The sequence below is a fragment of the Phacochoerus africanus genome, chromosome 7 (assembly GCF_016906955.1).
Source record: "Phacochoerus africanus isolate WHEZ1 chromosome 7, ROS_Pafr_v1, whole genome shotgun sequence".
In the NCBI taxonomy this organism is placed as follows: domain Eukaryota; kingdom Metazoa; phylum Chordata; class Mammalia; order Artiodactyla; family Suidae; genus Phacochoerus; species Phacochoerus africanus.
The window spans coordinates 46,938,294-47,082,472 of record NC_062550.1 but is presented as its reverse complement, the minus strand read 5'-3'; the positions used below and the strand labels follow the sequence as shown (position 1 = coordinate 47,082,472).

General features: G+C 37.4%; 1 protein-coding gene across 2 annotated transcripts; it reads right to left on the bottom strand.

Moving 5' to 3' along the window:
• Window positions 1–49,768: 49,768 nt before the first annotated feature.
• Window positions 49,769–132,797, bottom strand: IPO8 (importin 8). 2 transcript variants are annotated; one of them, XM_047787298.1, is made up of 25 exons: window positions 132,489–132,797; window positions 126,322–126,403; window positions 120,375–120,531; window positions 117,417–117,575; window positions 116,295–116,451; window positions 108,997–109,086; window positions 107,289–107,383; window positions 106,739–106,823; window positions 104,062–104,196; window positions 102,352–102,451; window positions 97,862–97,938; window positions 97,466–97,582; window positions 96,959–97,048; window positions 95,383–95,548; window positions 93,931–94,091; window positions 92,994–93,119; window positions 89,207–89,273; window positions 85,509–85,634; window positions 84,780–84,877; window positions 80,991–81,086; window positions 64,552–64,772; window positions 61,653–61,858; window positions 55,819–56,022; window positions 53,082–53,198; window positions 49,769–51,779 (listed from the first exon to the last, which is right to left on the bottom strand). In XM_047787298.1, the coding sequence occupies exons 1-25, from the start codon at window positions 132,570–132,572 to the stop codon at window positions 51,682–51,684; spliced, it is 3,114 nt and encodes a 1,037-aa protein (XP_047643254.1). In that variant the 5' UTR covers window positions 132,573–132,797; the 3' UTR covers window positions 49,769–51,681. The 2 variants fall into 2 exon arrangements, with proteins under 2 accessions (XP_047643254.1, XP_047643255.1); XM_047787299.1 differs by having other exon boundaries at window positions 126,322–126,374.
• Window positions 132,798–144,179: the final 11,382 nt, after the last annotated feature.

The following is a 144,179-nucleotide window of genomic DNA, read 5'->3' as shown; positions in this document are numbered from 1 at the left end:
CCAGATCTTGTTTTCTTTCAACTGTATTGAATGACCTCCCTGTAAAGTGATTAAGGGACATTTTATAGTCACCAATCTGTAAATGGAAAACCTGGAGTACAAGGAAATTACTTTGTCAGAGCCACATTATTTCTCGATGAGAAAGTCATTGAGAATGGAAAATGAAAAATGTGAATGTTTTGATTTCACCCACAGTACTATTTGACATACATACCAGCTAATATATAAGTATTCATTTTATCACTTCAGCAGGTTTTACTTTAATCTGCTTTCATTCTCTCTTAATTTTCAACCTCTGCAGGCACTTAATGCTGTACATGAGGCTCTTTAGCTGAAATCAAAGGACCCTAAAGTCGTAGGGTCCACAAAAGAAACATTAAAAGAGCAAACATTTCTTGACAAAGCTCTCAAGGTAGAAACATTTGATCAAGTCAAGGCTTGTCAAGGCTTTTATGTTTATGAATTAATATTGAGACTCCGATCTTTAAGCCTAAACAGTGAAATTTATCATCATCGACATGTTTGTCTAATGAAACTTTTGGTTAATGGGCATAATGGCTTAAATTTATTTTCATAATTAGCCCTTTAAGGGAGTTCGTATTGTGGCTCAGCAGGTTATGATCCCAACTAGCATCCATGAGGATGCAGGTTTGATCCCTGGCCTCGCTCAGTGGGTTAAGGATCTGGCATTGCTGTGAGCTGTGGTGTAAGTCGGCAGCTGCAGCTCTGATTTGACCCCTGCCCCAGGAACTTCCTTATGTTGCAGGGGCTGCCCCCCCCCAAAAAAAAAAGAAAGAAAAGAAAAAGAAAATAATTAGCCTTTTTGTTTTTGATTATTCAGGCTCTCAAAATACCCCAGGGTTATCATTTTCAGTTTTCTCTTTCTGTTTGCCTACAAAAAGCCTCATTTCCAGTTGACTAGTGGCTAAATATGCTTTGGACATTTCTACCTTTCTGCTTGCATATGTCCTTAGAATAGCCCACCCCAAGAAGCCACTCATCCACAAAGAATTTTGCTCTCTGGCCAGTGCAGCCAGCCACTCTTACCCTGCTGCTTATGAACCTTTCAAATACTTACTATCTACACTGGTCATTTGAAAGTCACAATCTGTTAAATTGTGGTGTTAGGTGTCTATATTTTATGTCCCCATACAGGATTGGAAGTACTTGGAGGAGAAAGACTGCTTCTTTCTATGTTTAAAACACTGTCTTACATCCAGTAGGTGTTTAATATCTACAGCATTAAAATAAAAGTACTCCCAGGAGTTGCCCTTGTGGCTCAGCAGAAACAAACCTAACTAGTATCCATGAGAATGAGGGTTCGATCCCTGGCCTCCCTCAGTGGGATAAGGATCCAGCATTGCTTTGAACTGTGGTGTAGGTCACAGAGTGGCTCGGATCCCATGCTGTTGTGGCTTTGGTGTAGGCTGGCAGCTCTAGTTCCAATTCATCCCCTAGCCTGGGAACTTCCATATGCCACAGGTGCAGCCCTAAAGAGCAAAAAAAAAATTTTTAATTTTAAAAATTAAAAAATAGGGAGTTCCTGTCGTGGCACAGTGGTTAACGAATTCAACTAGGAACCATGAGGTTGTGGGTTCGATTCCTGACCTTGCTCAGTGGGTTGGTGATCCGGCATTGCCATGAGCTGTGGTGTAGGTCGCAGATGTGGCTCGGATCCCGGGTTGCTGTGGCTCAGGCGCAGGCCGGTGGCTATAGCGCCAATTAGAACCCTAGCCTGGGAACCTCCATATGCCGCAGGAGCGGCCCTAGAAAAAGGCAAAAAGATAAAAAATAAATAAATAAATAAATAAATATTAAAAAATAAAATATACCCAGTTTGTTCGTTGATAAACATTTACAAACAGAAACACCATGTTTTTCTTTTTTCTGATAAAGCCAGTGTTTGGAATCTGTGACATCTAAAGATTCCAAGCAACATAATTTTGTCCAAAAATAAGCAAGCAATTTTTTTTTGTCTTTTGTCTTTTTTGTTGTTGTTGTTGTTGTTGTTGCTATTTCTTGGGCCGCTCCCGCGGCATATGGAGATTCCCAGGCTAGGGGTTGAATCGGAGCTGTAGCCACCGGCCTACGCCAGAGCCACAGCAACGCAGGATCCGAGCCGCGTCTGCAACCTACACCACAGCTCACGGCAACGCCGGATCGTTAACCCACTAAGCAAGGGCAGGGACCGAACCCGCAACCTCATGGTTCCCAGTCGGATTCGTTAACCACTGCGCCACGACGGGAACTCCCCTATTTTTTTTTTTTTTTTTTTTTTTTAATGTTGAAAAGCAGAGCAAAGCCATTTGGAGACATTAATTTGATTTGGAACTCTCAACGGCAATAATAATGTCAAATTTGACATGAAAATTATCTGGACGTTCTCTCATCTGGTAAACATTTCAGGACCAGCCTTCTTTTCTGATATTTTAAAATATTTATTGGGTTTTTCTCCATAGATATTTCACAATCCTTCAATTTTCAATTTTTTTTTTTTACAAATCTCAACTATAATCAGCAACAGTGATTGCATAAAACCATCTGCACTTGTTTGATGACTTAGAACTATACATGTACTGTAAAACTGCTTTTGTGAGTTTGCTTAATATTTAAGTAAAATGTACATGTGACTGCTCTGTACTATCTTTGCAACTTCCTGCAACTCTGTAAATATTGTATATAACATTCTCAAAAGGATAAATTTTTTAGAAATAAAGAAACAGGGATTAGGAGGAAGAGAAGAGCTGAGCTAGAAGTAAGCATGTTTAGAAAAAGGTGAGAGTTTCTATTGTGGTTCGGTGCGTTATGAACCCAACCAACAAACTGGTCTAACTCAGAGGGTAAAGGATCAGAGGATTGCCATGATCTGTGGTGTAGATCACAGAGGTGGCTGGTGGCTGTGGCATAGGCTGGCAGCTGCAGCTCCAATTCGACTCCTAGCCTGGAAACTTCCATATGCTGCAGGTAGAGCCTGGGGGGGGGGGAAGAAACCAACATGAAGGATCCTTGTGGTGATCTGTTCATCTTCTTAAACAGTCATTACCAACATAATAATTTTCATTATAAATCTACACATTACTACTATAGACTTGTTACTAAACTTATAAAGACATTGTTCTGAACACAAAGTTTTTTCTGATTTACCAATAGATCAAATGATCGTTACATGGAGGAAAAACATATAGAGTAGAATATTGAGCTAATATAACAATGAAAATGTGTTGGATAGTCACTGTATGACATACACTATTCTAAAATTTTTATATGTATTAACAAATTTTTAAACCTTGGCAATAGCACTATAAGGTATGTAATATTATTATCCTTTCTTAGAAATAAATTATGACACAAAAAGATTAAGTAACTCATCCAAGGTAACACAGTTAACGAGTGACAGAAATAGGGCTTGAACACAGGAATGTAACTAGATTCTACACCATACTCCTTTTCTGGTTAAATGTTAATCAATCCCCAAATACATATTGTGCAAGTTCATTTTAAACATTTCTCTTAAAATCAATCATATTTCTTCATTATTTGCTTCTTTAATAAAAATAGCACGATGAGGGGTGGGCCAGATTTGGCATTTCTATGTTTCCTTGTTGTTTGTAAATGACTTAGCAGTGAGCAAACTGTATATAAGGTTTACTTCATGCCATAGATATTAAACTTCTACAAGATGTAAAACATCATGTTGTAAGTATTAAAATATATGTATCAGTTTTAATATGTACAAATAAGTATTCCTAACTAAGGGTCCCATTACTAACTTTGGCTTTATTATTTTGAATTAATATGTCTACAGCAATTGCTCTGCTGAAATTGAAAAAATCACAGTGACTATTCCTTTGCTGCAGAACAATTTTTTAAACTCTCAATATATATAATACTCAATGGGATACTTGTGTCTCCCACCAAAAAACAATCTTGGGAAGGGTGGAATGATGCTCCTCAAACACTTTAACACATTCTCTGTAGCAAGAGAAATTTATTTGTGTATCTCTAGATAGGCTGAGTACCAAATTAAAACTGAGTAGTAGATGCCAGAGGAGTACACCTTAAAATAAAGACTTTCTAGTCTTTCTAGTCCTTCTAGATTTTCTTTCATTCATGATCCTGGCTTCCTTAAAAAGTATTGAGTATATCATCATGGAGACATTTAAGCATTGGCTGGGTGATCAGATTAGTGATGTAAAAAGATATGTTACTGAACTGGGTCTTGAGCAGGTTAGGTGATTATTCTAAGATTCGATTGTAATAAAAATATTTTCTAGGGGAAAATCTTCATGACACTGGATTTGGCAGTGATTTCCAAAGGCACATGTAATAACAACAAAAAAAATAGACTTGTTGGATTGCATGAAAATTGAAAACTTTTGTGTATCAAAAGACGCTATCAACAGAGTAAAAAAGCACCCACAAATGAGAAAAATCACTTGCAAATCACGTATCTGGTAAGGGATTAATGTCTAGAATATATAGATAACTACTAAAACTCAACAAAAGAAACAAATCCAATCCAAAAATGCACAAGGACTTAGACATTTTTCCAAAGAAGAGATACAAATGGTCAATAAGCACATGAAAAAATACTCAGCATCACTGATCACTAGGAAAATGCAAATAAAAACTCCAAGGAGTTACCACCTCATCCATTAGGATGGCAGTACCAAAACAAACAAACAAACAAACCCAGAAAATAACAACCATTGGGGAGGATGTGGAGAAATTGGAACCCTTCATGGGAATGTAAAATGGTGGAGCTGCCATGGAAAACAGAATGGCAGTTCCTCAAAAAACTGAAAGAATTCGACTGCATTGGCTAGAGGTATGGTTTGGATTCCTGGCCTAGCACAGTGAGTTTAAGGATCCAACATTGCCACAGCTGCAGTGTAGGTGGCAGCTGTGACTTGAGTTCAATCCCTGGCTGGGGACTTCCATGTGCTGCAGGTGTGGCCATTAAAAAAAAAAAAAAAGACTGAAAATAGAGTTACCACTTGATCAAATAATACCACTCCTGGATATTTACCCCCAAAATTGAAATCGGGATCTCAAAGAGATATTTGTATAATCATTATACATTTGTATTTTTATTTGAATAACTGTTATAGTAGTAGTATTATGGAAGCTAAAATGTAGAAACAATCCAAGAATCCATCGATGGATGAATGGCTAAGAAAAAATGTGGTCCATACATACAATATAATATTAATGTCTTAAATGGGAAGGAAAATCTGACACATGGATGAAACTTGAGGACATTACACTAAGTGAAATAAGCTGGTCACAGAAAGATATATACTATATATAATTTCGCTCATATGAGGTGCCTAGAGTAGTCAAATGCATAGATACAGAAAGAAAAATGGTGGTTGTGAGAAGAGGGGGAAAGGTGGATCGGAAGTTGTTTCATGGGTACAGAGTTTCAGTTTTGCAAGATGAAAAGAATTCTATAGATGGTTTGAGATGATAGTTGCACAACAATGTACTTAAAACCACTGAACTATATACTTGAAAATGGTTAAGATGGTAAATTTTATGTTACATGTATTTACCACAATAAAAAAAAATGGGGAGAAAAAAATTTTCTTACCAACTCCATTTCAACAGTTTTTACAAGAGCTGAAAAGCACGGTTTTCTTACAAGTCAAGGCCATCAGGAAATGATACGCTAGAATAAAACTCACCTGGATTCCCTGCAGGCCTCTTCAACCTCTTCAAGTCCACAAGAGTCCCTCTGCTGGGAAATCATATATTTCAGTTTCCTTCACTTTAGAATCAACACCTTGTGCTTGTGTGTGGCATTTTGCAAAATAATAATGACTGGTTTTCTAGTATTTAAACAATAAAAAATAATAGTGGTAATTATTGTATTAATCATTGAAATTTTTGTATATGTAGAGAGTGGTTTCCACAACCCTAGTAGTGTTAACGATAGATTCTTATTTCCTACCCTGAAGATATTTCTTATTCAATTAGACCCATAAAGCAGCCGTGGAACTAAATCCAGTTTAAGCACAGGCCTGGATGAACATGGATAGAATCCAAAACATCAGGATAAAAGAAATAAACCACTTGCACGTGGACTGGAGTTTCCCTTTGCCTTTTTTCTATGTTTCTTCCCTCTTAAGTTATTAAGAAACCTATATCTTCACTGAATTCTTTGAATACTAAAAATATGGTTGTTAAAAGTGAAATAGCAGTTTGTGCTCTGCTTCATGTATCCGGATGTTGAATATCATGAATCCTTTGTGCTTTTAAAAAACAAATAAACAAAAAAGCGTATTAATGAGGCACCGTGACTTTACTGACCACAAATAGAATCACGAATGAGGAAGCAGTTACAGACTAATTCATGTGAACTATTGGAAGCCTATTGGCTTTTTTTAAATCATAGTTTGACTCAAATGGCAAGACTAAAGAGTTACTTTATTTTTTATCTATATGGTAGGGTTTTTAATTTATTTTATCAAAATATAGTTGATTTACCATGTGTTAATTTCTTCCATTTAGGAGAGTGATTCAGTCATACATGTATATACTATTTTTCATATTCTTTTTCATTATGGTTTATCACAAGATACTTAATATAGTTCCCTGTACTATACAGTAGGACCTTGTTGTATATATATATAATAGTGTGCATCTGCTAATCACAAACTCCCACTCCATCCCTTCCCTCTCCCACCCCCTTGGCAACCACAAGTTTGTTCCCTTATGTCTCTGAGTCTGTTTCTGTTTCATAGATAAGTTCATTTGTGTCATGTTAAACATAAAAGTGATATTTTTGGTATTTATTGGTGTTTATCTTTCTAAAGAGTTACTTTAAATACTACTCCTCTGTCTTTTTTGTTTGTTTGTTTCTTTGCCTTTTTAGGGCTATACCCCCTGCACATGGAGGTTCCAAGGCTAGGGGTCACAAATCGGAGCTGTAGCTGCTGACCTACACCATAGGTCACAGAAACGCTGGATCCTTAACCCACTGAGTGAGGCCAGGGATCGAGCCCACATCCACATAGCCACTATATCGGGTTCTTAATCTGCTGAGCCACAACAAGAATTCCTATTCTTATTCATTGTATCTTTTTTTCCTTCCTGATCTTTTACTGATAAATAGTCCTGCTTTTTCTCCTCCTTTTATTCAACACAAAACCTAGTTTTGATGAATCTTCCAGCCAAGAAGGGCTACGAATTATTTTTGGATCTATTAACAAGAGTAAAGGTTTACCGTCTTTTGTCCATTTTTCTCTACTCTGAGTCCACACTCAACACTTGTCCACTCCTAGCCCCTTCCCTTCTCCTCCTCCCCTCCCCCCCCGCAACCCCGTTAGAGGGCAGGAGGCTTTGTTCTGGACTTCCTCAGTAGGAAGATATGCACCCCCTGCCCCTCTACCAGCTTGCCTTTCCAGGGGAAAAATAAAGCAAAAGAGTCGGCACTTTCCCCAGTTTAGCTTCCTGCTTACACTACCACCACACATGTTCAAAGGCTTGATTGACAGTTTCTTTTGTTTGGGCTTGTCATCTTCAGCTACTCTAGCACCTGGAAGCTTAGCTCGCTCCAGCTCAGCTGAGTTCTTGAGAATCAAACAAAACAGAGGAGCCAGAGAATTCCGAGAAGATGGTGGAGGAGGAAGCACCAGGAATGAGCCTCTCCCCTACCAAGACAACAATTGCCCCAGCACAAGCTCTCTTGTGGGACAGTGCTAGTACCTCCGGAAGAGAAAAAAGTGATGGAGGACTTGCTTGCACACCAGCAAAGGAACGACCATTGGAACTTTCACTCCGAATTCACAGTGACACATTTGGAGACTTAAGCAGATCACTCTAACGCCAAGACCTGCATTTCTGGGGCAAAAGATATAAAGAGCAACTAGGGAGAGGGATGGGGAACAGCTAACGTCTTATCCATTTATGCTTCAATTCAAGCTTCCACTTATACCTTTTTCTAGGCTTGCAACCTGGGGACCTACTTCCATCTCTTAGCCCTTAATGTCCGAAAAGACAAAAGTGTGGATGCAGCAAAGACAGCGCAATTATTATTGAAGGAGAGAGATTTTTCTGTTTTTTTTTCTTATCTTTTTACGGCCACACTGCTGCATATGGAAGTTCCCAGCCTAGGGATCTAATCAGAGCTGTAGCTGCTGGCCAATGCCACAGCCACAGCAATGTGGGATCCAAGCCTTTTCTTCCACCTACACCACAGCCAGATCCTTAACCCACTGAGCGAGGCCAGGGATTGAACCTGTGTCCTTATTGATGCTAGTCGGACTCACTTCCGCTGAGCCATGACAGGAACTCTGAAGAGAGATATTTCAAAGTAGGCAAAGCCTCCAGGGGTAAGCCAGCTGGGGAATGCTACCCAGGGAAGGCTTATTTGATTCTCAAGAAACATGTAATGTTTAGGACATATATATCCTGAAAAATGATCATTCTTCACCTGAAATTCAAATGTAATTGCGAGGTCCTGCTTTTCATTTGTTTGTTGTAAATCTGGCAATCCTCCTTCAGCTGGGAACACTCACCCATATTTCTCATTTTTGTTCCATGCCATGGAATGGCTAGACGGAAAAGCGTCAAATCAGCAGGTGTTACACTCCTCCTGGGAATCTGTCTGGGAGAATGATATGAAAGAAAAAGTTACATCACCCCATCCTGGAGCACTTGGTATCCAGGGAACTTGCCCAGCGCCTTGTGGGCAAGTTCCCGAAATCCTTGTAGATGCTTGAGGGAGTGAATTATACTGTGGGGCTTTCATTAGATTGCTCTAGCAGGGTGCATAGGAAATAACAGCTACTTATCACAGTGATTCCCGATTGTCTTGAGGGAGCTGCATGATGCTAGTAATAAAATCATTTTCTTTTTATGGCTGCACCTGCAGCATATGAAAGTTCCCAGGCCAAGGACTAAATCTGAGCCACAGCTGCAACCTATACCAGATCCCTTCACCCACTGCGCCAGTCCAGGTATCCAACCTGCATTTCTGCAGTGACCCAAGATGCTGCAGTCGGATTCTTAACCCACTGCAGCACAGTGGGTTAAGGAACTCTGATGCTGGTAATAAAGTTTTTATTGGAAAAAAAGCATTCTGTAGAGAGATAAGAATTTCATTTTGAGGGAAATAAATCTGACTGAACAATAAGAAATACTAATTTAGGGTGTGTCACTGCAATTTAATGGATTAGAAGCTGAGGTTGCTGGCCTGTTGTTCTCTTTTTTCCCCATTTGGATGAAATTTGCCACTTCTTCATAGGTGGTATCCAAATGAAAGGACTGGGAATTAAGGAGAAAATTGCTGATCTGAGTATTTATCATGTGGAAGCACTATTGCATCAGATTTTGAGCTGAGACCATCAAATGAATTGGGTTTCAGGCCCAAAAAATGTTGGGAATATACTGCTCTTTTTTTTTCTTTTTTTTTCTTTTTTTTTTTTTTTAGGGCCACACCTGAGGCATGTGGAGGTTCCAAGGCTGGGGTCTAATCAGAGCTACAGCTGCTGGCCAATGCCACAGCCACACCAACATCAGATCCGAGCCACGTCTGCAACCTACACCATAGCTCACTGCAACACCAGATCCTTAACCCACTGAGTGAGACCAGGGATCAAACTGGCAACTTCATGGTTCCTAGTCAGATTCATTTCCTTTAGGCCATGATGGGAACCCTCCGGGAATATACTGCTCTTCACCAGCCTTTTTGAAAATATGTTCAAGTCCAGTAAATCCAGTTATAGTTTATGGAGAGCTGAGTGCTGTGGGTGATGCTGGATGGACACTCATTAGAGTCTTCCTGTGAGAAGTCTGTGCAGGAGACGCCACAAGGTGCTGCTACTCCAGGAGGTCACACCAGCAAACCCCTGAACTCCCGACCTCAGCTCCATCACCCCTCTTCCTGACTGCCCCATCATCATACAAACCTGCTGCTATTCTCCCATCCTAAATTGAAAACAAAACAAAACTTGATTCTTTTTTTTTTTTTCTCTGTCTTTTTGCCATTTCTTGGGCTACTCCCGCAGCATATGGAGGTTCCCAGGCTAGGGGTCCAATCGGAGCTGTAGCCACCAGCCTACTCCAGGGCCACAGCAACGCGGGATCCGAGCCACGTCTGCAACCTACACCACAGCTCACGGCAACGCCGGATCCTTAACCCACTGAGCAAGGCCAGGGATCGAACCCGCAACCTCGTGGTTCCTAGTGGGATTGGTTAACCACTGAGCCACAACGGGAACTCCCAAAACTTGATTCTTAATTCACTGTTTCCAATGCCTCATCTCCCCTTCTCTCTTAGGCCTGCTCTAATCAGACTTTCCAACCAGCCTTCTGACACTGATCTCGTTAAGTTCACCAATAACTCCCAGGTCACTGAACTCAGTATCCCCACCCTGTCTACAGTGTAACAGACTGAACAGCAGTATTGGGGTTTTTTAACAATCCTAATTTTTTTTATCATAGTTGACTTACAGTGTTGTGCTAATTTCTCTGTACAGCAAAGTGACATTCTTCTTTTCATATATACTTTTCCATTTTATATATATCTTTCATTATGGTTTATCCCAGAAAATTGGGTATAGTTCCCTGTGCTATACAGGAGGATCTCATTGTCTACCCATTCTAAATGAAATAATTTCTACCTACTATCTCAAAACTCCTAGTCCATCCTTCTCCCTCCCCTCTCCTTCTTGGCAACCACAAGTTTGTTCTCTTTTTATCTGTGAGTCTGAACAGCAGTATTTGAAACCATTTATTACTACCCATCCTTGAAGCACTTTCTTAACTTTCAAAACCGCATACTCTCTAGGCTTTCTTTCTCATTCCCCAGGTTTTGGGCTGCAATAATGCTGTACAAATCTCAGTGGCTTGAAAAACCACCAATTTATTTCTCACTTACATATCTGAAGCTGGGCTGTGGGCTTAGCTGATCTAGGTTGGGCTCAACTAAGCCAATCTGGACTCCAGGCTTCTGGTTCAGCTCTATAGGATTTTTCCAAGGCTTCTTTTACTCAGTGTAATATTTTTTGAAATGTATCCATGTTGTTGCATGTATGAATAATTCTGAATTTGCTATTTTTTAGCATATAGATATTTCAGTTCTCTCTACTGAATAGATATAAAAACAATGACACCCAAGCAATGAATAAAATTCTGCCCAGATCTTGATATCTAAATACCATTCCCACAAGAAGGAGCCAAATTCTTGGGACAGATGGCTGATTCTGAGATTTTCCAGAGAAAATAGAAAATGAATCTTGAATATTGTATACCAGAAAGCCAGAAAGTGCTGAAAGATTGATGGAAACATGTTTAAAGGACACGATAGCACTCTAAAGGGGTTCCCATTTGCCCAATTAATTTACTGAATTTTTTTAAAAGAATCCATGAGTCTATAAAAAGAATGGTGGGAATGAAGAGATAACAAATACTTCTATACATAATAACATTTGTTAATAACTGTAAAAGAAATGACAGAATTCAAAACTCACCATTTTTCAATTTCCAATGTAATAGCAATTTAGGCAAAGATTATCAGCAGATGCTAAAACCATTGTGCAGAACAAAATATCCACATGGTCTCCAAGTCTGATTTCAGAAGTGATTATGTGTCAATTTCTATACTACAGATTTAAAAGATGAAATATAACCTTTACAATGAAGAGATCTGTCAGGCACTCCCTTAATCAAGTAATATAGACCAATAATGGGCCAAACAGACAGTAAGTGTTTCTTGATGTAATAGCATAGGAAGCACACACATCATGTCTGTAGCATGCTTGCCAAAAATATTTAACCTGAATTCTAAACATGAGGAAAAAAACAGAAAATCCAAATTGTGGAACATTTTGTGAAAGAATTGACTCAAATTTTCCAAAATGTCAATCTCACAAAAGATTATTTTTAAAGTTTGAAAGAATGTTCTAGATCAGCAGTTCTCAAAGTCTGGCCTATAATTCCCTCTGAAGTTTTTCTTGTGAACTGGTGTTTCCTGGAGTGCTTGCATATGGCCTAATTTTGAGGGATGTTGCAATATCCACAGTCCTTTCTGTTGGGGTTTTATAAATATTTGGAGGTGGTTTTATCATGTGGCACTGATAATGTGACCATAACAAATTCTGGTAGGAAAGGCACTTTTGTAATATAACCAAAACTCATATTGCTGGGTGGACAACCCACAATCTGGAAAATAACTATATCACAGAGGCTCTCTAAAGGAGTGAGAGTTCCATACCCCGTGTCAGGTTCCCCAGGAATTCCATAGGACTGGGAGAAACAGAAACTCCACTCTTGGAAGGCACACACAAGGTTCACATGCACAGAATCCCAGGGCAAAGCAGGGACTCTGCAAGACTCTGGGCCAGACCTACCTGCAGGTCTAAGGGGGTCTCATGGGGAGCCAGGGGTTGGCTGCAACTCACTATGGGGACAGGACACTGGAGGTAGAAGTCCCAGTGAATAATCATCAGTGTGAGAAACCTCAGAGTCTATCATTTTGGAAAAACCTAGCCCCACCCAACACCCTGAGGGCATAAATGCTTAGAAGCCATAGGTTAAAAAAACCATAATGGTGGGAACACAAACCCACCCACCAGCAGACAAACTGCCTAAAGTCTTTCTAGGCACACAGCTGCCTCTAATCCCACCTCTTGCCACAGCCCTGCCAACCAAAGGGACAAGACCCAGCTCCAGCCACATGTGGACAGTGACCAATTCCTCCCATCAAAAAGCCGGCCAAAAGTCCCTGTATCAGGTTCACCCATCAGTGGGCAGACATCAGAAGCAAGAGAGGCTACAACCCTGCAGACTGCATAAAGGAGACCACAAACACAGAAAGCTAGACAAAATGAAACGGCAGATAAATAGACTCCAGATGAAGGAACAAGACAAAACTGCAGAAGAACAGCTAAGTCATGTAGAAATAAGCAACCTACATAAAAGACTTTAGAGTAATGGGAGTAAGGATAATTTAAGATCTTGGGAAAAAACTAGAGGCAAAAATCAAGAAATTAAAGAAATATAAGATTTAAAGAACAAACAGACAGAAACAAACAATAGAATAACTGAAGTGAAAAATGCACTAAAAGGAACCAATAGCAGAATCCATAAGGCAGAAGAATGAATAAGCAAGGTGGAAGACAAACTTGTAGAAATCACTGACACAGAACAGAATAAAGAAAAAAGAATGAAAAGAAATGAGAACTGTCTAAGAGAGCTCTGGAACAACATAATGTACACGGACATTTGCATTATAGGGGTACCAGAAGGAGAAGAGAGAGAGAAAGTGCTGGAGAAAATATTTGAAGGGATAATAGCCAAAAACTTCCCCAACATGGGAAAGGAATCACTCTTAAATATAGGAAGCACAACAAACAACATATAGAATAAATCCAAGAAGGAACACACAAAGATATATATTAATCAAACTGATCAAAATTAAAGATGGAGAGAAAATATTGAAAGCAACTAGGGAAAAGCACCAAATAACATACAAGAGAACCCCAACAAGGTTATCAGCTGATTTTTCAAGAGGGCCAGAAGGGAGTGGCATGATATACATAAAGTGATGACAAGGAAAACCCACAACCAAGAATACTCTACCCAGCAAGGCTCTCATTCAGACTCAATGGCAAAATCAAAAGCTTTTTTTTTTTTTTTTTTGGTCTTTTGTCTTTTTAAGGCTGCACTCACAGCATATGAAGATTCCCAGACTAGGGGTCTAATGGGCACTAGAGCTGCCAGCCTACACCACAGCCACACCAATGTGGAATCCGAGCTGCGTCTGCGACCTACACCACAGCTCATGACAATGCTGGAACCTTAACCCACTGAGCAAGGCCAGGGATCAATCATGCAATCTCATAGTTCCCAGTCAGATTCATTTCTGCTGTGCCATGATGGGAACTCCAAAATCAAGAGCTTTAAAGACAAGACAAAGCTAAAAGCATTCAGCACCAACAAGCCAGCATGACAGCAAATGGGGAAAAAAGGGGCACAGTGGGAAACAAGAAAATTAAAAATGAGAAGGCTCACCAGTAAAGACAAATGTACAGTAAAGGTAGGAAATCATTCACATACAAATATATCAAAACTAGCAATCATATGAAGGGGAGAGTATGATTGCAGGATATTTGAAATTAAGAGGCCAGCAACTTAAAACAATCATTTATATATGTATATATATATATATGGAGAGAGAGAGGCTCTATGGTAACTGCAAACCAAAAATATACAATAGATCACACACAATTAGAAAATGTAATCCAAACACAACACTAAATATAGTCATTAAATCACAAGAGAAAAGAGCAATAGAAGAAGGGAAGGGAAAAAAACAACAAAAGCAAATATAAAACAATCAACAAAATGCCAATAAAAACATACATATCAAATATTACTGTAAATTTACATAAATTAAATGCCCCAACCAAAAGACATAGACTGGCTGAATGTATACAAAAACAAGTCCTGTATATATGCTCTCTATAAGAGACGCAATTCAGATCTAAGGACACATACAAACTGAAAGTGAGAGGATGGAACAACATATTCCAGGCAAATGGAAATCAAAAGAAAGCTGGAGTAGCAGTACTCATATCAGACAAAAAGACTTTAAAATAAGGACAGTTACAAGAGGCAAAGAAGGATGTTACATAATGTTCAAAGAATCAATCCAGGAAGAAGATATAACACCTGTAAATATATATATGCATCCAGTATAGAAGCACTTCATTATATAAGGCAACTGCTAACAGTCATAAAAGGAGAAATTGGCTATAATACAATGATAGTGGGGGACCACCCCATTTTCAGCAATGGACAGATCATCCAGACAAAATCAATAAGGAAACATAGACCTTAAATGAAGCATTAGACCAGATGGACTTTATTGATATCTACAGAACATTCTATCCAAAAGCAGCAGAATACATGTTCTTCTCAAGTGCACGTGGAATATTCACCATGATAGATCCCATCTTGGGCCACAAATAAAGCCTCAGTAAATTTAAGAAAATTGGAATTATATCTAACATCTTTTCCCACCATAATGCTGTAAGACTATAAATCAATTACAAGAGAAAAATTGCAAAAAAAAAAAAAACACAAACACATGGAGCCTAAACAATATGCTACTAAAAAAATCAATGGATAACTGAAGAAATCAAAGAGGAAATTATAAAAATTCCTAGAGACAGTGAAAATGAAAACACAATGATCCAAAATCTATGTGACACAGCAAAAGCAGTTTTAAGAGGAAAGTTTATATCAATACAAGCTTACTCAGGAAACAAGAAAATTTTCAAATAAACAATCTAATCTGGGAGTTCACATTGTGGCACAATGGAAATGAATCTGACTAGCATCCATGAGGATGCAGGTTCAATCCCTGACCTCTTTTAGTGGGTAAGGGATCCAACATTGCTGTGAGGTACAGTGTAGTTCACAGATGCAGCTCAGATCCTGCATAGCTATGGCTGTGGTGTAGGCCAGCAGCTGTAGCTCCAATTCAATTCCTAGCCTGGGAACTTCCATATGTCACAGGTGTAGCCCTAAAAAAAGCAAAAACAAACAAACAAACAAAAACTAACCTTACATCTAAAGCAACAAGAGAAGGAAGAACAAACAAAACACAAAGTTAGAAGGAAAGAGATTATAAAGAGGAGGTCCCACTATGGCACAGCAGGTTAAGAATCGATAATGTCTCTGAGGTGGTATAGCTCAATCCCTGGCCTGATGCAGTGCGTTTAGGACCTAGTGTTGCCACAAATGTGGCATAGGTCACAGCTGTGGCTCAGGTTCAATCCCTAGCCTGGGAAATTTCGTATGCCATGGGGTGGCTTAAAGAGTAAAATAGATAGATAGATGATAGATGATAGATAGGTAGGTAGGTAGCTAGGTAGATAGATAGATCAACAGATTGATCGATCAATCAATCAGGGTAGAAATAAACAAAATAGGGACAAAGAAAACAATAGAAAAAATCAATGAAACTAAAAGCTCTTTTTTTAAAAGATCAACAAATTTGATAAGGCTTAAGCCAGACTTATCAAGAAAAAAAGGACAGGGCTCAAATCAATAAAATTAGAAATGTAAAAGGAGAAGTTACAACTGACACAGAAGTTACAACTGTCCATTTTATTAGCATGGACAACTTAGAAGAAATGGAAAAAATTCTTAGAAAAGTATAATCTTGCAAGACTGATCAAGGAAGAAATAGAAAATATGAACAGGACAATCACCAGTACTGAAATTGAAGCTGTGATTTTAAAACTTCCAAAAAAACAAAAGTCTAGGACCAGATGGCTTCACAGGTGAATTCTATCAAACTCTTCGAGAAGAGCTAACACCTATTCTTCTGAAATCATTCTAAAAAATGGTAGATGAAGGGACACTACCAAACTCATTCTACAAGGCCAACATCACTCTGATACCTAAACCAGACAAGGATACCATCAAAAAAAGAAAAAAGAACAAGAAAATAAAATTACAGGCCAATGTTACTGATGAAAACAGATGCAAAAATCCTCAACAAAATACTACAACTCAAATCCAACAATATATTAAAAATAATCATATACCATGATCAAGTGGGATTTATCCAAAGGATGCAAGATTCTTCAATATCTGCAAAACAATCAGTGTTATACACCACATTAAAAAACTGAAGAGTAAAAACCATATGATCATCCCAATAGATGCTGAAAAAGCTTTTGACAAAAATCCGACACCCATTTATGATTTAAAAAAACAATCCTCCAGAAAGTGGGCATAGAGGAAATTATAAAAATCAATATAATAAGGCCATATATGACAAATGCAGAGCTTATAATATCATTCTCAATTTTGAAAAGCTGCAAGAACTTCTGCCAAGATCAGGAACAAGACAAGGATGTCCATTCTCACCACTACTATTCAACATAGATTTGGAAGTCCTAGCAACAGCAAAGAAGAAAAAGAAAATAATCCAAATTTGAAACAAACAAGTAAAAGTGTCATTGTTTGCAGACAACATGATAATATACCTAGAAAATGCTAGAGATATTACCAGAAAGCTACTAGAGCTCATCAGTGAATTTGGTAAAGTTGCGGAATACAAAATTAATACATAGAAATCTATAGCATTTCTATATACTAACAACAAAAAATCAGAAAGAGAAATTAAGGAAGCAATCCCGTTTAAAATCACATCAAAAAGAATAAAATACCTAGGAATAAACCTGCCTAAGGAGGCAAAAAACCTGTACTCTGAAAACTATAAGACACTGTTGAAAAAAATCAAAGATGACAAAAACAGATGGAAAGATATACCATGCTCTTGGACTGGAAGAATCAACATTGTGAAAATGACTATACTACTCAAGGTATTCTGTAGATTCAATGAAATCTCTACCAAATTACCAATGACATTTTCACAGAACTAGAACAAAAAAAAATTTTTAATTTGTATGGAAACAGGAAAGACACTGAATAGCCAAATCAATTCTGAGAAAGAAAAATGGAACTGGAGGAATCAGATTTCCAGACTTCATTCTATACTATAAAACTACAGTCATCAAAAGAGTAAGGTACAGCACAAAAACAGAAATATAGATCAATGGAACAGAATAGAAAGCCCAGAAATAAATACACACACATCTATGGTCAACTAACCTATGACAAAGGCAAGAATATACAATGGAGAAAGGACAGTCTATTCAATAAACAGTGATGGGAAAACTGAACTGCTACATGTAAAAGAATGAAATCAGACCACTCTCCAACACCATATGCAAAAAATAAACTCAAAATGGATTAAAGACCCAAAGACAGAGCAGATACTGTAAAACTCAGAGGGAGTTCCCACTGTGCCTCACCAGAAACTAATCTGACTAGTTTTCATGAGGATGCAGGTTCAATTTCCAGCCTCTCTCAGTGGGTTAAGGATTTGGCATTGCCATGGGCTGTGGTGTAGGCTGCAGATCCGGCTCAGATCCTGCATTGCTGTGACTGTGGTATAGGTTGCAGTCTTGGCCCAAAACCCATGTTGCTGTTGCTGGGATGGCTCTGATTCGACCTCTTGGCTGGGGTCGGCCTATGCCACAGGTGCAGCCCTAAAAAGCAAAAATAAATTTAAAATATTTTAAAATATTAAAAAATAAAAAAGGATACTTGTTTACAAAACAGAAACAGACTCACAGACTTTTAAAACAAACTGTATGGTTACCAAGTTGGACGGGTTTATGGGGAGAGGAACAGACTGGGGGATTGGGATTGGCATACACACACTGAGGTATATGGAATGGATGGTCAACAGGTCCTGCTGTATAGCACAGGGATCTCCATCCAATGTTCTCTGATATATGGGTGAAGAATCTGAAAAAGAATGGATATCTGTATGTTTATAACTGAATCAATTTATTGTACCGCAGAAATTATCAGAACATTATAAATTAACTATACTTCAATAAAACTTTAAAAAAATGAAAGAAACAAAAAGGAAGAGGTGCAGCCTCCTTCCACTGATGTCTGCTCTGGATAAGGTTGGCACTTTTACCTCCACCCTCTGCCTTCCTTGGAATTTAGAGATAGAAGTCAATAAATGAACACCAAGGAGTTCCCATTGTGGCTCAGAGGTGAACTGGACTAGTATCCATGAGGATGTGTGTTCCATCCCTGGCCTTGCTCAGTGAGTTAAGGATTTGGCATTGCCCATGAGCTATGGTGTAGGATGCAGACACTGCTCAGATCTGGCATTGCTGTGGCTTCGGCATACGCCAGCAGCTACAGCTCCAATTTGACCCCTAGCCTGGAAATTTCCATATGCCAGGGTGTGGCTCTAAAAAGACAAAAAATAAAGAAAAGGAAAAGAAAGGAAAGGAAAAGAAAAGAAAAATTTTTAAATGAACACCAATAGCATCAAGGACTCTATAAAAAGGACCCAACTTGCAGATGAAACACCATGAGCTTCCAGAGTTAGAACACACTACTCCTGACAGGGAATCCCTTGCATCCTGGCAGATTGATGGAGACCCAGGAGCAGCAAAGTGGACCTCTGGGTACTAGCAAGAAGTAACAGGTGGTCAGGAACAGAGCAGATGCAAATGTGAGGAACTCAGAAGGAAGGGACAACAGATGGCCAGGGGAGTTGGCTGGACCCAAGATGGGGATCTCACAGCCACCAGGTGGGCACGAGGAGCCACTTAAGACTACAAGAGGGGAGAGCACAGCAAAGCCACGGATGTCTGCAGGTGGGGGAGGGGAGCGGGCAGTGGTCAGGGCTCCCAATTGCTCAAAAGCAGAAGGAAGGATGGAGATGCTGTCTATGGGGAACTCTAGCCTGAAATGAGCTTGTGTCAGGGGAAAGAATTTCAGGCCAACTTCTAAGCATAAGGAAAGTCTCATCTGTACACTCCAACTTCTGCCTGGAGAAGGATACCAAGTGGGAATTTTTATGTTGAGGCTGTGATTACAGAAAAATTCCTTAAGGCAGATAGTTATGTCAACATATTTTTCCAGTTTGTATTTTAAATTGTATAAATGTTCTCAGAGACCTTGTAACAGACACAACTTTTATAAATGTAAAAAAGTCAAACAATCTACACACAACTGCCAATCTGCTGAAAACTCCCCCTTCTAGATTTAACCAGATTTGTTAATGATGATTATGTTTTGAAATTTTAAACATGCAGTAATCAGTCTAAAGAAAATCAGAGTTTACCCCAATAATATTGCAAAGGAGGATTTCCCCCAACTCTTTTTTTCTTTTTAATGGCCACAGCCTCAGCATATGGAACTTCCCAGGCCAGGGATTGAATCCAAGCCACATCTGTGACTGCCAGATTCCTAACCTACTGTGCCACAGCGGGAACTCCTCCCACATCTCTTGTTTCTTCAAGACTTTTCCTTGAAATTGGAGTTGGCAGGTTATGGGGGAAGTAGGGCAACACCACGCACAGGCAGTCATGGTGGTGTGGAGTAAGGAAGGGGTGCCGGATGAGCAGAGAGGTCCAGGTTCAAGTCCAGTCTGGGCCCATCAAAGAGGCATGCCCTTGGCCAAGTTACTTAACCTGCCTCCCAAGAGGCAGCTTAGTGTGGCAGGCAGGTTTTCCTAGGCTCAAATCCTCCTGTGCCACCTCCTCGCTGGTGACTTCTGGCAGTGGAACATTGATAATACAGCACCTGCCTCATGGCATTATTATGAGGTTAAATGAGTTAGCTTAATGTGAAATACTTGAGAGCACATGTAATATATAGAGAGCAGTGTATAAATGCTTGTTGTTCTATTATCAGTTTTGTTTGTTTTTTTTTAAAGCACATACTCTCTCACAGGGCACAAGATTTTTTTTCTTCTAAGAAGAAACGATCGTCTGATCTGTGAGTGAACAGAGTAGTCTCCAGATGAGGGTTGTTATGGACTGAATTGTGCCTCTCAGATTTCATGTGTCGAAGTCTTAACACTGACTACCTCAGATTGTAACCATATTTGGAGATAAATCCTTTAAAGAGGTAATTCAGTTAAAATGAGGCCATTAGGATAGTTCTTAATCCAATACTACCGGTGTCCTTGTAAGAATAGATTTCAGGAGTTCCCGTCGTGGCACAGTGGTTAATGAATCCGACTAGGAACCATGAGGTTGCGGGTTCGGTCCCTGCCCTTGTTCAGTGGGTTAAGGATCTGGCGTTGCCGTGAGCTGTGGTAGAGGTTGCAGACGTGGCTCGGATCCTGCGTTGCTGTGGCTCTGGCGTAGGCCAGTGGCTACAGCTCAGATTCAACCCCTAGCCTGGGAACCTCCATATGCCATGGGTGTGGCCCTAAAAAGACAAAAGACAAAAAGAAGAAGAAGAAGAAGAAGGAGAAGAATAGATTTCAACACAGAAAGACCTCAGACACTTGTACATATGGTGGAAAGAGAATGCGGAGACAAAACAAGGAGGTGGCCATCCGAAAGCCAAGGAGAGCAGACCCAAAAGAAAACTGTTAACATCTTGATCTTGGACTTCTAGTCTTCAAAACTGTGAGAAAATTAATTTTTATTGTTTCAGCCACTCAGTCTGGGTTATTTTGTTATGGCCGCCCTAGCGGATTAATACAAATATTTAAATATATTCTGCATATCTTTAAGAAAAAGATACATTTCCCAAAGTTCAAAGTGGGTGTCAACTTAGAAAGCAAATATTTGTTGACCACCTGATGTGATGCCCTGGTGCAGGAGCTACCACACTCAAGCATTGTGTGTCCTCAGGGAGCTCACAAGTCCAGTCAGCAACCTTGATAGGTAGAGAAGGAATTGGTCGCATGCCTCTCTGAACATGTAGCCTCTAAGGTTGTTATGGCAGGAAAAGAGGGAAAAAAGAAGAAAGTCATGAACCTCACATCAATTCCACTCCCAGTTAATTGGTCCTAACCTAACTTCAAGAAAGGCTGAAAAACACAAAGAAGTGTGTGGAAAACTAGTGAGTAACTTCCTCGAGTAGATACATTTATTCTATCTCCATTCTGTTAGAGAGGCCAGATGTACTGCCCAAGTCTGCTAATAAGCAGATAAGCCAGGGATCTCACCCAACTACCTGATTCTAAAAGCTACATCTTAGCCACTGCACTGTCTTGTCAGATCCTGAAGAAGGCAGGCATCATCCTGTAGAAAATGGGGGCTGTTAAAGAGTTTTAAGCTGGAAAAAATGGTATGATGAGATTTTTCTTTTAGGTTGATCACATACACTATAGTTTGGATGATAAATTTGAGAAAGCAAGGCTGGACATAAGAAGACCACTTAGGAAGCATTGCAATGGCTCAGACAGCAGATGCTGAGGGCCTCAAATAGGACAATGACAGAAGGAATGGAGTGGAGGGACATAGTAGAGAAGATTAGCCAGACGTGTTATTTTAGGATGAGGGTGAAAAAGAGGAACTATTCAAGAAAAATACCTTCATATCTGAATGGTGGCTTGGCAGGATGATATTACCAATGAAAGCAGAATACAGAAGGAAGAGCAGGTTTACTGGGGAAAATGATTATTATTTTGGAAATACTGAATTTGAGGAACTTAGGAGACAGCAAGTAGCAATGCACGTTTAGTTGCTTATGGAACAATTATTCCAAAGCGTGGGGAAGGAGTTGGGGTACGAATATGCAGGCAGTAGTTAAATAAGAGAGAGATGTTTGGAATCCTGTGGAAAATACTCATCAAAAGGCCAAGTTCAGAAGTGATGATCAAATCAAATTCAGCAAAGTCCAGGATAAACAATATCAGTCGGATTTTGTCCCTAAAAGTCATGGAGGACCTTAGTAGTAAGAGCTTCCGTGGAGTGGGAAAGGGTGATGCAGAAGTCAGATAGCCACACTCCAGAGTGAAAATGAATGTAAAAATGCTACCACTTTTAACCCTTTCAGTAGAAGAGGTATTATCGCCCCACTTTGTAATGAAAGTGGTGACTTGCAATATGTGCAGGAATTCAGGCTCTGGGATGCAGCTGTCTCAGATTGGGTTCCTTGAATTAGATTCAAATGGATATTTCTATGCAGGCTTGTTAGGGAGCATTTTCGAAACCAACACCTACAAAGAAATGAAGGAAGCAGTTTTGGACAGTGATGACAAAGTAGCTTCAAAGGACTGGTCTAATCTTGCAGAGAAGAGCTCCTGAGTTGGAAGAGATGTCAGCTTGTCCCTAATGTGGGCAAAGAAGTTTTGACCAGGCTTTTGGCCACACGCTGACTAGACATTGGATGTACTCTCCCCAGGAAAGGATGCAATGGGTGAGGGAACTCCCTTTGGTCAAGGGCAACGCCCACTGAGGGACTCAGCTGAGAGCCATCAAGAGCCAACTCTCCCAGCAGCTAGAAAATGAGCACACCAGTTGTGACCAGGCCTCTGGGTACTGCACAAAAGCACCCACTGCACTGCCTGTCTAGGTCCCAATCTCAGCCCAGCTGCTTACTAGCTGTGGGATCTCAATTGGTTTCTCAATCTCTCTGTGCCTCCGTTTCCTCATCTCTAAGGTAGGAATAACAGTAAATTACCTGATGGGGTTGTTGTGAGGGTTAAATGAGTTAATAAAACTGATAGAAAAATGCCTGGCACATAGTCCATATTTCATAAGCTATTATCATTAAAGGTAGAAGAAACTTCTCTACCCAAGTCTTTGATTTCCAGTCATGTGCAGGTCTTCAGACCATTCAGCCTCAATTCTTTTTTTTTCTTTTCTTCTTTTTTATTTTTATTTTTCTTTTTAGGGCTGCCCCTACATCACATGCAAGTTCCCAGGCTAGGGGTAATATCAGAGCTGCAGCTGCCGGCCTGTGCCACAGCCACAGCAACACCAGATCTGAGCCACATCTGTGACCTACACTGCAGCTCGCAGCAACGCCGGATCCTTAACCCACTGAGTGAGGCCAGGTATCCAACCTGCATCCTCATGGATACTAGTTGGGTTCTTAACCCACAGGAACTCCTTTTGTAAAAAATAAGTATTGAGCTTATAATATGTGTTGAGTTTATTAATTACTAAGTCAATAATAATAATAAATACATTGTTCATAAAAATGTTTAAGAAAAATGAATGTATATGTGTGAACCACTTTATTGAGTTGTAACTGACATATAAAAAGCTGTACATATTTAATATATGTAACTTGATGAACTTATAGATATTATACATTTGTGACGCCATCATCACAATAAACATACACTTCATCTCCCCAAATTTTTCTCCTGTTCTCTTTGTTTACTATTATTTTTTATCCAATAAGAATTATTGGAGTTCCTGTCGTGGCACAGTGGTTAACGAATCCGACTAGGAACCATGAGGTTGCGGGTTCGGTCCCTGCCCTTGCTCAGTGGGTTAAGGATCTGGCGTTGCCGTGAGCTGTGGTAGAGGTTGCAGACGCGGCTCGGATCCTGCGTTGCTGTGGCTCTGGCGTAGGCCAGTGGCTACAGCTCCAATTCGACCCCTAGCCTGGGAACCTCCATATGCCGCGGGAGCGGCCCAAAGAAATAGCAAAAAGACCAAAAAAAAATTATTTAACAAAAAATTTGCCATCTTAGGAATTTTTAAAGTATACAATGCAATATCGTTAACTATAGGCACTGTGCTGTATAGTAGATTTCTAAGCTGCCCTGCCCTGTCCCAACCCCTAGCAACCAATGTTCTACCTTTTGCTTTCATGTGTTGGACTTTTTTAGATTCTTCACATATGTGGTATCAAGTAGTATTTGTCATTCTGTTCCTGGTTTGTTTCACTTAGTATAATGTTCTCCAGTTTCATCTACATTGTTGCAAATGGCAGGGTTCCTTTCTTTTTTAAGGCTGAATGCTATTCCATTATATATGCATATATATATATATATATATATATATATATATATATATATATGTACATTTTCTTTATCCATTCCTTCACCAATAGGCATTTAAGTTACTTCTGTGTCTTGACTATTGTCAATAATGCTGCAGTGAATATGAGCGTGGATAGATCTTTGAGATCCTGATTTCAATTTCTTGGGATATATAGCCAGAAGTGAGATTGCTGGATCATATGGTCGTTCTATTTTTAATGTTTGGAGGATCCACCAGACTGCTTTCCATAGTGACACCAATTAACATTCCCACCAGCTATGTACAGGGTGTCCTGTATCTCCACCTCCTTACCAACACTTATTATATTTCATTTTTTTATGCTAGCCATCCTAACTGGTGCTATTTCCAGTCTATGCAGTACATAAGCACAGGTATATTGTGCCTACCTATAACTGTTTTGCTCTTTACAAAAGTGCATATTAATATGGTATTACCCAGACAAAGATACGCAGCAGCTAACCTGGAAACTTCAGTGGCTTGCAGCAGTGTTGCTCTCTTACACAACCAACCATGGGCTCAGCTGCCCTGGGCTGGCTTAGCTGGGCCTGACTCCCAGCTGCAGACCCGGTCCAAGTCTGTTCCACGACTCTCATCCTTCTTAGATGAGCAGTGTCCATGACATGTTCTCAAGGGTAAAGGCAGGAGCTTGAGAGAGCAAACCCACACGTGCAAGTGCTTAAACCTTTGCTGACATCTGTTGACATCCCTAAAGCAATCCAGGTGGCTGAGTCCAAAGTCAAGCACAGCAGGGTGGGGAAGGTAGGCACAGCACTCATGGAGGCTGAGGAAAGAGGATTGGAAATTCACAGAACGAGTCTCCTTCCATACATCCTGATGAACAAAGATTCTTTGGCAGAAAAGAAGATACTTGTGACTAGAATAATCAGAGTAATACTCAAAAAAAAAAAACCCACTTTAATTGAAAGCCTTGGCTAAATATGGCCAGTATATCTGAGTATGCCCTTGTAGCCTCTAATTCAGTCTCCTCATTTGTAAAGCATAAGTATAATACCCTCTTCTATTTAACTCAGAAATGAGATGTCATTCTCCTCCATGGATCACGTGTCTTGTGGAATGCTGCACCACTTCTTTTTACGATAAATTGGCATCTTCTGCCATCTAACAGGTTTTTTTTTTTTTCTTTTTAACTGTGACATACAGAAGTTCCCAGGGCTAGAGATTGAACAGGAGCTGCAGCTACAGACCTACGCCACAGCCACATCAATGCGGGATCTGAGCCACATCTGCGACCTGTGCCACAGCTTGTGGCAACGCTGGATCCCTAACCTACTGAGCGAGGCCAGGGATCAAACCCACATCCTCACAGACACGATGTCGAGTTCTTAACCCACTGAGCCACAATGAGAACTCCTCTAATTTTTATTGAGAGTTCCCACATGGGCAATGATTCCCCAAGATTACCATAAAAAGCTGGGACAATGAAGGAGTGGTGTCCTTAATAAACAGTGGCTGGAATCCAGTGCACTGCATATTTCTGAAGCACTGCATCTTCGTCTTATAGGCTCTGACTTATCTTGACAATGCTGAGTATATTGTGAGCCCTCCAGAATTTCCAGTTGAATTTCCCTAAACGTCTATGTTTCAAGAAGATAGATTAAACGGGGGATGGTAAGCAAACACTGCTGAGACCTGAGGCAAAATTCAGCCAGTGGCATCTGTGAAAAAATCTAACACAAGTTCATTGCCTATCCTAGCTACTAAGTACACAGCTCAGCACATTGCTCCTTAACTCCTAAACTTTGTATTTGGACACTGCCTATGGAGAAGCAGCATGTTTCCTCTGAATGGAATAAAAGAAGGAGGGTTCAGCAAACAGCAGCTTCTGCTCAAAAAAACAAACAAATCAAAAAAAAAATTTCCTAACCCATTAAATTATGGGAAGACAGTGCCCAACTTTTATGACTTCTTTTATGACTTCTTAGTTCTATGAAATTAATTTACCCCAAAATGATATCCTCTTCTCTTTGCTTGCCTAAACCAAGGCAGAATTTCTTTATTCCAATAAAAAAACTTTATTGCTACAAACATCATCCAACTCCTTAAACTCATTCTGAAATCATTTTGAGCTCAGGAACTCTTTTTCATATCTCTGCCAGACTGATCTTACAAAAGTGCTACAGGACTTCTAGGAAAAAAAAGAGGAGAAAATCTTAGTGACTACATTAGTTGGCTAGAACTGCTGTAACAAAGTATCACAAGCTGAAGAACTTACACAACAGACCCGTATTATCACCGCTCTAGAGGCTAAAAGTCTGAGATCAGGGTGTCGGGGGTGTTTGTTCCTTCCAAGGGCTATAAGGAAGAATCCATTTAATGCCACCCCCCTCCTTTTTTTTGCCACAACCATGGCATATGGAAGTTCCCAGGCTGGGGTTCAAATTGGACCTGCGACCTACACCACAGCTCGTGTCAATGCAGGATCCTTAACCCACTGAGTGAGGCTGGGGATCGAACCTGCATCCCTATGGATACTAGTCAGATTCTTTTCCCCTACACCACAAGGGGAACTCCAATGCCTTCCTCTTACTCTTAAGGCTTTGCTAGCATTTTTGGCAATCTTTGATGTGTAGATGCATCATCCCAATCTCTGGCATATAGTCACAGGGCATTCTCCATGTGTGTGCACACACTCTTGCATTGTGTGTGTGTGTGTATGTGTGTATAAGTGTGCGGCTCCAAATTTCCTCTTTTCCTTAGGACACCAGTCATATTGAATTAGGACCTACCCTAATAACCTTATTTTAACCTGATTATCTCTATAAAGACCCCATCTCCATATAAGATTGCATTTTGGGGTAGTTGAGATTAAGGTTTCAACATATTAATCTGGGGCAGAGGGACACAATTCAACCAAAAAAGTGACATTATGTTAGGCAAAGATTTCTCACAAATAATAAAAGGAGAAAATTGGTAAGTTGGAGGTCATCAAAATTAAATACTCCTCTTTAGAAACACTATTGGAGTTCCCACCGTGACACAGCAGGTTAAGGATCTGGCATTATTTCTGAGATGAAACAGGTTTGATCCCAGCCCAGAAGAGTGCATTAAAGATCTGGCATTGCTGCAGCTGTGATGGATGTCATAGCTGCAGCTCGGATTCAGTCCCTGACTTGGGAAGATCCATATGCCATGGATGCAGCCAAAAAAGAAAATGAAAAAAGAAAAAAGACTATTAAGAAAATGAAAAGACAAATGAGCCATAGACTAGGTGAAAATATTTGCAGCATGTGCATTTGATAAAGTACTTGTGTCTAGAAAACATAAAGAAATTTTACTCAATAATAAGACTTAATAGGAAAAACAGAGCTCATATTAAGATAACCCAATTAATTAGAAATGAGTTAAAGAGTTGAACAAACACATCATAAAAGAAGATATGTGAATGGCCAATAAGCATGTGAAAAGATGCTCAAAGTCATTAATCATCAGGGATATGAAAATTAAATCCACAAAATACCTCTGCATACTGATACATTGACCACATCAAAAGGATTGACAATCCCAAGAGTCTGCAGAGATGTGGAACTGAAACCCACATACAGTCACTTTGGAAACCAGGAGGGTAGTTTCTTGTTAAAAACAAAAAAATCATACACCTGCCATATAACACATCAATCCAAATCCTAGGCATTTACACAAGAGAAAAAAAAAACCTGTGTTTACACAGAGGCCTCTATGTGACTGTTCATAACAGTTTTATTCATGGTAGCTAAAACCTAGAAACACTCCAAATGCCCACCAACTAGGGAAGGTAGGAACCAATTTTATATACACGTGCAATGGAATACTACTCGGCAATAAAAGGATGAATTATTAATACACATATGAAAAGACAACATATTCTATCTGTCCATTTATATAGCACTCTAGAAAAGGAAGTTCTGTAGGAAGAGAAAATCAACCAGTGTTTGACAGGAGCTGGGGGCTGCAAAAGAACACAGTGGAAATTTGGGGGGCAATGGGCATTTCGGTATCTTGATTGCGATGATGGTTAAATGACCACACATTTGCCAAAAACTCATTGAACCATACACTTAAGAAAGTGAATTTAGGAGTTTCTGCTGTGGCATAGTGTGTTAAGAATCTGACAGCGGTGGCTCGGGTTGCTGAGGAGGAGACGTGGGTTGAATCCCTGGCCTGGTGCAATGGATTAAAGGATCGAGCATTGCTCTAGCTGTGGCATAGGTCACAGCAGCTTAGATTCAGTCCCTGGACTGGGAACTTCCATAGGCCGTGGCTGCAGTCAAACAAAACAAAAAAACAAAAACAAAAAACAAAAAAAAAGGAAAAGAAAAGAGAAAGTGAACTTATTTTATGTGAATTATGCTTGAATTTTTTTTTTGTCTTTTGTCTTTTGTCTTTTTGGGGGCCGCACCTGCAGCATATGGAGGTTCCCAGGCTAGGGGTCTAATCAGAGCTGTTGCTGCCGGCCTACGCCAGAGCCACAGCAACACCAGATCCAAGCCGCATCTGCAACCCACACCACAGCTCATGGCAACACGGGATCTTTAACCCACTGAGCCAGGCCAGGTATTGAAACTGCAACCTCATGGTTCCTAGTCAGATTTGTTTCTGCTGTGCCACAACGGGAGCTCCCTGCTAGAATATTTTTAAGTGCTACAGTATTTTTTACTCTCTCAAGAATCCATAAAGATTTCTGGAGAGACACCTCTTCTATCCTTCTCATAAGTCTTCAACGACTAGATGGAGTCGCTTTTTCCTTTCAGCTCATCCCTGGAGCTAGCTTCCTGGCAGGAATGTAATAGATAACTTGCTCACTTTGTTATTCTCCATCTAATCATTCTATTGCATGGGATAAAAATGGTGGGTGTTTCTAACCTTCGCCCTGACAAGTAAATTAGGTCCTGATTCTGTCCACTGCTTAATTTCTTCCCCCCTCTTTCTCTAAGTAGGATTAAGCAAGATTTAGGTTCTTGGAGGCAGGACTAGGAAAAAGAGTTGAAGATGAAAGGTCTATTCCAGGGAAAATAGGAGCAAGAGTCAAAAGGAGCCTCATTTCCCAGGGGATCTCACATGTGAAGGTGTGAGGGCTCAGGGCAATGCTGTGAGTGGTGGGTTAGGAGTGAGTTAGAGAGAGTACTGGGCTGGGTCAGGGAGTGTGAGGGAGAGGGTCTTTCTGTGTGAGAACAGGTCCAGGAGTTGCAGGGTGCTAGAGAACAGGAGGGAGAGGGGATTTTAGTAAGAATTCCCTTAAAGCTCTACATTTGATTTGCTAGTGATTTGAATTCCTGTTTTTACTGTTCTTTGAACATGGCTCCAGTTCTGAATGAACCACAGGGTCGTGGTTGTAGGATGGTCATACAGGCAACAAGCATTTATTAAACACCTCCTGGGGATCCCACGTCTTACTGTGCAGCCCAGGGAAGGTAAAACATGTAAAAGACAATATTGAGGACATTTGATGAGCTAAGAAATGAAATACAATGAATAACATTTGTGTAACCATTTACAACTTTCGAAAATCTTAGTAGGTTTGATATGTTATGATTTGTTTGAATCCTTATAAAATTCTAGGGTACATAGGAGAAGCAGACAAGCCCCATTTGTATTATCTGAACTAAATGATCTGATATGCCTGATATTCAGCTCTGTGGCAAGAATCTTGAACACAGGGACTCCAAAGCATGTCCTCTTTATCCTTTTTTTTTTTTTTTTTTGTCTTTTTAGGGCCATATGAGCAGCATATGGAAGTTCCCAGGCTAGGGGTCAAATCAGAGCCGTACCTGCCAGCCTACACCACAGCCACAGCAATGGGGATTCAAGCCCTGCCTGCAACCTACACCGCAGCTCACGGCAATGCTGGATCCTTAACCCACTGAGCAAGGCCAGGGATCAAACCCGCATCCTCATGGATAGTAGTCAGGTTCGTTACCACTGAGACACAAGGGGAACTCCTTCCTCTTTATTCTCTAAGCAACATTTTACACTCTCTGGTCTGGGAAGAAACGCAGAACACACACAGAGACACTAAAGCAGAAACCTAGCTTCTGGGGTGTAAAGTGGCTTTTCTGGATTACAAGAGACATGCCTGGTCATCTGCAGTGACAAGGGTCTCTCGCAAGGATCGGGGAGCATGTTAGATCTCACAGGTCAACCCTGCCCTTGGCTGCTCTGTCACTCTTTGTCCCAAAGGCTTGGCTACACAGCAGGCCCCATGGAGCACCAGTGCATGTCTCAGCAAACACTGGGATCTAATTACCATTTCTATATGTCTCATGGAATCCATATTTATTATTTTAAAAAAGGATCCAATTTATCATTTTTGTCACCATCCCCTATCAAGTTCCTCTGTAGAATATGGTTTTGCCTAAAAGCCCACAAAGGCATCTGGCCTCTCTCGTTTTCGTCAGGAGAGGACTGTCCGTGGGAAACAGGGATGAGTGGGGGAGGCTGTGACTTCAAGGCAGATGTTACAAGTAAGCCTGCTATTGTGCTGTATTTCCTAGAGCAATAAGTACACAGGCTTGTGTTTGCGGGGAGGGTTTTGGCACAATGTAAACCTGTTACCTCATGTGCTCTTACAGTTGTTTTGAATCCTTTCAGAGCTTAGGACTCTGAAACAGGACTTATTTCCTTCTCCCCTCCCCCTCCCCACAATTTCTCCACTACATTCTCTCAGCTTTGCCACTCAGAAGGTGTCAATCCAGAATTTAGCCAATAAGGGAAGAGAAACATCCATGCTATTATTTTTTAAATGACTCTGAGCCCAGTTCAAATGCAGCACTCAAATGCAGCACTATAATTTAACACTAAGGGATTATAAATCCCTGGAATAATCACTTTTCAGCCTTGAAACAAATTATCAGTGCATTGTATCATTTACTATATATATTTGGGGCGGGGGGGATGGCGTACCTGAAGCATATGGAAGTTCCCCGGCTAGGGGTCAAATCAGAGCTACACCTGCCAGCCTACACCCCAGTCACAGCAATGCAGAATCCGAACCATGTCTGCAATCTACACCACAGCTCACAGCAATGCCGGATCTTTAACCCACTGAGCAAAGCCAGTGATCAAACCCTCATCCTCATGGATACCTGTCAGGTTCATTACCACTGGGCCACAGCGAGAACTCCCTATTTACTACATTTATAGTTTCATGAAAAATCATGAAGCAATCTGGTCTGTAACTCAAAGTTTCAGTATTATCAGGAAAAAAAAAATGCTTAATCTGCTGCACAACCAAGAAACTCCAAAAAGGTGCATTAGATTAAGGATCTGGCATTTTCATTGCTGTGGCTTCAGTCACAGTGGTGCATGTTCAATCCCTGGCCTAGAGAACTTCCACATGCTGAGGGTGCAGCCAAAGAAATAAAAATACATGACTTTTAAATATAAGCATAATTTAATATAGTATAGACAAATGATGAGTCACACTTGTTGTATTCTGTGTAACTAAATATCATTCAATTCTATGACACCGTCATAAAGAAGAATTATAAGCCCAACAGCTGCACTGTAAGTATATCAATTGTAATTGTTGGAATTCAGGGATCTAGAAAGTACTCCATCATATTTAACTAAACTGAAGCATATATAGTACAGTTGTTGACTCAGTGTAAGATTAAGAAAGAATTGTTGACATTACATCATTTAAATCATAGCTCTTAATCCCTATAATAAAGTTAATCATGGCAATGTTTGCAAAAAAAGAATGAGCTCATAGGACTGACCTTTTTACCTAAGGTGAAAGAATCCATCTGGAGAGATCACATTACAGCAGCAGCCCTTGCTGCCACTCTCCTGTATTCCTTCCCAGCAGTTTATTGTAGACTCTCCCATCTTGTCTGGTTGAGTTTATCAGGAGTTATTAAGACTATCCTCAGTGGCCAAGACTTAGTAAGCAGCCATGTATGCTCTGATTTGGAAGATTATGGAAAGAATCCCCTTCCATAAATAGATCTCCTCTCCTTCTCTGAGGATATCTGAATGCAAGCTCTTGAAGACTTCCTGACATTTTTGCTGCTAAAGAGGCTGGTTGGTTCTAAAGCACAAGATTTGTAGAGCTGCCCCTGTCATCTGGTAGATAGCGGTGCATAAAATATTAACAATGCAATGAGTTTGGAATGAATAACTGACACATGATGAGGCTTATATTCTAGTCATTTATGCTTTTTCTGTTAAAATGCGTGCTAGCTAAATATAGAGTCTAACATATATAGCAAGACTTAAAAGAATTACATGATACTGCTTTAACTTTTTATCAGTCGAAAGGTGACTTGTTCTGGGTTTACAAACTTAATATGAAATTTTTCTGAGAATATCACAAGGCTTTGAAACTGTGTTTTTTTGTTTTTTTTTTTGTTTTTTTGTTTTTTTGTCTTTATAGGGCTGCACCCATAGCATATGGAGGATCCCAGGCTAGGGGTCGAATTGGAGCTGTAGCCACTGGCCTACAGCACAGCCACAGCAACACCAGATCCAATCCACGTCTGTGATCCGCACCACAGCTCACAGCAATGCCAGATCCTTAACCCACTGAGCAAGGCCAGGGATCAAACCTGCTTCCTCATGGATACTATTCAGATTTGTTTTCTGCTGAACCATGATGCAAACTCCTGAAACTATATTTTAAATTAAAAACCCATCTGTCTACTTTTATATGATTACTTGTCCAATCAGAGAAAGAAATCACTTTTTTTCTGTCCACTCATTAGCCCAAAGTATCTCCATTTGCCTCTTCTATTCCTTTTGCAAAATTCCTTTGCCTTCCTCTCACTTCAAATTGATGTCTTCTTTCTCCATGATTAACTGAAGAAAATCACAAAGAAATTATAATACTTTCATATCTGATGTAGGCCCTGTTAAGGGGTTTTCCCAACTCTGTTCAAAATTCAGTTTAACCAACCAACCTTCTGTAACATCACTCTGCTCCCCAACTTCTTCACCCCCTGAATGTTGTGCATGGCAGTAAACAAAACAATAGACACAACATCTGACTGAAACTCTGGGCCAGTTTTGTTTTTCCTTGTCTTTCTTCCAAACACTGTAAATACATTTTGAAAATATGCTCAAAATTTTTTAACATACTTGTAGGATTTTGGTGTAAATATGATGGTCATTAAATTATGATTCTTCCTATGACACCTCTTGAAAAACCACAGGAAAAAAAAACACAGTGTTTTTTTTAAAGCCACAAACTCAGTTTTCATGAAACTAGGAAACATAGAAAATCTACTGAGTCTAAATCAAAATAGAAGAGTTTTAACTCAGTTGGGCTGAGTTCTGAGGAACTCTTTAGGAGTCTGGGTAGAAGGCAGAAACCTGCTGTTGACAGGGATGAGTTTGAATGGTTTTCAAGTGCTTGGGAAGAGAGAGTGAGAAAGATGAAAGGTGCCCAGGGGTATCTAGAGTAGCAAATATCAAAAGCAGCAGCCAAAGTGAGGGGAACACCTTCTCTGGTAGGTACAGCATTAGGTGAAGCAACAAGGGAAGTGCTGAAGACACCATACTGAACATGGTGAAATTCAGAGGGGCACACACCAAGGTGCCATATTTAAAGGGAAAAGGTGCAAGGAGTGAAGAATAAAAGATTTGAAATAATAATAACTGAAAACTTCCAACATTTGATGAAAACATTAATCTACACATCCAAGAAGCTCAACTAACCCTAAGTAGGATAAATTCAAACAGATCCATACCTAGACACATCATATTGAAACTGCTAAAGGACAAAAAAAAAATTTTTTTTACCATAAAGCAAGAGAAAAGCAATTCCCCACAAAGAATCCTCAGTACAAGTAACAGCTGACTTCATTAGAAACAATGGAGGCTGGAAGGGAGTGGGATAATATATTCAAGGTGATAAATGAAAAAAAGTCAATTAAAAGAGTTCCCATCATGGCTCAGCAGTAACAAACCCAATTAGCATTCATGAGAATGTGGGTTCAATCTCTGGCCTTGCTCAGTGGGTTAAGGATCCTGCTTTGCTGTGAGCTGTGGTGTAGGTTGACACAGCTTGAGTCCTGTGTTGCTGTGGCTGTGGCATAGGCCAGCAGCTGTAGCTCCTATTTGATCCCTACCCTGGGAACTTCCATGTCCTGCAGGTGCAGCCCTAAAAAGACAAAAGAAAAAGAAAAAAAAGCTTAAAAGTTTTATATCCAGCAAAACTGTCCAAAAATGAAAGTATAAATTGAAGTATAGTTAATTTACAATAGTTTAGTTTCAGGTGTATGGCAAAGTGATTCAGTTATGTAATATATATATAACATATATTCTTTTTCAGATTCTTTTCCATTATAGGTTATTATAAGATATTGAATATAGTTCCCTGTGCTGTACAGTAGGTCCTTGTTGTTTATCTATTTTATATGTAGTAGCATGTATCTGTTAATCCCAAACTCCTATCACTCCCCCCTATTTCCCCTATGGTAACAGTAAATTTGTTTTCAATATCTGTGGGTCTATTTCTGTTTTGTAAATAGGTTCATTTGCATCATTTTTTTTAGACTCCACATATAAGTGATATCATATTATATTGGTCTTTGTCTGACTTACTTCACTTAGTATGATAATCTCTAAATCTGTCCATGTTACTGCAAATGGAATTATTTCATTCTTTTTTATTACTGAGTAGTAGTATCACATCTTCTTTATCCATTCATCTGTTGATAGACACTAGGGTTGCTTCCAAGACATACGTGGATTTTTTGAAAATTGAGATAAATTGTTGCTAGCAGATCTTCCCCTCAATAAATTCTAAAAGAAGTCCCCCTGGCTGAAAAAAATGACACTAGACCTTGAATTCACATAAAGAAATAAATACTATGGTAAAGGTAATCACATAGAGGGTTAGTTTCCTGTGGTTACTGTACAAATTACCAAAAATTTAGTCATCTAAAACAATGCAAATATATACTATTTAGTGAAGTTTAGAAGTCCAAACAGATCTCACAGGGCTCAAATAAAGGTGCTGGCAGATCTGCATTCACTTCTGGTAGCTCTAAAGAAAAATCCACTGAATTCTCCCTCTCAACCTCTAGAATCTACCTGCATTCCTCTTTCCTACATCTTCAAAGTCAGAAATGGTGAGTTGAGTCTTTCTCATATCATATCACTCTGATCTCTTGTGCTTCCCTCTTCCACTATTTTTTTTTTCTCTTCTTACAGCTGTACATGCAGCCCATGGAAGTTCCTGGACTGGGGATCAAAATGGAGCTATAGCTGTAAGCCTATGCCACAGCTACAACAACACCAGATCTGAGCCACATCTGCAAACTACACCACAGCTGGCAACAATGCCAGATCCTTAATCCACTGAGTGAGGCCAGGGATCAAACCTACATCCTCAGGGACATTATGTCATGATCTTAATCTACTGAGCCTCAACAGGAACTCCCCCTCTTCCACTTGTAAAGACATTGTGATTACATTGTGTCCACCTGGCTAATCCAGGATAACCTCCCCTGATTTAAAGTCTTAAAGTAAGCAATCTTGATTCTGTCTGGAATCTTAATTCCACTTTTTCATGTAACCTAATATAATCACAAGTTTTGAAGATTAGGACATCCTTGGGGAGCCATTATTCTGTCTACCACATGTAGGTAAACATATAAGACAATATAAATATATTTTTGAAGTTTTATTGGAGTACAGTTGATTTACAATGTTGTGTTACTTTCAGGGGTACAGCAAATCAAATCAATGATACATATACATATACACATTTTTCAGATTCTTTTCCCATATGGGTTAGTACAGAATATTGAGTAGTTATACAGTAGGTCCTTCTTGGTTATCTGTGTTGTACATAGCAGTGTGTATATGTTAATCCCAAACTAATTTATCCTTCCCTTCTACATTTCCCCTTTGGTAACCATAAATTTGATTTAGAAATCTGTGAGTCTGTTTCTATCGTGTAAATAAGTTCGTTTATATCATTTTTGAGTTAGATTCTACATATAAGTGATATTACATCATGGTCAACTAATCTATGACAAAGGATACAAGAATATACAATGGAGAAAAGACAGTCTCTTCAATAAGTCGTGCTGGGAACAATGGACAGCTACATGTAAAAGAATGAAGTTAGGACACTCTCTAACATTGTACAAAAAAATAAACTAGGAGTTCCCATCGTGGCGAATCCGACTAAGAACCATGAGGTTGCAGGTTCGATCCCTGGCCTTGCTCAGTGGGTTAATGATCCGGCATTGCCGTGAGCTGTGGTGTAGGTTGCGGACGTGGCTCGAATCCCACGTTGCTGTGGCTCTGGTGTAGGCCGGTGGCTACAGCTCCGATTTGACCCCTAGCCTGGGAACCTCCATATGCCGTGGGAGTGGCCCAAGAAATGGCAAAAAGACAAAAATAAATAAATAAATAAACAAACTAAAAATGTATTAAAGACCTAGATGTAAGGCCAGATATTATAAAACTCTTAGAGGAAGACATAGGCATTTGACATAAATTGTAGAAATATCCTTTCAGATCTACCTCCTAGAGTAATGAAAATAAAAACAAATATAAACAAATGGGACCTAATTAAACTTAAAAGCTTTTGCACAGCAAAGGAAACCATAAACAAAATGAAAAGACAACCCATGGAATGGGAGTAAATGAGTTTTTTAATTTATTTCGTCTCTCAATGTATTTAAAAGATAAATAAATAATAATGCATAAAATAATAATGCTACAGTTATATTGACAACTTCTAACATATAAAGATGTAATCATTATGACAATAGTTAATTATATACAATTAATAACACAAGGGTAGAAGGAGAAAGGGGAGCTATGTTGAAGCAAAATGTATATATACTATTGGAATTAAGTGAAGATCATTCTAAATGAGTCACCAGAATATCTATTAAACACAAAATAAGGTGATGAAGGAGGATCAAAAAAAGGCATGAGATATCTGGAGAAAACAGTCTTCATTATACTAACAGAGGAGGTAACCCTTCCCACTACTTACCCACACTTCCCTAATCACCTGCCCATAGCTGGTTCAGGAAAATACAATGCATTCAAATATAAATACACAAATTATATAGTATCCATTTTTAAAAATTCTATATGGGAGTTCCCATGATGGTTCAGCAGAAAAAAATCTGACTAGTATCCATGAGGACACAGGTTTGATCTCTGACCTCACTCAGTGGGTTGGGAATCCGGCATTGCCATGAGCTGTACTATAGGTCACAGACGTGGCTCGGATCCTGCATTGCTGTGGCTGTGGTGTAGGATGGTGGCTACAGCTTCGACCCCTAGTCTGGGAACTTCTGTATGCCTCAGGTGAGACCCTAAAAAAATCCAAAAAAAAAAAAATTCTGTAGAGTAAAATGTGGAGTTCTCATTGTGCCTCAATGGGTTAAAAACCTTACATAGTGTCTATGAGGATGCAGGTTTGATCCCTGGCCTCACTCAGTAGGTTAAGGATCTGGTGTTGCTGCAAGCTGTGGCATAGGTAGCAGATACAGCTCAGAGCTGGCATTGCTCTGGCTATGGTGTAGGCCAGCATCTGCAGCTCTGATTGGACCCCTAGCCCAGAAACTTCTATATGCTGCAGATGTGGCCATAAAAGGTAAAAGAAAGAAAGAAATGAAGGAAGGCAGGAAGGAAGGGAGGAAGGAAGGAAGGAAAGAAAAGAAAGAAAATATGGGAAAAGCATAGAAAAACTTTCCTATAAAAAGAAAATCCACCAGAAAGAGTTGTCACAGATTAGATAAAAATTGTGTGCAAATCAAATCACAATTATGAAGGAAGAAGCAAAGCAGAAATAAAGCAGGAAGAAAGAGACAACAGATATTGTTTGCATGATAACAGAAAGAAGAGAAAGAGGAACTGGCAGGACTCAGGAAAGAAAACCAAAATCAGTATAAACCATACATTATTAAAAGCACAATAGAAGAGTTCCCACTATGGCACAGTGGGTTGAGGATCCAGTATTGCGGCAGCTGTGGCATAGGTGGCAGCTGAGGCTCAGATTCAGTCCCTGGCCCAGGAACTTCCACATGCTGTGAGTATAGCCTAAGTAACAAATAAATGATAAAAGCACAAGGGAAAATAGATATTATGGAAAGCATAGAGATAGGCAGGAAAGAAATGGGGAAAGCAAACAAAAATTAAACCAAAATAGAGAAAGAAATCAAAGTAATTAGAGAACATATTGATACAGAAGACAAGGAAAGAAGGAAAGCGTATCCTACATGTGCATGGAGTCCAAAAGAAGACAGTCAAAACAGTAGAACAGAACACATTTGAAAATATTGGGAGTTCCTTTAGTGGCTCCGCAGTAACACACCCAACTAGTATCCATGAGGACATCAGGTTTGACCCCTGGCCTCACTCAGTGGGTTAAGAATCCAGCATTGTCATGAACTCCCTTGTAGGTTGCAGACGCTGCTCAGATCCTGCATTGCTGTGACTGTGGTGTAGGCCAGCAGCTGCAGCTCTGATTTGACCCCTAGTCTGGGAACTTCCATATGCCTCAGGTGCAGGCCTAAAAAGACAGACAGACAGACAGAAAAAGGAATGAATGAAAGAAAGGAAAAGGAAGGAAGGAGGGAGGGAAGGAGGGAGGAATAAAGGAAGGAAGGAAGAAAAGGAAGGGAGGGAGAAATAAAGAGAGAAAAAAGAGAGAGAAAGAGAAAGAAAGAAAAGTCCATGACAGAAAAGAAAGGCAAGAAGAACGAAAGAAAGGAAAGAAAGAAATGAAAGAAAGCAAGAAAGAAAGAAAGAAAAAGAAAGAAGAAAGAAAGAAAGAAAGAAAAAGAAAGAAAGAAAAGAAAGAAAGAAAGAAAGAAAGAAAGAGAAAAGAAAATTCCACAGGTGCAGCCCTAAAAATTAAAAAAAAGAATGAACAAAAGAAAAGAAAATATAGAACATATTTCTCAAGTACATGATCTAAGCCTATCTATGGAAGTGACACATTATATATCAAGGAAATTTGATCTAGCTCCAACAAAACTTAAGCACATCTCAGTAAAGCCATTGTCTTTAAAGAAGCAGAAATCATTTGGAAATCCAAGCAAAAGATTACACCATTTATGAAAAAGAAAAAAGAAATCAGGATGATAGCAGATATCAGGTTACTCAAAAGCAGCATTCAATGCCAGAGATAGTTTTAACACTTATACTAATGACAGCATGAATAAACCAAGTTTTATTTTTAATATAAAGTTTCAACCACATGTGTATAAAATTAGTCAGAATTCTTGATTCATGACATATTTTCATTCTTAGTCCATGTATGTCCTCATTTATATATTATCTGTGTACTTTTGATCTATGATAATTTTATCATACATGATAATTATTATTAAAATACACCATTATGTTAAATAACATAAACACCCATGAAAGCAACATGAGAACTCAGAGTAATTTTCATCTACATTTCCTACCCAGCCATTTAACATCCCCCACCAGAAGGAATCACCACCCTGACATTTTATTATTATTCTCTTGAACACATAAAGTACTATCACATATATGTGTTCATAAATAAAAAATGCTTAGTTTTAGTTGTTTTAAATTTACACAAAGGATATAATATTATATGTAATCTTATGACACTTCATTTTTTTCACACATTAGCATATGTCATTAAATATAAGTCACCATAAAATGTAAGATACAAGATTATTTTATGCAATAAAATAAGAAAAAATAGTATCTTCTATTTAAACAATGACCTGCCATCAGTTGTAAGATATATCACAATTTTACAGGTGTTTAAATGACAAAGATGATAATCAATAAAATACAGCACATTGCTAAGAGTTATGTTTACTGTTAAGTGTGACAATAGATTATTAATTTTGACTGATGTATAAAACCTAATGTGAAGAATATACCTTGATTTACTTATCCCTTTCCTTTTTTGTGGTCATTCAATTTTTACTATTTTTTCTTTTTTTTAATTTAATTTTATTGGAGTAGAGTTGACTTACAATGTTTGTTTAATGTATCATTTAAGAGATTTTCATTTTTTACATTTTAGCCGTTTTACAGTGTTCTGTCAATCTTCTACTGTTCAGCAAGATAATCCAGTTGCACATACATATATACATTCTTTTTCTCACGTACATGCTCCATCACAAGTGACTAGATAGAGTTCCCAGTGCTATACAGCAGGATCTCATTGCTTATCCATTCCAAAGGTAATAGTTTGCATCTGTTTACCCCAAATTCCCTCCTCCTCCCCCTTGGCAACCAAAGACTGTTCTCCAACCCCATAAGTTTCTTTTCTGTGGAAAGGTTCATTTGTGCCATATATTAGATTCCAGATATAAGTGATATCTTATGGTACTTGTCTTTCTCTTTGTGATTTACTTCACTTAGTATGAGACTCTCTAGTTCCATCCATGTTGCTGCAGATGGCATTATTTTGTTCTTTTTTATGACTGAGTAGTATTATATTGTGTATATATACCACATCTTCTTAATCCATTCATAATCACTGCACATTTAGGTTGTTTCCATATCTTGGCTATTGTGAATAGAGCTGCAATGAACATATGGGTGCATGTGTCTTTTTCAAGGAAAGTTTTGTCTGGACATATGCCAAAGAGTGGGATTGCTGGGTCATGTGGTAGTTCTATATTTAATTTTCTAAGCTAACTCCATACTCTTTTCCCTAGTGGTTGCACCAATTTACATTCCCACCAACTGTGTAGGAGGGTTCCCTTTTCTCCACACCATCCCTAGCATTTGTTATTTGTGGACTTATTAATAATTTTCACTGTTATAAATAGTACTGTGGCAATTCCCACTGTGATGCAATGGGATCAATGGTGACTTTGTAGCACTAGGACTAAGGTTTTTTGTGTGTTTTTTATTTTTTGCTATTTTAGGGCCGCACCTGTGTCATATGGAAGTTCCCAGGTGAGGCTTGAATCGGAGCTACAGCTGCTGGCCTATGCCACAGCCACAGCAACTTGGGATCTGAGCTGAGACTGCAACCTACACCACAGCTCATGGCAATGCAGGATCCTTAACCTGCTGAGCGATGCCAGGGATCGAACCCACATCCTCATGGATCCTCGTCAGGTTTGTCAACTCCTGAGACACTAAGGGAATTCCCCATGACACAGGTTTGATTCCCAGCTCAGCACAGTGGTGTAAAGGAGCCAGTGTTGCCACAGCCACAGTGGTGGCATAGGTCATAACTACAGCTGTGATCTCAGCCTGGGAACTCCATATGCCATGGGGCAGCCAAAAAAAAAAGGAATAAAAGAAAAAATACAGTACTGTTATAGACAGTCATATTCATGACTCCTGGTATACCTATGCACAAGCTGCCCCTGAGTTGAAGTAAAATTTCTGGGTCATAGATTACTGAATGTTTACCTTTATGAGTTATTGCAAACTTGCTTGCCAGGGGTTGTACCAATTTATATTCTTGCCAGAAATAGAGCTTTTAGTCACATTTCTTCCAACTGTAAATACTATCAAATTGTTTTGAACCTTTTAAAATTCAGAGAATAATGTTCATGTGGATCTCTTTTCAAGGAAAATACTAAAAGAAAATCTGTAACCAGTCAAAGGATGGTTGAGGAAACAACAGTAAAAATACTTCTCATGGTCTACCTACTAGAGTAATGAAAACAAAAATAAAAATAAATAGGACCTAGTTAAATTTAAAAGCTTTTGTACAGCAAAGGAAATCATTAACAAAACAAAAATACAACCTACAGAATGAGAAAAAAAAACTTTGCAAATGAAGCAACTGACAAGGGATTAATCTCCAAAATATATAAACATCTCATACAGCTTTAAAATTTAAAAAAAGCAACGATTAAAAAATGGTCATAAGATCTAAACAGGTATTTCTCCAAATAAGACAGATGGCCAAAACACAAATGAAAATATGCTCAACATTACTAATTATTGGAGAAATGCAAATCAATATGGCATTCTGGTGTGTGCAACTCATACCAGTCAGAATGGCCATCATCAAAAAGTTTACGAACAATAAATGCTGTAGTGGGTGTGAGGAAAAGGAACCCTCCTACACTGTTGGTGGGAATGTAAGCTGGTGCTTCTGCAATGGAGAACAGTATGGAGGTTCCTTAAAAAAACTACATATAGAGCTACCATATGACCCAGCAATCTCACTCCTGGGCATATATCTGAAGAAAACTCTAATTTGTAAAGATATATACACCCTAACCTTCATTGCAGCATTATTTACAATAGCCACAACATTGAAACAACCAAAATATCCATCAACAGAAGACTGGATAAAGAAGATGTGGTACATATATACAATGGAACATTACTCAGCCATAAAAAAGCATGAAATAATGCTATTTGCAGCAGCATGGATGGGCATAGAAATTATCATATTAGGTGAAGTAAGTCAGAAAAAGGAAGATAAATATCATATGAGATCACTAAAGTGGAATCTAATAGAAATTATAAAATAGCACTTAGAAACAGACTGAAAGATTTTGAAAACAAACTTTTATTTAGCAAAGGGGAGATGTACGGGGGGAGGAATAAATGTGGTTGGGACCTCTATATACACACCACTATATATAGAATAAACAGGTAATGGGGACCTACTGTATAGCACAGGGAAATTTACTCAGTACTGTGTGGTAACATATATGGGGAAAGAATCCGAAAAAGAATGGATATGTGGAGTTCCCATTGTGGCTCACCAGTAAAAAACCCAAGTAGTATTCATGAGGATGTGTGTTTGATAAATCCCTGGCCTCACTCATTGGGTTAAGGATCCAGCAGCATTGCCATGAGCTGTAAGTCAAAGACCCAGCTCGGATCTGACTTTGCCATGGCTGTGGCATAGGCAGGCAGCTGTAGCTCCAATGTGAACCCTAGCCTGGGAACTTCCATATGTGACAGGTCCAGCCCTAAAAAGCAAAAAATAAAATAATAAAATAAAATAAAAAGGAGTGGATATATGTATAACTGATTTACTTTATGCCTGAAATTAATACAACATTGTAAGTCAACTATATTCCAATAAAATTTTTAAAAAATACTTCTTGTGGGCAGCAAATACAGCTACCCATAGATGGAGATCAGGAAAAGGGAAAAATAAGAGTGACAGATCAGAACATATATGGCATATGATCTGACTTAGAAAAGATAAAACTGAAAAAAAAAATGGAAAAGGAGTTCCCATTGTGGCTCAGAAGGTTAAGAACCCAACTACTATCCATGAGGATACAGATTCAATTCCTGGCCTTGCTCACTGGGTTAAAGATTTGGCATTGCCACAAGTTGGAGTAGGTCACAGATGCAGCTTTGTTCTGGTGTTACTGCAGCATAGGCCAGCAGCTGCAATTCTAATTCTACCCCTAGCCCAGGAACATCCATATGGCATGGGTGTGGCCCTTAAAAAAAAGAAAAAGTCACACCCACTGTGCACAAAGCAGGGCGTTGGGACAGGGATAGGGTGGAGAGAGGTACAAAGGAGAATGCACATGTCTTCAACATGCTTCACCACAGCATTTCCGAGATGAATTCCATCACCCTTCTGCCAACATCCTATTGACAAACACACAGCATATGGCATACCCTGAGTTCAGAGCATTAGGAACTGTGTATTTAGGTGAATTTTCTTTGGAAGGATTTGACTTTGTTCCTGGGTCTCTAAATGATTTATACCTTTATCCACTTTGTCCCCACATCTACTCTTCTCCCTCTATCTTTTCTTTCTTTTATACTTAATGGTCAAAATATTCAGAATGAACCAATCTAAGAATCACTCTATCTCTAAAACGTTAGTAGGTATTTAATGAGCGACCTAATACAAATGAAATCTTCAGTTAAGAATAGAATGAGGAGTTCCCGTTGTGGCGCAGTGGTTAACGAATCCAACTAGGAACCATGAGGTTGCGGGTTTGGTCCCTGCCCTTGCTCAGTGGGTTAACGATCCGGCATTGCTGTGAGCTGTGGTGTAGGTTGCAGACGCGTTGCTGTGGCTCTGGCGTAGGCCGGTGGCTACAGCTCCGATTCGACCCCTACCCTGGGAACCTCCATATGCCGCAGGAGCGGCCCTAGAAATGGCAAAAAAAAAAAAAAAAGACTTAATAAATAAATAAATAAATAAATAAGATACACTCACAATTAAAAAAAAATAGAATAGAATGATATGAAGAAGAATCTAAAGAAAAATTAGAAGTCAAGGGGTGGGGAAATAAGGATGATGAGGCATAAAACTTGCCAAAAATGGTATCAATGATCATTAAATGGTATGTTGGCCCATAAGTGTTCTCCTTGAAGACAAGAAAGTACATATCAAGCATCAAGAATTCTAGAATATTTTACAGAGTGTCATGAAATTTGTGTGGGCTAAAATAGTTTTTTAAATTCTGGGGTCAAGAAAAGTTACCCTTCCTCTGCCTGGCTTTGGTGTTAAGAGAATGAAGGTGGCCCCAGGATAAAGGTGGACAGCTCGATGGCCCCTCTCCTGTTTGTCTAGTGCAAGGGCAAAGGCAAAAGCTGTCCATGGTCCAGCTCACTCCCATATTCTTATTTGTTGACTTTTAGAAGTTAGTCTAAATTTCTAACCACTTCTTTTAGTTTCACTTCTGTGAACTCACATGCATGTGAATATTAATAAAAATACTGTGCATCTTTTCTCCTTTTAATTGTCTTTTCTTAGTTTAATTCTCAAAACTTCGGTTACTAAACCTAAGAGAGCAAAGGGAAAGTTTTTTCTCCTCAAAACACTCCATTACTCCATAAATGTCATTCCAATGACATTTATATACATAAACATATATGTAAGTAAAATCAAATGCTTTTAAATGCCACACTTTAGCTTGGCTTTGAAAATGTCCTAAGATTACCCTGAGGAGCACATTTATAACCTTATAGAAGCATGCAGTGGGAAATTAAATCCAGCATAAAGAAATGCACTTTACAGCATTTAAAAAATATAGCCCTTCAATGATTAAGGTATACTTCTAATCACAGTTCAGTTGGAGTGTGTTGATTTCATTCCATTACAAAATCTCAGAGAGGTTCTATCAAATTTGATTGACAACATAATCCATTGCCCTAATTTAGTGGTTCTCACCACTGCAGAATAAAATAACAGTGTCACCAAATAACCCTCGTCTAGTGACACCTCAACAAAAGACCTAGGGAGGTAAATGCCTGTGTTATTATATTAAAAGAGCAATTCTGTTCCTGTGTTTAAACCCCACAGTCAATCCTATACCAAGGCATCTCTAAAAATCAGATTTGCAAGTTGAATATAAACATGAAATGATAAAAATAGAGGCCAAGGGCAGAGATGCATGTCCAGGCTTGTGACTCTTTTTGAAAGAGACTGAGAAATAGCTTTACAGCAATGCAAGTTTGTCATGCACATTAAACTGATCTACTGAAGGACTGTCTTGATTGCATGAGTTAATGGAGCTGACACAGAGTCAATGTAACTCAGTGCCTGACTATGTCAAAAGTTAATTCAGCCATGGTTGCAAAAGGTGTCCTGCAATGGTGAGAACCACTAAATTAGGGCACTAAATATATCCAGAAAAAAACTTTCATTGAAAAAGATACATGCACCCCAATGTTCATAGCAGCACTATTCACAATAGACAAGACATGGACTCCCCATCCTCAGGATCAGGGAGACCCAACTGCACGTGCGCAGAGAGACCCTTCATGGTCAGAAGGGGAAGGGGTGCCAGGACATAATAAGTCTGGATAACCTTCCTGCCATATTCTGCTTTGGAACCATCTTGGCCAAAAGATACGAAGGCAGATCAGGGGAGGGCCCTAGATCTGGTCAGGTGTGAAAGATAAAACAAGTTAATTGGCCAAAGTGAGACAAAGACCTGGTTAAGTAATTTAAATCACCCCTCTGGTAGGCTTTTCATTCAGGGGAACGCCCACAACCTCAAGTCTCTCTTTTTTTTTTTTTTTTTGTCTTTTTGCCATTTCTTGGGCCACTCACGCAGCACATGGAGGTTCGAAGGCTAGGGGTCTAATCGGAGCTGTAGCCACCAGCCTATGCCAGAGCCACAGCAACATGGGATCCGAGCCATGTCTGTGACCTACACCACAGCTCACGGCAATGCTGGATCCTTAACCCAGTGAGCAAGGCCAGGGATCGAACCCTCAACCTCGTTAATTCCTAGTTGGATTCGCTAACCACTGAGCCACAACGGGAACTCCCCCTCAAGTCTCCTTTGGGTATGTATTACTGCTTTACTTCTGCCTTAGACTAATGCTCTGTATTTCTGTGCTCTTCCTCATGTTGTACTGTTTTTGCAACAATAAATGTTATACCTGTTTTTACAGTCTTTGCCTCCTCGAAACATTTGTGCTTTCAACAGGGGGCAAGAATCAGGGCAGTTCTGCTTTCAGCCTCTGGTTAGTCTTAGTGGCTAGGATTCCTGGTTTTCAACCAGGCTGTCCAGGTTCAATTCCTAGAGCAGAGAATTAAGATCTCACTTCAAGCCATCACTCACTACTGTCTCTCTGAAATCACTCTGGGAAAACTGGCAGAACAGGTCCTCAGATAGTTTGACATTTTTAGGAGATTTTATGAAACCAATTTTTGCATCTCCTTGTACCTAGAGTAACACTAAAATCCTTCATGGTGATGTCTATGCCTTGTGACTAGTAGTAACTTTCGCAGAACCAGCAGCAAACTTCTGTGAAATGTGTTCATGGCTGCATGCACCTCTCCCTTCACCTGTATCATATATACTGATGTTATTTCCCCCTGCCTATTTGGGGGCAGCACTTCAGAGATATCTGAAATACCCCCTGCCCAGGCTACTGTCACAGTCATCAGCGAGTGCAGCTACCTCCTACCTCCAAGCGTGAGCCAGTGAGCCCTGAGGGAACTCAGGAAGGAAGAAAAGAATACCTGCCATCTAGCAGCCATCAGACTGAAGCCAGTCAGGACATCGAGCCCTGGGGAAACTCAGGCTGTGAAATCACAAGATACTGGCCCCAGATAGCTGAGATGCACTACAAAGGAATGGTTTCAGTGAGCCCAGACCTTTACAAAAGAAGTAATCTTTTGTTCCTACAATCTGTCCTTTGTTGCAAAACTCCTATATATCCTAGCTCCCACCTCACCTCCTCAGAACAGTTTTCTCAGGGATACTTGAGATACTGCCTCCTGGGCTTAAGTCCTCATTTTGCCCCAAATAAAACTTAACTCTCAACTTTTACGTTGTGCATTTTTTTTTAGTTGGCAGTAGTAAGGACATAGATTTGGCTCAAGCAGCTTATATTGTACATTATTTGATTAATACATGGGATATATCAGGAGTTCCCATCGTGGCTCAGTGGTTTATGAATCCGACTAGGAACTATGATGTTGCGGGTTTGATCCCTGGCCTTGCTCAGTGGGTTAAGGATCTGGTGTTGCCATGAGCTGTGGTCGCAGATGCGGCTTGGATGCCGTGTTGCTGTGGCTCTGGTGTAGGTTGGCAGCTACAGCTCTGATTCGACCCCTACGCCTGGGAACCTCCATATGCCCAGGAAGCGGCCCTAGAAAAAGGCAAAAAGCCAAAAACAAAAAAATACATGGGATAGATATATGATTCAAAGTTGACCTAGGGGTTCTTAGAGAAGAAAGGCTTCTGTAAGGAAATAATATTTATGTACCCAAATGAAGAGGCAGAGGTATTTATCAAGTAAAGGACAGAGGAGAAAATAATATCTGTGAACCTGGAGGAGAAGAAACCAGTGAATTGGAGGCAGAAGGCAGTGAGAAAAGGACCAAATCACTCAGGAGATTTGCGGCCAACTTAATGATTTTATCTGGATCCTAAAAGCCACTGAGAGACCTTAATCGCTCAGGTTACTGATACAATCAAGATTTGCATTTTGAAAAGTCATCTATTGTGGCAGTGAGGTGGACAGAAGAGGGTCAAGCTGCAGAAGAATGACTGCAAAAGGAGAAAAGAGAGGGACTGTCCTACCTGCTGGGCAGTGGGAGTGGTGGGTCACTCTTAACTGAAACCTGTGTTGTAGGGGACACTGGCCCACAGCCGAAGGTGCCCGGGGTAATTCTCATCCTCCCCAGGTTTTTCCTTCATGGCCAGAGAGGCCCCTGGGGGAAAAAAAATCTCCATACCTCACTCCTGCCAGAGCTGCTCTTAGCTCCAGGCATTGTTCAAATCCTTTGGGAAGCCTCCAATTCCTAGCTCTTGAGAGGCACTTGTACTACTGAAGTCTCTTCCCAAGTTGGGTGATCTCTAAGGTGAACTTCTTCTCTCATGCCCTGCAGGGAGCATTTGCATTGACTCACCTCTCCGGTTGCTGGCAGAGCCTTTTCACACCTGGTCTCCGCAACACAGCCCCCTCCTCCCTCTGCCAGCACTGCTGCCTGCCCCGGCCTCCCCTGCAGCCCTGCCCTTCTATTCCATACACACCTCTCTCAGGATCAGACACTCAAGTGCCGGTGTTTGCACTTCCTCCTAAAAAAACAGAGCCCAACACTTTGCCGTCCAATTTTGTGGCGTGACTCGCCATGGACTGTCTGAGAAGTTTCCAACCCACCACAGTCAGCCCCTACACACTGATCTCAATGGAGAGAGGGAAATGGGACAGGAAGGATTACCAAGTAAAGCTTATCTGAAAAGTCTTTACTTTCCCAGATGAAACACATACATGCACACACATCCACACACTGGTGGTCTCTGATCACATGGCCAAGTTTCCCTTCATTCCCTCCATAAATTTATTACCGTTTTCAGTCTCCCATGCTGAATAGAAAACTGGACTTATTGACTATATTCACTATATTATTGAATATATTCACTATATTCAATAAATGACAATTTGTTTTCTTTGGTATTTTCACTGATTAACAATTTACTAGTTCAGTGTGGTCTTGTGGGCAGGAAGAGTTTACTGCCCTGCTAGGTAAATATTGGAGAATCAAAAGGCCAGCACTGACCATTCTACTCTGTTTTAACTGCTACTAAGTCAATGGCAGTGCATCAGAAAATGGCTCCAATTCAGGCATCTTTTCCTTTCCTTCAAGGTCCTGATGTGGTTGAATGACCTCTGCTTTTTCAGAACATCTGCAGTTCTCATTTGGACACCTTGGTTAATGAGATGGGCACCAAACACTCCCCACTCTTTCGCTGGTCCTGATGAAGCCATTACCCTCCCAGACCTACAGCCACCTTGCTCCACGTCCCCAGGAGGCAGGAAAACATACTGATGTTTTGTTTTAGTGGCCACACGCATGGCATATGGAAGTTCCTGGGCTAGGGACTGAATCCAAGCCATGGCTGCAACCTACGCCACAGGCTGTAGCAACACCGGAAACGCCCTAAACTTATTGCACCGGGCAGGGGATTGGACCCGCACCTCCATGCAACCCGAGCCACTGCAGTTGGATTCTTAACCCACTACACCACAGCAGGAACCCCTACTGATGGATTTTTGATCACCTGCCTAGGGCACGTCCACATTTCAGAAAACAGCTCACACGGAGGATTTCAGGATCCTGGGAATCAGTCCGCATTTTATTTTACAGTACATTCATATAAGTTCCTGCATTTCCAAGGTAATCAGATCACATTCAGGTTAGCACTGCTGGTAACAAAATTATACAACTACCCTGGCTTCAAAAACAAGATAGGATGATACACATTAACACTTCTTTCCCTTTAATACTGCAGAAGACAATACATCACAAAAATAAAATCACATGCCTCTTACAATCCAGTGTGAAGGCATATTACTTATGCTAAAATTAAACCATTTGGGACAAGAGGAGAATAAGAAGAGTTTCAAACCTTAAGATGTCTAAAATTTCCCCCAATGCCATCTTTCTTTTCTACACACCAATTGGCACAATCAGCATTAATGCCGCAGGAAGGGAGGAACAAAGGGAAGCAGGGGATCATTTAACTCTGAAACTCACGGCTTCTTGGGCTACTTCTGTAAAAACTACTTAAATAACCTAAAATTCTAAAAAGAGTTCATATTAACAAGGGATGGTAATATAGAAAGCACCTGGAGAAAACTCCTCCAGTGACTGATGTAAAATATTAAGCTGAAAACATTTCACAAAAGTGGACAACTGTATCATACCCAGAAATGAAAGTTCTGAAAATACACTTTCACTTTACTGAATGAAAGCACCATCACGCATGTTGCGGTGTTGGATCAGTTTAGAAAAAGCACGGCAACCTCCATCTCCAATAGTTATCACCAGCTATCTTGCATCATTACCATGTTTAAGAGTACAGCTGACCAATATTCCCAACCCTTGAAAAATAAAAGAAGCCAAATTGAGCTATAATAAAAACTAGAATGGATTAGATAGGAGAAAATTCAGAAGTGTGAGAAAGCAAGAAGTTAGATTTACTTGGGTCTTTTTCCTAGATAAAAAAAAAATATATATATATATATATATTGTTACAAAATGTTTTGGACCCAGGTCCAACACAGCTGGAATGATAAGTTATTGAAAATGCAAGCCCCCATCCAGAAAGACAGCGTGCTTATGTAGCACCTTTCTCTTAGAAGTTCAATGTGCTTTAGTATAATTATCAATCAACTGCATAATTAACTTACTGTTAATTCCAGTGACTAATGAGTCCCTGCCACTTGCTGCCGAGAAATTTTTGAGTCCTGAACTTATTAGGTTATGAATGAAATTGATACTCATATATGCTGACTCCAAAAGAAATACCACCCTTTGCAGGGCTGAAAAATATGATGGAAGAGAGAATAAGACACTTCTTAGGAAAACCACATCTTTAGGAAAAAACATGTTGTGAAAAACCAGAGCCAGTGCATATTGTACAACCCCTGAAGAAAGCCCCTAGCAGCAGGGGGAACAAGGGGAGCAGTGATGATTTTGAAACCAGAGTGACTTGCAGCTAACTGCCTAATGGTAAATTCACATAGTAAAATGCAGAATAAGTCAACATACAGCCAAGGTTTACATTATATCTAGAAATATGTTTTATGCTTTAAAAAAAAATTGCAATGCACTCCAAAAAAATGTTTTCAGATAATTCATGTACAACAGAAGGCACTGTTATTCGCATAAATCCACTGATTCTGCATGGCAAAACCTGAGACGTGCGATTCCATCCAATCCTCTTGAAACCACCTTGGTCATTCATCCTTTGGAACATGTGGTTTGTCCTTTTCAGTCCAATGATTCTGGTTTTCTTAAATTTCATACATTACAGTAGCTGCTTAAAATATATATTTCAGAGTGAGAAAGGTCAAAGGGGAAGGCAGGGTGGATAAAGGCGCTGCTGGATGCCAGGCAGTAGCTGGTACAGCAGGTGGCGCAAAAAGTAGCCCCTCCCTGGCTCCCCTTGACCCACTCCTGCCTGAAGTACAATGTGGTACAATGTGGTGATGTACCACATTTGGTCGGCTGATGTTCCTTCTTTCAGTTGTTGGTGGGCATAGTCCCAAAGTTAAATGCAGAGAGGACTCCTTTGTTTTCAAAGGTGAAGCCTCCCTGTTGTTCAATCTTCTTCTTTGCTTCTGGCATTTGCCAAGATAAAGAGGGGAAAAGAGAAGATTATTTAAGGTGACAAAGTTCTTTAACCTCAAAAGAGTTACATTCTTTAGAGTCAGCACTATGAAGGAATGGGAACTGTGGTTAATAATTATTCTGCCCAGTTGAACAGCCTTTAACAAACCCGTGTCTGTGGATGCGGAACCCATGGATACAGAGGGCCAACTGCACTCCACCATCTTACAAGGGACCTGAGCATCCACGGCTTCTGGTATCTGAGGGGAGCCTGGGAACCAAGTCCCCCCACACCACAGATACTGAGGGAAGACTGAAGTTATATTTTCTATCCTGGAAAAACTTTGCAAAAACTGAGCAAAATGAAAACAAGGCTTAAAGCTATAGTGTCTACTGCACACTGACTTCTCACATCAGAAGGTTCCATACAGAATCTGTGCACAACTGAAAGTCTAAGCCGATGCAGAAGGACTTGGGTTCTAGACTCTAGGTTCCCACTCCATGATATTTCCTACTAAAATACTTTTGTAACCCACCAAATCTTTTCCATTAATTTTCTAGGGGTTACCACAATAACATCTACATAAAATAATTTTTCCAGCTCAAAAGTGAAAATCAACAAGAATTACTGACACAGAAAGTCCAACAAATAGAAATGGAGAGTATTTCCTTTCCAGGAATACAAGCTCCTTGCAAGAACTCATAAAATACCTTTGATCGATACCTTTATTTAGATGTTTAGGTGGGTGACCCAGCTGATTAACTCCCTCTCAGGATTCATCCCAACTTTTAGTCTTATCTTTGGCCAAATTAGGATAAGGATGTAAACAAGAACACCACTAAAAGGCACTTATTAATGCACAGTATTTTACAGAGCTAAGATATTACAAGTGATTAAAGAGGTCATACAATAATGAAAATTCCTTATTATCTTGAAAAGTTGGTCCCTAACAATTTTTTTTTTGTCTTTTCTAGGGCTGCACCTGCGGCATGTGGAGGTTCCCAAGCTAGGGGTCTAATCGGAGCTGTAGCCGCCAGCCTATGCCAGAGCTACAGCAACTCAGGGTCCGAGCCACGTCTGTGAGCTACACCACAGTTCTCCAAAACGACAGATCCTTAACCCACTGAGCGAGGCTGGGGATCGAACCCGCCACCTCATGGTTCCTAGTTGGATTGGTTAACCATCAAGCCACAACAAGAACTCCCTTAACAATTTTTAGAACAGCATTTAGGTGCCATCTGACTCATAAATTAAAGGCTGACTACTGGTACTCTGACACATGCGCCCCAATCTGGAAGTCATGCTGGCTGACCTGCCACTGTCCTCCGATGCTCCGCCAGTGTGTACACCTCCTGCAGTGCCCTCCTCTGGTCCTCACTGAGCGGTGCCATCAGCAGTTGGTACCAGGCAGCATCCCGATTCTGTACAGCTGTTGTATTTTGGAGTGTGTAGGGGGAAGAGGAAGGACAGAGGAATCCAGTGACAATTACTAAAATAACTAGTGATGCAATCAAATTACAATGAAACAACCACAGACAATATGTGATAAAACTTATTCCAACAAAGGATTACTCCTGAGTACTCACTTTAGTATTCGCCCTGTGTGAGGCTATAAAGGAAGGTTGGAACATCACAAATCTCTGCTTTGCCTGGTTCTCTGTCTCCTCCACCATCTCCTCTTCTTCCTGGGATTTGACTGTCAATGCTCCCCAAAATCCAGATCTGGGGAAACGCCTTACTCATTTGTAACCATTTTCCTCGGGCATTCTCATGCTACCTGCACCTTCAGCATCACTTTGCATCAAAAACTCAGATTTGTACCTATAGGCAAAATCATTCCCTAAGCTACCTGGACTTTTCCATTGGATGGCTCACCTCAAACTCAGCACAACTATAACCAAATTTAACATTTTTACCTCCCAAGCCCCTCTTTATCTCCCCATTTCCATCACCAGCTCTGTCAGTCCCCTAGTCAACCACTGTAAATCCCTATCATCTTTAATCATGCCTGCTCCACATCCAATTCTGTGCTGCTCTCTTGAAGTCTTTTTACCTGTATGCTTCCTTCCATCAGATGCCATCCTCCCACTACAGGGCTGTATTACTCCCATATTAATAAGTAATTTCCTGATGCTTGGTTCCTGAGTCTAGCCCCCTTCAGTCATTCTGGACTCCATCACCTGATAACTCCCCTGAAGGAAACTGCCACACCCCCAAGGTCATCTCTTCATAGAAAAATATTCAAAAACACTCTAATGCACAATGGGATAAAGACGACCTCAGTCTGGAATTGAAGGCTGGTACAATTTGGTACAATTTTACTATTTCACAGAGACTTTAAGCAGTGGTCCCTGTATGCTGATTGATCCAAAGCTGGCTGCCTATCACTTGAGGAGCATTTTCAACACGCATATTCTGAGACCCACCCAAGGTTTAACAGCTTCCATGCTCTTTATGATACACACCCAGGTCTAGAAGCAACTCTCTTGGAGCATACCTTCCACATTCCAATCTCCACATTTATACTCCTATTTTCTCCATGCTTTTTTTTTTTTTTGTCTTTTTGCTATTTCTTGGGCCGCTCCCACGGCATATGGAGGTTCCCAGGCTAGGGGTCCAATTGGAGCTGTAGCCACCGGCCTACACCAGAGCCACAGCAATGCAGGATCCGAGCCGCGTCTGCAACCTACACCACAGCTCACGGCAACGCCGGATAGTTAACCCACTGAACAAGGGCAGGGACCGAACCCGCAACCTCATGGTTCCTAGTCGGATTCGTTAACCACTGCGCCACGACAGGAACTCCTATTTTCCCCATGCTTTAGAACATCAGTCCCTGTACTTCCTACTTCTTGTTCCTGCTAAATTTCAATAAAACATAAAGGTAGTTTTATCTTCATTAACCATATTTGTAACAACACTAAATAACGCCAATATATTACACTACCATTGCCCTGTTAGTGACAATACAGGAGGATGTTCACTTTAATACTGCTTGTAACAGCAAAAATCAAACAAAAAAAAAAAAACCTGGAAATACCATTGGAAATAAGCTAAATCATGGTACCATCATAATTATAAAAGTCTAAATAATGAGGTTAATGAGATTTTTTTCATTATGATTCTTTAGTAATTTTCTAAATATTTTCATTGGTTTATCATTTATTTTTAATTCAGTAAGTTTTCCATTTATATCTCTCATTCTTATCCTGTATTACTGGTCCTATTCATTTGTAGAGGGCCTTTGTAATCTCTGGCCCTTAAGCCTATGACATATGTAACAAATATTTTTTCTCAATCTTTTATGAGTACTTTAACTGTATCTATACTGTCTTTTGCTGCACAAAATTGGCAAGTTGCTTATGCAGTAAAAATTTACTCTTATAGACTCTGTTCCTTCACACTATGATTGTAAATTGCTAGTAAGTTTATGGCCATAATTTTTAAGCAACATACATGAGATTCTTCATTCTTTTCTGTAAAAATCATTGTTCATTTATACTAGAAGATAAAAAATACACACAGACCTTTTTGCCTGAAATAACTTTTGTGAGGATAATGTGCAGCCTCACCCTGCCACTCTATAATGATGAAGACTGCTAGGATTGGGTGATAAATGCTTCATTATGCTATTCTCTCATTTTGTGTATGTTTGAGGATTTCTATGATTAAAAATAAATGAAAATTAGGTGTTCCCGTCATGGCTCAGCAGAAACGAATTCTGCCTGGCATCCAGGAGGACACAGGTTTAATCCCTGGCCTCGCTCAGTGGGTTAAGGATCCGGTGTTGCTGTGAGCTGTGGTATAGGTTGCACACACGGCTCAGATCTGACGTTGCTGCAGCTATAGTGCAGGCCAGCGGCTACATGTATAATTCAACCCCTAATCTGGGACCCTCCATATGCCTCAGGTGCAGCCCTAGAAAGAAAAAAAAAAAAGAATCTAAACCAATTTGGGGCAGGTCCCAAAACAACATCTAATAGGAAGATTTAAAAAAAAAATAGCTTGGGGGAAAAAAAATCTGAAGATTCAGTAGAGTAACAACATACTTAGTAGAGCTTGTGTGAAAAATTGATATTCATCCACACTACTGTCGAGGTCCAGTGGAGTGCTGAATCCCTCAAGGGCAGTTTCTTCCAACACTTCTTCATCCCAGTCGTCATCATCTTCCTCCTCATCCTCACCTCTTCCATTGTTTGACTGCATTGCTTGAGCAGTTACATTTGTTTCCTCTTCATCACTTGAAATCTCCTCTGTGAATCCATTATTTATTTAAAAGGAATAAAACCACATAAGGACAAAATATAAATTCCATAAAGAAAACAAAAATTATAAAATGATATCTGGAAATGGGAAATCTACCAAACATTTTTCCATTAAATTATAAAAGTAAATTTTAACTTTACTATAGTTTGCTAAACTGAGATGACTTTCTCCTTACTGAAAGCAATTTCTAACCATCCCTAAATCTGTGGCCCAGATTTACTACTGTTTTACTATGGCTGCTTCATATCCATTAATATAAAAATACCATTTAGCCAGATTCTCAAAGTAACTTAAAAAAAAAAAAAGATAATAATTGTATAATCAATGGATGTGTATTCAATAACAATGACCCCCCATTGAGAATTTGGGTCTTTGTTGCTGTTCTTGTAGTTGTCTTTTTTTTAGGGCCACACCCACAGCATATGGAGGTTCCCTGGCTAGGGGTCTAATCGGAGCTGTAGCCACCAGCCTATGCCAGAGCCACAGCAACGCTGGTTCCTTAACCCACTGAGAAAGGCCAGGGATCAAACCCAAGTGCTCATGTATGCTAGTCAGGTTTGTTAACCACTGAGCCACGACAGGAACTCTGTGAGTCTCTTAACAATTAACCAAGTTGATTATAACTGCTCAGAAGTGCTCAAATGAGGTTATTTCTCATTTAATAATAATAGAAACAGAAAAATATAGAAATATCAAGGAAAAAATAACTATTGAACTACATGTGAGTTCAAAAGTTGAAAACTCTATTCGATATCACCATTGATTCTGATTCTATTTTCAGGGATGGTCTAATATGGTAAATACTGGAAGATGATAAATGCAGGACAAAATCAACCTAAGAATAAACACCTGGAGTAAACCCAAACCAGGCAATATTAATCTAAAACTAGTTCTATAAAACACACCATACTGGATTAAACTACCATTTGGATTAAACTGCAAGGTAGTTTTAGGGATTAGGCAAGAAACCATAGTTTTGACCACATACATGTAAAAAAAATACACACACACACACACATTAAGGTATAATTACAAAGTCAGCAAGAGATACCTTTGCTAATTAATCAGCCTATATTTCAGCAGGAAACTCAACAAGAGAGTATAGGATATTACTAGAAAAATTTCCCTTAAGTCATAATAGTTATAAGCCAAAAGAGAGCAAAGCAAGAAAATGAGAAATAGTACATTACAATGTACTGAAAAAAAAAAAAAAAAAGAATTCTGTGATTGTTGGCATATACTTAGCAAAACAAACAGATGTTAAGAGAGTCACTTCACAGCTAAAGACACACAGAGACTAAAGTGAGAGAATGGGAAAAGATATTTTTTACAATGCAAACAACAAGAAAGCAGGAGTAGCAATACTATTAACAGATAAAGGAGACTTTAAAACAAAGGCTAATGCTATAACAAAAAAAAAGAAGAGTATTATAAAATGATAAAGGGTTCAATACAAGAAGAGGATATAACATTTGTTAACATACATGCACCTAAACCTTTAAAGCAAATATTAACAGATATAAAGGGAGAGATCGACAATAATACAATAATAGTATAGGTCTTTGAAAATTCTCTTACATCAATGGACAGATGATCTAGATAGAAAATTAATAAGAGTAGTCTTAAGTGACACATTAGAACCAGTTGGAGTTAATATGTATCTACAACATTTTATCCAAAGAGGGCATAATACACATTCTTTTCAAGTGCACACGGTACATTCTCAAGGACAGAACACATGCTAGGCCACAAATCAAACCTCAACAAATTTGAGAGGATAGAAATTATATTAAGTATTTTTTCCAAACACAACAGTATGAAACTGGAAACCAATTACAGGTAGAAAAATAGAAAAACAAACACATGGAGACAAAACAACATGCCACTAAAACCAATGGGTCACTGAAGAAGTCAAAGAGGGAGTTCCTGCTGTGTGTGCAGTGGGTTAAGGATCCAGTGTTGTCTCTCGTCGATGTGGGTCTGATCCTCAGCCCAGTGCAGTAGGTAAAGGATCCAGCATTGCTGCAGCTGTGGCATAGGTCACAGCTGCAGCTCAAATTCAATCCCTGGCCTGGGAACTTCCATATTCCATGGGTGTGGCAAAAAAAGAAAAAGAAAGAAAAGAAAAAGAAATCAAAGAGAAAATCAGAAAATACCTCAAAACAAATGAACATAAAAACACAACTTTTCAAAATCTACGGGACATAGCAAAAGTAGTTCTAAGAGGAAAGTTTATGGTGACACACGCCTACGTCAAGAAATAAACATCTCAAACAACCTAACCTACAATTTAAAGGAATTAGAGAAGAAAAATAAACAAACCCCAAAGTCAGCAGAAGGAAGGAAATAATAAAGTTTATAGAAGAAACAAACAAAATAGAGACAAAAAAAAAACAATAGAAAAGATCAATGAAAACAAGAGCTGTTTTTTTGAGAAGATAAACAAATTTGATGACTCATTAAGAAAAAGAGAGAGGACCTAAACAAATAAAACAAGAAATTAAAGAGGATATATTACAAACGATATCATAGAGATACAAAAAAATCATATGTAAATACTACAAACAGTTACATGCCAACAAAGTGGACAGCACAGAAGGAATGTTAACATTTCTAGAAACATACAATCTTCCAAGACTGAATCAGGAAGAAACAGACAATCTGAACAGGGAGGTCATTAGTAATGAAATTGATTTCATATTTTAAAAAAATTCCAGCAGGAGTTCCCGTTGTGGCTCAGTGGGTTATGAACCCAACCAGTATCCATGAGGATGCAGGTTCGATCCCTGGCCTCACTTAGTGGGATAAGGATCTAGTGTTGCTGCAAGCTGCATCATAGGTCACAATGAGGCTCAGAGCTGGCGTTGCTGTGGCAGTGGAGCAGGCCTGTGGTTACAGCTCTGATTTGACCCCTAGCATGGGAACTTCCATATGTCGTGGGTATGGCCCTAGAAGGACAAAAAATATAAATAAATTAAAAACTCTGGGCAAACAAAATTCAGAATTGGATAGCATAACATGGGAACTCTCCCAAACCTACAAAGAAAAACTGATACCTATCCTTCTCACTGAAGAGGAGGGAACACTCTCAAATTCATTCTATGATGGCACCAAAAGCAGACAAAGACACTACAGAAAGAGAAAATTACAGGCAAATATATATGATGAATATAAATGCAAAAAATAGTAGCAAACCCAATTCAATAATATATTTAAAGGCTCATACATCATGATCCAGTGGGATTTATTCCAGGGATGCAAAAATGGTTCAATAGCCACAAATCAATGTGATACGTCACATTTTTCAAAAGGATAAAAATCACATGATCACCTCAATAGATAGAGAAAAAAGCATTTGACAAAACTCAACATCCATTTATGACAAAAACTCTCATCAAAGTGGGTATAGAGGAAACGTACCTCAACATAATAAAGTCCATTTATGACAAAACCACAGTTAACATCATACACAACAGTGAAAACTGAAAGCTTTTACTCTAAATTCAGAATAAGACAAAGATGCCTATTCTCACCACCTCTATTTAACATAATATTGGAAGTCCTAGCCAGAGCAGTCAGACAAGAAAAAGAAATAAAAGGCATCCAAATTGGAAGGGAAGTAAAACTGCCACTCTTTGCAGATGACATGTTACTATGTACTGAAAACCCTAAAGTGTCCACCAAAAAAAGCTATTAGAATAAATGAATTCAGTAACGTTGCAGAAAGAGAAAGCATGAAAACAATTCTGTTTAATATTGCATCAAAAAGAATAAAGTACCTAGGAATAAACTTAACCAAGGAGGTGAAAGACCTATACTCTGAAAACCATAAACACTGATGAAGGAAATCGAAGATGATACAAAGAAATGGAAAGATATCCCATATTCATGGATTGAAAGAATTTATAATATTAAAATACCCATACTACCCAAAGCAATCTACAGATTGAATACAATCTCTATCAAAACACCCATGACATTTTTCACAAAACTGGAACAAATCATCCTAAACTATATAAAAAAGATCCTAAATTGCCAAAGCAATCTTGAGAAAAAAAGAACAAAGCTAGAAGTATTACATTTCTTGGCCTCAGACTATACTACAAAGCTACAGTAATCTAAGTAGTATAGTACTGGCTCAAAAAAAGATACAGAGATCAAGGGAACTGAATGGAGAACTCAGAAATAAACCTATGCATTTATGATCAATTCATCTACAACAAGGAGGCAAGAATATACAATAGGGGAAAACTGGTCTCTCAATAAATGGTGCTAAAAAAACTAGACAGCTACATGTAAAAGAATAAGATTAGAATGTTCTCTCATACCATATATAAAAATAAACTCAAAATGGGATTAAAGACCTAGATGTAAGACCAGAAACCATAAAACGCCTAGAAGGAAATATAGGCAGAACACTCTTTGAGATAAATCACAACAATATTTTTTTAGGGATTGGCTCCTAAGGCAAAGGAAACAAAAGTAAAAGTAGACAAATGGGACCTAGTTAAACTTAAAAGCTTTTGTACTGCAAAGTAAACCAAAAAACAAAACAAAAAGACAATTTACTAAATGGGAGAAAATATAGGTTCATGAAAAAATGCTCAACATCACTAATCACTAGAGAAATGTGAATTAAAACCACAGCAAGATATCATCTCACTCCTCTAAGTATGAATGGCTAGCAACAAATAACAAATGCTGGCAAGGAGATGGAGAAAGGGGAACCCTGATGCACTGTTAGTGGGAATGTAAATTTGTTCAGTCACTATGGAAAATAGTATGGAATTCTTCAAAAAACTAAAAATATGATCCAGCAATTTCACTCCTGGGTATATATCCACACACACCCCAATTTCACAACAGCCAAACTATGAAAGCAATCAAAGTGCTCGTCAACAAATGAACAGATAAAGATATGGTAACAGATAAAATGGAATACTACTTAGCCATAAAAAGCATGAAATCTTGCCATTTGCAACAACATGGATAGACTTGGAAGTTATTATGCTTAATGAAATAAGTCAGAGAAAGACAAACACTGTATATTACACTTATATGTGAATTCTAAAAAATAAAAGACAAAACAGAAACAGAATCACAGATATAGGAGCAAACTAGTAGCTATCAGTGGGGTCAGGTAAGTGGGTAGGGGCAAGACAGGGTAGGAGATTAAGAAACTATTAAGTGTAAAATAAATAGGGTACAAGGACATATTTTACAGTGCAGGGAATATAGCCAATTTTTTTTATAACTTTAAACAGAGTATAATCCATAAAAAGTGAATTACTATGTATGTTGTACACTTGAAACTATTATAATATTATAAATCAACTATACTTCAATTAAAAATAAACCAAGTTATGAATTGTTTATTTCTGGAATTTTCCATTTAATATTTTCAGATCTTGATTGACTGCAGGTAACTCAAACCGTGAAAGCAAAACCACAGTAAGGAGGGACTATAATAAGTCAACCAAACCCAAAATATTTGTTCAATGTGTAACAGGCCAAGAATGTAAATCTGTTTAATGACTCCAAATAGACTAAAATTCAAAGAAAATGTATGCTCAAATCAAAATCAATTCTAGCATTCACTGCAATTAGAACACTTTACCATTTTCTTCCATATCGGTTTTCTCTACTTTTGAGCGATCTTCCCGGTTTACCAGTTGTCTGGTAGCACAGACCTGCTTCAGGCCAAGGAAAAGGAAAAGAATTGAAGGCACAATCTGTGCTACCACAGCATCTACTGCAGGAGGTCGATTTTGCAATTCCAAAAGGATACTCAGTCCTATTATACACATCTTTCGATCGTGATGCCTAAAAGTTAAAAGGGAAAAAATTGTGCACATGAGAAATGAGGACAATTCTGAAGAAATTTTAAAAAAGAATGTCTATAGTATACTCTAAGGTTCATTTAATGGAGTAATACAGAGGTATCCCCATTTTATACTATATGAAATCTTATGTAAATCAAATATTGCAACTCAATTATCACTATCAAAGACCTATGGGAAGTCTGCAATTAATATGGTGAATCTTCCAGCTGTATAGCACTGGGAACTATGTCTAGTCACTTATGATGGAGCATGATAATGTGAGAAAAAAGAATGTATGTATGTATGTGTGACTGGGTCACTCTGCTATACAGTAGAAAATTGACAGAACACTGTAAACCAGCTATAATGAAAAAAATAATTATTATAAATGAAAAAAAAAATATGGTGAATCTTGATGTAATTTTTTTTTTTCTTGGTCCTTTCAGGGCTGCACCCATAGCACATGGAGTTTCCCAGGCTAGGAGTCCAGTTGGAGCTGTAGCCACCGCCTACGCCACAGCCGGATCTGAGTCGCATCTGTGACCTACACCACAGCTCACAGCAACGCCAGATCCTTAGTGCACTAAGCGAGGCCAGGGATGGAATCCGCAACCTCATGGTTCCTAGTTGGATTCGGATTCGTTTCCGCTGCGCCACGACGGGAACTCCTTGATGTATTATTTATTTATGATAAATTATACTATGTCTGGGCCTTAGCATAATAAGTTTTATTAAAGCAGGAATATTTATATTTTAACAGCATAAAATTCCTATCCTATGGGGGGATAAAAGGAGTTTCTTAGACTGTCTTTATTGGATGGGTCTCCAAGGTTTCTTGGCACATAAACCATATACTAACCCCAGGTGCCAAAAGCTATTTCAAAAACTCTGCATCTAGGAGTTCCCGTCATGGCTCAGTGGAAACAAATCTGACTAGCATTCATGATGACGAAGGTTCGATCCCTGGCCTCGCTCAGTGGGTTAAGGATCTATTGTTGCCGTGAGCTGTGGTGTAGGTCACAGATGCAGCTCGGATCTGGCATTGCTGTGGCTGTGGTGTAGGCTGGCAGCTACAGCTCCAATTCAGCCCCTAACCTGGGAACCTCCATATGCCATGGGTGCAGCCCTAAATAGACCAAAAAAAACAAAAAACAAAAAACCTGCGTCTAATTAACTAAACTTAAGAGCATTCAATGTCCTTTGCTATAAAACAGGATAAGGAAAATTTAATTCTGAAGAAAAAAAGTTTGACTGATATGCATTACACACATTTTTGTATTGTTTCTTCTAAATTGTTTAAAGTTAAAAATATTGAGAATAAAAAACTACTATATTAGTACAACACTCCTAAAATTGCGAGCATGAACCAAAAAATTCATTGGCAGTGAATCAAAATGAGAGTAAAAGACAATAAACCCAACGATGAATATATTACTAGCTTCCGCTATTCTTCATTATTTTCACTGCTTGACTGACTCATGTCACTAATGCTAAAGCAGTGTACCATAACAGGAACTGTGTTTGGCCTGAGGACTTCCTCATCCGTGTAGCTTCTAACTAGTAGTGTCCACTACTAGTGTCAAGAAGATCACAGCAGGAAAGATGATTATCAAAGTGGGGCTCTAAAGGATCCAGAGGTGCACAATCTGAGCATGCCCAATCTATTCAGTAGTTGAGAAAGATTTTCTGCTTTTAGAAAGTTGCTTATAGATGCTCATAAAGAGATCCGCAGACCAACTGTGAATAACTAAATCTCCACTTCCTAAATCTTTGTCAGAGATAACTTTAAGCACAATCTCTTTTTAAAGTATATTCTTCCTTTCAAAGTTTTAATAAGAAATCTAATTCAGGGACAAATTCAGTCTCCTGCAGTAGAAAAATTAGAATGCACACAACAGCTCATAAATATATTCCCCCATTCCTCTTCTACCATCCTAATTCCAGCCTCCATCACCTCCCCACCACTTGGCAGTGTCCTAACTATTCCTGCTGGAAATCTTTTCCCCTCAGAAAATTTTTCTAAATGAAAGTTTACAAAACTTAAAAAGAACACAAATTATTTCTAATGTTTTAAACGAATTAATCAGCAGTCTAGCTCAAATTCCAGCACAAAAGTCATTTTCATGTGTTGGGTCACTTGAGGTGGGCATGTAACTACTACTTAGGATCTCACCTTTCCTTTGTTGAAAAGCTAGGAGAATGCTTCACATAAAGCCCAGGTCAGGACCGGGGCCTCAGCTAATAATTCTCTGATCTCACACTAAAAAATAGGCTCTCTTGAGATCTACAGAGTTCAATATCCTGAGACTGTACATTATATTTCTACCATACTGGTGCTTTTCTTAGAAACACAGCTCCATTTAGAATGCTATTTATATGTCTATGTTACCCACAGACACTTAACAGTCATGGAACCCAGATGGACACAATTCTTGTTGCCTAGAGGTATAACATGAAGTCAAAAACAAGCAGGGAAGGCCCATATCTAATTTTCAGAGCCTGCATTCTTTCCACTATATTATACTGCTAAAACACATTCTTAATTTTCTAAAAATTTAATATAGTTAACAGTACACTAAAAATAATTCTTAGGACATAAAAATTCTCTTTCCACATGCTATTATAGGTACATATCAAAAAATCAGCTTTCCAGAAACAGAAACACAGTGTAAATTCCAAAAGACAAGTACCTACCCCAGAAAACAATCTGTATCATTCATCCACTGATTTATAAACTGTACAGTTACAGGCCCAGGGTTGTGAGGCAACTGAATTCGTTCTAAAGTATGTAGCAGCAAATCAGGGTTGTAGTACAAGGCAGCGATAGCAACCTGAAGACACATAGTACGAAGCTCACTGGTTTTGACCCCTCGGGTTAATCTCTCCAAAACAAGTTGAACAAAGAGTGGAATGCACTAGAGCAAAAAAGAAAAAGAGAATCTCAGTAACTCCTACAGAAAGATGAATGTTGATTTAGTGTAATCAGTAAATAAGATACTCAATGACAATAAAGCTTTTGTGTTTCAATCATTTTTAGAATTATTAAACAAAATTTCTATTCTCCTAAAAACCCAGAGTTAGTAAATGGCCAAAAAGAGGTCCTGGAGTAATATCAATATGTCTCCTTCCCTTTGATACTGAAGATTACATTTAGCTGAAGATTGTCCGATAAGAGTCTACAATCAAATGATGGCAATAATCCAAATGTAGACTCAATCACTTCCATGTTTAAGTTAAAATGACTAAGGTGGAGTTTTTCTTTGATAAATCAATTTAGAAACACAGTTGACCCTTGGACAATGTGGGTTTGAACTAGATGAGTCCATTTACATGCAGATTTTTTTCAACAATAAATACTATAGAACTACACTAGCTGTGATTGGTTGAATCCGTGGATAGGGAGGAACCATGTATACAGAGGGCCAACTGCAAGTTATATACAGATTTTTGACTGCATAGAGGGTGAGTGCCTCTAACTCCTGCAGTGTTCAAGGGTCAATTGTTAATAAATTGGACTAAGAATAAGCATGATGTGATTAGGATTCCTTTTGAGAAAGAAAATTCCTAAAAAAAAATAAAGTCACAGGGATGTAATATACAACATGTACAATTAATAATAATGCATTGTATATTTGAAAGTTGCTAAGAGGAAGTAATTATTAAAAGTTTCTCATAAAGAAAAAAATTTCATAACTTTGTATGGTGAAGGATTTATCTAGACATTGCCATGAACATTTCACAGTATTTACAAACACAGAATCATTATGTTGTACATCTGAAATTAATATATGTCAAATATAACTCAAAATTTAAAAAAAAGAAAATTACTATTGGTATAAGTAAAAGATTGAAGAAAATGGTGGAATTCACATATTAAAATAAAATCACATGACTAATTCTAAAGTGCAATACTGATTAATTTTATTAGAAATATTTCCTAATAGCTTTTTTTCATTTTTACTTTTTTATTGAGGTACAGCTGATACCATGTTGTGCCAATTTATGCTGTACAGCAAAGTGACCCAGTCATACAAATATAAATACATTATATATCTTATATTATCTTCCATCATGGTCTATCCCAAGAGATTAGATATGGTTTCATGTTCTATACAGTAAGACCTCATTGCCTACCCATTCTAAATGGAACAGTTTGATTCTACGAACCCCAAACTCCCAGTCCATCTCACTCCTTCCCTCTCCCCCCTTGGCAACCCTAAGTCTGTTCTCTATGTCCGTGAGACTGTTTCTGTTTTGTATATAGGTTCATTTATACCATATTTTAGATCTCACATATAAGTGATATCTCATAGTATTTGTCTTTCTAACTTACTTCACTTAGTATGAGAATCTCTAGCTGTATCCATGCTACTGTAAAGGGCATTATTTTATTCTTTTTTAATGGCTGAGTAGAATTCCACCATACATATGTACATCTTCTTAATCCATTCAACTGTTGTTGGACATTTAGATTGTTTCCATGTATAGGCTATTGTGAATAGTGCTGCTGTCGACATGGGGGCATATGTATCTTTTTCAATTATACTTTTGTCCAGACATATGCCAAGGAGTAGGGTCATATGGTAGTGCTATATTTAGTTTTCTGAGGAACCTCCACACTGCTCACCTAGTTGTTTTTTATATTTTTTCTAATATTTCTAATATTTCATTGTTAATATACACAAATATATTATATTAACCTAACTTTACATCTAAAGCAGCTAGAGAGAGAAGAATAGACAAGACCTAAAGTTAGCAGAAGGAAAGAAATCAAAGATCAGAGCAGAAATCAATGAAATAGAAATGAAGAAAACCATGGAAAAGATCAATGAAATGAAAAGCTGGTTCTTTGAAAAGATCAACAAAATTGATAAACCCCTAGCCAGACTTATCAGGAAAAAAGAGAGAGGACTCAAATCAATAGAATTAGAAGTGAAAAAGGAGAAGTTACAACAGACATCACAGAAATACAAAGGATCATAAGAGACTGCTACATGCAACTACATGCCCATAAAACAGACAACCTAGAAGAAAGAGACAAATTCTTAGAAAAGGACAATTTTCCAAGACTAAACCAAGATGAAATAAAAAGGTGAATGGACCAATCACAAGTACTGAAATTGAAACTGTGATTAAAAAATTCCAACAAACCAAAGTCCAGGACAAGATGGTTTCACAGGTGAATTCTAGCAAACATTTAGAGAAGAGCTAACAGCTATCCTTCTGAAACTATTCCAAAAACTGGCAGAGGAAGGAACACTCCCAAACTCATTCTATGAGGCCACCATCACCCTGATACCAAAACCAGACAAAGATACCACAAAAAAAAAGAGAGAAAATTATAGGCCAATTACTCTGATGAACATAGATGCAAAAATCCTGAACAAAATAATAGCAAATCATATCCAATAACACATTAAAAGATTGTACATCATAATCAAGTGGGATTTATCCCAGGGATGCAAGGGTTCTTCAATATCCACAAATCAATCAGTGTGATAAACCACATTAACAAACTGAGGAATAAAAACTCTCAATAGACACGGAAAAAGGCTTTCACAAAATACAACACCCATTTCTGATAAAAACCCTTCAGAAAGTGGGCATAGCGGAAACCTACTTCAACATAATAAAGGCCATATATGACAAACCCAGAGCTAACATCATTCTCAATGGTGAAAAGCTGGAAGAATTCCCGCTGAGATCAGGAACAAGACAAGGGTGTCTACAATTCAACATAATTTTGCAAGTCCTAGCCATGGCAATCAGAGAAGAAAAAGAAATAAAAAGAATCCAAATTGGAAAGGAAGAAGTAAAACTATCACTATTTTCAGATGACATAATACTATACCTAAAGAATCCTAAAGACTCTACCAGAAAACTGTTAGAGCTCATCAATGAATTTGGCAGTCTCAGGATACAAAATTAACACACAGAAATCGGCTACATTTCTATATACTACAATTTAAGATCAGAAAGAGAAATTAAAGAAACAATCTGATTTATCACCACATTAAAAAGAATAAAGTATTTAGGAATAAACCTACCTAAAGAGACAAATGACCCATACTCTGAAAACTATAAGACACTGATGAAAGAAATCAAAGATGACACAGATGGAAAGACATAGCACACTCCTGGATTGGAAGAATCAATATTGTCAAAATGACTATGCTATCCCAGGCAATCTATAGATTCAATGCAATTCCTATCAAATTACCAAGGATATTTTTCACAGAACTTGAACAAAATATTTTAAAGTTTGTTTGGAAGCACAAAAGACCCAGCATAGCCAAAGTCATCTCGAGAAAGAAAAATGGAACTGGAGGAATCAGGCTCCCACTTCAGGCTATACTACACAGCTATAATCATCAAAATCATATGGTACTGGCACAAAGACAAAAATATAGATCAGTGGAACAGGACAGAAAGCCCAGAATTAAACCTACACACCTACAGTCAACTAATCTATGACAAAGGAGGTAAGAATATACAATGGAGTAAAGACAGTTCCTTCAGTAAGTGGTGCTGGCAAAACTGGACAGCTATATGTAAAAGAATGAAATTAGAACACTTCCTAACACCATACACAAAAATAAACTCAACATGGATTAAGACCTAAATATAAGACCAGATACTATAAAATTCTTAGAGGAAAACATAGGTCAAACATTCACTGACATAAATCATAGCAATATCTTCTCAGATCCACCTCCTAGAGTAATGACAATAAAAACAAAAATAAACATGGGACTTCATTAAACTTTCTTAATTAAAGTTTCTTCACAGCAAAGGAAACCCTAAACCAATGAAAAGGCAAGCTATAGAACAGGAGAAAATATTTGCAAATGAAGCAACTGACAAGGGATTAATCTCCAAAATTTATGAACACCTCCTGCAGCTCAACACCAAGAAAACAAACAACCCCCATCAAAAAATGGGCAGAAGATCTAAACAGACAATTCTCCAAAGAAGACATACAGATGGCCAAAAAACTCATGAAAAGATGTTCAACATCACTAATTATTAGAGAAATGCAAATCAAAACCACTATGAGGTACCACTTTACACCAGCCAGAATGGCTGTCATCAACAAGTCTACAAACAATAAATGCTGGAGAGGGTGTGGAGAAAAGAGAACCCTATCACATTGTTGGTGGGAATGTAAATTGGTGCAACCACTGTGGAAAACAGTATGCAGATTCCTCAGAAAATTAAAAATAGAATTACCATTTAATCCAGCAATCCCACACCTGGGCATCTATCCAGGGAAAACCATGATTCGAAAAAATACATGTACTCCAGCGTTCACTGCAGCACTATACACAATAGCGAAGACATGGAAACAACATAAATGTCCACTGACAGAGGAGTGGATAAAGAAGTTTTGGTAAACAAATGAACGTTTCCACAGAAAAGAAACTCATGGACTTGGAGAACAGACTTGTGGTTGCCAAGGGGAGAGGGATATATATATATATATATATATATATATATATATATCACCTTGCTGTACAGTAGAAAATTGATAGAATACTGTAAACCAGCTATAATGGAAAAAAAGAGATGTGGTACATATACACAATGGAATATTATTACTCAGCCATTAAAAGGAAAAAAATAATGGCATTTGTAGCAACATGGGTGAACCTAGAAATTATCATGCTAAGTGAAGTTAGTCAGACACTGAGACACCAACATTATATCCTATCACTTACATGTGGAATCTAAAAAAAAGGACACAATGAACTTCTTTGCAGAACAGATACCGACTCACAGACTTTGAAAAACTTACGGTTTCCAAAGGAGACAGGTTGGGGGTGGGGGGATGGGATGGGTGTTTGGGATGGAAACGCTATAAAATTGGGTCATGATGATCCTTGTACAACTATAAATGTAATAAAATTCATTGAGTTAAAAAAATTGAGATTTTTACAAAGATATGGCTAGTGTGATTAAAACTCTTCCTTTCTTCCTATATTCTGATATGGAGCATACATTGGATATAGGCTATCCTATTAAAAAATTATTACTATGGTCAAATAATTATTGTGATTCAATGAAGCCATAAGAAAATGTAAACTAAGTTTGAAAAGTTCTTTTTGACATGTTTTAATAATAAAGCTTCATTTTAACAAATACCTACTATTACATGCAAAGCCATTAAGAATGCAAAGTAACTTTGAGGCTTCAAAATTAGTGGAACTGAGATTATGCCTTTATATTATATTAAAACAAAATCAAATTTGGGGACTAATTATGCATAATATCTCCATATACTACAATGGAATCATCTGCAGTATATATTAAGTGATCGAAGGCAAGATGGAAAAATATGTTTACTATGCTATTGTTTAAGAAGGTAAGGAGAGAATGAATATAGCTATTTGCTTATTTTTTTTAATGAAAGGATGAAGTAAACACTGTGGGTGGGAGGGGCTGAAATGAGAAAGAGAGCAAGAGTGAAGGGGACAGGGATGGAAGGTAGATTTCCCTAAACATACTTTTTACTGTAAATCAGTCTCTGGAACTATGCATATGTTTTATTTATTCATAAAATAATTTAAGCAATCCCTAAAAGTTAAAGCAAAAGGAAATAAAAGTGATTATTTTAAATTATTTTAAAGTGTATACTTTACTACAGTTGGAGCTATAAATATCCCTAGCATATGAATATACCCAGGAGATAAAAAGATACTACTAAAAAAAAAAATCTTAACCATTAACAGAAATCATATGTTGTTGATAATGTTAGTATAATTACTCTGAGATCATATATACATGCTGTGGGATAAAGCAAGTGAGTAATTTTAATGAGGAATTTTGCTGTGAGAGATTTAATTAGGATCAATTAGGTTAAGTAAAATTAATGTGGTACTGAATTTGAATGGGAAATATCTGTGTCTACAATGATGCATTACTCTTAAAACCATATGTGTTTCCTGGTTATTTTTTGTTTTTGTGGAAACAATGATCAACTCAATAGCAATGAATACCCCTTGTACTTACTATAGTATTGGAATTTCCCAGGGTAGGGCAAAAAAATGTACACAGTGAACCTGGAACATCTAGTCATACCCAACAGCAAGTAAACTACCAAAACAAACACTACTGGAGTCCGGTCAATAGCACTCATGTGACAAATTCAAGAAGCTCCCACTGGCCCAAAACTGAAACCACTTTATATGCCTGAAATATACTCAAACACATGAAACAAATTTGAATCTATAAGTTAACAATACTAAAAAACCAAAATAAAAGATTTTACTTTTAAAGGATGCTAGGAAACTACTTTTAATCATTGAAAATAAAGGGAAATACTCAAACTGTTTCTCAGAGTGACCTAATATATGATAAGGAAAAAATTTCTCTTCATAGAACTATTTCCACAAATAAATGAAGTAATGGCAGAATCAAGGTATCATCACAAACAGCCCTAAGATCATAAGACAAGACAACTAGATATTCTATGCCTCCTGGAAGAAAAATATACTACCACCTATGAAGCATTCTAGCAAAAAAAAAAAAAAAAAAAAAAATCACAAATGAATCTGACCAAATCTCTGGCTCTAACTATCAATTAACAAGAAATACTGAGGAATTTCATTCCAAGGCATTACAATCTTTCAGCTCTACTTCAGTGTGCTGTAATGGTAACCTCACTAACATTCTTAACTTTGTGACATAAAAATGCTTGAATACCAAATTTCCAATCCCTCTGGCAACCCAGTTTTAGGAGTAGGAAAACACTGTATTACATAAGAAATTCCTATTTGCTAACTTCGAATGGGTCCACCCAGCAATTCTTTTATTCAACTCTTCTTTACTACTTACTAGACTCTTTCAAAGTGAAATTTCAGCTTTTTCACTTTCTACAACTCTTCCTATTTTACAGAGAAGAAATGATAAAGCCATTGGACTTAAGCTTCTACATCCATTATTTCTCTGTATCAGCATTATCTAAGAAGCACTTTCACAACAATTAATAGATGTTCCTTGGGTTTGGAAAACCAAAAGACTCCATACTTAATTTAGAAAACAGAAAATACTAACACTCCCTTAGACACACTTCCAAATAAAGCCACTAAGAAGTCAAACAGTAACAAAGTGAATTTTGTTTTATCCAGTTTTTCCTAGATTTACTGGACAACTGAATACTCTTTTTTATCAACACCTACTAACACCATTAGATGGTCACCATTTAAGTAATATCAGTCTATTCCTATCTCCTGGTATCCATACTTTCTGTACTGTGAAAAAGATCATCTTTCTATCACTCAAGATAAACTTGTGTTTGTGGGCTTTTCCCTGCCCTCATCATCTAACATCTTGTTTTTTTTCTGGTGTTTTCTATGCAATGCCTGCAATGACTCCCACTATGAATCTAGTTCCATTCTTCCACTCCCAATGCTACTATTCTAGAGCAGAACCAAATAGCTTCAAATCCTCTTGCTCATTTTCATACCCCTGGTATGCTGAAGACCTCTTTAGGTTAAAGACACCGCTAGCAGACTCATCACTCTATCTTTGATCATGCCATTTCTCTGCTGAACACATTCTCCATTCAACTGCTTAGAGCAAGGGCACGTCAACTTTCAGTAAATATGTAGTAAGTATTTTCAATTTTGCAGGCCACATAAAATCTCTGTTGCATATTCTTCTTTTAAAAAAAAAATTCCTTCAAAAATGTGAAAACCATTCTTAGTTCCCAGACCATATGAAAGCAGGTTTGAGGCTGGATTTGGCCCTCAGTCATAGAGCTTCCCTATTTCTAGCTTACAGAACAGATTCTAAACTCTGGAGCATGAATTTATTCTATACCCTTCTGAACCATTATTATATCCTACTACTCAGAAATCTCCAAAAGCCAAGACTAAAGCCTTCTCTTCTCCCCCTCAAGTCCTAGGCTATGCTACCTTCTCGTTTTGTTAACACCCCAATTTCTTTTTACCTCTACTATATCTCCTAAAATAGTACCCACTGGTGAAGAGGAAAAAGAGCCTTCAAAAATACCTGTAAAACTTTATCGATCAAAAAAGGGGGGGGGGGAGCGGGGGAGTTCCCATCGTGGCACAGTGGTTAACGAATCTGACTAGGAACCATAAGGTTGCAGGTTCGATCCCTGGCCTTGCTCAGTGGGTTAAGGATCTGGTGTTGCCGTGAGCTGGGGTATAGGTCGCAGAAACGGCTTGGATCCCGCATTGCTGTGGCTCTGGCATAGGCCGGTGGCTATAGCTCTGGTTAGACCCCTAGCCTGGGAGTCTCCATATGCCGTTGGAGTGGCCATAGAAAAGGCAAAAAGACAAAAAAAGGGGGGGGGGGGGTTTGCACTCAAAAAAATGGAGAACTTCACAGTAAGCAATTGAAAGGAGGCTGATAGTTCCTCCTAATTAAAACAATAAGATAAACCATAAGTCAGCAGTTTAAACAAAGAAAAAAACAAGAAAGGAGACATCCAAGAACTCTCCTGGCATCAAGACAAACCTCAAAACCAGACTTTGAAAATTTCAAAGCAGCCATTATAAATATTTAAAGAATAAAATAAACATGTTCAAAGTAAAGGACTCCATGATGACAATGTCTCATCAAATATAAAATATCTATAAAGACATACAAATGGAAATTCCAGAGTTGAAAAATATAAGCAAAATGAAAAATTCACTACAGGGGCTCAAGTAGGCTGAACTGGCAGAACAGACAATCATCAAACCTGAAGACAGCTCAAAAAAGATAATGCAATCCAAAGACCAAAGAGAAAAGAGGATGAACAAAAATAACCTGAGCCTCAACAAAATGCAAAATACCATTATGGGAAACCAAAACGAGAACAAAAAGACAACTTACTGAATGGGAGAAAATTGTTTCAAATGATGCAACTGACAAAGGCCTAATCTCTAAAATATACAAACAACTTATACAATTCAACAGCAAAAAAGCCAACAACTCAATTAAAAAATTGGCAAAGGATCTGAATAGACAGTTCTCCAAGGAAGATACACAGATGGCCAAAAAGCACTTGAAACGATGCTCAACCTCACTGATTATTAGAGAAATGCAAATCAAAACTACCATGAGATACCACCTCACACCAGTCACAATGGCCATCATTAATACGTCCACAAATAACAAATACTGGAGGGGCTATGGAGAAAAGGGAACCCTCCTGCACTGTTGGCGGGAATGTAACCTGGTATAAACACTATGGAGAACAGTATGGAGGTATCTTAGAAAACTAAATATAGAACTACCATGTGACCCAGCAATCCCACTATTGGGCAAACATCTGGACAGAACTCTACTTAAAAAAGACACATGCACCCACATGTTCATTGCAGCACTATTCAAAATAGCCAAGACACGGAATCAACCCAAATGTCCACTGATAGATGATTGGATCAGAAAGATGTGGTATATATACACAATGGAATACTACTCAGCCATAAAAAAGAATGAAATAATGCAATTTGTGGCAACATGGATGGAACTGGAGACTCTCATCTTGAGTGAAGTAAGTCAGAAAGAGAAAGACAAATACCATATAATATCACATATCTGGAATCTAATATATGGCACAAATGAACCTTTCCACAGAAAAGAAAATCATGGACTTGGAGAATGGACTTGTGGTTGCCAAGGGGGAAGAGGAGGGAGTGGGAGGAACTGGGAGCTTAGGGAAAAAGATGCAGAGTGTTGCCTTTGGGATGGATTAGCAATGGGATCCTGCTGTGTAGCACTGGGAACTCTGTCTAGTCAATTATGATGGAACACGTAATGTGAGAAAAAAGAATGTATACATGTATGTGTAACTGGGTCACCATGCTGTACAGTAGAAAAAATATATATATAAAGAAATTTTTAAAAAATTTTAAAAATACCATTATGCACACCAACATACATGTAATAGGAGCACTAGAAAGCAAGGAGAAAGGAGAAGAAAAATATTTGAAGACATAATGGCTAAAAATTTTCCATTTCTGACAAAAAACAATCTATACATCCAAGAAATTCAGCAAATTACAAGACAAACACATCACAGTAAAAATGCTGAGAGAAAATGTTGACAAGAGCAGCAAAAGATAAAACAAACATCATAAGTAAAAGGGAATGCTAATAAAATCAACAGTTGTTAAACATTATTTCTTTTTTTTTTTTTTTGCCATTTCTTGGGCCGCTCCTGCGGCATATGGAGGTTCCCGGGCTAGGGGTCTAATTGGAGCTGTAGTCACCGGCCTACACCAGAGCCACAGCAATGCAGGATCCGAGCCATGTCTGCGACCTACACCACAGCTCACAGCAATGCCAGATCCCCAAACCATTGAGCAAGATCAGGAATCGAACCTTCAACCTCATAGTTCCCAGTCAGATTCGTTAACCACTGTGCCACGACGGGAACTCCGTTAAACATTATTTCTTATCAGAAATAAGGATGCTAGAAGACAAGGTGTTGTATATTCAAATTGCTGAAAGAAAAAATTATCAGCCAATTCAACAAAACTGTCTTTCAAAAGTGAAAGTGAAATAAAAACATTCTCAGAAAACAAAAATAGAGAATCCATTGCTAGTAGGCCTCACAAGAAGTACTAAAGAAAGTTCTTTAGGCTTCTGAAAGTGAGTAGCCCAGAAAATAATTCAAAGAAAAACACACACACATACACTCACTCCAGTAAAAGTAATTATAAAATTAGTTAAAATGGTATTTCTTTGACTTTAACTGTTTTAAAAAGCAATCACATGAAATAATATGTTATAATTGTACTGTTGAGACCATAAAATATAGAAATATAATATATTCAACAATGCAAAGGAAGTAGAAGCAAGATCCTACCAGAATAAGGAAATGACCAGATTGTATTTCCAATCCACAGCAACAAATAAAGAGAACTGAGAAATGGTAAATAAGAAGGCTAATATAACAAACTCTATAAATATATGCAATTGGTTGCCTTTCCTGGCTTCTTTGAAATAAAGTTACAAATAATAATTATAAACAGTGTACTGCTAGGTTTATAACACATGTAGATGAATATACATAATAGTAGTATATATTAGTATATACATGCTATATAATATATATAGTATATATTATATATATTAGAATATATATAATAGTACAAAAAGGAGGAAGAGGGAATAGAGCTATATAGGAGTAATGTGGCTATATCTCACTAAAATTAACTTAAATTTGAAGTATATTCTGATAAGGAAAGATGTATATGGTAGGCCCTAGTGCAACCACTAAGAAAAATGTTTAAAATAGTGGGGAAAAAAAAGCATTAAAGGAGTTTAAATGTGACATTAGAAAATATTTACCTAATTTAAAAGAAAACAGTAGAGAAAGGATAGAAGAACAAAAAAATGAGACATATAAATAACAAATTAAATCTATGTGTAACAGTAATAACAGGAAACATGAACAGATCAATTCAAAGATACAAATAGGCTGAAAGTAAAAGGATGGAAAAAGATATACCATGCAAACGCAGCCAAAAGAAAGCTGAAATCTATATATGAATAATACACAAAAATATTAGAATAGACAAAAGAAAAAAATGTTACTTCCTTCCATCTCAGGACACTGGAAAAAAAAAAAAAGGGCAAGGTAAACTCAAAACAAGTGAAGGAGAATAAATTACAAAGGTTAGAGCAAGAACTAATGAAATAGCAATCAAAAAAAAGAGAGAACAAATTCATACATTAGTTCTTTGAAAAGATCAATAAAATTGACAAATCTTTACCTCAACTAACAAAAGGGGCAGAGGGAGAGGACACTAATTACTAAAATCAAGAATAAACCAAGGTCATTATTACCAATAAACAAAAACAAAAAGAGGAATTCCCATTGTGGCACAGTGGAAAGGAATCTGACTAGTATCCATGAGGATGGGAGTTCAATCACTGGCCTCATTCAATGGGCCAGGGATCTGGCTTTGCCATGAGCTGTGGTGTAGGTTGCAGACGTGGCTCAGATCCTGTGCTGCTGTGGCTATGGTTCAGGTCTGCAGCTGTAGCTCTGATTCAACCCCTAGCCTGGGAACCTCCACATGCCGCAGGTGCAGCCCTAAAAAGCAAAAACAAAAAGAAATGTAAGGAAATATTATTAACTGCACGCAACTAGTTAGTTAATTTAGATGAAATGGACAAATTCCTTGAAAGAGGCAAACTACTAAATTGACTCAAAAAGAAAAAGAAATACAAGTAGACCTACAAAGAGATCTAATTGGTAATTTTAAAAACTACCCACAAAGAAAAGGTCAGGCAAAGATGACTTCACTGCTAAATTCTAACATTTTAAAAATGCCAACCTTCACAAACACTTCCCCCCCCCCCAAAAAAAGTGAAGGAAGCACTTCTCAACGTATTCCACAAGGCCAGCAGAACTCTAATTCCAAAGCCAGCCAAAGATATCACAAGAAAAAAAATTACAGATTATCTCTTATAAATATAGACATAAAAATACTTAAAAAAATACCACCTAACTAAATCTGGAAATATATTAGAAGGATGATATTCCACAATCAACTAGAATTTATACCAGGGTTGCAAGGTTGATTTAACACTTAAAAATCAATTAATTCAATCCAGCACATCAATCAATAGACTATAAGACAAAAACCACATGATCATCTCAATAAACGAAGACAAAGCATTTGACAAAGTTCAGCACCCTTCATGATCAAAACACTCAAAAAGCCAAAAATGAACAGGAACACAATCAACCTGATAAAAGAAACCTATAAAAAAAATCCACAGCTAACAAATTTAATGATTAAAGAAATGCTTCTCTCCCCCCTCCCCCCGCCCCAAGAAGAGGAACAAAACAAGATGTCTCCACATCTATTCAACATTGCACAGAACGTTCTAGTCAATGCAATTAGGCAAGAAAAATAAAACTAAAAGTATCCAGACTGGAAAGGTAAAACTCTATTTGCAGATGAGATGACCTTGTATACAGAAAATCCTAAGAAATTCTCTGAAACTTACTGAAACTAATAAACAAGTTCTTCAAGGTCACAGAACATAAGATAAATATACCATAAAAAGTGCATTTTTGTGTGTGTCTTTAGGACCACATCCACAGCATAAGGAGGTTCCCAGGCTAGGGGGAGAATCGGAGCTATAGCTGCCAACCTATGCCACAACCACAGCAACAGAAGATCCGAGCCATGTCTGCAACCTGCACTGAAGGTCATGGCAATTCTGGATCCTTAACCCACTGAGCAACGCTAGGAATCAAACCTGCATTCTCATGGATGCTAGTCAGATTTGTTTCCACTGAGCCACGATGGGAACTCAAAAAAAAACTGCATTTCTAAACACAGGCAATAAAAAACTTGAAAGTAAAATCAAGAAAACAGCATGTACAACAGCATTTTTAAAGAATAAAATACTTAGGAAGATTTTAATAAAAGAACTGAAAGACAAACTCTGAAAACTGAAAAACATTTTTGAAAAAAGTTAAAGATGACCTAAATAAAAGGAAAGACATTCCACGTTCAGGGATTGAAAGACAAAATATTCTCAAAGTGACGATACTTGCTAAAGTGATCTACAGATTCAGTACAATGCTCCCAGTTGACTTCTTTGCTGAAACTAACAAGCTGATCCTAAAATTCATAAAGAAATTCAAAGGCCCCAAAATAGCCAAAACGATCTTGCATAAGAACAAAATTAGAGGGCTCAAACTTCTTAATTTCAAAACTTTCTACAATCCTAAAGTAAAAAAACTGTGTAGTTCTGGGTTAAGGACAAAAAAATGAATCAAATCTGAAAAAGAATCCACAAATAAACCCTTCCATTTATAGTCAATTGATTCAACAAGGGTACCAAGACAATTCAATGGGGAAAGAATAGTATTTCAACAGTTGGTGCTGAGACAACTTGATATCCACATGCAAAATAATTAATTTGTACCCCTTCCTTACATCACATAGAAAAATTAATGCAAAATGAGTTAAAGACATAAATGTTCAAGCTAAAACCATAAAACTCTTAGAAGAAAACAGGAAAATCTTTGTGAACTTTCTTAAATATGACACCAACCACAGTAACATAAGAAAAGTAAATAAATTGGACATCATCAAAATTAACAACTTTTGTGCTTTAAAGGACATCAATTAAGAAAGTAATAATACAAAAATTGATAGGAAATTTTTGAAAATTATATATCTGATAAAGGACTTGAATTTAGAATATATAAAGAGTCCCTACAGCTTAATAAGAATCTAATTAGGAGTTCCCGTAGTGGCGCAGTGGTTAACGAATCCGACTAGGAACCATGAGGTTGCGGGTTCGGTCCCTGCCCTTGCTCAGTGGGTTAACGATCTGGCGTTGCCGTGAGCTGTGGTGTAGGTTACAGACGCGGCTCGGATCCCACGTTGCTGTGGCTCTGGCGTAGGCCAGTGGCTACAGCTCCGATTCGACCCCTAGCCTGGGAACCTCCATATGCCGCGGGAGTGGCCCAAAGAAATAGCAAAAAAAAAAAAAGACAAAAAAATATAATTAAAAATAGGCAAAAAAGCCTGAATGAACATTTTTCAGAAAAAAAGTACAAATAGTCTCATGGGAGTTCCTGGCGCAGAGGAATTGAATCTAACTAGTAACCATGAGGCTGTGGGTTCAATCTCTGGCCTCAGTAGGTTAAGGATAAGGTGCTTCTGTGAGCTGTGGTGTAGGTCAAAGACTTGGCTCGGACCTGGAGCTGCCGTGGCTGTGACATAGGCCGGAAGCTGTAGCTCTGATTGTACCCCTAGCTTGGGAACCTCCACATGCCATGGGCACAGCCCTAAGTAAAAAAAAAAAAAAAAAAAAAAAAGCAAATAGTCTCATGAAAAGATGCTCAACATCACTAGCCATCAGGAAAATGCAAACCAAAAGCATTAGATACCACTTCAAACCTACTAGAATGGTTATAACAAAAAAATAGCAAAAAGACAAAGCAAGCGTAGAGGATACGGAAAAACTGGAACCCTCATTCACTGCTAGTAGGAATGGGAAATGGCACAGGTACTTTTGGAAAGCTGTGACAGTTCCTCAAATGGTTAAATACAGAATTACCTCTCCTAAATAAGTACCAAGAGAAATGAAAACATATCCACTAAATATTTGCGTAGAAATGTTCAGATCGACATTGTCTATACCAGCCAAAATGTGGTAATAATAAAAATATCATCAACTGAGGAATGACTAAAGTAAATGTGATATATCCAAATGATGAAATATTTACCAATAAAAAGAAATAAATTACTGATACATACAACATGGATGACCTTTAAAACATTATGCTAAGTAACAGAAGTCATTCACAAAGGACCACCTATGATTCCATTTATATGAAATGTCTAAAATAGGCAGATCTATAAAGAAAGATCTATAGAGAAAGAAAGTAGAATAATCGTTGCCTAGGGCTGGGGTATGTTAATGGGAAATAAGGAGTGAGTACTAACAGATACAGAGGTTTGCGGGGGCCGTGATGAAATGTTGTAAGACATTGTGGTAATAGTTGCACAATTCTGTGACTACATTAAAAACCATTGAAGTATACACTTTAAATGGGCGAACTGTATATAGTATGTGAATTATACCTCAATAAAGCTTAAAAAAAATACATAGAGCAAATATTACAAAACTGAAAAAAAGATACAACTCTATAGTTTTTCTTGAACACTTTAGCACTTTGTTTTCTCAGCAACTAAGTATCATACCACAACTGCATCAAAAGTTGAATTAACTTGGTTAAAAATATATAATAGAATTTTTCTATCAAAAGAGAAAAACCTTTTCCTTCTTTTTTACATAGTGCCTTTCTGGTTTTAAAGGATATCTGGGAATATTTCAATAACACACACAAAAAGAAAGGGAAAATGCAAATCTCTGGGAATCCAACTGAGTAGAATTTACAAATTTATCTCCTTCATGATTTGATTGATAGCCTCTTTAATTGTCACATATTTTTCTGTGTATCTAGAATGCAAAGTACAATTTCCAAATTGCATGAGTATTTTTGTCATAGGATTTGTACCAGTAAGCACAAACTATAGACTATAATTTTCCATCAGGATATAAACAAAATATCTACCAGGTATATAAATTTTAAATGTAAATATCAAGTGGGATGTTTTCTGTACAGATATTACCTGATCAATTCCTCTTCCTTTGCACTGAAGAATGATGACTTCAAGAAGTTTGGCTGCATGACATTCTGCATCTTCTCCTGCATCTCCGCATAGTACCTACAGTAATTACAATTTTGCTCAGCAGTGAATGACACTGCAAAGAATTTAATCAAGTCCACATGAAGCACATATCCCAGAAAAATTCAGCCATTAGAATCACTGCTTTGCTTGTATCTTAAGTTTACCTTGCCAACCCAAACAAGGAACTTCACAATGAAGTCCATCTATCTTCTTTATCTACTCTAATTCCTTATTATAATTCACTTTTTTAACTATGGATCAATAAAGTAAGCTATATGAGTTAACTGTCTAGATAAATGAAGCTTCCCTCTAAGGAAGGCATTAAAACAACAAAACAATAAAATGAAATCAAAAGAAAACAAAATAAGCTTCTTTTTTTGGCCACACCCACAGTATGCAGAAGTTCCCAGGCCAAGGATAGAACTCCTCCCACAGCAGTGACCAGAGCCACAGCAGTGACATCAGATCCTTAACCCACTGCACCACGAGAGAACTACTGAAATAACCTTATTTAACAAACAAACCCTGTATTTTTCTGTTCCCTCTAAATATATGCACACATATATTAATATGAAAACCATAAATTTAATATTACACAACTATTAACTCCCTCACATGGACTTTATAATAAGGTTCCCAGAAGAGAGATTCACAAAGTAGAAGGATTCTTATATTAGAAATTAAGAAATATGGGAGTTCCTATCATGGCACAGTGGAAACGGATCCGACTAGGAACCATGAGGTGCGGGTTCAATCCCTGGCCTCGTCAGTGGGTTAAGGATCCGGCATTGCTGTGAGCTGTGGTGTAGGTTGCAGAGGCAGCTTGGATGTGGCATTGCTGTGGCTGTGGCATAGGCCAGCAGCTGTAGCTCCCATTAGGCCCCTAGCCTGGGAAGATCCATATGCCGCAGGTGCAGCCCTCAAAAGACAAAAAGACAAAAATAAATAAAGAAATAAATAAATCTACTTCTTAAAAAAAAAGAAATTAAGAAATATGGAAAATTTAATAGGAGTTCAAACACAAGACATAAGAAAAAGAGATTTAACCCAAAGAATAAAGATAAGAGATAAATTAGGAATATGGACAAAAAGAGATAACAGGAGTTCCCATTATGGCTCAGTGAGTTAAAAACCCCACTGGTATCCATGAGGATACAGGTTCAATCCCTGGCCTCCCTCAGTGGGTTAAGGATCCAAGCTGTGGCATAGGTCACAGATAAGGCTTGAATCCAGTGTTGCTGTGGCTGTGATGTAGACCTGCAGCTCTGATGCCATCCCTAGCCAGGGTATATGCTGCAAGTAAGGCCCTAAAAAAAAAAAAAAAAAAAGGAAAAACAAACAAACAAAAAGATTTGGAGTACCCTGGTGGCTCAGAAGGTTAAGGATCCAGTCTTGTCACTGCTGTGGCTCAGGTTCGATCCCTGGCCAGGAAATTCTGCGTGTCACAAATAAGGCCCCCCAAAAAAGACTTAACAAGGTAGACGACTTTTGTCAAAAATTATTTTTACAAAGCAAAATTTCAAAATATTAAGAATGAAAGACATAACATAGATAAGGGAAAGATTAAAAATGAGAAGACTGAAGAATACTATATTCCTTCTATATTTGATAACTTAGATGAACTGGATAATTAAAAAAACTAAACTTTGTTTGAATATCATATTTTGGTCTTAGTTTGTAATTAGTCTTCTGTAATCACGTCTGTGATATCCGTTAGAGAGTACGTATGCATGCATATGTGGGTGCATATGCGTGTGTGCCTGTCTGTATTGTATTTAAGAGAATGAAAAAAAAAAAAAGAGAGAGACCATTTAAGAGTTAAAAAAAAAAGAAAACTAAACTTAAAAATATTCCAGATTAAGGTGACAGACTGAATATTCCCATTCAATTTTATTCTTCCCAAAGGCCATTAAAATGAAGGTAAAGATATTTTAGAGGCATATGTCCAAGTCAGAGAAAAGGAAAAAAAAAAGTTGTAAAATTATGGCACATGGAAAACAGATGGATCAATGAACTGAAACATAAGCAGGCAGCTAGCAAACCAACCAACTCTATTTACATAAACTTAAAATTCTACCTCTAGAGCAGTGTTTCTAGCTCAACTCTAAATGTGAACAGGCTCTGGAACTAGAATGCCTTGGTTTAAGTCCCAACTCTGCCACTTATGAGCTGTGTTTTTAGAAAAGCTATCTAACCTCTGTACCTTACTTTCCCCACATATAAAAGGAATATAATAATGTACTTATATCATGGGATTATGCAATACAGAAAGAAAAAAAATCAGCCCCCTTTCCCCAAATTACATTTACTTAGTTTCTTTATTTGCTGATTTTGTTGGTTTGAGGGTTTCCCCCCCCCCCACAAAAGGAGGAGAAACAAAATATATCACAGTAGTTTAAAAAAATGGGCTCTTGAACCAGACTACCTGGATTCAAATCTGGCTCCAACACATAATAGCCATGTGACTTAGATCAATTTCTTAAACCTCAGGCACAATGCAAAATGCCTCTCTCCTCTTTGACAAAAAGTATTGTAAAGATTAAATAAGTTTATGTGTATAAAATGCTTAGGAAATACCTGGTATACAGTAAGAGTTCAATAAGTATTAGCTGTTAATAAAACCAGGAATAAGAAATATATTTTAACTACTGGTAAGTATAAGGACATCACTGTGAAAACCACAATGATGAATATCTACCTCCTATAATACATAGCAGCTCTGAATTACTTAAGAACTATACAGGACTGTTATTTGTCCTACTGTTGCTTTCTCTTCCCCTTTCCCTCACTAGCAACTGTCTCTATAACTTAGAAGAAAAGTGAAAACAGCCAAATGATTATGACTTAACAAGCTGGGTTATTACAGAACTAAATGAGTCTTCAAAAATCATCACTCTACTCCTGCAGTTTATATGTGACGAAACTTAGTGACTTCCCCAAATCTCCCAGGCTTTTTATAACTGAACTGAGACCCAAATCAGATAAACTGGTTATGAGTCTAAAACTCTAAACAGAATCAGTGCACATCTCTTTTAGTGAGAAAAATAGGTTGGACACTAGCTATTGTACTCCCACCTCCAAGGCCAAGACAAACCTTAGGTTTCTGGCTACTTGAGCTTCCTAAAATCTGCCAGCTCTATGCAATACATTTATATTTATGTATACACATATATTCACCTAACAGAGGAGGAAAACATTAGTTATCAATGATTCCAAGATATAACTAAGAGGGTCAAATCTAACCTCTGACAAGGATAACATAGCAGACATAAACCAATAGTAGCCATTATGTGGCCTCAAATTATCCTGTACTGAACTAACAATGCTGTTTTTGCAACTATTCCAATTTTTGTCTTATGTTATTTATGTTCAAATTACCTATATCTACTGTCTTCCAAAATATACATTCAATTAAAAGAAAAATCAACCATTGTGCAGTACTTTCTTAGCACTTTTCTTTAATCTAGTAGCAAGTCTGCATTTTTGGAAGAAAATTATTTACCCTAAGCATTATAAAGTACACAACTATAAAAATGGCGAGCATTCTTAAATATAAATTCAATATGAAATTTTCAAATTATAATTCCAAACTCCATTTGAAAATAAAAAATGACAAGTATATGTTATGAGGGCAATACAGAACTAAATATAGAACTAAATGAAGGAAAATACATTTCTAAATAAACCATTAGTAAGAATCACTACAACAAATGATTAGGACATGCTTACCTTTCTACACATTGTAAAAAGTATTTCTAAATGCTTTGGATTTGATAGTAAAGTACTTGTATCTATTGTCACATAATTATGCAGAAGAGGCATCATGTCTGGAAAAAAATTCAAAATCCCAGTGAGTCTTGAGTAACAGAAGTAGAAATAAATTCCCACTGAAACTACTTCTGCTTGCAACCACAAAATGTTAGAAACAAAAGTGATAAATCTGTCCTATTTATGAAGAAAATGTGGATCAGAAAGCTCAAAATGCTCACCATTTATTGTAGCAACTGTTCTGAATTGTCTTCTTTTCTCCATATCACCATCTGACATACTGTATATTTGCTCACTTATCTGATTCCCACCCTTCCCTTCCCCACCACTGAAATGGAAGTGTCAAAAGGGCAAGGCCTGTCTATTTTGTTCAAGGCTGTATTGCTCAGCTTAGAATAGTACTGGAACATAGTCAGTATTCAGAAAATACTAATTGACTTAATATAGGGATATATGTTCTGACTGCAAAGTAATTTAAGATTCAGTAGGAAATATAGTCTTCCTCCGGCTACCTCTAATCCCTAGGCCTGAAATATATTGTGATAACACCACCCTTTACTTGACAGGGAAAGAAAAACAATTATTTTCTGATTAGTATTGGAATCATTTATGTCTTTATGTCAAGGGTCAAAGGAAAGAATATCTATCTAGACACAGAAATGGAAAAATGTTACATGGTCAAAGTCATACCTGTAAAGTACTCAAAACAATCCTGCTGAAAAACCTCATATAATATACCTAGAAGCTGCCACATTTGAGGAGAAATACCATGGCAGGTTAAACTATATGCCAGTGAAAGAATTTCTTCATAGAATTCTAGAAAGAAGAAAATCTCTAGTTAGAATGCTAGGAAACAGCAAAAATTAAACACAGGGACCACACAGGAGAGGATTTAGGCTACACACTCACAGGCACATTCTCCTTACATCTAATGTACTTTTGAGCATCTGTTTCTCAGCATTCACATCTTTAGCTACATCTATTTGCCACTTTCCATTCCTTACCAAGATCTGCCCTCTATTCAATTAAGACGAGGCAAAGATTTGTTTTTACTCAAATTACTTACAATACTGAAAAATTACACTTTTTATATTTTGTAATATAAAAAATACAGTTTATACTTATAAATCTATACTAGAAATGGATACAGGAACAAACATTAGCCTATGTCTCTCATGCACAGGACTTTAGATTTACAAATAATTAACATTCTTCAAAGTGCTTCATTAAGCTAATCAAAAATATCTGCCTGCCTCACGTATTTTTACGAAATATATACTGGATAGTATTTTGTCAATTTAAAAAGCTTGTTGGAGTTCCCGTCATGGCTCAATGGTTAACGAACCCAATTAGTATCCACGAAGACACAGGTTCGATCCCTGGCCTTGCCCAGTGGGTTAAGGATGCAGCACTGTTGTCGTGAGCTATGGTGTAGGTCACAGATGCGCAGCTTGGATCCCACATTGCTATGGCTGTGGCGTAGTCTGGCAGCTACAGCTCAGATTCGACCTCTGGCCTGGGAACCTCCATGTACTGTGGATGCAGTCCTAAAAAGACAAAAGGACCAAAAAAAAGTAAGTAAATAAAAAATAAATAAATAAAAAGCTTGTAAAATGTGTACAGTATTTTTTAAATTTACCTCAAGACAATTATACTGTTAAAGTAGAAGAGTCCAAAGGGAATGTTCTTGCATGTTTACATATATTTACTATTATTACCCTCACTCATAAGGAATTATATCTAAACATACAAACAGAAAACAAACCTCAATACAAAAATTTCAAAAATTCCTACCATGTCACTGAGCAAAAAAGTCTCACTTTAAAGTTTTTTCCCCCCTCTTATGAAAAAGAACTAATATTTACCCGGGAAACTTGAATAAAGTATTTTTCCGAAACATTAATACATTCAAAAGCTAGTAATACAGATATTTGCCTTACCAAAAGCAAAATAAGATGGAAATCAAAAATGGAAAACAATTTGTTATGTAGGATGATCACTTGAAAAACAACCAACTTTCTAAATACAAAATTTCAAGTTCTGTTCATTATTACCTCACCTTGGAAGATGAGGAAAGAAAAGCAAATGCCTCGTCCTAAAGTGAAGCCTAAAAGATAGAAATGAGGCCCAATAGGTCTTTTCACACTCTTGACAGCTACAGTATGATCTGGCCATTCAGATGCTCAAGACCAAGACATTCTCTTGAGGGAGAAACAAGAAGGCACAAAACTGTTCCGTGCTGGGGTTTTTGTTCGGGGGATTTTTTTGTGCTTGGGGGGGGGGGGGTCTGTGTTAGAGAATGTACCGTGGTGGGCAGCAGTCTAGAACCCAGTGCTGACAAAGGCAGTATTGGCCTTGTTAAACTGACCACTTTTATGGCAGAATCATGGCTGGCTCTGGCCAACTCCAGGCTTCCCACTGATTCGGTGAGTTACCAAATATCCTTCCATTAAATCTCATTTATGCTTAAACTGACCAGAAGTTATTTCATTTATTCTCAATCAAGAAGACTATCAGGGTAAGATGGTTTTATTAACTGTGACTTCCTCCAGAAGGTAGAGCAGTCAAATCAGTAATAGCTAAGCCTGGCTTCTCATAATAAATCGACTTCATGAGTAAAGTAGCAGTGAAAACAGGCAAATGGGACAAGGGAAAGAGACTGGACCATGCACATAAACATGGTCAGATTGTTGTGGTGAGGGTCCTAGGTTAACAGATTCACCCCATGACATCTTCCAGAATAAGTCTGTTTTTTTCCTTTATCTGAGATCTTGTATGATCAAATATTCAAAAAGGTTCAAAAAGGGCCATTAACATTACATGCATTACAGTTAAAAATATAAGAGAGATCATCCATCACCTTGGAACTAGGAATGGGAGATTAGAGGAAAGAGGCAATTGAAACCACAGCTTCCTCCTCTGCCCACTGCACCCAAGAAATAGGTCCCTTTCCTTTTCAATACATCCCTTTGCCTTTTTACAACACATCCTGATACTGTAATTGCTCAAATTAAATATCTAGTAGAGGCAGATTTCAGAAGGTTGATATAAGCTACTTCCCTTTGCTTTACTTCACAGCTTTCTCCTCAAGATTACTCTAAATTTAAATGGAGATTAATTCCTTTTAACTTCTTTTATACCTTGTAATTTATACCTCTTAATCCCCTTCAACTGAAATACAAGCATATAAGGAACAGTGCAGGGAATACAGTCAATATTTTATATTAACTTTGTATGAAATACATACTATAAAAATATCAAATTACTATGTTGTACAACTGGAACTAACTGTAAGTCAATTTTTAAATATTCATATGTTTGAAGTCCTCAAAAAAAAATTTAATGGAGAATTTCTAGTTACAATCTCTTCCAGGAATAAAGGACATGAGTGAACATATTCTTTATAACATATTATGTCCAGGAATCTTCTTTTTAACTAGATTAAAAAGACCCTCAGTGATTCTCATGCACATAAAAATCTGAGAATTACTGCTTTATAGCAACAATTTCAAAAGTAAGGAGTATGTGCCCTCAGCAGGGTGCAAGACAATCCACTGAGATGGAATAAGAATGTACTGAATATGATTTTTAGGGAATTCCTTGGCAGCTCAGAGGGTTAAGGATCTGGCATTGTCACTGCTGTGGCTCAGGTTGCAGCTGTGGCATAGGTTCAATTCTTGGCCGGGGAACTTCTGCATACAGCAGTCGCAGCCAAAAAACCCCCCACTATATTTATATATACACATATATTCAAATATTATTCACATATATTAGAAGGGTATGCTCAATTTTTACTAATAGTGTAAATGATAAAAAGTTTGGAGACAATGGCTCTTACACAGTAACATGCTTTTGTTCCAGCTCTCCACTTATACACTATACAGGCTGCATCTCCCTCATGCCAACATGACTTGTGGCTGGCATCTTCAAAATGCTTGGATACGCTGAAAATAAAATTGCCTCCTCTACAACTTCCAAACAGTTTATAACATCCAGCATCAGCCATTGACTGTACTTGCAATTCAAGCAGTATAACAGATAAAAGAACAATTCATATTTCCAAAAGGACATATGCCTATCATTTCACATTTTTCAATTTCAGAGTAACCTTACCTGAACCTCATCCCAGTTTTTTCTTTCTAAAAAGATTTAAATTCTCTATCCTATAAAAATTATAAGGACAAAAATTCTTAATTGGATATGTTAAGTTTACCTCTACATGAAAATAAAGATATCTAATATTAGAAAGTATATCTAAAAATTGAAGAGAGTGCAAGCTTCTCTTTCTCAAAATTGTCCATCTTGTTGTATTTGGAAAGCTAAAGTGCATTTTTCATCAAATTTTAAAATATTCTCAATTTACCTTTTTATTCTACTTTTGAACTTACCAATTACATGTTTCTGTAAAACAAGATCAATGATCCGTAGACAGATATTCTCTAACTGCTGAGTAACCTAAAGACAAATTTTAAACATTTAGTTTAAAATTCATCATGATTAAAATTCATCATGATAACCCTTAATTTAATCTATAAATTTAATATTATCCCAATAAAAATACCAACAGGACTTTTTTGAGAAGAGAAATTGAGAAGTTAATTCTAAACTTCATGTGAAAAATTAAGCATGCAAGAATAACCAGGGAATTCTGAAAAGTAGACTGATGATGGAAGTGGAAATTAAATCCATAATAAAATAACAAACTAATTCTTTATCTCATATTTTATACCAAAATAAATTCCTAATATATCAAATATTTCAGTGTGAACACTAAACCATAAAAACACTAGAAGAAATAAAAAGAATTTGTGTATAAGCCTGAAGAAGAAAAATAACTCAACCCTAGTAATCAGAAATAAATAATTAAGCTACTAGATTTCAAAAATTAAAAATTTCTACATAGGGCAGGGGAAAGTCAAAGATAAATGAAAAACTGAGTGAAATACTTTCAAACACAAAGTTCAAATTCCCCTCACATGAAATCAAAACAACAGGGGAAAATGGCAAAGGTTATGAAAAAGAAATACAAACAGATCTTAACCTTATAACAGGATGTTCATTCTAATAGATGATACGAGTACAAATTCTAAGCATAAGATTAACACCTCTCACCTATCAGACTGGCAATGATCAAAAAATATGGGGCTTGGAGTTCCCGTCGTGGTGCAGTGGTTAATGAATCTGACTAAGAACCATGAGTTTGCGGGTTCAATCCCTGGCCTTGCTCAGTGGGTTAAGGATCTGGCATAGCCATGAGCTGTGGTGTAGTTGCAGACGCGGCTCGGATCCCATGTTGCTGTGGCTCTGGCGTAGGCCGGTGGCTACAGCTCCGATTATACCCCTGGCCTGGGAACCTCCATATGCCGCGGGAGTGGCCCAAGAAATGGCAAAAAAAAAGACAAAAAAATATATATATATGGGGCTGGGAAGAGAGACACTGTTGAACACTGATTTGGAGAAGGTAAATTAGTATATACTATGAAAGACAAATTGGCAATATTCTTCAAATTTTACATAAATCCTTTGACCCAGCAAATTCTTCAAGGAATTTGCCCTCCAGGTATATTATCATATGTGCAAAATGGCATGCAAAAAGCTATTCATTGCAGCAATGTTTGTGATCAGTAACAACTAAATGTGCATCTAATTAGAGACAATTAAATTCTATCCATTAATGAGGGACTAGTTAAATAAATTTAAACATCATACAAAGGGATATTATACAACTATTAAAAATATGTCACTTTATTGACTAATATGGAAGGATCACCAAGATGCATTATGTGGAAAATGGCAAATGAAAACTGTATCTGTCACTTTCATAAAAGAAAAATATATTCATGTTTTGCTTGGTTATTATAACAGAAAAATCTATGGAAGGATGCAAAGAACTTGGTAGAGGTGCAATCTCCTAAAATGGAATGTAGATGACTGAGTTGCTGAGTAAGAAAGTAAAATTTCACTGAATGCTTTCTTACACCATTTGAATTTTTCAACATATATTTGTATGAAAAAATTTTGAAATAAGTAAAAATTAAAATCTATCATGGGTTACATTTTTTATCTAGGTATCCTATTTCAATTTTCAAGCATATTCTTTTAATATTTAGCAGCTTAAACTATTGCCTCCAAGTTCAAATGATCAAAAATTTCCCAGTTTAAAAATCTGTCAATATGTTTGAAAGCATTAAGCAAAACTAATAAGCTTAAGCATATGTTTTAGATTTCAAATTTTGCTCTTCATACATTAAGATTTATACATTATTCAAACATACATAATTTTTCCTTTTTTTAATTTTTTTTTGTTTTGCTTTGTTTTATTGCGGTTTGGTGTCTTTTTTTTTTTTTTTTGGTCTTTTTGCCATTTCTTGGGCCACTCTCGCAACATATGGAGGTTCCCAGACTAGAGGTGAATCGGAGCTGTAGCCGTCAGCCTATACCAGAGCTACAGCAACATGGGATCCTAGCCGTGTCTGCAACCTACACCACAGCTCACGGCAACACTGGATCCTTAACCCACTGAGCAAGGCCAGGGATCGAACCTCACAACGTCATGGTTCCTAGTCAGATTCGCTAACCACCGAGCCACAACAGGAACTCCTATAATTTTTCCTTTTAAGGAAATACTGTTTTCAAAGTTTGCTTTTAGTAAGTCAAAGTTCAAAATCATAAGGCTGGCAGTCAGAAGACCAAGGTTCCAGTCCTTGTTTTTCCCTTAGTTACCTATGACCTTGGGTACCCTATGACCATTTAGCTAAAGGCTTTAAGTTTTTTCATCTATAGGTAAGGATGCCGATTTTAGTGCATCTCAATTTTAATCCATTTAAATTATTTAATCCTTAATGACCTCAAGAAGTTTACATGCTCCTTTAACTGTACTTGAAATTCAAAATAAAATTAATATCGAGAGTAAAAAAAATTAAAACAAAAAGATAAAACAGTGTTTTGTTTTCAAACAAATCCTACTGCCCATTCTACTACTGCCCATCCTCCACACACACATATTTGGAAAAACTCGACTAGGTGATTTCTAAGGTCTCTTCAAATTTAAAACACAAGTTCAGAATATAAGGTAAAAAATAATCCTTAAGTATACTAGTAGTTAAACTTGGAAATCTCTCTGTTACTGAGAGGCCCGTACAGTTTAGAAAAGGACACACAACACAATAATGAATATGGAAATTAATATTCATATTAAGCCTTTTAGGTTAAGCAAGGCCTATCCAGGAGAAGAAAATCAAACCATTTTTAGGAATCTGTTAAGTATCCACTGCTATGCAATAAACACAGGATAAATCAATAGCCACAGAGTTTAATAATGCTATTTAAAGAACCTGCACCTGCTTCCTAAGTCCTACTGTACAAAACAAGAGCTGCCATCATTGCCAAATAAGTCAACTGTGCTTGTAGTAGCAATGAACACAAATCTAATTTAAGTAGAGGCTATATAATATATATTACTTGAGGAGGAAAAAAGCCCAGGTTTTAGGTAGAGATTGATATATTCAGAATAAATCAACTGACTGAACCCCAAATCTACAACTTACTAGCTCTGTGAACATAAGTCAGACTCTTGACACTACCTGAACCTTGCTTTTTATGTCCGCAAAAGAAAACTACCATTACTGTTCTATTGATCACATGGTGACATAGTAAATTTCTATCAGCTAATGGATATGAGAGCACTTGATAAATGTCTACATGAGTTCTCATCCCAATATTGTTCTGGGATTCAGTTTAGGAAAGATGATGTTTTAAGTCCTGCTTCCTTTCCATTCTCAGATATTAATTACATCACAACTTGTTCCATTATTTAAAATTTGCCACTATGATTGAAGGGAAGTCTCTCTCTACCAAGATAATCAGATTATGGATTCCAAAAAAGTAGGGCTCATATCTTATTCAATTTGGTATTCCCCCAAAACCCAACCTGGCACACAGCAGATGTGATGAACTAAACTCAGTTTAGTACAAAGAGATATATACTATATTCTTTACAACCACATGTAATATTTCCCCTTGATCATTTTAATATTTTAACTTGAGGATAATTTTTAAAATCTAGCAACATAAACAGCAACTTAAAGATCAAGACTTTATAATTCATGCCCAATGATCATACTGATTTCAGTTAATATTACTACAAGGACATAATAAAACACAAAGGAATCCTACCTCTTTATGATCTTCTACAACTGTCAAGATAGTATCAATGGTATGTAAAATTCCCATAGCCATTACTGTTTTGTCTTCGACTTCTTCATATTCATCACTTTGAAGAACTTTGCCAAATATCTCAGCCTATGAGAAGAGCCAATGTATTCAACAGTTAGTACTGCGATATTTGCCCTTCACACTACTGTAAGTTAGCAAAAGGGCAGTGTTGCACATCTAAATGTCAGCATTGCTCAAACTTTAAGATAATGCCCTTTGCCAAGTAAATCAATGATAGAACCTATCATGTTTTAAATATAGCCATTTTCCCCTTATCCAGTCACTAAAGTGGAATATATATTAGCTATTACAATCAGACAGTAAATAATTAACTTCTACAGTAAATAATTAACTTCTGGTTATCATTAAATAAGTAAATCCAAAATATAGGAAAACTGAAAAGTAATACTACAATGAAAAATTTGATAGAAGGTTTAGAAGACAACATTCAGGATCACCTAGAAAGTGAAACAAAAGAGCAGACATGGAAGACAGGAGAAAAGGTAAGGAAATGAGAGACTAAATCGTGGCCTAATATTTCACATCAGTACCATAGAACATAAAAAAACAGTAGGAGAAATTCACCAAAGAAGTAATATAAGGAACTGTCCAGAACTGAAGGAAGTGAGTTTCCAGATTCAAGGACTAAAATGTGAAAATTTAGAAGGCTCGCATCAAGGCACGTCATTATGAAATCTCAAAATATTACATATAAAAAGATGCTGTTAAATATTGTTAGATTCAAGTCTAACTACAGAAATCATTAACTCAGAATTATTAGAGCAAATGTTTTTATACTGGTATTTCTGTTACATATAAGCTGAACTCCAATTTTGGAGTTTATTTAGATTAATAAAGGCCTTTATGCCAAACTAACATAAATTTTGCCCAGTCTTACCAAGTGTTGAGTCATATCAACAGCAATTGAGGCTACCTCTTGACTGTATTCACATATCATCTTCTGGATAACATTCGTAACATCATCATTTTCTGTCTCTCTAACAATGTGCAACAGCTCCTGCATAATAGGCCTCACGTGTGGCTTCATATATTCCTTAGCTAATGCAATAAAAAACAAACTCAGTAAAAAATTAGCCATGCATAAGCAGTGAAGGAAAAGAACTTGGTCACAAGGTAACAGGTTCTAAATAAATATTTGGTCCATGGTGAGTCAGTTACAAAGCTGTACCAAAATGTTCACCTCTGTAGGAATTTTCCCATGAGTAATAAAGAAATAACCAGTCCTGCACAGCAAAGAACTGTCCTGCTCAAAATGCCTGCAGCCTCCACAGAGAAATTCTCTAATTATACATATGCTCTGTCATCGGCATGGCTTGTCAAACATGAATATGACATTACAATACAAGCACAAAAAAATCATGTTACACAAAGACTATGCTCAACATTAATGGTGCCCATTCCTTCCCCTACCCCATCTCTAATCATGATCATTATGTAATACTCAGTCCTTCTGTTGAAACGCTGCTGAAAAGAGGTAAAGGTCCATGTTCTTCATAAAGCTGAATTACTTTGAGAGATATATTTGAGCTTTGAACAGAAGACTCTTCTAAACAAATGAGATACCTATGTTATCACTCACTAGAAGTGCTACTTGCTACTTTCAATACTAGCAGAATCATAGAATCCTAAAGTGGAAAGCAATCTTAAAGCCATCTAGCCACCCACCCCCCAAAATTTAAATATTATGTCAATTTAAGCCTTGACAGATCATGTGCCTTGTCCAGGTATACATAGCAAGTTAACAGCACAATCAAAACTAGACCCCCAGGTCTCTTGATTCCCAGTCTACCTTAGTGACCAACAATTACCAACTTGTTTTCTAATCTAAAGTTTATCTGGAAACTACAGACAATAGACACTCTAAAATGGCAAAAATAAACTCATAACATTCTGAGAGGGTAGTTTCTGTTGTGACTCAGAGGTAAGGAACCCAACAAGTACCCATGAGGACACGGGTTCAATCCCTGGCCTCGCTCAGTAAGTTAAAGGATCCAGGTTGCCATGAACTGTGGTGTAGGTTGCAGACAGCTCGGATCCCATGTTGCTATGGCTGTGGTGTAGGCTGGCAGCTACAGCTCCAATTCTACCTCTAGCCTGGGAACTTCCATATGTTGTGGGTGCATCCTAAAAAGACAAAAAAAAAAAAAATTCTGTGGGGGCAAAACCTTAAACCTTAATGATTAGGATATCATCTTTGTTAGGCAAGGAAGTAAACAAAACAATTTGAGAAGACCATGTCAAAAAAAGGAAAAAAAGGAAATTAAATACACCTTCTAAAAGGTATATTTTTATTTTAAATTGTTTATAAACTTAAAAATTTTGGTTTTACCTTGTGTCTGGTTAGAAATTAATGACTGAAGAGCAAGGGCAGCTTCAACCTTGACAGGCATCTCCTTATCTTCAATCAGGCTCTTCTTTGCTAGATCAACTGCATTTCTTAGGTTGAGCTCATTATGAAACTTCAAAGAACTGAATGCATGAAGTACCCAACAGGACTATGTTATAAGAAAAAACTTAGTAAGCAACTATTAGGATTATGGCATTATAAATAATGTCACAGATGTAAGAACTTCTGACTAAAATATCATTAAGTCTACCAAGTACTATTTATTTGTTTTTGGAGAAAAGCATATTAGCCTTAGTTGCCAACATCTGGATTCCTCAGTCTTCTTATAAGAAAAGCAGTTTTATTACTCAGAAATAGCCTTTAAGCAATAACATTATTCATAGGAAAAAGAAAACAGAGCCAAATTTAAATATCTCTGAAAAAAAAAATCCTGTCAATGCTTTTAATAAGTATTATGATTCATAATTTATTACTTATATGCAAAAGCATTACAAACCAATGTTGATATTTGTTTACTGGTCTTCACAGCAAATGAGTGAAATATTATTTTCCCTTACACCAACTGGCTTAACAAACTTTATTCATTCACTTGAGACATAAAGAATTTTAAACCTTGCATATATTAGCAAATTTTAAACTATTATACAGAATTATAGTCTTATTATTTAAATTCTCCACGTGCATAAAACACAATCAAAAGTAATAAACTTGAATTACTAAAGACTTGCAAGAGAAATACAATCAGAGTCTGCCAAAGGTAGTAGCCACCCGCTAATAAAAATACTTGTGGGTCCGCCACATCCCTAATCTACATTTGCACAAATACTTCCTTAGTGACTATTATATTCCATTTATAAAATGCTTTAGAGTGTACAAGGCATAGTTAATATATATGGGTTTTTAGCAAGAAATTTTATTATGTTAACATACTTATAAAAATAAGTACTAGGTTCTAACGTTCTATCTTTATTTCTCCATAAAATACATTATTGCTAGAAATATACTTGGAAATATATACTTAGAACACAAATAAATGTAAATATGTAAATATACTTAAATATACTTAAATATACTTAATATACTTAAAATATATATATATACTTAAAATATATATATAAATAAATATACTTAAAACACAAATAAATGTACATGGATTATTATTTTCTCTAATTTTATTAAGGTATATCTAACCATTATACTAGAAGTTATAATCAAATTTTTAACCAAAATAGAATTTGCATGCCGTTTTGGACACTGAAAATTAATCAGCTTATAAATTCACATGTACCATTGCTGTAACATTATCCCTCTTACTGCATGTTGCATATGCAGCAAGTGAGGCTAGGGTGAGAAATGCCTGAAACTAAAATCAATAAATCCCTTTATTTACTACTGTGCTCTCTATTCAGCTTACATGACCATAAGAGATGTTCCAAAATAGACTTCATTTTACCACAATATGTGGTAAAGAGGTCAATTTATCCAGAAATGTTTAGTTCAAATATTAAGTTACAAATGAAGATCTTGAGATAATACAATGGAAATATGGAAAACTTACTCTGGCTCGAAGGTATCCCAGGTTAGACAATAATAATGGAAATACATGATTCTGCAACAACAATTCCATTTGGTCCTTGAATAAACTCTTCTGTTAGGAAACAGAAATTAAGTTTAACTTATCGATGTCTGTTTCATATGTAAAAATTACTTCTTAATACATTATATCTTACACTTAATATACTTCTATTTACAATTTTGTAAAATTATTTGACCTACAGTTAAAGTAAGACAGAAACAGCACCTTAGATATAATTTGATACTGATTGATCCTTCTAGAAACACATCACACTAAAGTCATTTTGCGTCATTTTTATAAGTTTCATACTGAAAAAGTGATGAATAAAAGTATTTTTAATTGAAGAAACAGATGAGAGAAAGAAAAATTTTTACAGCGAACTCAATCATGCAGAAAGTTACCAGTTTTAAAATAGCCATAACTTTCACACTCTCTCATTTGCCTTAACTTAAGCATATTATTAAATAAATTAAATTAGAGTAGCTTAACCTTCAATAAAATATCAGCTAGGGAACCAATCACATGCAGGGCTCCATCTTTCTTCCTAGGGTCAAAGTTCGGGTCTGTTAGGATTTGATAACAAAATGCCATCATTTTTGGCAACACCTAAAGAAACAGAAGAATCCATTTTAGTCTACATGAGCTTTCACTGCCTTATAGCATTAAATGTGATATATAAATTTTCAAAAATATAGCCATTTTATTGTATTCTATAAAGCAATAAAAGAAAACAAAATATTCCTTTTCCCTTAGGACAGAAAAATATTTTTAAAGTAACAGATTATAACTACTATCATAATTTTTCAAATATTACTGTCATTCATTAAAGTGTCAAATCAACACAGGTCCCCTTTCAGTTTCTGTACTTAAAAATTAACTATATACCTCTTTTCTTTTCTTTGCAGCAGTATATAACAGAGTCTGGGCTGCCGTGGTGGGAGAAGCATAATCTTCGAAAATATCTAAGATTTTAAAAGTTTAAACCATGTTAGCAAAAATACAAACAACAGTGGTTTACAGCATAAAAAAAGCTAATGATATATCATCAGCGCTCTCATACACAACAATATTTATCAAACTCTACAGGTTATCCTTTTAAATAATCTATAAAACAAACAATACATATAGGCAAATCTGTTTCACTGAGGATAGAAAAAGTGCTTTATCTCTATCAAAAAACAACAAAAATTTATTTAGTGCTTACTATGTTCTAGATTATGGGGATACAAATATCAAACAAAAAAGGTTCTCAGAGTTCCCGTCGTGGCGCAGTGGTTAACGAATCCGACTAGGAACCATGAGGTTGCGGGTTCGGTCCCTGCCCTTGCTCAGTGGGTTAACGATCCGGCGTTGCCGTGAGCTGTGGTGTAGGTTGCAAACGCGGCTCGGATCCCGCGTTGCTGTGGCTCTGGCGTAGGCCAGTGGCTACAGCTCCGATTCAACCCCTAGCCTGGGAACCTCCATATGCCCCGGGAGCGGCCCAAGAAACAGCAACAACAACAACAACAAAAAGACAAAAGACAAAAAAAAAGGTTCTCATGGAGCTTGTAGTAAGAGAAACAGATTACATACATACAGATACACATACACAATATTACAGTTGAGAATATCACCTCTCTAGAAAGGTTAGGTAATTTGCCCACAGTCACCACAGTAAGTGACCAAGTAGACATTCACAACCAAGCTGTCTTAACATCAAAACCTGAGCTTCTTCGGTTTTTACCAAATGTAAAAATATTATTAATACTAGTCCATAGACTTAGGAATATTTTGTTCATGTAAATAACTGTACACGACAAAAATATAACAAGAAAACTAATACCATAACTGTTCTCCCTGACAGTTATCTGAAAGTAAAGCACACATATCAAATAATAGTCACTGCATTCTAGTCTACAGAAGGAAATGACCAAGGAAAAAAGGCACTTCAGCTACTCCTGAGTTATCCATATTCTCTCTCTCTCTCTTTTTTTTTTAAACAACATACCTGTGGCATTTGGAAGTACCTGAGCTATGGGTCGAATCAGAGCTGCACCTGCAGGTCTACATCACAGCCACAGCAACAAGGGATCCAAGCCTCATCTGTAACCTATGCCACAGCTCAGAGCAACACAGGATCCTTAACCCCCTGAGTGAGGTTAGGAATCAAACCTGCATCTGCATGGACACTATGTCGGGTTCTTAACATGCTGAGCCACAAGAGGAACTCCCATATTCTCTTTTAATGCATAAAATGTAAATTCTATCAATTAACACACACACCTGCTAATTATTATATTTTCTAAAAACTGAGATACCTTATTTGATATGAAGAATAACTGAAATAATGGTAGCTTTCTAAAAGCTAAACAAATATGCAGCACATTATAAAAACTCAGGAGTATCATAAGAAAGCTAAATACTGAAAGAATGCTTTAAAGAAGATAGAAGAAAGATTGGCTAATCATTCTGCTCTCTCAAAGCAAACTAGGAAAACACAAGCATTAGAAAGTGGAATTAATAAATCATGCATATATACAATGATTTTCAAAAGGAAATGGTAGAATAGAGGGATAAAGCACTGGTAGATATTGTTTTCTCATTCACTTGTTTTTTGTTTTTTATTTTTCCTATTATAGTTGATTTACAATGTTCTGTCAATTTCTGCTGCATAGCAAAGTGACCCAGTCGCACATATATATACATTCTTTTTCTCACATTATCCTCCGTCATGTTCCATCACAAGTGACTAGATGTAGTTCCTTATGCTATACAGCAGGATCTCCTTGCTTATCCACTCCAAATGCAATAGTGTGCATCTATTAACCCCAAACTCCCAGTCCATCCCACTCCCTCCCCATTCCCTTGGCAACCACAAATTTGTCCTCCAAGTTCATGAGTTGTTTCTTTTCTGTAGATGGGCTCATTTGTGCTGTATATTACATATAAGTGATATCATATGGTATTCGTCTTTCTCTTTCTGACTTACTTCACTTAGTATGAGAGTCTCTAGTTCCATCCATGTTGCTACAAATGGCATTCTTGTTCTTTTTTATTGGCTGAGTGTATATATACCACATCTTCTTAATCCATTAGTCTGTCAATGGACATTTAGGTTGTTTCCATGTCTTGTCTATTGTGAATAGTACTCCAATGAACATAAAAGTAGGTGCATGTATCTTTTTCAATGAAAGTTTTGTCTGGATATATGCCAGGAGTGGGATTGCTGGGTCATATGGCAGTTCTATATTCAGTTTTCTGAGGTACCTCCATACTGTTTTCCATAGTGGTCATATCAATTTACATTTCCACCAACAATGAAGGAGGGTACTCTTTTTCTCCACATAGCACTTGTTATTTGTTGACTTGTTAATGATGTAAGGTGTGAGGTGGTACCTCATTGCAGTTGTGATTTGCATTTAACAATTAGTGATGTTGAGCATTTTTTTCATGTGCTTTTTGGCTATCTGCATGTCTTCGGAGAAATGTCTGTTCAGATCTTCTGCCCTTTTTTCAATTGGGTTGTTGGTTTTTTGCTGTTGGGTTGTATAAGTTGTTTGTATATTTTAGAAATTAAACCCTTGTCAGTTGCATTGTTTGAAACTATTTTCTCCCATTCTGTAGGTTGTCTTTTTTTTCTTTTTATGATTTCCTTTGCTGTGCAAAAGCTTGATTAGGTCCCATTGTTTTATTTTTGTTTTTATTTCAGTTACCTTGGGAAACTGATCTAAGAAAACATTTTTATGGTTGATGTCAGAGAATGTTTTGCCTCTGTTCTTTTCTAGGAGTTTGATGGTCATGTCTTACGTTTAAGTCTTTAAGCCATTTTGAGTTTATTTTTGTGCATGGTATGAGGGTGTGTTCTAGTTTCATTGATTTACATGCAGCTGTCCAGTTGTGCCAGCTGGACAGAGACTGAAAAGACTGACTTTTTCCCACTTTATGTTCTTGCCTCCTTCGTCGAAGATTAATTGACTGTAGGTGTCTGGGTTTATGTTCCATTGGTCTGTATATTTGTTTTTGTACCAATACCTCACTGTCTTAATTACTCTAACTTTGTAATATTGTCTGAAGTGTGGGAGAGTTATGCTTCCTACTTGGTTTTTTTCCCCCCTCAGGATAGCTTTGAAAATTCTGGGTCTTCTTTGGTTCCATGTAAATTTTTGGATTGTTTGTTCTAGGTCTGTGAAAAATGTCATGGGTAATTTAATAGGGATTGCACTGAATCTGTAAAATTGCTTTGGCCACTTTAACAATATTAATTCTTCCAATCCAGGAGCATGGAACATCTTTCCATTTCATTGAATCCTCTTTAACTTCCTTGATTAATGTTTTATAGTTCTCAGCATATAAGTCTTTCATGTCCTTAGGTTTATTCATAAGTATTTAATTTGGGGGGGTTATGATTTTAAAAGGTATTGTATTTTTATATTCCTGTTCTAATATTTCATTCACTTGTTCTTCCTGTACTTTGTCTTCAAGGGAAAGAGGCACTTCCTCACATTGTGAACTAAATAATACTAAATATAAAGCAATGAGAAAACAGCACAGCCCAATAATCTAGCATCTATACTGTAAGTTTAACTCAAGTAACAAGAGACGTGTAGCCCAACAAGGGGGAAAGCACTGTTGTCACAGCACCCTCAGCACGCCTTGAGTAATGCCAATCTTATCAATTATTTATTTCAACATTCACTGAAAACAGACTAGGACTGAGAACTTGCAGAGCAATGTAAGACTATAGATAGGATAGAGGACGCAAAATAAGCAAAAGACAAAGTCCCTGCCCTCAGATAGCTTCTTCACTATAGGAGAAACAGAGGAACATAAATAACATCTTGCTGAATTAAGAGCCTGAGTATTCCATGAAGTGATTAATTCAAACTGGTGATAAAAGGGAATGAACTTGGGCAACCTACGCAGTTCAACAGCTTCTATAGGAGAAGCCAAGGCTAAATGGACCCCCAGAGAACTAGGCCACACAGTGGGGTCACCATAGGAAATGTCATTCGCCTGTGGAATACTCAGTCACTAGGATAAGGAGGCAAACTAAGTAGGGGTGCTTCTAAAATATGCAGAAATGCAAAGGATCCCCCCAAAATGCCCATGAAAGCATGGTCCCTGCAGATGGGCATTGCAACAGAAAGAGTTACAGAGGGCTCCACAACTGCTTCAGTGCCCATGAAAGGAATGAATAAAGCAGTTTTTCATCCCCCACAACAAAGGCCTCAAGTCTACTGATTCAACACATCAAACTCTCATTAGTTTCAGAGTTTATCATGCAAAGTAGAACTTTCAGAATTTAACAAATTAATAAAATCCACTTAAAAGTATAAATTTAGTTATACTACTTCACATATCTAGGACCTGATGAGGAATAAAATCATCTCAATTACCAAATTTCATCCTTATATACTCATATGGATCTTCTTGCCACAGCTCTTCATCCTCATCTTTATAACACATCACAGAAAAAATCACATCTTCAGAGATATTCTAAGAAGAGAAAAAAAACAAAACAACAAATGGGTATAGACTATTTACATTTGTGGAATACCAATAATGAAAGCCTTTATGAAGTTAGTTTTCCAAACTGTTACATTAAGCATGTTGTTAAGCTTGCATATTAGAGTAAAGGCAGGAAAGTAAAAGCCCTGGGAGGAGGGGGTGGGGAGGCAATAGAGTTAAACACAAGATTGTTTTTAAACAACTGATTAAAGGTATGGAGAAAAAGATGAATGTAAATGCTATTCTTTGAAGCAAGAGCAGGGATAATAAAGTTTTACTATCAATATTAAACATACCTAAACATACCTTGATTCTTTAAGGAAGAGAAATAAATATCAAACCAGGGTTATATTTAATATTATATAACTCATTGTGAACATTTTTACATTTCCATTTGATCCTAAATATCAATGTCTGAGCAATATTATAATTTTCTTCTCTTTTTCCATTTCCAAAAACTTAATTTCCTACCCTACAAATGTAGGAAATCACATCTAACATCCTCTATGTATACTACTGCTAATGATCTATTAAGACCTTCTGTGCTCTAACATGTAAAAACAAAACTATCTCTTATCACTTCTTCCAAATTAAGTAATTCTAAGAGAAACAAAATCTCAGCCTAATAATCAGTTTACTTATTCTTACATTATAGCCATGTAATAATAATGTAATAAGGCCAAAGGCATCAAGTAGGAAAAAAAAAATGCTATCACAATTCATCCTTACTTTACAGAAATAAACAAAATCAAATCTATATCTTTATTAATTACAAAGGAACACTCACTATTTGATCAAAGGAATTGGGCAAATATCAAGATGTCCATAGAAAATACAAAAGACATAGTACCTTTAACATAATACTAAACATATTCTATCCTAGACACCAAAGACAAAATAAAAGAATTTGCTTTATTTTTTAGATACCATCTTAGAGATTACAGAATTTAAGAATTCATGGTTTGCGAGGAAAAAATTCAGTTACTAACAACTTTGAATTATCCAAAATTACCTGTGCACAAGTAAGATTTATTAATAGTCCATAATTTTTCATTCTGATTTGTTCTTTAATAACAATGCTGAATTCTACCTTTAATAAACAAGTGATATAAAAAAAGAGAAAGCTTTAACTTCTAATACAGAACCTAACAATCCAAAAAAGAAAAAGAAAAACTTTGGCCATACCTACAAAAGAAAATGGTCATGTTTGAGGCTGCATTTCCTGCAAAATAACACTACCTCAGTAGAGCTCCGGCAGCTGTTTTGAAAATGCTATCACATGAGATACCTCATTTGACCCTAGCAACCTTTATGCAAGAAGGGTAGAAAAATATTATCTGACTCAACAGAGGAGAAACAGAGGCAAAATGAGATTCCAAGCAAGATCAACTAAATCCAAGTCTTCCAACTTGAAGGCCTCACTCCTCAAATTCATAAATTTCCAAGCCCTTCATATCAGAAAGACTGCACTCGTTTGAAATTATTCACAGAAACAAAAACACATTAAATAGAAAACATGGGATTAGTCACACTTACTCAGTCTAGAAAACTTAATTTAACCAGAGAATAATTTCAGAGAGCTGCTCCCCAACACTAACCTGTATATGTGGCTTCATCTGCTTCCAGGTTACAGAATGAACGATCCCTTGGTTGAGATAGTTGAATGCCTGCTGAAGGACACGGGGTGCCACATACTCCTTCTGCCTATACTGGTCTAAAATTTTTAGGAGTACCTACAGGAAAATAGGAAGAAAACAGATAGGAAAATATAAATAATTTTAAGGTTAAGGGATTTTAGGTACCTGGCATTTTAGATATGACGTAAAACCCAAAATCCATAGTGATAAAAATTAACAGAGAAGAACTAATTTATTTTTAGGGAAATGCATCTTGTAAGAAAGTGCATGGGCTGCTTTCTTAAATGGGTCCTTGTTATACTGAACTGAAGTGTGTCTCACTGTGATTTCCGGCCATGTACCCGACATCTAACCTGTGGAAATACTCGAAATATGTCTACCCCCTATTCTACATATCACCTCTCAGAATAAATTAAGACTCTTGTCAAAAAATTAATACATAAATAAATAATAACAGACTTGACTAAATGAACACTGAAAATATCCATTTAGGAGTTCCCATTAGGGCTCAGTGGGTTAAGAACCCGACATACCGTCTGTGAGGATGCGGGTTCAATCCCTGGCCTCGCTCAGTGGGTTAAGGATCAGGCATCACTGCAAGCTGCAGCATAGGTCACAGATGTGGCTCGGATCTAGTGCTGCCATGGCTGTGGCGTAGTCTAGTAGCTGCAGCTACCATACCACCCTTAACCTGGGAACTTACACAAGGTGCAGGTGCAGCCATAAAAAGACCAAAAAAAAAGAAAACTCCATATGGCAAGAGATATAATAAATAGATTTTAGTATTTGATTACGGTGCACTTCACTTAAGAAAAATGATAAGTTACCCAAAAAAATTGTATTGGGACAACTGATTAGGCCTCTGAAAAAAAATTAAGTTGCCTCCCTAACTAAACTTCACACTGACATACATTCCAGATGGGGAAATAGCTCAACAACAACAAAAAACGAAACCATCGAGTAGCTTTTTAAGAAGGGTGAAATTTTTTTATTTTGGATCACAGAATTCCTTAGAGATATAACACAAAACTGAGGAGTTCTGGGGTCTTTTTTTTTTTTTAATACTGATTAAAGGAAAAAGATTGTTTATAAGGAAGGAACCATGCCCAAAGCAGCTATAACTGGCCCAAGCACCCTCCATCAGAGGCAGCACTACAAGAAATTCCTGGTCTCCAGAGCTCTTCACTAGAGTGTACAGTTAGAACTGAACTACTGAATAAATAAAAAGAGATCTTTCAAAAAATGTACAGAATTTACAAATTCAGTTCAAGTTGCATAAAACTTCTCAGAAGTCCTGTCATCTAGAAACTCCTTCTGCAATGCAGGCTAAAAACGAGTGCTACTGAACAGAGTTCTTCCTAATACAATTGTCATTCATATAAAGTGGAGGTGGTAGTAGATGAGACACAACAATAAAGAAGAGTACAGTCTTTGATCAAAAAAAAAAAAACTTTTTAAAATATCAGGAATATATACCTTAAATAATCAAGGTTTAAATAGTTTGACATGGATGCAATGGCATGAAATTTAAATGTGTGTGTGTATACAGACACATGTTTATGTGAACTGGAAAAAATCTACTAAATACATTACAAGAGGGCATCAACCTGAGGATGGTCACTGGAGTTTAACAGCAGTGGAAAGAGCAGGATACACAGCCAACCAGCTTCCTGATTATCCTAGTATCTAAAGTGAATAGCTGAATATGTGATTCATTCATCACTAATTTTCCCTACATACTATCTCATGGGCCAACAAAATAATTTGTAAGAAAACTATGGCCATAGCTTTCCTAAATTGCTGCAAGGTAATTTTCAGAAATGATAATCCATAAAAGTAAGTATGCCATAAAAGGAAGATGACAAGTTTGAAGTATTTAACCTTCTATCAACAATAAAGAAGACTAATATGCATAGATTTATAAAAATATAGAAACGCTCTCTATATCAGTAAAGGCTTTTACTATACTGATTAATCTCTGCTTCCTAAACATAGTCTGGACACAACCAGTGCTCAGTTATTAAATTTCATTTCTTGAAATAGAAACAAAAATTTTACAATTCAAATAGCAATACAGATAAACCAATCCTCATGCCCACCTTCCTTTATAGTTTATAAATATTAATATCAACTTGGATTATTTCTCGAGAACTCCTAATTTTCACTACATAGAATGGTTCCCAAACTTCCACAAAAATGTGTAAGTTCTCAGCTGAAAGTCTTAACTTCCGAGCTCAACTCCTTTTGAAATAGATCAATTCTTATTACCTAAATCTTCTGATATAAGGGCTCAGAACAAAAAGGTGAGACTCCAAGAAACAGCAGGTAAGAAAGGCATACAAGGTCAGAGAGTTAACTGAAGAACACAATCTCATACTGGTGACTGTGACACAAGTTTCAACAAACTTAAAAGGTTGAGTCCAGCATCTAGGAGTCTAGAAGGGCAATTCTTGCAGTAGCTACCTTAGAGCATCTGTGGTTCTAAAACTGTCTGCACTGTATCTGATTCCTACAGCTGCCATTTCATCCCCAATAAATATGTAATGTATAAATTAATATGTCTGTACCTAGTTATAAATGGATAGAAGTGACAACTACTTTCAGTAGTAACCACCCTTCTATTTAAAAAGTTTATTACCTGCTGAATTCCCACTGCATACGTTTTCAAAAAGAATTCAGAAAATTCAAAGTATTCTTTTGTGACATTTCCTGGGCTTCCATATCTTAAAATACAAAGAGAAAATGTTTAAATACTGTGAATTTTTAAAACGAAGCATTGTCACTTTTTTAAATACTTGTTGAAAGATGTATCCCATGGGGGCAGAAAACTAACACTTTTCCTTTTTTTCACAGGCCCCCAAATGAAATCATGATATGCAGTACTTAGACTCTGGGCCATACTTAAAATCTCAGGAAGAAAACAACAAAAAATGAAACTAATGTCATTTCTCCATGATTTTTATAGAAGAAGAGAAAGATCCAGAGAAGCCTGTCTACCTCATTCTGATCACAAGGCCCATGACCACAGTTAATCCTGCTTTAAAATAAGCAGGGGGTGACTTTTTGCCCTCTGTGGCTCTAAAGAAAAATAATCATATTACTGTAGAGTAACAAGAGACCTATTCAATTTTATTATATCCAATTCTGAAATACTAACCATGGGTTATAAACCTAATAACCAGAATTACCGTTCAAAGAGACGAGCTACAATGTGTAGTGCCCACTTCTTACACTTCCACCAGACTAGTTCTGGCCTGTCATCCTCATCAATCTGCAGAGTCTCCTAAGAAGACAAAAACACCCAGATAAAGTTCCTGCATAAAGAAAAGGGTTCCTGTAACTAACAAAGGCAAAATAAATGTCGATAAAGGTAAGTACCATTAAATGTGAATTCAAATTGCCGTACAAATGCAAATTTCTACTTTACAGATTGCAAGGTTAGAATTAAATAAGCAAAGCAAATTTCAACTAACCAGTGCTGTTGTTCACATTTATCTTTCTTCAAAAGGCCCAAATAAGTAGGAAACAAAATACAAAATACCGTATCCCTTGAGGAAACTCTCTGAGATGACAGAAAAGTTCTATATCTTGATGTACATGATGCTAACACAAGTGTTTGTCAAAATTCACCAAGCCATTCACTAAATTCTGTGCAATTATGTATATAAACTAAAAGTCAACGTAATTTGTGCCATGATGTGGACAAAGGAAAGAATACTGCATTTAGAGACAAGCTTAAATTTAATATTTGATACATTTTAGTTTAATTTGATTAAATTTGAGTTAATTTAATAGATGAAATTATACTATCACTGTTATTGTAAATAACACTGAGACACAACTTTCACCTATCAAATTGGCAAGTTTAGAATTTAACATAACAGATATTCATAGCCACTGCATTAAAGTCAGAAAAGTGTTTCTGGAGAAAAGTTTGCAAGATCTGTCAAAGCCTTGCACAGGGAAGTTATAGTCACTATTCTGTAATAACCTTTAATGGAATATATCTACAAAAATACTGAATCACTATGCTGTATGCCTGAAACTAATATAATACTATAAATCAACTATATTTCAATTAATTAATTAAAGGTCTGTCAAAGCCTTAAACACTGCTAGGAGCTTATCCAAAGAAGACAATCATATAGGTGCATAAAAATTTAGCTACATCCTTACAGGTAAAACACTAAAAAACTAAAACAACCTAAATATACAGCAAATGAAGCATTCGATAAAAATGGCACAATATAAAAAAGAAATTATTTTAAATTAAAAATAAAAAATATTCGTAATCATGAAAATATAAGTATAACAGATTTGAGAGAAAAGTGAATTTATAAATAGCACCTATCCATACCATTTTTACCAAAATAATATGGTTGTTCCTTCTGATAAATTTCATTAGTGCTCCTTTTTCTGCAAACCCTTTTTAATCACTTTTTAATAAGATTTTTCAGCATATCCTTTTAATCACTTCTTCCTATAAATAAAGATTTTGTAATATTTTTTGTAGAATGAAAAAATGATTGTATAGAAATGCAGAGGAAAAAAAGAGGAATAAATACCACACATTTTTAAAATGGTTATCACATTTAGTAGGATTAAATATATAGTTATTATTTCATTAATTTTGTTTATCTGGACTTTCTAAAAATGAGTACATATCATTAACTATTTTTATTACAGTAGTAATTTTTTTCCCAAATAGCAGGCTGGGATAATATATCAATCTACCATAAATATTTCAAACCCAGGTCACTATGCTGTATAGCAGAAACTGACACAACACTGTTAGTCAACTATATTCTAATAAAAAAAAAATTGTTTTAATCATTGAAAAAAAAATCCTAAATTCAAGTTTTCCCATTTCTCTTAGGAAAGGAAGCCTTTTCTTACAGGAGGAACAGTCCTGTCAATAATAGTCCGGAAGATCTCCATCCATGCTGTCATGGTTTGGTTATTCACCAGCTGAAGAGGCAATGCATACTGAAAACAAAAGGACAACAACATCAGACAATAATTCCTCCCCTCAAAAAAATCAGCAATTTTATCAGTATTAAAGATTGAAATATATGGAATGGCTAATATTTGACTATGAAAATAATAATTTCAGATGGTCCAACCTAAAATTCAGCTTAAAACAGCTCTATAAGCATATATATATGTAAATTACTTTTTTTAAATCTAGAAGTATACATGCCATGAATATTTCTCTAGGCTACTCTTTTTTGAATAAAATAATAATATAGTAAGGTATAATTTATTCAGCATGAAGTTCTAGATAAGTGATTTTTTTATCATTTACCCCTCTGTGTGTCGAACTTTTCATTTTTCCAGCTTTATTAAGATATAATTGATATATAACACTATGTAAGTTTAAGGTGTACAACATAATGATTTGATATTGATATCTGAATGATTACACATATATATTATGAAATTATTACTACAATAAGGTTAGTTAATATGTCTATTACCTCATATATTATCTTTTTACTTTTTCATTGTTTTGATGGGGGGGGGTGGTTGGCCCCACCTGCAGCCTGTGGAAGTTCCCCAGCCAGGGACTGAACCTGCACCACAGCGGTGACCTGAGCCACTGCAGTGACAACATCAGATCCTTAACCCACTGCACCACAAAGGAACTCCAATTTTTGAAGCATAGTTAATTTCCAATGTTACATTAGTTTCAGCTGTACAACATAGTGGTTCAGTATTTTTACAGGTTAAACTCTATTTAAAGTTATTACCGGAGTTCCCGTCATTGCTCAATGGTTAACGAATCCGACTAGGAACCATGAGGTTGTGGGTTCGATCTCTGGCCTTGTTCAGTGGGTTAAGGATCCAGCGTTGCCATGAGCTGTGGTGTAGGTTGCAGACACGGCTAGGATCCCGCGTTGCTGTGGCTCTGGCATAGGCTGGCTCCAATTTGACCCCTAGCCTGGGAACCTCCATATGCTGCAAGAGCGGTCCAAGAAATGGCAAAAAGACCAAACAAATTAATTAATTAATTTAATTGATTACCGACAGTTTCAAAAAAGAAAAAAAAATAAAGTTATTACAAAATGATGGCTTTATTTCCCCGTGCTATACAATTATCCTTCTTATTTATTTTATACACAGTATTTAGTGTCTCTTAATCCCATGCACCTGTCTCAACTCATCCCACTTCCTTCTCCCCACAGTTAACCACTAATTTTGTTCTCTCTATCTGTGAATCTATTTTTGTCTTGTTATATACATTCACTTATTTTTTAGACTCCACATACAAATGATAAAACATGGAGTATTTGTCTTCCTCTGACTTTTTTCACTAAGTGTAATACACTCTTAAATTTATCCACATTGCTGCAAATGGCAGAATTTCATTACTTTTATGGCTGAATAATGTTCCATCGTATAACTTACAACATCTTCTTCATCTACTGATGGGCACTTAGCTCACTTCCATATCTTGACTGTCATAAATAGTGTTGCTACAAACACTAAGGTGCACATATCTTTTCAAATTACTGTTTTCATTTTTTTCTAGATATATATACAGCAGTAGAATTGCTAGATCATATGGTAGTTCTATTTTTAGCTTTTTGGAAGCACCTCCGTACCATTTTCCATAGTAGCTGCACCAATTTACGTTCCCACTAAGTTGTTAGGGTTCCTTTTTCTCCATATCCTTGCCAACATTATATAGACTTTGTGATGACAGCCATTCTGATTGGTATGAGGTGATATCTCACTGTGGTTCTCATCTGCATTTCTCTGATGATTAGTGATGTCGAGCACTTTTTCACCTATTGGCCATCTGTATATCTTCCTTGGAAAAATATCTATTTAGGTCTTCTGTACATTTTTTTAATTGGGTTGTTTGGGTTTTGATATTGAGTTACATGAACTGTTTATATATTTTGAATATTAACCCCCTTATCAGTCATATCATTTGCAAATATTTTCTCCCGTTTAGCACGTAGTTTAATTAGGTACTATTTGTTTATTTTTGCTTTTATTTCCTTGCCTCTTAGGAGATAGATCAAAAAAAATATTGCTATAGTTTATATCAAAGAGTGTTCTACCTATATTCTCTCCTAAAAGTTTTATGGCTTCTGGTCTTACATTTAGGTCTTTAGTCCATACTGAGCTTATTTTTATGTCTGGTATAAGGAAATGTTCTAATCTCATTCATTTACATGTAGTTTCCAGTTTCTTAGCACCACTTATTGAAAAGACTGTCTTTTCTCCATTGCATATTCTTACTTCCTTTGTAGTAGACCAACTGAACATAAGTACATGGGTTTATTTCCGGTTTCTCTGTTCTGCTCCACTGATCAATATGCTTGTTTTTGTGCTGGTACCATACTATACTGTTCTGCTTACTGTAGCTATGTAGTATACTCTTAAGTCAAGGAGCATGATACCTCTAGCTTTGTTCTTTATTCTCAAGATTACTTTGGCAATTGAGGAGTTTTTGTGGTTCCATACAAATTTTAGCATTATTTTAGAATTTTAGAATTTATCTTTCCATTTTCTTTTTTTTTTCCAGCTACACCTGCAACATGTGGAAGTTCACAAGCCAAGACTGAACCCATGCCACAGTTGTGACCTGAGCCACAGCTGTAGCAATGCCAGATCCTTAACCCACTGTGCCACAAGGGAGCTTCCTCTTTCCATTTCTTCATATCATTTTCAAATTCCTTCATCAATGTTCTATAGTTTTTACTATATAGATCTTTTAATTTCTTAGTTAAGTTTATTCCTTTCTGATGCAACTGTAAATGTAATTGTTTCCTTAATTTCTCTTTCCATAATTACATTTTTATGGCAGAAACTCATTTTAATGACTTTAATGAAAGTCTTTACTTATGTAAAATTGTCACTATATGCAGGTAACATGATACTACATGCAGAAAACCCTAAGAACTCCACACAAAAACTATTCAATCTGATCAACAAATTAAGCAAAGTAGCAGAATATAAGATTAACATTCAGAAATCAGTTGCATTTCTGTATACTAACAATGAAATATTAGAAAAGGAATATTTTTTTAAAAAGCATCTTTTAAAATCACACCCCCCCCCACAATAAGATACCTAGGTATAAATCTGACCAAGGAGGTGAAAGGCTTATACCCTCAGAACTATAAAACATTAATCAAGGAGTTAAAGAGGATTCAAAGAAATGGAAAGATATCTCATGATCCCGGATTGGAAGAATTAATATTGTTAAAATGGCCATAATGCCCAAAGCAATCTACAGAGGTAATGTGATCACTATCAAATTACCCATGACATTTTTCACAGAACTAGAACAAACAATCCAAAAATTTATATGGAACCTCAGAAGACCGAGAATTTTCAAAGCTACCCTGAGGGGGGAGAAAAAAAAAAAAAACCAAGCAGGAGGCATAACTCTTCCAGACTTCAGACAATATTACAAAGCTAGAGTAATTAAGACAGTATGGTACTGGTAAAAAAACAGACATACAGACCAATGGAACATAAACCCAGACACCTACAGTCAATTAATCTTTGACAAAGGAGGCAAGAATATAAAATGGGGAAAACTTACAAGCTTTTGCACAGCAAAGGAAACCATAAAAAAAAAATAGCTTGACTGGGAGAAAAAATAGTTTCAAATGATGCAACCAACAAGGGCTTAATCTCCAAAATATACAAACAACTCCTACAGCTCAACAATGAAAAAAACAAACAACCCAATCTAAGAATGGAAGAAAATCTAAATACATTTCTCCAAAGAAGACATATAGATGGCCAACAAACACATGAAAAGATGTTCAACATCACTAATTATTCGAGAAGTGCAAATCAAAACTACAATGAGGTACCACATCACACCATTCAGAATGGCCATCATTAATAAGTCTACAAATAAAAAATGCTGGAGGGTGTGGAGAAAAGGGAACCCTCCTACATTGTTGGTGGGAATGTAAACTGGTACAACCACTATGGAAAATAGTATGGAGATACCTCAGAAAACTAAATATAGAATTACCATATGATCTAGCAATCTGATTTCTGGGTATACATCTGGACAAAACTTTCATTCAAAAAGATACATGCATCCCTATGTTCACTGCAACACTATTCACAATAGCCAAGACATGAAACCACCTAAATGTCCATCAATAGATGAATGGATTAAGGTGTGGCACACACACACACACACACGGTGGAATACTACTAAACCATAAAAAGAATGAAATAATACCATCTGCAGCAACATAGATGCAACTAGAAATTCTCGTACTAAATGAAGTCTGAATGAGAAAGACAATGTATCTCTTATATGTGGAATGCAAAATATGAACCTACCTGTGGGACACAAAGACTCACAAACATAGAGAACAGGCCTGTGGTTGCTAGGAGAGAGAAGGGTGGTGGGACAGGCAGGGAGTTTGGGGTTGGTAGATGCAAACTATTACATTTAGAATGGATAAGCAATGAAGTCCTCTTGTATAGCACAGGGAACTATATCTAATCTCTTGGGATAGGCCATGATAGAAGACAATATAAGAAAAAATAACATGTTTGTGTTCATATATATATATATATATATACACACATACACACACCTAGTCACTGGGTCACTTTGCTGTACACTGTAAATCCACTCTAATTTAAAAAAATACTTTACAAAAAAAATAAAGAAAATCTTTACCTCATGAAACATTTAAGAAATATTTTTTCAATTACTTTCCTCTACACTGAGACATGATATCACAGTCCACTGTATTACAGTGTGCAACCCCCACCCTTACTAAACGATGAGCTACAAGAGATGAGGCGTAGCATCTCTGCATGTATGCATTGCAAAACCTGCTACACACTAAGAACATAATCATAAGTAAGAAACACAGTTTTTGTCCTCACAAAGCTTACACTCTAGGTGAGGAAAAAAACACATTTAAATAAGGAATTACAATATGGTGTGACAAACAGCATGGATAAAAGCAGTATAATGTTGACAAGGGCACCCAGGAGGCCCACCTAATACAGCCTGGGAATACCAGAGACAAGTTCCTAGAAGAGATACACAGTACCTTAAAGAAGCAAGAAACTCTCAGAAGAGAGAAAGGACACAGCCACCTCATGAAGCTGAAAGAATTTCTACATGGCTGGAGCGTAAAGTACAAAAGCTAAAGCCAAGTATAACAAGAGATGAAGGGTTTTATAAGGCATGTGAAGTTCACACTTTGTTCTAAGTGCAGTGGGGAGTCAGTTGGCTTTAATGGGGAACAGAGGAGGATCAGGCTCAAAGCTGAGGGAAGTGACAATGAGTTCATTTTTGGACAGATGACTTCTGAAGTATGTATGGAACATTCAAGTGCCTTGCACACAATATTTAATAAATGCTTAGACGAAATCAATTAAATTGTATCATACTTTTTAAAACATAAATGTTTCTGGCTCTTCCCAAATTGTCAGACAATCACTTTTTACTAAATTATCACTGTAACTGTGGCTCTTACAGCTTTTAAATTTCCCCGTGAAGAATACTGCTACAGTAGCATATAGCATAATACCAAATGGTTTACAATAATGAATTTTTATTTTTTTTTTAGGTTTTTAGCACATACATGTTGAGAGAAAAAAAAATTTAGATCTTGTTCTCTTAGCAAACCAAATAGAGGTAGAGGCTTTAAGAAAATCATTTCATAAGCCTCTGTCTAACTTCCTCATCCTGGCTATGCTTATCCCAACAGGAAAGAGAACTCTGGCCTTTGAATAAATAGGGTATTACTATATCTAATGGCAAAAGATATCACTGAATAAAAAATGGTACAACCACTATGGAGATCAGTATGGAGATACCTTAGAAATCTATACACAGAACTACCATATGACACAGTAATCCCACTCTTGGGCATATATCCGGACAAAACTTTCCTTAAAAAAGACACATGGGAGTTCCCGTCGTGGCGCAGTGGTTAACGCATCCCACTAGGAACCATGAGGTTGCGGGTTCGGTCCCTGCCCTTGCTCGGTGGGTTAACGATCTGGCGTTGCCGTGAGCTGTGGTGTAGGTTGCAGACGCGGCTCAGATCCCGTGTTGCTGTGGCTCTGGCGTAGGCCGGTGGCTACAGCTCCGATTCGACCCCTAGCCTGGGAACCTCCATATGCCGAGGGAGCGGCCCAAGAAATAGCAACAACAACAACAACAACAACAATAACAACAACAAAAAAAAGACAAAAAAAAAGACACATGTACCCGTATGTTCATTGCAGCTCTATTCACAATAGCCAAGACATGGAATCAACCCAAATGTCCACTGATAGATGATTGGATCAGAAAGATGTGGTATATATACACAATGGAATACTACTCAGCCATAAAAAAGAATGAAATAATGCAATTTGCAGCAAAATGGATGGAGACTCTCATACTGAGTGAAGTAACTCAGAAAGAGAAAGACAAATACCATATGATATCACTTACATCTGGTATCTAATATAAGGCACAAATGACTCTTTCCACAGAAAAGAAAATCATGGACTTGCAGAATAGACTTGTGGTTGCCAAGGGGGAGGGAGTGGGGTGGTTGGGGAGATTGGGGTTAATAGATACAAACTATTGCCTTTGGAATGGATTAGCAATGAGATCCTGCTGTGTAGCACTGGGAACTATGTCTAGTCACTTATGATGGAGCATGATAATTGCGAAAATACAATGTGTACATGTATGTGTAACTGGGTCACCATGCTGTACAGTAGAAAAAAAAACTGTATTGAGGAAATAACCATTTAAAAAATAATAATAACAACAACAACAAAAATATTTGCCTCAAAGTGATTTCCCTAAGGAAGATTTTTTTAAAGGGGGCTCTCTTTTTTACTTTCCCATTTACCTATAATCATAACTAATCTATAGGCAGAATGCTATGGACAAATTAGTCAAATTACCAGTTTTTAGAGCAGCTGACTACATTGTTTCTTCCATACTCAGACTTCAGATACTGGAAAAAAAGGGAAATAAACACTGAATCTCAGCTCTGCCACTCAGTTAACTCAGACAATTAAGCTGACTTCTGCAAGCCTCTTCTCTCACAAGGATTTTTTTTTTTAATATAGTGAGAATATATAATGTGCAATTTTTAATAATAACAGACACTTACTGAGAACTTTCTATGTGTCAGGCAGAAATACAAGCACCATAATCATCTTCTGCTGTAGAAACTTACCTGAACAAGTGCATAAAAGATTTTCAGGATCTGCTTCTGTAGTAAAACAGAATAATGTGAGGAATCAGGAAGGAGCTGCATGATTTGTTGCTGAATACGAGGCAGAAATATTTGCATTGCTGCTATAAGAGGTTCTCTTTCCTCTGCTTTCTTATATCTACACAAGGAAAGACAAAAAGATAGAAAAATAATTTCTCCCCCACAAAAGAGCTATAAACAATGAATGAAAAACAATACTTTCTAAACTACATAAAGCTAATAAAACAATAACATACCAAACACAGACTTATATTTTCTACTTGGATTGTTAGAATAAACATGAAAAGAACTTTGAGAAAACACATCCCTATTTTAAGCAGAATACCTAAAATCCTTCTAGAAAGAAACTAGTTTAAAAAAAAAATCCAAGACAGTTTTGCAACTTTCCTATATGAATTTTTTAGTGCTGAAATTAGTTTTCATCATATCACAATCCTTCCTATACAAGTTGAATGTCAGTTTAAAAAGACATTCCTATTATATAACATATAATACGGGGGGAAACATTGATTCATCCACTCTCCTACATTGAGATGTTAAAACAGTATACAAATTTAGGTGCTCTTAGATCACTTTAATTAGGTATCAATCTAAAATAGTCTCTAAAAATTCTTTTAAAAGGAAGACTATAGACTGCAGGAAAACAATCCCCTTAGATACTAGAAAGCAATGCTATTAAATGCAACGCTAGTCCCACACCTCCCAAACAACTTTTACAGAAAAGAAAGTCACCAACAGAGAAACTTGAACATTGTTTACCTTGCATCCAAAAAAGTAAATGTTTGTTTTACTTAACAATATGCTCACTTAAAGACAAATGTTAAGGTACCTCTCCATCAAAGTTTCCAAGGAAAGCTGAGACTAACAAATAAATTTGAGAAGCACTACCTTAGAGATTAGTACATTAGCAGATTAAATATTCTTTGAAAGACTGTAGAAAATAAACATGTTTAACTGTATTTAATCTAATATTTACCAAACTAACATCATTCTGCAGAATAATCATAGCAGACCCCTTTATGCAATGTAATTCTTTCCAAGTAACACATGGCTGGTATCTTCAACCAACAGAAATCAACTTACTCATACGTCTTCACCAGTTGATATAGACATAATAAACTGCCAAGCCAGCTTCCACTGCTCTGTGATTGCAAGTAATAGTCTATCTTGTCGACTACCGCTGGCCAGTGACCAGGGAAATCGTACTTAATGATGGCACGGAGACACATTGTTAACTGGACTCTATAAGGTGGGGGGGAAAAAGTCCAAAATCTAAGTAGTTATAAATATCAGGCTTCAAAGACCTCTAATATTTTACATAAAAACACTCTGATTCCCATTTACCTACATTATATAGTTATCTATCTAGGGTTGGAAGGAAAAGAGTAATCCTATCAAGAAAACCTCCTCAGGAATTCCCGTCATGGCTCAGCAGTAACAAACCCGACTAATATCCATGAGGACATGGGTTCTATCCCTGGCCTTGCTCAGTGGGTTAGGGGATCCAGCATTGTCATGAGCTATGGTGTAGGTTGCAGACACAGCTTGGATCTGGTGTTGCTGTGGCTGTGATGTACGCTGGCAGCTGCAGCTCTGATTGGACCCAAGCTAGAAACTTCCATATGCCACAGGTGTGCCCCTCCCCCCTAAAAAAAGAAAGAAAAACTGCCCCAGTAGCTCAAACTCACTGAAAGAAAACAAACAAGGTTGACTGCCTAAAATGAATGACATCTTTCAAATGGTAATATCCTAAATACAACTTTGCTTTAAAAAAAGAGAATTTAAAAGTAAATTCATAAAACTTTTTCAAAAAAACAGTGGATCCACCCCAGCTCTATAAAATTTCCCAGCTTATTATATTTTGTATTTTGGTTATCATAGCCTAAGAAGAAAACAAAACTAAAAACGTTTTATCACTTCAACTAAAAACGGTCAAAGAAAGTAAAATGGAGGCCCACGTCACAGCAAGAAGCACCTCTGTGAGGCCAAGGCTTGAACCATTCATTGTCAGTTCCCAGCCATACAGGATCCTACACCTACCAGAGATTCCTCAGATACTAATTTCTATAAGTTGGGTATAAATAATAAGCATTAGCTGGCAATTATTGAAGAGGAAAGCTAAGAGTTTCTCCCCAAGAATTAAAGAAAAAAGCAAGAGGGCAGACATAAAACAGAAAAAAAAAAAAAAGGCATCTCTTTAATAAAATTACAAAGTTAAGTGATAAAAAAAGATGTGATCACATAATGCATCAGGTCAGGCATCATTCCTCAACTGGATCCCAATTTTAACTGGGATTGAAAAGAAAGTGAAGGCAAAAAAATTCTCTTCTACAAATTATCAGTATATCCTTACATGGTCACTTGCAAATGGTAAGAAAGTAAATCCACAGTGAGAAGAAAAAGGTATGTGTTCAGTTGAATAACTTGAATTCACTGAAATGAAACAAATAATCCTTTTTCCTTATGTTATAAATCAATTTGCAAAAGATCCTTTGTAATACTCTTCTATAAACTTTCAGAATATTTCTTCCAGAGTGGTTAGAGTTAGCCTTCAAGACGTAAGAAAGGCAAAGCTACAAAGAATATCACAATAAAGATATCTTCTTGTGCCACCAGCAACTGGTCCTAAACAACCAGTAGATCATATCTGTATTCAATAAAACTGAAACTTTTCATTCATTTAATCTCATCTTCAGATTAACCCTCTTAATCCTTTCTCATTCCAAGACAAGCAAAGGACATCTGTGAACGGCCATCCTTTCATGTATTACTGTGTAGAAGCATTGCCTACAAGATTCAGAGAGATCTGAAATGCAAAGACTTTGACAAGAAATGGATATCTGGTGGTACCATAGGGAAGCCAGTGCCAGAATGGATGTGGGCAACCAGTGAGAATAAGGATGCTTTTCTTTCATCAGGACATCAATTTTTTCCTCTTAACAAAACAACTGCACAAAGAGGAGTTCCATATTTGTCCTCTTTCCTCACTGTCCCTCTCATACTTCCTTTCCTTTCCTCTGCTTAGGGCGTATGTGTATTACACACTCACAGACAAAGATACATCTAAGTTCTTGAAACTAAATAATTTTATTTCCATACCTCGGTTTCTATTATCTCCCTCCTCCATTTTCAAAAGAAACCTAATCACTTGCTCATGTTGAAAAGAATTTGTTTCTCCTATTTTAAAATTGCATTATTCTTCTGACTTCACAGCTTTGCTGTCCAATAGGAGAGCCACTAGTTATGTGCGCACACTGTCACTTAGTCAAAATTAAATTAAAAGTGTAGTCCCTCAGGAGTTTCCTCGTGGCTTAGTAGATTAAGGATCCGGCATTGTCACTGCTGTGGCTCAGGTTTGATCCCTGGCCCAGGAACTTCAGCATGCCAAGAGTGCAGCCAAAAAAAAAAAAAAAAATTAGTTCCTCAGTGACACTAGACACATTTCAGGTACTCAGTTGGCTTCTAGGCCACGTGGCTAAGTATCAGGAGGTGCGGACAGAGATTTCCACCACTACAAAAAGCTCTAATGGACAGTACTGTGCTACAGCTGCTAATCTAAATTTGGAAAACAAGAGATAATTTTTCTAATTTATACTTTCTCCTCAAAGAAAAAGATACTCAGTTCATAAAAATGAATTAAAAAATAGGTAAAGTGTTACAAAAAGTGGTAGGTTAAAATTCCCAGAAGTCATTTTCCCTGTATCTGGGGAAAGAGAAGCAAATGGTAAAAATCTAAAGGTCATAACTAAGTACATTAGTTATCAATGTAGCAGGGATCTATACAACGATTTTCGTTCCATTTGATTTTTGCCGTAACACTTTTTGTGGCAACTTACAGCAAGTACATCTTTTCTAAACTATTTTAAGACAAAGAATTATAAATGCAAAAAAAAACAATTAACTAAAACTGTATTATCTGAGTGCCCATCTTCATGACTTTGTATCTTTAACAAAACAAACTTGAGGCCTATGATTAAATCCAACCTCCCTCATCGATATATTTTGTGGCCCTACTAATCAGATAAATATAGTATAATGTACCTCACTAAATCTGGAGAACGAATTATTCCTTCTACAATATTATCACGTATTTGCTGGCGATCATTTTCATGAATGTTGAATGGAAATATTGCTTCTCCTGGTGGAGGTTCTCGGTCCGGCCAGTATTGTGTCACCATGTTCTTCAAGTAAATGGCAGCTAAATGAGAGAAAAAAAAATGCTAATGTAGCAGTATTGAAAAAGTGGCTTTCATTCAGATTTACAGAGCATGAAAGGCTAAACCCTTCAATGCTAAACATGATACCTAGCAAAAATGGAAAATCTTCCAGTTATAAATAGCCAAGTGGGGAAAGAAATATAGATATAAATTTGAAGTTTCTCTTTCGCTAGTAAAGTAAGTCTAAGCAGAAAACATCGTATTAAATCAAGAGTTTATATACAGAAAAATGATCTAGAACTCAAGTATGTATCTTTAGACTAAAAACATGATGATCTAAACGAAACTCTACTAACTGCAAACTGCACTTTGAGATCATGAGTCATACTATTTATAAGGCCTAATACTGAAAAACAAAAATTATTTGAGAGAGAGAGAATTAGTTAGTTTGGGGTTTTGTCTTTTTTTATATCAGATCAAACAGGTTCTAGACTAAGTATCATCTTTTACTCCAGTATTTTTATTATATACTAGTCACTGGTAATAAAAACACATAAACTGTTGAAAAAATGAATAAATGATCTAAGAATATGGTCCAACCTGTCAGCACTTCTGACTAATTTCATGAAATTAATCTTTGCAAAAAGAAAAATCATATTATACACCAAACCATTTTAATCCCTACAGAACTAGTCTTATAAATAAAAAATAAGTGTGAAAAATAGTGTGATTTCTGTTTTTGGTTAGTTGTCTTCTTTTTGCTCTGTCTGTTTTGTTTTTTCAGGCAGCAAAGATACAGACAAGATAAAAATCATGGACTTAACTCATAATTCAGTCATCAAATGCTGTTAATTTTATAACTAAAAAAATATTTTTATTATGGGACACCATATCAGATGGCCTATATAAAAGGCACACTACAAATTTGTATGTGTTGAAATAAACCGCTGATTAGTTAAAGCTGAAATGAATAACTTGAAAAGAAAATATTAATTACTCTTATGGATAACCATAGATTACCAAGAATAAAGGAAAAATACCAAAAATAATTTAAACTCTACCAATAATCTAAAATCTTCCTTCAATCATTTAACTCAAGTATCTAACCATTTGCCAGAGCTAAGAAAGAAAACAGAAATTTTTGTCTCCATTCATAAAGAAATTAAGTATTCAAATTTGCTTTTCTGCAAAATTCACTTACAATTTCAAACATCTTAGTTTGAAACTGACTTTAAAACACACACACACTTCTCTCCTCTCAAACTCACCTAAGCTCTATCCTCTGGACCCAGAGCCACCCTACACAGGGCAGCTGGGTTCCATAACCTCACAGCGGAAGGATGCCAATAAACTCAGTGAAGAAGAATGCTGTGTTTTCTGAGTTGATGCTTCTAAGCTTCACCATTTTTCATAGGAATTTAGTAGCCCCTATCTCCCTTGTTATTACTTTAATCTGTCAAAGGTTAGGAAATAAAGTAACAGAATGTCTATACTATATCTAAAACAAGATTGATTCTGAGTAAGAGCCAAGGAATTTCCTACAAATAGGACACATGAGTTCTAACAAAACAGTTACTTGAAGTCATTCTAGACTAATGAGGCATCGTTCTGTTTATTTCCAGGTTCTGTATTTTCGACAACTGAAATTAACAAATAACCTGTGAATAACTTAACTATAAACTTAATCTTTAAAGCCTCTCCCTATCCATCTTTTGGAAATACATATTCCAAAAGTCAGAACAAAAAGAAGACAACTAATGAAAACCAGAAATCACCCTATTTTTCAAATGTTGGTCCCACATCAGTCATCAACAATGACTTTTTCAGGTCTCATGTAATACATCTCAACTACAACTTTTCTTTTTTTGGCTTTTATAGGGCCGCATATGGAAGTTCCCAGGCTAGGGGTCGAATCAGAGCTGTAGCTGCCGGCCTAAATCACAGCTACAGCAATGCCAGATCCAAGCCACATCTACAACCTACACCACAGCTCATGACAACGCAAAATCCTTAGTCCACTGAGCAAGGCCAGGGATTGAACCCACATTCTCATGGTTACTAGTCAGGTTCGTTACTGCTGAGCCACAGCAGGAACTCAACTACCGCTTTTAAATCCAAATTATTTCTGCTCATAGCAACTCCAAAACGTACTAATGGAAGTACATTTCAGAACCTAAGTTTACATATATTAAAGAGTCTCTTCTCTTTATAGGTAAGGAGTGAAAAACTGGAAGTCATTTGAGAGATTTCTGACAACTATCCTAAATTTAAGATTGGCTCCCTTCTCTGAACATTACATGGTAATATTAATAATGTTAATAAGCTTGTCAATACCTCAAAAGGAAAACATGGAGCAAACATCCAAATTTATTTTGTTTTGTTTGCCCATATCAAAATATTACCTTTTTTCCCGATTTCCCGATTTCCCGTAAGGTAATATAGGACATTGACTAATAAGCTTGCTTGATAATAGCAAGAATATTTCAGAATTGCCCACAAGCTGCATATCTGGACAAAACTATAAGGCATAAAGATACATGCGCCTCTATGTTCATTGTAACACTATTCACAGTAGCCAAGACATGGAAACAACCTAAATGTCCATCGACAGATGAATGGATAAAGATGATATACGTATATACAGTGGAATACCACTCAGCCATAAAAATGAATGAAATAGTGTCATTTACAGCAACATGGATGGACCTAGAGAATATCAAACTCAGTGAAGTCAGGAAGAGACAAAAACCATATAGTATCATTTACATGTAGAATATAAAATACAATCAAAATAACTTATCTATGAAATATAAACAGACTCACAGACAGAGAATAAACTTGTGGTTGCTGGGGGGGGGGGGACAGACTGAGAGTTTGAGATTAGCAAATGCAAACTCTTTTTAATATATATATATATATATATATATATATATATATATATATAAATATCCAAAAACTAACATAACATTGTAAATCAACCATATTTCAATAAAAATAAATTTAGAAAAAGGGAAAAAACTGCCCAGAAAAAAAAAATCAAGAACTGAAAATTGTAGAGAACTATAATCTTTCACTTAATATTAGCATAATTTTTTACAGCTTTATACAGGCTTACATTTTTTTAATCAAAGCCACATCATTCTTTTTCAAATATCATGCTAAAATGATGCATTATCTCTCTGGGTGTTACTATCATATTCTTGGGACCTCTGTTTTTTTTGTTGTTGTTGGTTTTTTTGTCTTTTTGCCGTTTTCTAAGGCCACTCCCGCGGCATATGGAGGTTTTCCAGACTAGGGATCTAACCGGAGCCGTAGCCACCGACCTACGCCAGAGCCACAGTAACGCGGGATCTGAGCCGCGTCTGCGACCCACACCACAACTCACGGCAGTGCCAGATCCTTAACCCACTGAGCAAGGCCAGGGATCGAACCCGCAACCTCATGGTTCCTAGTCGGATTCGTTAACCACTGAGCCACGACGGGAACTCCAGGACCTCTGTATTTTAATAATAGACTAAACAGAACAGAAAACTTATAAATGGCACTTAAATTTATGATAGTTACAGTAGAATTCTACATAGTATATTTCATACTGTTGATAAAAGAGATGTTCTAAACCAGAAAGTTGTCCTAATATATTAGGAAATGGTCAACCACCAAGACAAACTCTGTCCTGTGGCTAACAAATTTGAAGTCTACATAAATTATGAAGAAAAAAGTATCCTTTAAATGCCATTAACATTTTATATCAAAATACACCCAAGTTTTGGTTACCTAAGTTATTAAGACTCAAAGTTGTATAGAGTTGGTGAGGACATGGAGAACCCAGCATTCTAATGCATTATTGATAGAAAGAGCAAACAAATGCAACTTGGGGATAAGATTCAAAATTCTAAATGTTAATACTTCTAATATCCTTCACCTACTAATATCCTTCACCTTTCCATGTTACAATTTATTCTATGAAAATATCCCCATGGATATACAGAGATATGTGTCCAAGGATGCTCATTTTAGAATTGTCTCTATTAACAACAACAAAAAGGGACAATAAAGGAAATGTCCATTAATATCAGATAATTATAAATAAACCACCATAATTCTAATACAAACAAATACTTGAATAATTGTTATAAAGAATAAAGCACATGTATGTGCACTGACATGGAATGATTCCCCAAGGGTATATGGCTAAATTTTAAAAAGGAAATTATAAAATCACATGTGTAATACAAACAGATTTTTGTTACTTTTTAAAACCAGCTTATCTACAGCATATCTGGTTTTTGTAATGTTTATATGTCATATAAAGAAGACATTAAATTAATTAGTACATTGCTTTAAGATCTTTAAAAATTCTATTTCTACAAAGCTTCATAATAGGAACTTCACAATGGACCTATAAACACATAGGTTATTAAAATAAGTTCCACTGGAGTTCCCATTGTGGCTCAGAGGTAACAAGCCTGACAAGTATCCATGAGGATGCAGGTTCAATCCCTGGCCTCGCTCAGTGAATTAAGGATCCGGCACTGCCATGAGCTGCATTGTAGGCATACATGGCTCAGATCCCCTGTGGCATAGGCCAGCAGCTGCAGCCCAGCTTCAACTCCTGGCCTGGGAACTTCCATATGCCGCAGGTGTGGCCCTAAAAAGCAATAAATAAATAAATACATAAATAGGTTTGATTTAGCAAAATGTGGTTTCAAAACAGTCCTATTTTATAAAACAAAGATTAAACAGAGTCAAAGATCAAACTGTTTCAAAACACGTCTTATAAACTTCATTAAAGTAAAAAATAATTCCAACGTGAATGTTTTTCCAAAGGTTTTTCTAATCTTAACCACAAAGGGATTGTTTAGGAAAGCAAACACATTGCTATAAATATTTTTCCTAAGCTTAATGATTTCTTTTTCATTCTGTTATGTTCAAGTAAAATAAATATGTTTATCCGCATGCAGAGTATAACCCCTTTTCTATAAAATCGTTCCTCTATCTAGAAAGTTATCTAGATATCTGAACACATGCAAAGACTAATAATGTTCACTTTTTCTGAGTGATGAATGTCAGGTAATTTTTTTTTTTACTTTTTTCTTTGTATTTTTCTCTTTTGCCCAAATTATCTATGAGTATGTGTCACATAATTTTTAAAGGTCTCTTTAATTATATATATTTTAATAGTTGTCATTTTACCCCCTTTATGTTGACATTATTCTCTTTTCAGGACTCATGACACTCCAAGGCTTTCTTCATTTTTTTACCTTCTGGGTTCTAATGACCAGCTCACAAAAAAAGCAAAAAGAAGAACAATACACAACATTAAGGAACTATCCCTAAAGTCCCACAGACTCAAAAGTAAGTGCCATGTTTCTAACAAAAGTCCTGCTTGCTGCCCAACCACGTGGTTAGGAGCACCTATGTGATACACTGCTTCCTGATCTGATGCACGAATGGGGCTGAATTCACATATATAAAACACGGTCTTAACCTATGGGCCCAAAGGCAAGGCCACGGGGAATCATAAAATATTAGGGACAGAAAGCTACTAAAACTGGGAAAGCTAAGAGGGGAAAATAGCAAAGTTACAAGGAAGAGGCAGAGAGAAGCTGGAAGGGAGAAGAGCAAAGAAAAAACTAGGGCATATTTAAGAGCTCAGTATGGACCTCTAAATTTCCAGGCAAAAAGAGAGTGAGTTTTTAAGGCATTAGAAATACTTCATGTGTGTTTCCTATGTTTTCAAAGAAAGCAGATACTTGGAATTGAAATAAAAACTCTAGTTCTACTTTTCCCCACAAATAAATTTATAAAGGATTAAAAAAGAACCAACTCACCTGCCTGTCGTACTGGGAATTCCACATGGTCAGAGACTATAATCCGAAGTAAACTGGGGGCAAAATTGATAATCTTGTAAGACTGAAATTACAAAGAAATATTTCATAAAAAAATAGGGCAATATAAATGAATACCTATTAGCACCTGTTACTGAATATATCACTATAATAAAATAATATTAAAAATAATATAAAATAAATGAAAAACTTAAGTGAGAAAAACTCTTCAAAGCAAAATGATTACTAAAAAACTTCAAATCAAAAAATTTACTCAGAAAAAATTGATGAATAAAAGATAACATTTTTATGTTTCTTGGACTTACACTGTCAAAATGCTCTCCAGAAAGGGTGTAGCATTAACACTCCCAAGAGTAATATATTTCGTGTCCATCTATCTTATCATTCCTTTGAAAATTTTATACCTTATTCGTATTTTAAAAAGACATTTCTTTTACTTTGAACTTTTTTTCCTGTTTGTTGGCTATTTGTTCTCTTCTTTTTGGCTATTTGTTTTCTTTCTTCTGTTCCACTTACCCTTTGGTCAATAGGGTATTTGTTTTATTCTAAAATTCTAGGAACAGAGTTCCCGTCATGGCTCAGTGTTCACGAAATCCGACTAGGAACCATGAGGTTGAGGGTTCAATCCATGGCCTTGCTCAGTGGGTTAAGGATCTGGTGTTGCCGTGAACTGTGGTGTAGGTTGCAGACGCGGCTCGGATCCAGTGTTGCTGTGGCTCTGGCACAGGCCAGCGGCTACAGCTCTGATTAGACCCCTAGCCTGGGAACCTCCATATGCCACCGGAGCAGCCCTAGAAATAGCAAAAAGACCAAAAATAATAATAATAATAATAATAATAAAATAAAATTCTAGGAACTATTTATAAATTTAAGATCTTAACTTTTATGACTTAACCATTGCAAGTGTTTATATGCTATTTGTGCTTCAATTTTGTTTATGGTATTTCTGACAAACAAAAAAACAGGGAGGGAGTTCCCACCATGGCACAACAGGATCCACAGCATCTCTGTAGCACCATGACACAGGTTCAATTCCGTGGGCCTTTAACCCAGCACAGTGGGTTAAAGGATCCGGCACTGCCACTAGCTGCAGCATAGGTCACAATGTGGCTTGGATCTGATCCCTGGCCCAGGAACTTCCATATGCCTTAGGGCAGCCAAAAAAAAAAGGAAAATAGGGACACATGGGCTACAGAAAATAGGAGATCCAACATAAGAAAATGGACAATAGCAGTGCATGAACTATAAAGAGGAATCAGTGCAGACTGGAACAGGGTGCCTCACAGGACAGTGTTGAAAACTATTGTCGCCAGCTGCCCTCTGCTGCTAGGGCATCTTTTAAATTTAACAATGCAGAAATGAGCCCATGCTGATGAAGTGCCTGCTGCCTGGGCCATTTCTCCCCAAAGACATATCCAGCTTTGACCTACTCCTTAGTCTGGCCATGGTTGACTTTGGAAGCAAAAAAAAGAGAGAAAGAGAGAGAATGCAGTCCATTCCTTCTGACCACAATCCCTCCAGATGCCAGTACCTGGAGCATATTACAGGCCTGCATTATTCCCAGAGCTTCCACTCAGCCCTGCCTGCTGACATTCCCAGAAAAGACTCATAAATTCTCAGTGAGGCTAAAGCCAGACAATGACTTACCTCCTCCCTGCTTACCTCCTCCCAGGAGCTTGGACCTAGGGAGGGATCCCTTTCAGTACCTAACTAGGTGGGTGTAGGCATACCACTCCATTTGTTAATTTACCACCTTTCCTATTCATTTATTTTTAACAGTATGTATGTATGTATTTATTTATCTATTTACTTATGTCTTTTGAGGACTGCACCCACAGCATATGGAGGTTCCCAGGCTAGGGGTCGAGAATCGGAGCTGTAGCTGCTGGCCTATGCCACAGCCATGGCAACATCAGATCTGAGGCCGCATCTACGACCTACACCACAGCTCAAGGCAATGCCGAATCCTTAACCCACCAAGCAAGGCCAGGGATCAAACCTGTGTCCTCATGGATACTAGTCAGATTTGTTTTCACTAAGCCACGATGAGAACTCCAACAGCATTTTTTTCTTTTTTCTTTTTAGGGCCGCACCCGCAGCATATGGAGATTCCCAGGCCAGGGGTCAAATCGGAGCTACAGCTGCCAGCCTACACCACAACAACAGCAACATCAGATCCGAGCCACATCTGTGACCTATACCACAGCTCAGGGCAATGCCAGATCCTTAACCCACTGAGCGGGGCCAGGGATCAAACCCCGCATCCTCATGGATACTAATGGGGTTCGTAACCCACTGAGCCATAATGGGAACTCCTTAAAGTAGTTTTTTATGATAACAGATTTCTTTTAATAGCAATTTACAGGACTCAAAATTAACACAGATTTAGCTCAATCTCACCCTCCACACCTACATTCTTATAAAATAACTCATGTTTATAACCTTTGAGACACTGGAGGATCCTGCAGTGAATCAATGAGTAAAACATCTCTGTAGTTTAGTTCTAATCTACATAGTTTACTTATTATACACAAGTACAAAATAACCTTTAGACTTAGAGTAAAACTACTTTTAAAAAGTGGATGCTACTTTATTTCAACACTGTTGCCACTGTACACATTTTGGAACTCCTCTTTTCACAACTGCCATTTCAAAGAACTTTCTGCAACTTTTTGTCTTCTCCTTTCAGCCTTGATTCAATCTATGTGAATTTGGCCAGCTAAAACATTCAGTGGTAAATTCAGATAGTCTCATACTACTTTCCTTGCAAATATTTATCCAGTTTCCTTTTCCACCGTGGCCTTCAAGTTTCGAAGAAGAAGAATACACCTTTCAATGATTTCTTGAAAGGACTTATATCAGTGAAGTTTTCTGAAAATAAAGTTTCCTTGCTTAGCTAAATTCTGCATTTTTTGAGACCTCGTTTAAAGCAAAGAACTGATATTCTCCCACTCTGTTTCACTGCCACCTTTACATTAACTTTTTCAGCCCTCCAACACACCAAGTTGAGGGCCTTTACTGAACTTGCTCTTCCTTCTCTTCTTCTCCCAGTTCTTCACCTCTTCACAACATCTAGGTCTCTGCTTGATGTCATTCTTTAGAGACTGACCACCCTACTTAAACATTCCAACACTCTCTCCAGGGCTTTATTCTCTATAGCACTTATTACCTGAAATTGTATTATTTTTCTCCACTAGAATGCAAGCTCTATGACAAATATGTTATTTATTAATGATAAATATTTTATTCATAAAGCAAACTCTCTTAAAGGTCAATAAAAACGATACATACAGATACATGGAAAAGAAGAGATTCCAAAGCTTGGCAATGAAAGTAATATCTTGGAGTTCCCATCGTGGCACAGTGGTTAACGAATCCGACTAGGAACCATGAGGTTGCAGGTTCGATCCCTGCCCTTGCTCAGTGGGTTAACGATCAGGTGTTGCCGTGAGCTGTGGGGTAGGTTGCAGATGTGGCTCGGATCCCGCGTTGCTGTGGCTCTGGCGTAGGCTGGTGGCTACAGCTCCGATTCAACCCCTAGCCTGGGAACCTCCGTATGCCATGGGAGCGACCCAAATAAATAGCGGAAAAAAAAGAAAAAAAAGAAAAAAAAAAGAAAGTAATATCTTGATTTCCCTATAGAGCCTATATAGATGGAGAATGATTTATGAAGAAACCTTTCCAGATGTCCTTGTTGGCACAGTGGCTTAAGGATCCTGTGTGGTCAGTGCATTGACTGAGATTGCTGCCATAGCACCAGTTTGATCCTTGGCCCAGGAATTTCTACATGCTGCAGGGCACAGCCAAAAAAAGAAAAAAAGAAAAAACAAAAACAAAAACACCTTTGAAAGAGGTATCTATCCATCCCTACTTTCCTATGCTGTTGCCAAAGGGACTTCTGGCTTTAAAGACAATGACAAGTGTGTACAGGATACATTCTTAATACCCTCCAATAAAACTACACACTTCCCCAGAGAAACAATATCTGATATAACAGTCAAGGAACCACTCACTGGTAACAAAACAATGTCAGCTACAGAAAAAATATAGTTCTAAATAAGAATTTATCTTTTGGAACACAGGCTGTTATATTTTGAAACTGCCTATTCTTCTAAATGGCAACTGACAAATCAATCAGGACACTGTAGAAACTGCCCCCATTTCCTACACAGAGCATATTTGCTGATGAGGGGCCTAGACTAAAATAAATGAGCTGAACTCAAATCTTTTATGGTAGACTACCCACCTGTTTATCCCACAAAGAAGGATGCTACAGTTGTGGTAAAGTATAAGCATACAAAGCCCGACCTTAAAATCATATTTTATTAAAAGATTATGTGACATTATACTTTGGTCATCTATTTAACAGAGAATTCAAAAAAAACTTAAAAGCATGTTAATCCAAAGCATTATACAAAATATAATGCTAAATGAGTGACATAGCAATAAGCTACTTTTAGAAGCTGCAGAGGAAACTGCAGTCTGTGATGACTTGAGAGGATATTGTGCAGGGCAGGGCAGAGTAAGGTTGGAATGGATTTGCTATGAAAGAAAGGGTCCTAAATGTCTTTGCAGTTCTGAAGCTTTTCTCACCTACGTTTTCCCCATCTGTAAAGTCAACTGCACTTATACACTGATGACTAAGAAACAAAGCAACAGTAGGCTAACAGAGGCAGGGAAATACAACATGATATCGAAGATATGATCCCCTATAGACACTGTAAAAATAACATCTGGCCTCACCGTGAAGAGAAGAGGGTCACAAACAGGCCAACTGCCCTGTTCATACTAGCAGACTGCAAATTCAGCTCTTGCTTTGTCCCTCCTAACCAAAGCCTGGATTACTACTCTTCCAGCCAAGCAGTATATAGTACTTTTTCTCTGCAAAGCCTGGGACAGGTACTGTCTTTTAACTTTCCCCTATTTTAAGTGAGAGCCCTTTTCTTTTTGAAGTACCAAAACATTCCCTTTGGGGCTTCAGTTCAACTCAACCTTCTCTCCAGAGTCAGTGTTGTCACTCACTCTTTTAACACATGGAAATCCTAGATTCACACTTATTCCACTGGATTTCCCATTAAAATAACCCCTTTCAAAGGTTCACAGTTTAACCAGGGAAAACTTAACTCCCACAGAACATTTACTTGGGAAAGTCGTTGTTACACTTTAGGAAACACAGAATCACCTAGTTAGCTAATTAAAACACCAATCATTGGACCCCACTCCCAGAGTTTCTTTAAAGTCTAGAGTGAAGCCCCATAATTTGCACTTCCAACAAGTTCCCAAACGATACTGATGCTACTTATCCCGGACAACACTTTGAGAACCACTAATTTAGGTATATTTCTTTACATTTTAAGGATTACTGCAACCTCAAACAGCTGTCACTCTATCCATTAACAGACCTTAATTCGTACTTTTTAGTGAGAAGGCTGTGATTTATTCCTACAGGTGAGGAGGAAAATATAAGCTAGTATGGAAATGTCGGTGCTATCACTCGAACTAAGGCTAGTTCATAAAGATAGAGGATGGAAGATAAAAGAAAGTCTTACACATTTTACCATTTATAAAAAAATTCCTACAAATATTACTCGGCGTATCTTTTGCAAAGCAGTACCACCATGAAAACTCTTCCGGCAGCATTTCCCAGCGCTCCAACAAAACTGCCAATCAGTGTCTACACGGTCCTGCCAACCCCGCAGAAGCAGGCAATGGGCAGGGTTTGCCAGAGCAACACCTAAAAAGGGCTGGATCTGCAGAAAAACTGAACTCAGATTTGAATTTTAGGTGTATTTTCCCACCAAGTCAGCGAACTTAAGGAAAAGAAATCACACCCTGAAAACACTAGCAAAGCTTGCTAAAGCTTCTTTTTGCGAACCAAACGGGCTCAACAAACTGCACTGGGGAAGGAAAACGACAGGAAAGATGCAAAGGTGGCCAACAGGTGCGTGAGCCGCTGAGAAAAGATCCAGGAGAACGGCGCCACCGGACCCCGGGGCGGGGGCTGGGGCGGGGGCTGGGGCGGGGGTGGGACAGGCCGAGAGACGCGTCGGGGTAGGGGCCCGAGTGCTGGTGGAGATCCGGGGTGCGGAGAAGAGAGAGCCCCGAGAGCCAGCTCGGCGGCAGGGGGGCGCCGCAGGCCCGCTCCTCACCTGGTTGAGTTCATTCTCAGCTGCAATCCGCAGCTTCGGGTCGATGGTGCCCTTCAGCGCCTGGATGATCCGGTTGAGGTCCATCTCCCGGGCGGGGGCTCCGCGGCCCCCGGACCAGTAGGCCAGACAGCAGCTTTAGTTTTTCTTTTGACCCTCTCAGCCTCGTCCTCCGCGACCCCTGCACTACCTCACTCCCCAACCTCCGCCACCGTCGCCACCTGCAGCCACTTGCTGCGCCACTCTGACTCCGCGCCCCCTGTCCTCCCTTTCTACCCCCCACAACTCGCTCTCCATTCACCCTTTTACGACAGCCGGTGGGAGGCGGGAGAAGTAAGAAGAGGAAGCGGCGCCTCTTTTACGGCGGCCTCTTCCCCCGGGCGTGATGCTATGGCTGCTCCCACTGGCGGCCACCATGCTCCTGTACGGAAAGTGGTCTCGGCTTCTTCCCCAGAGGAAAACTTCTCACCAGCTCCGGCAGGAGGCCGCCTTGCTGCCATACGGAAAACAGCCTCCCGCCTCTTCCCAGAGAGGGAAACGAGCTGGCTAGGTGTCTCTTACAGCTGCTTCCAAATTAAGCATGTATGGATGGAGCGGCACTTTTTGTTAGTCCGAGAACCGTTTGGGCATCATTACAACGGAGCCTCTTCCAGAGCAGACTTTTGGGGACCTTGAGATCATCTAGCCCACAGGAGGACGGACTTCCCCTCGGTCTGTGGGAGCCATCATTAGTTCTTTCATTCACACACTCATTCACTGAACATTTTTAAACATGTATTTTTGAGCCCGCGTACTGAGATATTTAGGTACCACATTATAACAAAATGAATTCAATGCAGGTTACTATGAAGGAACTTAGGATGTGATAGAAGACACAAAGGTAAACAAAAAATATACTTAAACAAAGTAACTGTGGAAATACACAGAGATCAGAGGAACTGATATGCCTGAGAGTTTCCGAAATTTTTTCAAATCTTTTCAGAAAAACAGTTAAAGGCAAGAAAGGTTATACTGTTTCCACTGTGGACATATCTGGCCCCACAATTTCAATAGGATAAAAATATGAAAGAGCTAGTTGTTCCTGAGGTTAACCCAGAAAAAGAGAGTTCAGATTACATTTGTAAAGAAGATGACTGTGGGCAAAATGCAATTAAAAGGGGTGTGATCGTTCCAGGAGCAGATAATCGGGAAGGACTGGTTCAGTTAACTGGGTTCAATGTAGAGCAGAAAACATGTGGCGGAAAACTTAGATGCCTGAAATCTCTCCTCTCTGCAGAAGCTGTAAATGGGACCACACCCTTCAGCTGGGTGCAAAAGTGCCTAGCAATAATAGTTCTCTGGCTTCTCCAGTTTTGCCTGTCTCTACATTTCCATCAGAGTAATGTTTCTTAACAGTCAATATTGTCATGTTCCTTACTTGATGATGTCCTATCGATTTCCAGATAAAATACAAACTCCTTAGCACTTCAAGTTATTATGAAACATAGTGCCTTTCATCCTCACACTATTTCCTTATCCCACTCTCTTGGACCTCAGGGATCTAAAACTCCTTGACCTCTGAAACCTTAACTCCAGTATCCTCTTTTCAATTTAGGACCCTTTTCTTCCATTTTTCTCTCCCTCAATAATTCTATACTTGTTTTCCAACCCAGTCACTTTTCAGTCCTCCTAGCTTATCCAGTCCTGACTACATACACATCCTTCTCTGCTATTCAACTCCCAATTTAACTTTTCATATCTACCCTTGACCCACTGTGCAAATTGACACTGTTACAAATGTGTGTTCTTTTATCCGGCTCAACAATCCTATTTGTTTCCTTTGTTCAGCACAATCTTCAGCACCTCAGCAACTGTCCCAACCCTTGAGACCCTTCTCAAACTCCCTACCTCTTTCCGCAGAGCCCTGCAAAGATGAAAAAAAAAAAAAAACATTTGGTTTTGTAATGGTTTGTAAAAGTTACAATTTGTAAAAGTTTTTCCTATATTTTCAACCTCTTTCTCTCCACTGATTGAACCTCAGCCTAAAAACATTTCCCCCCAGTTTAAAAAAAAAAAAAATTCTTCAGTAATGCTATTGGGGTTTTGTTGTTGTTGTTGTTGTTTGTTTTTTTGTTTTGTTTTTGTTTTTGTTTGACAATGCCCATAGTATGTGGAAGTTCCCAGGCCAGGGATTGAAACCAAGCCATAGCAGTGACCCAAGCCACTACAATGACAACACCAGATTCTTAACCAACTGCAGCGAAAGAGGACTCCCTATTGTTCATTCTTTTTCACTTTCATGCCAAAGAATGGTGGTGTTCGTTTCTTCTCTACTTCCTTGCTTCCTCTTCATGCTTCCATTGCTATTCCCAGACTTCTGCCCTCATTTCCCATACTGAAACTGCCAACAAAAATCAACACAGATCATTTAGTTGGTATCTAAAGATACATGCATTTGGTATATGCAAGAGACAGTTTTAGTTCTTAAAATATCTCTCTCTCTCTAGTATCTGGCACTGTACATTTTACATACAGATATAGATAGATAGGTAGATGATGATAGATGATAGATAGATAGATAGATAGATAGATAGATAGATAGATAGGTAGATAGATAGATAGATTAGATAGATTAGATAGATAAACAATATCTTTATATTCCACAACCAAATGCTGGTAAGGATGCATAGAAACTGGAACACTCTTATATTGTTGGCAGTTTAAAATGGTGTAGCCTTCCTGGAAAGCACTGGCTAAAAAAAACCCAGCTATGCCATGGAATACTACTGAGCAGTGGAAAGGAATGATACATGCAACAACCTGGATGAATCCTGGATAAGAATCATGCCAAGTGAGGGGGAAAAAAATGCCAATCCCAAAGGTCACATACTATCTGATACCGTTTATATAACTTTTTAAATGTAACATTCTTACAATAACAGGTCACAATAATAGCAGATCAGTGATGGTGAGGATTAAAGTGGGAATGAGGACAAGAGGGAAGTGGGTATTACTATAAAAGGGCAACATAAAGGATTCTTGTGGGGATGGACATAACCTGTATCTTGACTGCATCAATCTCAATATCTTGGCTGTATTACTGCACCAGAATTTTGCAAGATGTTACCATTGAAAGAAACTGGATAAAAGGTTCGGGGGGCTCATCTGTATTGTTTCTTACAACTACATAAGAATCTACATGGAGTTCCCGTCTTGGCACAGTGGCTAACGAATCAGACTAGGAACCATGAGGTTGCGGGTTCGATCCCTGCCCTTGCTCAGTGGGTTAACAATCCAGCGTTGCTGTGACCTGTGGTGTAGGTCACAGATGCGGCTCGGATCCTGCGTTGCTGTGGCTCTGGCGTAGGCCAGTGGCTACAGCTCCGATTCGACCCCTAGCCTGGGAACCTCCATATGCCACGGGAGTGGCCCAAGAAATGGCGAAAAGACAGAAAAAAAAATCTACAATTACCTTAAAATAAAAAATTTAGCTAACAAAATGTATAATTTATGATGTTCCCATGAAAAATTTGTATGCGTTGAAAAGATTCAGTGAAGACAAGTTACTAAAAAAATAATGCTATCAAATGAGTGGTGTCCGAGGGCAGGGAAAAAAAAGCATTTATGATTCTGCTCTCAGATTCCTTTGCAAATGTTTTAAAATAGCCTTCCCTAAACTGTAACTTTAACTTATATATCACTCATTATTTATGATTCCTTTTATTACTGTGCATGAGAGGATGTCTATAGTAACACACTCACCTTATGTAAGGTAGGATTTGAGCAAGCTATATTGTCTTTTTGTATTATCATGGTTTGTATATGCCTCACCTCAGTGCCTCTTTCCTCATCTGCTTCCAAAAGCTATTGTGAAGACTACACTTAGATAAGCACAGTACTCATGGTACATGCTCAATATTAACTATTATCATTGTATTCTATTTAAAAGGAGAGGAAAGACCTTATTCAACCTTTGATAAATGAGACACAGTGAGACATAGTCTCACACTATGCTTGAAACATAATAAGCAATTAATAAGTATTGGTTAAACGAATGCATGTGAGAGAGATAAGGGTCTGAAACAGCATATGTACAGTAGGAATAAAGCAGGTAGGATAGATACGAGACATTTCACAGGTTGACTCATCAAAAATTTGTGACTGATTAGATATACAAAGTAACAAAGGGAAGTCAAAAGTGATTCTAGAGTATCAAGCTTTGATGACCTATGAGAAAACAGAAGAAGTATTACATTTTGGAAGAAAGAGTTTGGACATGTTGAACTAGAAGTGCTTATAGGCCATACAGACAGAAATTTCCAGTGACCATCAGAAATACACATCTGGCTCTTACAGCAAAGCTGGGTGAGAAGGAAGCTATGGCTAGGAGTTAAAGGAGTAAAAGGATGGAGTTAGAGAACTAATTCATCTGTGAATACAGCTTAGTAGACACCATAGAAGTGGATAACATTATCCTGGAAATATAGCACAGGAGGATAACTGGCATGATTACAGCTCAAATTACAGAAAGTAATTTTTACTCCAAGCACTAACACTGTGATCTTTTTGGAGATTCAACATTTTAGTCACCTAAATGGAATATTACACAGCTGCCCTCCACACCATTGGCAGCAGTTCATCTGCTGGTCAACGTGAGCAGGCTTGAATCTAGTCCACATGGTAAGAACAAAATGGGAATTAAAAGTCAATACATGCTTCATGTAAATCAATGGAACTAGAACACACCCTCACACCATGCACAAAAATAAACTCAAAATGGCTTAAAGACTCAAATGTAAGACAAGACACCATCAAACTCCTAGAAGAGAAATAGGCAAGACATTCTCTGATATCAACCATACAAATGTTTTCTTAGGTCAGTCTTCCAAAGCAATAGAAGTAAAAGCAAAAATAAACCAATGGGACCTAATCAAACTGACAAGCTTTTGCACAGCAAAGGAAGGCATAAAAAAGACAACCTATGGAAAGGGAGAAAATAGTTTCAAACAATACAACTGACAAGGGCTTAATCTCTAAAATATACAAACAACTTATACAACTCAACAGCAAAAAAGCCAACAATCCAATTGAAAAATGGGCAAAAGACCTGAACCTACATTTCTCCAAAGAAGATATACAGATGGCCAACAAGCACAGGAGAAAATGCTGAACATCGCTAATTATTAGAAAAATGCAAATCAAAACTACTAAGAGATACTACCTCAGACCTGTCATAATGGCCATCATTAACAAGTCAACAAATACTAAATGCTGGAGAAGGTGTGGAGAAAAGTGTACCCTCCTACACTGTTGGTGGGAATGTAAATTGGTACAGCCACTGTGGAAAACAGTATGGAGTTACCTTAGAAAACTAAATATAGAACTACTATATGACCCAGAAATCCCACTCTTGGCCATCTATCCGGGTAAAACTTTAATTGAAAAAGATACATACACCCCTATGTTCACTGCAGCACTCTTCATAATAGCCAAGACATGGAAATCAACAGATGAATGGATTAAGAAGATGTGGTATATAAACACAATGGAATACTACTCAGCCATAAAAAAGAGCAAAAGAATGCCATTTACAGCAACATGGATGCAACTAAAGACTCTCATACTAAGTGAAGTGAGTGAGAAAGACATACCATATGATATCACTTATATATGGAATCTAATATATGGCACAAATGAACCTATCTACAGAAACGAAACAAACTCATGGACTTGGAGAATCAGAATAGTGGTTGGCAAGGGGGAGAGAGAGGGAATGGGATAGACTGGGAGTTTGGGGTTAATAGATGCAAACTACCGCATTTGGAGTGGATAAGCAATGAGACCCTGCTGTATAACATAGGGAACTATATCTAGTCACCTGAGGTGGATATGATGGAGGATAATATGAGAAAAAAGAATATATATATAAAACTGGATTACTTTGCCATACAGTAGAAATTGACAGAACACTACAAATCAACTATAACAGGAAAAATAAACATAATTTTATAAAACTCAGTACACAAAAATACCTACCTATAAGTTTAATAACATATCTCAAACCATTTTAAATGATCGGTAAGGGAATATAGCAAAGTTTGTGATTAAATGCCTCTACTTCAAAAATGTCTATATTGGCAGAGTTCTACATCACAGCACCTGAAATATATTCAAGAGTATATACATACATGCTGTAAATGTAAGATCTTCAGTATTTTGTTAAGGTAATGAAGTCAATGGTACGGTAATCTCCTTTAAAATGTCACATACCAACAAAAGCCCTGAGTAGACTTTTTTAAAAGAATGAGACAGACTGCTCAGTTAAAGAGGAATTTTTAAAAAACAAAAAAAATCAGTACATAAAGCCAAAGTAATAACAGGTTAGGAAGTTCCTGACTTCTGTTCTGACTGGAAATCTGAACAGAAGTCAGAAACTTCTAACTCTAAGAGGCTAAAATGGTATTGTGGTGAGGAGGCATAGAAGCTAAAGAGTTGTATTAACTAAGACTGAAGATGAAATATTTAAATATTTACTTTTTTTTTTTTTTTGGCTGTGAGTGCAGCATGTGGAAGTTCCCAGGCCAGAGACAGAGTCAGTGCCAAAATAGCAACACAAGACACTGCAGTGACAATGCCAGATCCTTAACCTACTGCCCACAAGGGAACTCTGAATGTTTACTTTTAAACCAGTTTTTTCCTCAAAATGTTCTGTTTCTTAATTTCCTCAGGCTTTTTCCACATTTTGTATTGGAAAAGGAGTCATCCTGTTCAAATTCAGGACACATGACAAATGATAACTTAAAACAGCCTCCACTGAGCCCAGTTTGTCCAGTCCAGTGTTTAGTCTGCCCTAGAAAAGCTGAGTTGTATATCCAAAACATCTGTGCAAAACAGCAATGGAAAATATGATGAAGGAAAACACACCTGGGAACTAAGAAGAATAGTAAGTATGGTAGGAAGGGCCACGCAAACCAAGCCTGGCTCGGGAACTTCCGCAGTGGCCTTAGAAAGTCGATCTCTAAGAGTCTCAATTTTATTATCCCCCTACAACAGTCTCTACCTCACCAGGACCACTGCAAAGATCAAATAAGAGTATATAGATGAGAGCACTCTATAACTTATGAAGTGAAATGGAAATATTAGTAAAAGGTTTTTATGGTAAAACTCTTCCATGAATTATTTCAGGCTTAATGATCATTAAAACAGATCCTTGAGCTCTATCCAAGAAAAGACAAGCCAGGGTAAGTACCACAGCAATCTACCATTTCATCTTTTAAATTTTCTTTTGTCTTTTCAGGGCCGCACCTGTGGTCTATGGAGGTTCCCATGCCAGGGGTCAAACTGGAGCCACAGCAACACCAGATCTGAGCCATGTCTTTGACCTACACCGCAGTTCCTGGCAATAATGGATTCTTAACCCATTGACTGGGACCAGGGATTGAGCCCTCGTCCTCATGGATCCTATTCAGGTTCATTATCGCTGAGCCACAACGGGAACTCCTACTTTAAATTTTTTAATAAAAATGTGTTCTAGGAGTTCCCGTTGTGGCTCAGCAGGTTAAGAGCTCAAGACAGTGTCCATGAGTATACGGATTCAACCTCTGGCTCTGCTCAGTGGGTTAAGGATCCAGCATTGCTGCAATCTGCAGCAAAGGTCAGAGCTGTGGCTCAGGTCCAGTGTTGCTCTGCCTGTGGTGTACACCTGTAGTTGCAGCTCCAATTCAACCCCTAGCCCAGGAACTTCCATATGCCACAGATATAGCTGTTAAAAAAAAAAAGAAAGAAAGAAAATGTTCAGTAATATGCAGAATGAAAAATACTCACTTATAATAGTTCTACAGTAAAATGCACAATGAAAAAAAAAAAACTACTACAACCCCCTTTCCTTAAAGCCAACACTATCCAACTTTGTACATACTACAGAGTCAGGGGGGAGAATTCAAGCGATCACATATACATACTTTTAGAAATTTTTACACAAATTTTATTGCTCACACGCTCTATGTTTTCTCTTCCAACTTATTTAACCACTTTCCTAGTAATGGGCATCCAGATTGCTTCTCCAGTTTTTGCTGTTACAATTAATGCTATACAAAATATTTCTATCCATGCATCTTGGCGTGATTCCAAAACTATTTGTAAATTCCTAGCAGTAGAATTTCTGGGTCAGAAAGCATACTCTCCAAAAAGTATGAATTTCATTCCCATCAATAGTATGAGTGCCCATTTTCCCACATGCTTGCCAAAATATGCACTTTAAAACTTTAGGGAGTTCTCTTATGGTGCAGCAGGTTAAGGATGTAGTTTTGTCACTGTAACAGCTCAGGTAGCTGCTGTGGTGTGGGTTCAATCCCTGGCCTGGGAACTTCTGCATTCAGCAGATAGAGCCAAAAAAAAAAAATTTACATATGCTCACTATCATTATTTTTTTTTGTATGTACAGATGAATAACCTCTTCACTTGTTACCCTGTTTTTGGCCACCTTTCTCTTGATTTCCTACCACCACAGGTGATCATTTGTCTTTTGACATTATTTCCCCTAACAGAAGTTTTAGAGGAACAAATTCTGTGTCAAATTTATCTATCTTGTATGGCTTCCGGGTTTTGTGTCCCACTTAGAAAGCTCTTCCATACTTTCACATAGGTTTCCCCCCACAAAAATCATGCTACTACAAAGCCAAAGTTGACAAGCCCCACCTCTGCACTCAAAGCTTCCAGTCATTTTTAGGTGCCACATTCTTAAATATGAACATCCAACCAATAATCATAAGTTTCTGAGTGAATATAACAATACAGACAATAGACTAAGACAAAGAGAAATAGACTACAGAGGGAGGAAATCTTTTTTAAAAATCAACTATCCGGAGTTCCCGTTGTGGCGCAGTGGTTAACGAATCCGACTAGGAACCATGAGGTTGCGGGTTCGGTCCCTGCCCTTGCTCAGTGGGTTAACGATCCGATGTTGCCGTGAGCTGTGGTGCAGGTTGCAGACGCGGCTCGGATCCCGAGTTGCTGTGGCTCTGGCATAGGCTGGCAGCTACAGCTCCGATTAGACCCCTAGCCTGGGAACCTCCATATGCCGCGGGAGTGGCCCAAGAAAAGGCAAAAAGACCAAAAAATAAAAATCAACTATCCTTAGAATTAGACAATAATGCAGTCATGAAACAAGAATGGAATACATATGTAAGGAATATTCAAGATAACAGAAGAAACAGCAGAAATTAAAAAACCCCTTAAAAATGCTGATAGACAAAATCAAGGGAATCTTCCGAAACAAGAGAAAAGATGAGAAGATTAAATAACTGGTCCAAGGAGGTTTAGCTTCTGAGTAAGATTTCCAGATACAGAATAGAAAAAAACAGAAGTGTTATAGAAATCAGAGAGGAGTTCCCGTCGTGGCGCAGTGGTTAACGAATCCGACTAGGAACCATGAGGTTGCGGGTTCGGTCCCTGCCCTTGCTCAGTGGGTTAACGATCTGGTGTTGCCGTGAGCTGTGGTGCAGGTTGCAGACGCGGCTTGGATCCCGCGTTGCTGTGGCTCTGGCATAGGCCAGGGGCTACAGCTCCGATTAGACCCCTAGCCTGAGAACCTCCATATGCCGCAGGAGCGGCCCAAAGAAATAGCAAAAAAAAAAAAAAAGAAAAAGAAATCAGAGAAATAAGAGATTTGCTCTCAGCACATGAAATGGGTAAAATTAATACACTTGATGTGTCTGAACATTCATTGTTATAGCTCCTGATCCTGGTACAAATCAGATAACCCACATATTTGAAAGACAAAGTTAATCATTTATTTCAACACATAAGGCCCTTAAGATAAAATGAATAAAGAAATACTGCCTAAGAAACTTAGAATTAGTGAGCCTGAGGCATCTTGATAATGGGTAACAATATTTTATCAAATGGCATTCAGCATCTTGCACTGGTAGCAAGTGAGCTGTACCTATCAGTTTATCAACATTTTCCCAAAAGCTACAAAATGAGGACAACTATACTGGCCTAATCATTAAAGTGGCAATTGAGAATGTGAGATACGCTAGCCAGTAGGATCCCTAAAGAGACAACTCAATTTTTTCATCAAAATAAAGGGAGTTCCTGCTGTGGTGCAGTTGGTTAAGGACCTGACTTCAGCAGCTCAGATTCCCATGGAGGTGTGCATTCAATCCTTGCCCCAGAGCAGTGTTAAGGATCTAGCATTGCCACAGCTGCTACGCAGGTCGCAGCTGTGGCTCAGTTCAGTCACTGGCCTGGGAATTTCTATATGCCACAGCTGCAGCCAAAAAATAAAAGTGAAGTGTCTGGCAGGGGAACAGAATGGAATTCATATGGAAAAACCTTAATGTCTATATGCCAACAATTATTTCACCTTATAAAATACATAAAATATCATTCTAGTTATCAAAACGATCACAACAGAACATCAGTCATTAAAGGAATTAAACCTTACAAACAGGAAAAATCAAAAAGTATGAAAATACAGTGTGTGGTGGCAAAGCACTGTAAACTTGTAGCTATTATAAAGTTTAGAAATTTTCAATTTAAAAATGGGATGGTTGACAGATACCTGGTACAGAAGGAAAGTGAGAAAACCTCTTAAAAATATTTCCTGTTTTAAATACCTCATTTACTCACTAATTTTAGAAAAGAGTCAGTTGCTCCCAGTTCTTAACGGAGAATTCTTTTAACAAAAGACTAAAAGGTTTAAAATTAAAGAAAACTCGGAGAGTTCAGAAAATAGAAAAACTTTCTCTCTCCTACCTCTACCTCCAATAAGACAAGTATCTCTATATTCAGAGATACATAGTAATTTTACAGAATGCCTTTCCCCTTCAGTCATACTACAAGATCATCTCAGTAAAACAGAACTTTCTGACACAAGGTCCATTAATGTACTTTACATATCTGTGGATCCTCACTGCATCTCCTGCAAAGGTACCTAAAATCTGTATACAGGTACATCTTCCTATAAAGACAACTGGACTTTTATCAAAAGCTTCAGGAAAAAGTGTCTTCAAAAATTATATTACTGTAGAATGAAAGGTATCGTCCATTCCTGTTAAGTCTAAGAATTTTCCCAGTTGATCTTTACACTTAGAAAAACAGTATTTCATTTACAATACTCTCCCAAAATATGAGTATTATCATGAGGGGATACCCTAATTAATGAACCTCTTCTTGTTGGACACCTACCCTAAAAAATATAGTCACTCACAATAGTTTAAATAAATGTTGATTGTGTGCAGGATGAAATGTCTAAATAAGCTGAAGACCCTAATGCAGCAGGAAGCACTGTGGCTAAAAAGACTGAGAAGGGCCTCAATGAACTTGATCAACGACTGTTCTTACACTTGAACGTTTAATCATATTTCTGCTTTTCTATATACTTTTTAGTTTGTGTTCTGGACATAAAAGCTATTAACTAATTTATTTAACTGGAATACTACTATTCCTAATTCACAAAGTACCTACCATGAGTTGAAAAATTTCATTAAATAATGAATGACACTATATCCTCTGTCTCTATTTAACACCATGGAGAATTACACATGGCTCCAGGATTTAACTGCTGAACACACACCTAGCTCAAAAATATTAGCCTTAATAGCTGAATGCTCTTACCATCTTCCTGAGATTATTTAATATCTCATAGTGAGCAAAGAATCAAAATAATAATTTTCTGCCTCAGCATGTGACTTGTTTGCAGGGTAAGAATGC

What these genes read in the sequence shown, in the direction of transcription:
- IPO8 (XM_047787298.1), bottom strand. Translation starts at nt 132,572, where the DNA reads ATGGACCTCAACCGGATCATCCAGGCGCTGAAGGGCACCATCGACCCG. An exon ending in TTGATATGACTCAACACTTG is followed by an intron (nt 93,120 to 93,930) that starts GTAAGACTGGGC and finishes CTCTTCTCATAG; the next exon opens with GCTGAGATATTTGGCAAAGT. An exon ending in AAGGAAGAGGAATTGATCAG is followed by an intron (nt 64,773 to 80,990) that starts GTAATATCTGTA and finishes TTTTTGCTCTAG; the next exon opens with TGCATTCCACTCTTTGTTCA.